At 52.7% G+C, this 126,544-nt stretch overlaps 5 protein-coding genes, 2 long non-coding RNA genes and 1 pseudogene across 21 annotated transcripts; 3 read left to right on the forward strand and 5 right to left on the reverse strand.

The window, feature by feature from the left end:
* Nucleotides 1–4,576: 4,576 nt before the first annotated feature.
* On the reverse strand, nt 4,577–12,962 carry LOC139012759 (uncharacterized). Of its 2 annotated transcripts, none has more exons than XR_011471896.1 (3): nt 12,722–12,962; nt 5,903–6,028; nt 4,577–4,923 (listed from the first exon to the last, which is right to left on the reverse strand). It is a non-coding gene; the product is annotated as an uncharacterized lncRNA (long non-coding RNA). The 2 variants fall into 2 exon arrangements; XR_011471895.1 differs by lacking the exon at nt 4,577–4,923 and adding an exon at nt 5,237–5,526.
* A 156-nt stretch (nt 12,963–13,118) lies between these two features.
* Nucleotides 13,119–18,864, reverse strand: LOC139012760 (uncharacterized). The gene is made up of 3 exons (XR_011471897.1): nt 18,747–18,864; nt 18,280–18,488; nt 13,119–14,038 (listed from the first exon to the last, which is right to left on the reverse strand). It is a non-coding gene; the product is annotated as an uncharacterized lncRNA (long non-coding RNA).
* Nucleotides 18,865–23,215: 4,351 nt separating this feature from the next.
* On the forward strand, nt 23,216–27,093 carry RNF39 (ring finger protein 39). Its single transcript, XM_070419044.1, is given in 5 exon segments — nt 23,216–23,655; nt 24,930–24,952; nt 25,160–25,251; nt 26,430–26,803; nt 26,805–27,093. Coding segments are annotated over 5 exon segments (1,044 nt in total). The 5' UTR covers nt 23,216–23,304; the 3' UTR covers nt 27,009–27,093.
* A 1,814-nt stretch (nt 27,094–28,907) lies between these two features.
* PPP1R11 (protein phosphatase 1 regulatory inhibitor subunit 11) lies at nt 28,908–30,856 on the reverse strand. Of its 2 annotated transcripts, none has more exons than XM_070419045.1 (3): nt 30,603–30,856; nt 29,558–29,666; nt 28,908–29,129 (listed from the first exon to the last, which is right to left on the reverse strand). In XM_070419045.1, the coding sequence occupies exons 1-3, from the start codon at nt 30,669–30,671 to the stop codon at nt 28,927–28,929; spliced, it is 381 nt and encodes a 126-aa protein (XP_070275146.1). In that variant the 5' UTR covers nt 30,672–30,856; the 3' UTR covers nt 28,908–28,926. The 2 variants fall into 2 exon arrangements, with proteins under 2 accessions (XP_070275146.1, XP_070275147.1); XM_070419046.1 differs by lacking the exon at nt 30,603–30,856 and adding an exon at nt 30,438–30,517.
* Nucleotides 30,857–33,616: 2,760 nt separating this feature from the next.
* Nucleotides 33,617–37,205, reverse strand: POLR1H (RNA polymerase I subunit H). Of its 2 annotated transcripts, XM_070419059.1 has the most exons (5): nt 37,136–37,205; nt 36,854–37,008; nt 36,579–36,679; nt 36,288–36,397; nt 33,617–34,459 (listed from the first exon to the last, which is right to left on the reverse strand). In XM_070419059.1, exons 2-5 carry the CDS (start codon nt 36,987–36,989, stop codon nt 34,435–34,437), a joined length of 372 nt encoding a protein of 123 aa, XP_070275160.1. In that variant the 5' UTR covers nt 36,990–37,008; nt 37,136–37,205; the 3' UTR covers nt 33,617–34,434. The 2 variants fall into 2 exon arrangements, with proteins under 2 accessions (XP_070275160.1, XP_070275161.1); XM_070419060.1 differs by having other exon boundaries at nt 36,854–37,202.
* On the forward strand, nt 36,525–69,558 carry ZFP57 (ZFP57 zinc finger protein). 11 transcript variants are annotated; one of them, XM_070419050.1, is made up of 7 exons: nt 63,434–63,450; nt 65,477–65,541; nt 65,807–66,010; nt 66,552–66,792; nt 67,390–67,516; nt 67,865–67,969; nt 68,509–69,558. In XM_070419050.1, exons 3-7 carry the CDS (start codon nt 65,979–65,981, stop codon nt 69,546–69,548), a joined length of 1,545 nt encoding a protein of 514 aa, XP_070275151.1. In that variant the 5' UTR covers nt 63,434–63,450; nt 65,477–65,541; nt 65,807–65,978; the 3' UTR covers nt 69,549–69,558. The 11 variants fall into 11 exon arrangements, 8 of the variants coding, with proteins under 8 accessions (XP_070275150.1, XP_070275152.1, XP_070275156.1 ...); XM_070419055.1 differs by lacking the exons at nt 63,434–63,450; nt 65,477–65,541; nt 65,807–66,010; nt 66,552–66,792 and adding exons at nt 37,370–37,385; nt 37,465–37,585; nt 40,465–40,540; XM_070419048.1 differs by lacking the exon at nt 65,807–66,010 and having other exon boundaries at nt 63,386–63,450.
* On the reverse strand, nt 68,342–83,783 carry MOG (myelin oligodendrocyte glycoprotein). 2 transcript variants are annotated; one of them, XM_070419057.1, is made up of 8 exons: nt 83,656–83,783; nt 81,769–82,116; nt 73,646–73,759; nt 72,296–72,316; nt 71,935–71,955; nt 71,231–71,347; nt 70,987–71,007; nt 68,342–70,631 (listed from the first exon to the last, which is right to left on the reverse strand). In XM_070419057.1, the coding sequence occupies exons 1-8, from the start codon at nt 83,735–83,737 to the stop codon at nt 70,618–70,620; spliced, it is 738 nt and encodes a 245-aa protein (XP_070275158.1). In that variant the 5' UTR covers nt 83,738–83,783; the 3' UTR covers nt 68,342–70,617. The 2 variants fall into 2 exon arrangements, with proteins under 2 accessions (XP_070275158.1, XP_070275159.1); XM_070419058.1 differs by lacking the exons at nt 68,342–70,631; nt 70,987–71,007 and having other exon boundaries at nt 71,255–71,750.
* Nucleotides 83,784–90,836: 7,053 nt separating this feature from the next.
* LOC139012970 (NHP2-like protein 1) lies at nt 90,837–97,356 on the forward strand (annotated as a pseudogene).
* The last annotated feature ends 29,188 nt before the right edge of the window (nt 97,357–126,544 follow it).

Raw genomic sequence — 126,544 nt, forward strand, 5'->3', positions numbered from 1 at the left:
TAGGGGTGGGGGGCAGAGACAGGGAGAAACCCAGCTTGTGGCTTCAGGGTGAGGGCTGAGGGTGCGGCACTGTCCCGGGATGAGCCCTCCACCCAGGACTGAGTCTGGATCTACGTTAGTCTAGTTGTTCTACTCACTCAACCATGATAGCCCCTGAGAAACACCCTATGGTGAGTCCCCGCCGCTGGCGAGCTGGCCTCAGTGTGAGCCGAGAGGTGAGGTGTGCACCAAGCGGTGTGGTGTGCGCTGAGAGGTGTGGTGTGAGCTGAGAGGTGTGAGCTGAGAGGTGAGGTGTGCGCCAAGAGGTGAGGTGTGCGCCGAGAGGTGAGGTGTGAGCCGAGAGGTGAGGTGTACGCTGAGAGGTGAGGTGTGAGCCGAGAGGTGAGGTGTGCGCTGAGAGGTGTGGTGTGAGCTGAGAGGTGTGAGCTGAGAGGTGAGGTGTGCGCCGAGAGGTGAGGTGTGAGCCGAGAGGTGAGGTGTACGCTGAGAGGTGAGGTGTGAGCCGAGAGGTGAGGTGTGCGCTGAGAGGTGTGGTGTGAGCTGAGAGGTGTGAGCTGAGAGGTGAGGTGTGCGCCAAGAGGTGAGGTGTGCGCCGAGAGGTAAGGTGTGAGCCGAGAGGTGAGGTGTGAGCTGAGAGGTGAGGTGTGAGCCGAGAGATGAGGTGTGAGCTGAGAGGTGAGGTGTGTGCTGAGAGGTGTGAGCTGAGAGGGTGGTGTGCGCTGAGAGGTGAGGTGTGCGCTGAGAGGTGTGAGCTGAGAGGTGAGGTGTGCGCTGAGAGGTGTGAGCTGAGAGGTGAGGTGTGCGCTGAGAGGTGTGAGCTGAGAGGTGAGGTGTGCGCTGAGAGGTGTGAGCTGAGAGGTGAGGTGTGCGCTGAGAGGTGTGAGCTGAGAGGTGAGGTGTGCGCTGAGAGGTGTGAGCTGAGAGGTGAGGTGTGAGCTGAGAGGTGTGAGCTGAGAGATGAGGTGTGAGCTGAGAGGTGTGCGCTGAGATGTGAGGTGTGCACTGAGAGGTGTGGTGTGAGCTGAGAGGTGTGCACCGAGAGGTGAGGTGTGCGCTGAGAGGTGTGAGCTGAGAGGTGAGGTGTGCGCCGAGGGGTGTACACCGAGAGGTGTGAGCTGAGAGGTGAGGTGTGAGCCGAGAGGTGAGGTGTGCGCTGAGAGGTGTGAGCTGAGAGGCGAGGTGTGCGCTGAGAGGTGTGGTGTGCGCTGAGAGGTGTGGTGTGCGCTGAGAGGTGTGGTGTGAGCTGAGAGGTGTGCGCTGAGATGTGAGGTGTGCGCTGAGAGGTGTGCGCTGAGAGGTGTGGTGTGCGCTGAGAGGTGTGGTGTGCGCTGAGAGGTGTGCGCTGAGAGGTGTGCGCTGAGAGGTGTGAGCTGAGAGGTGTGCGCCAAGAGCTGTGAGCTGAGAGGTGTGTTGTGCACTGAGAAGTGTGCGCCGAGAGGTTCGTGAGGGGCCCAGACTCAGCACTGGCTGCGGATCTGAATCTGCATCAACCTGAACACCTCTGGCCCTGCCCTGGTGACCCCGGAGACTGGCCTCAGCAAACCCACAGCTGCCAGGCCCGGCGTGGGAGTGTCACTTCTCAGTGTGTCCCCCCCCTCCTGCGTCCAGCCCAGCACAGGCAGCTGCCACCCAGGACGGCCCCGTAGCGCTCCCGGTAGAGCTGAGCGGGTCCCGGGCAATGTCTGACCTCGACCTGCATCAGAAACCTAACCAAGAGACCCCAGAGCCAAGCCCCTGGTGGCGGCTTCAGGCCTCAGCAGACAACCGCACGATGACTCCACAGTGGCATGTCCACAGGGGGTGGTGGCAGGTACCAGGACTTGGGACCTAATCCTACTCTGTGGGCTCAGCTGCCCACCGCAGCCCACACCTGTGGTCATGGCCAGTCCTCACAGCCAGTCAGCCTGAGGGGCACCCCGCCCACGGTCACCCCCACAGCAATAGGCTCAACTCCCACAGGAGGACACATGTGCACAGGGACACTCCCAGCGCACCTGGCTCGGGTCACGGCAAGCCTGTGCCACAGGACGCCTGCGACATAAGGCCACCCACCAAACCGGGAGGCCGAGCAGCTGTACCCAATACACAGAAACAGACAGAGAGTCAGTCTGAGGGAGACAAATGAGCGTGTCCCAGTTGGAAGAACAGGAGAATCTCCAGAAAACTACAGGAAGTGGAGACAAGCAATCTAACAGATGCAGACTTTGAAGCACGGGTTATTAGGATGCTCAATGAACTTAGTGAGAATTTTAACAAAGGAATGATGGGTACATCGAAACTATAAAGAAGAACCGGTCATAAATAAAGAATTCAGCCCCGCCGGTGGGGCTCAGGGCTGAGTGCAGTCCCATGCCCAGGAGGTCAGGGCGCATGCCCAGGTTGCAGGCTTGATCCCCAGTAGGAGGTGTGCAGGAGGCAGCTGATCCATATTTCTCTCATTGATGTTTCTTTTCTTCTCTAAAAAAATTTATCTTTATTGTTGAAACTTTACAGCTGTCTCCTTTTTTCCCCCCATTGAACCCCTCTTCCCCACTCCCACCCCCTCTCCAGGCCTTCACCGAACTATTGTCTGTGTCCATGGGTTATGCACATCTATAATAATAAAAGTGTAATATGCTAATTAGACTGGACAGCTGAATGACCTTCCAGACGACCTTCTGAACAAAGCCAGGGCTGTGAGGGCCGAGGCAAGCCGCCACAGCTGCAAGGGCCAAGTCCCTTCCACGAATTTCATGCATCAGGCCTCTAGTATGTACATAAGTTCTTTGGTTAATCTCTTCCCACCCTCTCTCATTAATGTTTCTCTCTCTCTCCTTTTCCTTCCTCTCTCTGAAATCCATGAAAACATATTTTTAAGAAAAGAAATGGCCCTAGCTCATTTGGCTCAGTGGTTAGAGTGTTGGTCAGTGGACTGAAATGTCGTGGGTTCAATTTTGATCAAGGCCATGTACCTAGGTTGCAGGTTTGAACCCTGGCCCTGGTCAGGGGTGTGTGCTGGAGGCAACCAATCCATGTGTCTCCCTCACTCTAAATCCATGTGTCTCCACTCTTTCTAAAAATCAATGGGAAAAATATCCTCAAGTGAGGATTAAAAAAAAAAAAATATATATATATATATATATAGCCTGGCTGGTGTGGCTCAGAGGTTGAGCATCGACCTATGGACTAGGAGGTCACGGTTCAATTCCCAGTCAGGGCACATGCCTGGGTTGTGGGCTTGGTCCCCAGTGGGGGGCGTGCAGGAAGCAGCTGATCAATTATTCTCTCTCATTATTGATGTTTCTCTCTCTCTCTCTCTCCCTCTCCCTTTCTCTCACTCTAAAAATCAATAAAAATATGTTTTTAAAAAACAGAAAACACCCAAAATTTAAAGAACTCTTACCTTTTGTGACAGCATGAATAGACCTGCAGAGTATTATGCTACGTGAAATGAGCCAGTGAGAGAATGATAAATACCACATGATTCCACATATTTGGAATCTAACGAACAAAATAAACTGATGAATGTCCTGGCCAGTGCGGCTGTTGGCCGGACATTGTCCCGCGCACCAAAAGGCCCCAGCTGGATTCCCAGGCAGGACGCAAGCCCGGGTGATGGACTCAATCCCCAGCGCAGGAGGCAGCCGATCAATGTCTCTTTCTCACCGATGCTTCTCTCCCTCTCTCCCCCTTCCTCTCTCTAAAATTGAGTTAAAAAATTTACAGAAGAAAATAAACGGATGAACACGATAGAAACAGACGTGAATACATGAGACAGACGACTGCCAGGAGGGAGGTGAGTGGGGACTGGATGAAAGAAGGTGAAGGAATGAGCCAAGGAACACAGATGTGTAACCCACAGACACAGACACAGTGTGGTGATGGCCAGAGGGAAGTGGGGGTGGGGCTGAGTGGAGGTGGGCAAAGGGGGTGACGATGGGGACAACTATAATAGTGTCAATTTAAAAAAACCACTAAAGGAGTTTATTAACACGAAGCCAGTATTACAAGAAATGTTAACGGCTCTTCTTTAAGAAGAGGAAGAATATTCGACTCCCGGTGTGGGAACCAAAAAAAAAAAAAAAAAAAAAAAGAAGAGGAAGAATAAAAAGAGAGAGGAGCATAGTTATAAAGAATAAAATGGTAGCCCTGGCCAGTTTGGCTCAGTAGATAGAGCGTTGGCCTGCAGACTCAAGGGTCCCGCGTTCGATTCCGGCAAGGGCACATGCCCAGGTTTCGGGCTCCATCCCCAGGGTGGGGTGTGTAGGAGGCAGCTGATCAATGATTCTCTCTCATCACTGATGTTTCTATATCTCTCTTCCTTTCCCCTCCTCTCTGAAATCAATAAAAATATATATAAGAAAGAATAAAATGGCAATAAATACATATCTATCAATAATTACCTTAAATGTAAATGGATTAAATGCTCCAATCAAAAGACAGAGGGTAAATGGATAAGAAAACAAGACCCATACATACTAGTATGCTGTGTACAAGAGACCCACCTCAGAATGAACGATACACACAGACTAAAGGTAAAGGGGAGGAAAGGGCGTGACTCTGACCGTCAGCCATCCCAGCTGTGGGAGATGTGCTGGCTTCAACTGTAAAACCACGATGACGTGAAACCAGGATGACAACATCAGGACGACTCACACTAGTCCCGCACTTGACAGGTTTTGAGACCTTTATCAGAATGCACTGTGCTCATCTGCAGGTAGAGAATTTCGCAGCCCCTCCCCTTGGTCTCTTTGTTTTGCTTTCCCTCCACCTTATGAAAACCTCTGCCTGCACCTGGAAGTGGAGACAGGCGTTGGGACAACGGCCCCCTATCTTCTCAGGGGGGCGGCACTGGAATAAACCTCTTTCCTCCTCAGCAGCCGTCTCAGGAGTTTGCTGTCATTGCGGCAGGCCGCGGGCCTGGGTTTCAGTTACAGTAAGAACCTAAATACATAAAGTAAATGTTGATGGATGTAAACAAAGAGATTGACAGCTATACAGTCACAGTAGGAGATTTTCCCATACCATTAAAATCAAAGAACAAATCATCCAGACAGAAAAGCACAAGAAAACTGAGGCCTTAAATGGATGATGGGATAAAGCAGAGGTGGTACATATAGACAATGGAATATTACTCAGCTATATAAAAGAATAAAATCTTACCATCTGAACCAGAGGGTATTATGCTAAGTGAAACAAGTCAGAGAAAGATACAAATACAAATTTATTTCACTTCTATGTGTAACCTAAAGGACAGAATAAACAAAACAGAAACAGACTGATAGATACAGGAAACACACTGGTAGTTGCCAGATGGGAGGGGGTGGGGGGACTGGTGGAAAAGGCGAAGGAATTAGAAGTAATAATTGGCAGTTACAGAATAGTCATGGGGATGTAAAGTACAGCATCAGGAAGATAGTCAATAACACTGTAATAGCTAAGCCTGTGCCCGGTGGGGACCATTCCGACTGGGGGTCACGTCCGACAGCGTATGAATGTCTAGGCTGTGCGCTGTGCACCAGAAACAATATTGCATGGGAACTGTGACTGAAAAACAAACATTTACAACATAACATGAGGCAGGGCTTACTGAGCTCTCAGTGGGCCTCCAATGCCCACTTTCACTGAAGGATAAAGCCCAAACTTCACATCATGATTTGTAAGTGCCTCCAGCCTGACCCCCGCAACCTGCCTCCTATTTTTCACTCTAATACAATCAATTGCATGTAAAATCCTTCACTCACCACCTCGTTTATTATCTCCCTGACCTGCTCTTGTCCATTCTCATGATCTTGTCCCCAGCCTGTGGGGCCTCAAGTACCCCTCCCAGAAAGCCTTTCTTGATGCGCTCACCTCAGCTGCCTCCATTACTCACTAGTGTGGGTGAAACAGTGCCCAGGGCACACCTACTCATCGCACTTACCTCCACGAGTCACAGTGACCTGTCCAGGTATCTTCCCACTCGTGCTGCCCACTGAGAGCTTCCTGATAATCATGGGTCTTGCTTTATTTGTCTATTGTCCTTGGCACCTGGAACAATCTGTGGCACCTGTGGTTGCCCAATAAATATTTGCTGAGTGAATGTGTGACTGGTTTTGTCCCTTCTGACAACACCTCCTGCCTTTGAAACATCTTTTCCCACACAACCTGATTCCAGACTCTCAATGTAGACCCCAGGGGTAAGAATAAAAAAGACAAACACTGGCCCAGCCGGTGTGACTCAGTGGTTGAGCATCGACCTATGAACCAGGAGGTCATGGCTCAAGCCCCAGCGTGGGGCAGCCCATTGAAGCTGTTTCTCTCTCTCTCCCTTCCTCCCTGAAATCAATTAAAAAATATTTTTTAAGAAGACAAACTGGATGTTATCCATGTCCTCCAGCCAAAGACCCCCAGAAGCACACCTGCAGCTGAGCAAGTTGGGCTCATCATTCTTTACAGCAAGAGCGGGTGCAGGCTACACGGGACTTCGGGACATCTCAGCAAGAGCGTGTGAGGGAAACACCTGCTGTAAGATTTGGGCTTCGGTTTGGTGATTTGGGGGAGAGTCTAAGAAAGTAGGGATTTGCTCTAGATTGAGCAGAAAGCAGAGAAAATTACATGACAATTAATCCTACCTATAGGTAGGGAAACGAGAATGAGAATAAAGCTGAAATTGTTCTTTCGCCTTTTAAGTAGCAGTCATTTCTTTTGACCAAGAGAAAAGATGTTTGATAGCTTGTGGATGGCAGGGTGACCTGTTTTTGTCTGTGTTCACACAAGTTATAAACCAGACTCACTTTGCCTCACTTCCCATGGTCTCGGTGTTCTGTGAGCAGCTTATGCCGAGCGGGGATGGCGTGGGCTGGAGACCGAGTGTGAGCAGCTTCTGAGCGGCCAGGGCTGCTCTTTCTCTCCTCCCAGTGGGGGGTGGGGGTGGGGGTGGGGGGAGGATGAATTGGGAGGGTTGGGGAATGTGTGTATATCTGTACAAAACTCACTTTTTTTTTTATTTATTTATTTTCTATTTTTATTTGTTTTAAATCTTTATGGTTGAGACTATTACAGATGTCCCCATTTTCCCCCCCATTGACCCCTCTCCCCAAGTCCTGCCCCGCCCAGGCCTTCACCACCCTATTGTCTGTGTCCGTAGGTGATGCACATATGCCTGTAAGATCTTTGGTTAATCTCTTCCCACCCCCCATGCTCCCTTCCCTCTGAGAGTCCTCAGTCTTTCCATGCTTCTGCTTCTATTTTATTCATCAGTTTATTTTGTTCATTACATTCCTTATTTATTTTTATTTTTAGACTCAATTGTTGATAGATATATATTTATTGCCATTGTATTGTTCATATCTTTTATATCTTCTTCTAATTCTTCTTCTCCTTCTCCTTCTTCTTAAAGAATACCCTTCAGGGTTTCATGTAATACTGGTGTGGCGGTGATGAACTCCTTTAGCTTTTTCTTGTCTCTTTATCTGACCCTCAATTCTAAATGAAAATTATCACTTTTCAAATACAGGAAGTCTCCAGTTTATCTCCAGTGTCCAACCCCCATATTGCCGCTCCAGCCCTGAGAGTCACCACCCCGTGGTCCTGGGAGGGGACAGGTGTCCCTGAGCACTGGTGCGGAGTCGTGATTGTGATTCGGGAGGAGCCAGCTGTCTTGGTGGCCTTGGCCTTGACCTCTGGCAGCTGCTCCCCAGGCATTCCTGCTCTGTCAGGGTGGAGCCTGCAGCTTGTTTGCTTGGCCGGCTGTTGTGAGTCATCCTGCGGGCATCACCTGCTCCCAGTGCCTCCACACCTTTCATTTGGGCCTGGAGGAAAACCTATCAGATATAGATTCTTTGCTGGTTTTGTGACAGAGGCCTCAGACCAGATGCATGAAGCTCCCTGGACCTCAAGCGCCTTCTTGTCAATGCTCCCTGCCTTTTGGGGTGATGGTCTCACTCTTGCCATCAGTTTCTGGGTTCCAGTGACTCTTCGCAGGTGCCTGGCATCTGAGCTCTCTGGGGTGCTCGCTCCGGTCATGGGGCCATGGCCTTTCCCTTCAGGCCAAAGCCTCTCTGATTGAGTCCCTTCCTCCACAGCACCTCACAGCTCCTTCAAGCCAGCAGCTCTAGTGTTTCCACCTTCTGCCATTTTCCCTTCTGCCTTCTTTGTCCCTGTCCGCCAGAGGTGACAGCCCTCCTGGTAAAGGCTCCTCACTGCCCCCACGCCCCGGCGCCTGGCTTTCTGTCTCACTCCCTTTTGTTCTGCTGCACTGCGTGTCCCTTCTCTTCCTTTAGGCTCAAGGTGTGCTTGCTGCTGTGAGACCTTAAACAAACTCCCCACGTCTCTGGCTTCGGTTTTCACATCTATAAACTGTGGGTAATGATGATTATCCTTTTGTTTTGTTGTGTGGATTCGTTTTGCCTTATTTTGTTTTTATTACATAAGTAAGTAATGTACACATTCATTTGTAAAGAAGTTAAAGCAGACAGGTAGAAGGAAATGCTCCTTGAGCCAGTGCCCCCCTGAACCCTCGCCAGATGTGGTCTTTCCAGAGGTGTATATGTGGTATGTGCATATGCATTTTTGAAATAGTTATAAAGTAAGGATGGTGAGAATATCTGTTTGTGGATCAAGTGAGACTAGTGGTTAAAAAAAGGGTATCTTTCACAAAAGCAAATTACTACCTAGTGCCTAAAATTGAAAGAGCACACAGTAATAATATAATCTTAGTGTTTATAGATATGGAGACAAACATCAGAAAGGAAATCAGCTAAAAGAGTCGTAAGTAGTGAAGGGGGTGGGGCTTCTAACTTTTCTCATTAACTTATCTAATTGCTGGACTTTTAATGTATGTACTAGTGGCCCGATGCATGAAATTCGTGACCTCGGGGTGTGGGGGGGGGTGTCCCCCAGCCTGGCCTGTGCCCTGTCACAGTGTGGGAGCCCCACGATCCATTGCCCCAAAGAGATAGGCCCTGTCCACCCATCTGGGGCTCCTCAATGGATTGCCCCAAAGAGGTAGGCAGGAGCTGGGGAAGGCCTGCGGACCCCCAGAACAGGCACACGGAGGCCCCCGCTGCAATCCCGCCCCCAGGCCAGGCTGTGGCAGAGGGCTGAGGACCTCCGCACGCCTGCGGACCCCTGGCCGGGACACTGCAAGTCCCCGCCCACCCACTCCTGCTGTGCACGCAGCCTGCTGATCAGTCGTTACTGTGATGGCATCCCGGCCAATTTGCGTATTACCCTATTATTAGTATAGATTATTAGGATAGATAACTTCATTACAATCCTGAACACAGGATTTTGGTTCCTTTTCCCCATCAGTCTTGTGAGATGTGCTCCACACCCCTTCCCTCAGACCATTCGAACCTCCACCCTCCTCTCCGGTCCCGGTCCCGGGGGCCAGCCTGTGCAGCCCTGGGGTCTCCTGCCCTCCCGTCCATCTCCACCTGCAGACAGAGCCATGTCTGTGGCATGTTTAATCAGAGTGGGCTTCTCCACTTAAAAATGCTCTTCTGGAATGAGCTGGGCAGCCCTCGGCTGGCGGCCACAGTGGCAGCTGGGGTGGGAGCGGGGGTTGCAGGGGTGCGATGCTTGTTGGAACCCCAGCCTCATGGCCATGTCAGCAGATGCTCACTTGTTGATAACAGAGGAGAGGAACCAAGTTCTACTTGACCTTAAAGCAGCAGGATGGTCAAAATTAAGAGAGAGAGAGAACCCAAGATGGCGGCATAGGTAAACACCGGAAATTGCTGCCTCGCACAACCACTTCAAAAATACAACTAAAAGACAAAACGGACACCATCCAGAACCACAGGAAGGCCGGCTGAGTGGAAATTCTACAACTAGAAGGAAAGAGAAAAGCACACTGAGACTCAAGAGGTGCAGAAGTAAAGTGCAGAGGTACGGAGGCGAACATGGAAAGGGCTGGCAACTGAGGACTCGGTTGTCTTTTTCAATCGGGAGGGAGTCTCAAGCTCCCGACTGCTCTGAACTCCAGTTCCAGGCGAGTCTCTGGGGATCCAGACTCATACGGGGAGAAACTGGACTGTCTGGCATTGGGCGGAACTCGAGGGCGGGTTTCTCAGAGGTGCTTGCAGTGGTTACTGCTGGGACACTGAGACCCGGCGCCTCTTAGGGTAGGACTGAGGATCAGCCATAGCTGCTTGCTCTGCCCTGTTGATCCCCTGAGACCCCACCCCACCCAAGCTGTGCAAAGAGGCTTTTGCATATGAAAGGCCTGGCCCTTTGCAATCTAAAATTACCTAACAAACTGCAGCTGGGTCAGAGAGACACAGAACATCCAAAAAAAGGCCCAAGGCCCCACAGCAGCTTGCATTGCTTCACAGCTGGGCCTCATCTGGGCACCTCCAAACCCCAAACAAAGAAGAGGAATCTGCAGATCTCCCCATAGCTCCTGCTGGGTAGCCTCAGGCAGAGGCTAAATTAGCACCTCCTTAGAGATCCAAGAGCCAGTGTACCCAGTGGTCAGAGTGGGACCATCCAGATTACAACTCCTCAGGTACATAAGGAACACACTGAGGGGGCAGACTCAGTGAGCACCAAAGCCCCACTGAAGCAGGTCTTGTCCCAGAAAGGTGTCTCCAGCACAGAAGTTCTCCCACTGCAGACACAGCTGATTCTCACAGCCAATTGGCCTGGAGGTCAATTCCTCCCAGTGTTACCTACAACAATCAAGGCTTAACTACAACAAGACTGTGCACAAAGCCCACAAAGAAGTGCACCAAGAGTGTACACCTCAGGTAATTGGGGAGGCTGAGCCACTGGGCCCTATAGGACACCTAGCACACAAAGCCACTCTATCAACACAGGGAAGCATAAAAAATGCGGAGACAAACAGGTCACAAATGACAGAAATGGAGGAAAGCAAACTACTGGATATAGAGTTCAAAACCACGGTTATAAGATTTTTCAAGAATTTTCTAGAAACCGCCGATAAATTTAGTAAGACCCTCAATAAGTCCAGTCAGACCGCCGATAAGTTTAGTAAGACCCTCAAGAAATCTAGTGAGACCTCGAGGATATGAAAAAGGACCAACTAGAAATTAAGCATACACTGACTGAAATAAAGAATATTATACAGAGATCCAACAGCAGACTAGAGGATCACAAGAATCAAGTCAAAGATTTGAAATACGAAGAAGCAAAAAACACCCAACCGGAAAACAAAAGAAAGAAAAAAGAAACTAAAAATATGAAGATAGTGTAAGGAGCCTCTGGGACAACTTCAAGCATACCAACATCCGAATTATGGGGGTGCCAGAAGAAGAGAGAGAGCAAGATATTGAAAACCTATTTGAAGAAATAATGACAGAAAATTTCCCCTACCTGGTGAAAGAAATAGACTTACAAGTCCAGGAAGCGCAGAGAACCCCAAACAAAAGGAATCCAAAAAGGACCACACCAAGACACATCATAATTAAAATGCCAAGAGCAAAAGACAAAGAGAGAATCTTAAAAGCAGCAAGAGAAAAACAGTCAGTTACCTACAAGGGAGTACCCATACGACTGTCAGCTGATTTCTCAACAGAAACTATGCAGGCCAAAAGGCAGTGGCAAGAAATATTCAAAGTGATGAATACCAAGAACCTACAACCAAGATTACTTTACCCAGCAAAGCTATCATTCAGAATTGAAGGTCAGAGAAAGAGCTTCACAGATAAGAAAAAGTTAAAGAAGTTCATCACCACCAAACCAGTATTATATGAAATGCTGAAAGGTATCCTTTAAGAAGAGGAAGAAGAAGGAAAAGGTAAAGATAAAAATTATGAACAACAAATACATATCTATCAACAAGTGAATCTAAAAATCAAGTGAATAAAAAATCTGATGAACAGAATAAACTGGTGATTATAATAGAATCAGGGGCATAGAAAGGGAGTGGACTGACAGTTCTTGAGGGGAAAAGGGTGTGGGGGTGCAGGAAGAACTGGACAAAAATCGTACACCTATGGATGAGGACGGTGGGGAGGGGGTAAGGGCAGAGGGTGGGGTGGGAATCGGGTGGAGGGGAGCTATGGGGGGAAAAAGAGGAACAACTGTAATAATCTGAACAATAAAGATTTAATTTAAAAATAAATGAATAAATAAATAAATAAATAAAATGCATTATCCAGGGAGAGAAATTTTGCCATGCAGAGTAGAGCAAATGATTATTTATGTGTTTAATTGCAGTTATATCGGTTTATATAGCTATAGGTAACTTTTACATAGCATGGCTATTCATTAAATATACAAAGAAAAGTAGATTTTCCTATTTACCTTAGGTTTCACAACTCTTCAAAAACTCGAACAAATTTTTTATAAACCTCAAACCACCATAGCATTTTTCTTTAAATTAAATTTACACTCTGCTCAACTTGAAAAAAAACATTAAGAGAGAGATGCCATCTCCAAAGATTCTCCTGCCAAAGTTTCAGCCAGGCCGTTAGCTTTATGTCCCAGTGGCTCCCCAAGCAGACGGCCCACCCGGCCACCACCGGCAGGTTCCGCGCCTGCAGCGGGTCCAGGCCATTCGTCCGGGCTGTGGTCAACTGGCACTGGCCAAGTTTATTGGAAAAGCAGCTGCTTCTCTGATTTCTTTCCAGGTGCCTGTAAAGCCGTATACACACCGGAGGCGTAGCGCACTCGGGGTGATTTACATGAACACAGTAAGCTGTGAATGTCGTTCACCTTTATATCACGTTTTGTAAAATCCGCGCTTAAATACAAAATGATTTAAATTCGAAAAAAATGCTCTTCTGAGACTCACCGAGGAGAACAGGGTCGACTAAGCCCTCCGTGTTGCAGGGGCAGGAAGGGCACAGGAGTCCGACCGGCGGTGGGACCGGACCTGGGCTCAGCACCGGCTGGGAAAGGATTCAGAGCCACGCCGCCAGCTGTAAGAGAGCATTTACGTGGTAAATCCCGGGTGGGAGGAGTGAGTCCCAGAAGAAGTGGGCGGAGGCAAAGGAAGGGCCCTTGGAGTTGGGAGGGAGGCAGTAGGAATACACCTGGGGCGGGGGGTGCGGAGAGGGGGAGGGAAAGGCAGGCTGGTCCTGGAGGGAGAGCACCTGGGCCCTCCGCCCTAAGGGCTGTGGGGGGGGGGGGGGGGTGTTGGGGGAGGTCCCGGGGAAGAGCTCCATCGAATATTCAGCACTTTCCAGCGGTCCTTTCAGGGTCTAGGTCTCCACTGATTGGTCAGCGCCAGGGCAGGTCAGTACCCGGTGCAGCTGGTCCTGACGTCAGCTGTGGGTCACTTGTCTGGTTTTGCTGCTTTTCTGGGCCTGGAGCTGAAACACAGCTGAGGCCTCGATGTCAGCTCTGGGGCCGAAAGGTCAGGGGTCCACACCGCAGGACCAGCGTATGCTGGGGGCGGAGGTCACCCTGGGCGAGGTCCCCCCACGACGGACTGTCCATCGCTAGGCACCGGGGCTTTCCGCCCGCTGACCTGTGCCTGGCCCGTCGTCCTCGCTCTGCCCACGTCTAACTGCCCCGTTAGCACGCGAGACCCGGGCACAGCCGCCGCCCCCGGCTGGGAACGCCCTCCGCCCTCCGGGGCGCGGCCGCCCTTCCCCAGGCTCACTGTCGCCCGTGGCTCGCCCGCTCTGCAGGCCTCCCCCGGGCCCCCCGAGTTTCTTGGTGATGGACTGTAACCCCGGCGGGATGCCCGCCCCAGCTTTCCCTCCAGCCCCTGGTCTCGGAGCGCCCGCGTCCTTCCCGGCTGCTCGGCCGCCCCCCCAGCTGCCGCGCGAAGTGGCACGTGTGCTGGGCCCCCCGGGCCGGGGCGCCGTTCCCAAGGCCCCGCAGGAGGAGAGACCCCTCATTGCCGGGAGCGCCCTGGGCAGACGCTGCTCGGCCGACCGACCGCAGCGGCCCAACAGCCCCGGCCCCGATGCTGGCCCAGTGGACCGGGCGCCGCCTTCCGCCCCAGGGTCCGGGTGCGGGTCCGGGTGCGGGTCCGGGTGCGGGTCCGGGTGCGGGTCCGGCCAGGCACGCTCCCGGGCTGCGAGCTAGGGCCCCAGCAGGGGGCGCGCGGGAGGCCGCAGGTCGGTTCTCATTGTTTCTCTCCCTCCCTCTGCCTTCCTCTCTGAAATCAACAAAAATATATTAAAAAATAAAAGGAAACAGGCCATGAATCAAACGTCGCTGCTCCCCACCCATCCAGTCCCCTCACGCCCTCTCCCCACCCCCACCCCCAACACACACGCTCTGCCGGGGCCGCGAAATGGGTGCAGGGCGACGCTTCCTCTCTGTCCCCGTCCTGTGGGGTCTCCCCCATCTAACCTGGGGGGCCCTGCCGCCTCCCCCTCTCCTCCGGGGGCGGGGGTCCCAGGCCCCTCCCCAAAGGCGGCGGGCGCGGGGGGCCGCCTCGGAGGGGAGCTGGGGTGCGGGTCCGGGGAGGCACCGCGCTCCTGCCCCCCCCCCCGCCCCCGCCCCGCTCTTCCAGGCCCCTCGCTCCTCCCCTCCCTTTCAGCTTCGGACTCGGTTTCCCCGACTCTGCCCGCCCCCTGCGCCGCGCCCCGAACCCGTCACGGTGCCACCCGCTCTCCGGTCCTCACCGGACTTAACAGGAAGCAGCGCTGCCCACTGTAAACGGGGTGCCGGGACCAGTCTTCTTCTTGGTCCGCCATTGCGCCCTGAGACCCGCACAGGCTGCGCAGTCCCGGCTCCCATCACGGTCCCGGCCTCACGCCCGGCCACCGCCCTCCGCCCCGGGGCTCGGGCCAAAGCCTGGGTTCTCCCCTCACACCTCACTTTGCAGTGCAGCCCTCCACCCCGCAGGCTCGGCCCCCCCCATCCCTACCCCCACCCCTCCCCCACCCCTCCCCCCTCCTCCCCCCACCCCCACTCCACCCCCACTCCACCCCCACTCCACCCCCACCCCACCCCCACTCCACCCCCACACCACTCCCCCCCCCACCCCACCCCCACCCCACCCCACCCCACCCCACCCCCACCCCACCCCACCCCTACCCCCTCCTCCCCCCACCCCCACCCCACCCCCACTCCACCCCACTCCCACCCCCACCCCTCCCCCACCCCCACTCCACCCCCACCACACACCACCCCACTCCCACCCCTACCCCCCTCCTCCCCCCACACCACTCCCACCCCACCCCTACCCCCACTTCACACCACCCCTACCCCACTCCACTCCCACCCCACACCACCCCTACCCCCACACCACCCCTACCCCACACCACCCCTACCCCACACCACCCCTACCCCCACACCACCCCTACCCCACTCCACTCCCACCCCACACCACCCCTACCCCCACCCCTACCCCCACTCCACACCACCCCTACCCCACTCCACTCCCACCCCACACCACCCCTACCCCCACCCCTACCTCCACCCCTACCCCCACTCCACACCACCCCTACCCCACACCACTCCCACTCCCACCCTTACCCCACCCCTACCCGACCCCTATTCCCACCCCAACAGTGGACAGTGGCCTCCAGGTCCTTTGCAGTGAGCCCCTCGCTGCCCTGGGGCTGCAGCCGCTGGGCCTCCGTGCTGGCTGCTCATCTCACACAGTGGCAGCAGCTTCTCCCCGGCCTTGCCCGCCCTCCAGGAACGGCTCCCCAGGCCGGCGACTCTCACCTTCAATCCCTGCTCGAGCACTACCCACTGACCCACCCAGCGCCACTGTCTCCCTTGGTTCATGCTGCTCTGTGGGGCCTACACTTCACTGTGGTTAGTGACCTGCTTTCTCCTCGAGTGACATTCCAGTGCGGCGGGTCCTGCCTGCTGGGGTCCCAGTTCCCAGCGCGGCACCCGGCACAGACTAGGTGCTGGACAGCATTTGCTGAGTAAATAAACACTCTACAGTCACGAGACCAACAAGAGCTGGAAGCCCAGTTCCATGTGGGTGTCGCCCCAGCCCGGCTCTGCCTCTCAGCAGATGGTGACCCTCCCCAGAGCACGGTGCCCTGCGCGTCTAAGCTCTGCTCCCTCCGCAGCCGCCCGTCCTGGGCCGGCGGAGACCGCACATGGCTTCCCAGGGCCCCTGGGCACCTGCACCCAGAACCGGCGGCCCTCCGGTTCCAGCCTCCCGACCTTCACCAGCTGAGCTGAGCCTCTGATTCTGTCCAGGAAATGGAATAACTACAGGGAAAATAAAGAAAAGAAAGAAAGAAAAGAAAAGAAAAGGAAAGGAAAGGAAAGGAAAGGAAAGGAAAGGAAAGGAGAGAAAAGGAAAGAAAAGGAAAGAAAAGGAAAGGAAAGAAAAGGAAAGAAAAGGAGAATCAGGAAGTGAAGCTGATGGAGGAGAAAAGGCTGAGGGAGGCGAGAAGAGCAGCAGGTGAGGCGCACCAGAGGGAGGTCGCTCTGCCCTGCAGGCTCCAGCTGCCCCGGCGCCTGGTCATGCCCTGCCCTCTCTGTGACCCCAAGTCAACACCCAGAGCTCGGTGAGCGCTCTGCCCCTTTGGGTAACAGCACTGTCAGCCAGTCGTCCACCCCAGGAACTAGAACTAGAGTCACCCTTGACTGCCCTCCCTGTCCTCATGGCCACGCCAGCACCTGCCAGTTCCCTCCACCAAACACCTGCCCTGCCCGCCCTGCGTAGCCATCATGACCTCCGCCTCCATCACTGGGATCACGTTCTCTCTTCAGGGTGACCGTCCTGCACAGCCCGGGGCTGCCAGCAGCAGGTAGTGGCTCCGGGTCCCTCCCATTTTGCATGTGTCTCATCCCACTACTCAGAACTCAAGACCTTGCAGGATCTGGTCTCTGCCTCAGCCTTCACCTACCTCGTACCACTTTCACCTGCACTCGCCACGTCCCAGCTTTGTTTAAATGAGCCCAAGCCGCTCTTGCTTCCGTCTTTGCAGAGCTGTTCCCTCTGCCTGGCACGCGCTTCCCTCCGCCCTGGCTCACCTCTCCGTCCCCACAGCTAAGCTAACCAGCCACCTGCTCCTAATGAGTATCGGCGCTGGGTCTCTGTGGGGCTGCCAGATTTAACAATGAAACACAGGACGCCTATGTAAATTTAAATTTAAAATAAAGAATGAGTACATCTACACGATGGAATACTATGCTGCTGTTAAAAAGAAGGAACTCCTACCATTTGCAACATCATGGATGGAACTGGAGAGCATTATGCTAAGTGAAACAAGCCAGTCAATGAAGGAAAAATACCACATGATCTCACTCATTCATGGATAATAAAGACCATTACAAACTTTTGAACAATAATAGATACAGAGGCAGAGCTGCCTCAAACTGATTGTCAAACTGCAGTGGGAAGGCCAGAGAGAGTTGGGGGGCAGGAGGGAGGGGAGTAAGAGTTCAACCGAAGGACTTGTATGCATGCATATAAGCATAACTAATGGACATAAGACACTGGGGGGTAAGGGAGGGTAGGGGTTTGTCAAGGGCGGGGGGGGAAAAGGACACTTATGTAATACCCTTTGTAATACTTTAAGCGAAAAAAAAAAAAAATAAAAATAAAAAAAAAAATAAAATAAAATAAAATAAAGAATGAGTTAAGTTTTTAGTATAAGTATGTTTCATACAATTTTGGGGAGATACTTATGCTAAAAAAATTTGTTGTTGACCTGAAATTCAAATGTAACTGGGATCTGTACTTTACATGGACTGACTTCCTCCTCTTGGAGGCTGGAAAGTAAAACCAAACCAAACCAAAGCCATCTATTCTCAGAACCGTCTGCAGCGAGGCTGTGGAGAGGAATTAGTTCTGCTGATGAGACGTGCTGTGAGATGTGAACGGAGAACGAGGGGGGCCCCTTTCCTCTGACAGGTAGACAGGCTCCCACCACAGAAGGCCCTGTGGCGGCATTTCCGACTGCGCCCACGGACCTCGTGGCCAAGAGCCCGGTCAGGACCATCTGACTCCGAATTCTCCGGGCCTGTGAGTGACTTTCTCATGGTCTGGTTCTCTTGTTGCTTAAAACACCTGGAGTGGCTTCTGCTTCCTGCACTGGGGCCACCGGACAGTCCCCGGCCCTGCACGTCCCTCCACAGCACAGGCTGCGGCCTGCGCCAGGGTCTCTCCCGCTCACCAAGTCTAAGTGGCCGGAGGGCAGGGCTGTCCGCTCACCAACACGCCCCAGCGCTGCTGGGCCCGGACCTCATTTTGCTCCCTCTGTCCCTTGAGGAGCTGGGCCCTGATTCTGGGCAGATAGGAAGTGGTCAGTTCATACCTTTTTACACTGAAACAAGCGTTTAAGAGACAAGAACCAACCTGCTCCTGTATCCCCGAGGGGTAAAGACTCCTCCACTTAACATACGAGTTACCTTCAGAAGCTGGTCACCCCTCGGGCCTCAACTTTGTTATCCCTGATGTAAGGATTAGCGTACCTGTCATAATGTCCCTTTACTCTAATACTCTGCAGACCCACAGCCTGCGGCCTGAGAGATGGAAGAGGAGGTAGCGGCTCGGTGCGCAGGTGAACAGCCACTTGCTTGGAAGACTCGTCCCTCCCCGGAGTGCCGCCTGGAAATGGGTGTCATCCTGGAAGCCAATGTGCGGGAGGACCGGAGTCAGGGAGGAAAGCGGAGGGAAGGGCCTGAGGAGAGAGTGAGTGTCTGAATACAGGAACGCGGCCTGCGGTCCGCTGCAGCCCCTCAGTGCCTTCCGCGGCTGAGGACAGGACTCCTCACCCCGTGCCGAGGCCCTGCAGCCCCTCCAGGCTCACACCACCCACTCTCCCCCTCGCGCTTCATCTAGACCTTTCCCCCTTCGGGTCTTCGCCCCTAATACTGTCCCCGGGCTCTTGTCCCTGCTGGCTCCCTCTTACCATCGGGGCCCAGCTCAGAAGTCACACCTGCCCGGCCGGCCGGCGGCTGAGGGTCATCCGGGCGCTGAGAGGTGGCAGGTGGGTTCCTGGAGCCCAGGTGGCTCCGTCCCCGCAGGGGCTGCAGGGTGTTCTGCTCTCACATTGATGTTTCTCTCCCTCTCTCTCCCTCCCTCCCTCGCTCCCTCTCCCTCGCTCCCTCTCTCTCTCCCTCCCTCTCCCGTTTCTTTCTCTAAAACTAGTTTTAAAAGGTGGCATTTTTAAGGCAGCACCTCGGAGAAGCTTTCCTAACAGCCACCGGGTGCAGCGCGCGCACCTCTCCCAGCGCCTCCGCACCTGTCACTGTCCCCGCTGTGTCCGTCTTTCCCCCTGAACCTCAGTGGCTGGAGGGGCGGGCGCATGGCTGCTCCCCCCGCGGAGGAGGGGGAGGCGGAGGGGGTGGGGGAGGGGTGGGGGAGGGGAGGGGAGGGGAGGCGGAGGGGGAGGCGGAGGGGGTGGGGGAGGGGGAGGAGGAGGAAGAGGAAGGCCGGGCGCCCCAGGAGGGCGGCGGGGAAGGTGGGATTCCGCGCCACCCTGTGCCCCACGCGCCGCCGCCTCGGAGCCCTGCGGTCCTGCACAGGGAGGGGCCTCCAGCTCCGGCCGCAGGAACACGGAGGGCGCCGAATGGGACAGCCCCCACCCGCAGGAGTGCGGCGTCTACACCGCAAACCCGCCGGGACGGAGAGGCTGGCGGGCGGCTCCGCCCTTCGCCGCTGGGAGCGCCACGGCCACGGCCACGGCCACGGCCACCCTGGCCCCCCCCACCGCCACCGCCCCGGGCGGCCTCCGGCCGGCGCGGTGTCCGCGGAGCTGCCCGCGGGGCGTGTGGCGGGGGCGGCAGCGCCGGCTCCCGTGACGCCGGGGAGGTCGGGCCTGAGGCCAGCGGCTGGGACGCCGACGCGACGGCCAAGGAAGCGCCGCCGCTGCCCGGTCCCTGCGCCCAGCGGGGGTGGCCGAGGCCCGGCGGCACCGTCCGGTGTCTGAGCTGCTCCTCCGCACGCGCTGCCGCATGGCGATGGCGGACAGCGGACAGGCAGCTTCTACATGGAAAACCGGGGGCGGGGAAGGCGAATGGTGCCCTGGAGCGGCGGGAGGATGGGCATCCGACAGCGTCCCCGCGGAGCCGCAGGCGCCCGGGCTCTACAGTGAGGGCTACAGGGGACAGGAGGCTGCGGGACAGGAGGATGACGGGGGACAGGAGGATGACGGGGGACAGGAGGCTGCGGGACAGGAGGATGCGGGGACAGGAGGATGACGGGGACAGGAGGCTGCGGGACAGGAGGATGACGGGGGACAGGAGGCTGCGGGGACAGGAGGCTGTGGGGACAGGAGGATGACGGGGGACAGGAGGCTGCAGGACAGGAGGATGACAGGGGACAGGAGGCTGCGGGACAGGAGGATGACGGGGGACAGGAGGCTGCGGGACAGGAGGATGACGGGGGACAGGAGGATGACGGGGGACAGGAGGCTGCGGGACAGAAGGCTGTGGGGACAGGAGGCTGCGGGACAGGAGGATGACGGGGGACAGGAGGATGACGGGGGACAGGAGGCTGCAGGACAGGAGGATGACGGGGGACAGGAGGCTGTGGGGACAGGAGGATGACGGGGGACAGGAGGATGACGGGGGACAGGAGGCTGCAGGACAGGAGGATGACGGGGGACAGGAGGCTGCGGGACAGGAGGATGACGGGGGACAGGAGGCTGCGGGACAGGAGGATGACGGGGGACAGGAGGCTGCGGGACAGGAGGATGACGGGGGACAGGAGGATGACGGGGGACAGGAGGCTGCGGGACAGAAGGCTGTGGGGACAGGAGGCTGCGGGACAGGAGGATGACGGGGGGGACAGGAGGCTGCGGGACAGAAGGCTGTGGGGACAGGAGGCTGCGGGACAGGAGGATGACGGGGACGGGAGGATGACGGGGGGACAGGAGGATGACAGGGGGGACGGGGAGGATGACGGGGGACGGGAGGATGACGGGGACGGGAGGCTGCGGGACAGGAGGCTGCGGGACAGGAGTATGACGGGGGACAGGAGGCTGTGGGGACAGGAGGATGACGGGGACAGGAGGATGAAGGGGACAGGAGGTTGCGGGACAGGAGGCTGCGGGACAGGAGGATGACGGGGGACAGGAGGCTGCGGGGACAGGAGGAAGAGGAGAGAGGAAGTCACCTGCAAGGGAAAGAGCCAAATGTTCAGGCCTGGCCCTGCCTCCCACCTGCGGCGTCGCCTTCGGGAGCCCCCAGGCCTTGCTGCAGTGGCTGGTCTCAGGTCCCATGCGGCTACAGGGTCACACGCGGAGATAGCATGGCTATGACGTGGGTCCGCCTCTAGGCAGGAGGGCTGTTGGGCTAATCTGGCTGAATGTCTACGTGCCCCAAAGTGCACAGACTTAGAGACGGTACATCCACAGAATGCGAACCTCACAGAGCCGCCCAGGTAGTCTCTCACACTGACTATCACAGGGACGAACGCGGGATGATGATTCAGGACAGACAGGCTGCTCAAAGGGAACACACGGGACTCAGAGGCAGGTCCCCATCCAGCAGGAACCTGATGTCTAAGAGGCCTTGGGCTGGGGTGGGGCCGAGAAAACAAAGCAATGCAAAGAAAAAGAGCAAGAGGACGGACAAGGAGCCCGAGAGGCAGAGAAATTCAGAGAAACCCAGCCCCTTGGAAGGGCAAACAACTGGAAGTGGATCTTTGATTGTATTACCCACTGGGTTGATCTGGAACGAGCTTCCTATTGAAACTCAACTAATTACCAACCTTAATTCCATCTACAAACTTTTAAAAAAATATTTTTCTTGATTTCAGAGAGTTAGGGAGAGGAGATAGAAACATCAATGATGAGAGAGAATCATCGATCGGGACTGAGCCCATAACCCAGGCATGTGCCCTGACCCGGAATTGAACCGTGATCTGGGTCGACGCTCAACCTCTGAACCACATTGGCTCCATCTGCAAACTTAGTTCCCGAGCCACCCATGGACGCTCACACACTCACACGTCCGGGAATTAGGATGTGGACATCTTCAGGGACCATTATTCTACCTGACAGAACAGAGAAGTCCGTCTCTTACAGAATAGATCTGATCATATCTTAGTCTTTCCCTTGGGTCGCTGAGCACTGCGCTGGAGGTGTGTTCAGATGAGTGTGCTGTGTTTATTTGTGTTAGTGTGTTTGTTGGGTGTCTATCTGAATGCCTACCTGAGGTGTAGGCGGGGTAGAAGGGTGCCTGGGGGGCTGCCGCTCTGTAGACACTGCGCTGTCCTCATGGACAGTAACGCTAATGACAGCCGCACACCCCCCCCCCCCCCCCCCCCCCCAGCAGCCTGTCTGTCCCTGAGTAATGCCTATTGTGTGTCTCTGTGAGGTCTGCGTATGCGAAGGTGTTGTCTGTGAGTCTGCACTTGGGGGCATTTGGACATTGGTGGATGCACATGCATGTTTGTACACAGTGTGTGTGGCCACAGTTGCAGGCATCTGAGTGTTTACTTATTCACAGCCCTGGAGGGCATCCAGGCAGAAGGGCCTAGGAGGCAGGTGGAGGATCTGGGAGGAAGAGGGAGCAGAGAAGGGCAGAGAGGGGGAGGGGAGGGGGAGGAGACAGAGATGGAGGGGAGGAAGAGGGCACAGGAGAGATCAGGATAAATCAGGAAGCAGAGGGAGTTCTAGGAATCTGAAATGAAAAATTTCACAGAAAGGACACAAATGAGAAGAAGATCTGGGCATGGCTCTGCTTCTGTGACCTGGGCAATTCCAGCTCTCCGGCCTCAGTTTACCAAGAGGTTTGACATAGACAACCCTTGGACACATCTCAAAGAGGAGAGAAGAAAAGTAGAAATAAAATCATACACAGAGAAAAACAGAACTAGAGACAGGAAGAAAGTACAGCGAGAGGACCTGGGAACCCGCCAGGAGTAGAGCTGAGAGGGCCCTGTCCTGACTCCCGGAGGCAGAAGTGTGGGAGCCTGCTCCCCACCCCGTACCCCAGAGCTGCAGTGTCCTTAAGCCCGTAAGAGGTGAGGCAGGAAGCTGGAAAGAGAGCGGCGCCGGGAATGACAGCCACTCGCCAACACTCAGAGGCCTGCCAAGGCCACACGGCCCGGATCCCTGCTTCCGGCCCCGCCCCCGGGAGTAGGTGTGCCAGCCACCTGGAATGACTCACACCCCGGCGATGTGGGCACCCTGCCCACCGCACACCACAGGCCGAGGGGAAGGTGAGATTTGGGCGGGGGGGGGGGGCGGGTAGAGGGGACTACCCCTCCCCATAATCGGCCACCTTGCCCCCAGCGCGCCCCTGGAGACCCTCTCTGGCTGGAGGACCCAGGTGTCCTTTCCGCGCGCCCTCCTCCCCAGCTCCGCGGGGACGCGGGAGAACCAGAAGAGGAGTTGCGCAAGGCCGCTGTTTACCTGCCGCGGGCCTCCTCCCTCCCTATAAAACCTGCCGTGGAGGCGAGGCGGCAGCCTGGGACTGAGAGGCCATCCCAGGAGAGGGCAGCGGCGGCAGCTGGGCGGCGGGGACGGCGCGCAGACCCGACTTCCCATGGAGTCGTCCGCGCCGGGCCCCGGGCTGGTGGAGCGCCTGGCGCAGCTGGCGACGTGTCCGCTGTGCGGGGGCCCCTTCGAGGACCCGGTGCTGCTGGCCTGCGAGCACAGCTTCTGCCGCGCGTGCCTGGCCCGCCGCTGGGGGGCCGCCGGCCCCGAGGCGGCCCCCGCCTGCCCCCGCTGCGGCCAGCCCTGCCCGCGCCGCAGCCTGCGGTCCCACGTGCGCCTGGCCGTGGAGGTGCGCATCAGCCGCGGGCTGCGCGAGCGGCTGGCCGAGCCGGGGGCCCGCGCCCGGAGGCGCCGCGGCGGCCGCATCCCCACCATGGGCAGCCTGGACCCTCCGGGAGAGGTGAGGCGGGACGCGGCCGCTGCGGTCGGCGGAGGGAGCTCCTCGGGCGCCCGGGCGGGGGCCGGTGCCTCCAGCGCCCGAGCCTCGGCGGCGTAGAGGCAAAGGATGGAGCTGAGAGAAGGGCAGAAAGGCAGGGCGGGGCGGGGCGCGACTCCCGGCAGAGGGGGCAGGGCGCGGGCCCGAGTGCTAGGGGAGCGGGCGGAGCGAGGGGCTGCCTAGGGAGGCGAGGGGGGACCTGGGCGGAGAGTGGGGAGCCGGAGGGAGGGAGGAGAGGGTGCAGATCCGAAAGCCCCGCCGCCGGCCGGGCCGAGCCGGGTGGTTTGTTGTTGTTGTTGCCGAGGCTCCTCCCAGGCCCCGGGCAGGGCGGCGGGATCTGGAAGAACTGCCGTGGGGCCTCGGCCTCTACTTCCCAGCCTGGTCACCCCCCCGCGGTCGCGCCCCTCCTGGGTCGGCAATCAGCCCCAGCCCCTTGCGAGACCCCCGGTTTTGGGGATTCCCGACCCGCTTCTCCCCAGCAGCTAAGCCGTCTCGGGCCTTGCTCCCCCTCTTTGAAGTCTACGTGGAGTAGAACTTCCCGGTTTAGGCGTAATTGGCACAATGAGGCAAAGCCTTTCCTCTCTCCCTCTGCACCGCATTCGCCGCTCCAGTCGTGCTCGGGGGACTGAGAGGGGGGGAGGAGCCCCGTCGTGCCGGGGGGGGGGGGGGGGGGGGGGCGGTATCGGCCTCTGTGCGGCTCCCCTGGGTCCTGTTGAGCTTCCTGGGACACAAGTCCGGCTGCCTCCCTGGCCAGAGCGCAGAGACCACAAAGCAAAGGGCCCAATAAACGCCACTGAGCTTTTATGGCAAGAAGTGAAGCAGCTTTATTATAAGGCTTTACAATGCGAACCCTTTACCCAAGGGCGCTGAGTATGTTTGGTCTGTGTGATTGATGTAAAGGGTTACACCCTCAGGGAGGGCGGGAAGGACAGGCTCCGAGGCAGAGGACGGGGCGGTGGGCAGCAAGGAAAGGCAAGGACGCCCAGGCAAGCAAAGGGCGTGGATGAGGCACTGAGGCCTGGGGGACAGGGGCAGGACAGTGCCTGGTGGTGGTAGGAGAATGGAGTGCGATGAAGGGCGTTGCGAGCGGAGACCGGGAATCGGGAGCACAGGGGTAAAGGGGAGATGTGCTGAGAGATGGGGCCTCACACCTCTGACCCGCCCACCTGAGGGGGAGAGGGAGGGCTCCCCACAGTATAAAGCTCAGAGCTCACATCCACGTTTTCCTCTGCCCCCAGGACATGAGGGAGACATGGAGAAGGTGAGTCCCACTTTCCCTGTTCCTTCCTTTCCACCCCCAGCTGCCCACCCGTCACCCACCACTGGGCTCTGCCTCTGTACCCACTCAGACAGGGTTTCTGGGTGCCCTACCCCTCCCTGCTCCAGAGATGCCATGTGGTAGGAGAGGGGGCAACAGAGGGCAAAGGGTGGCTACTGGTTTCCTGACCTTTCTCCCTCATTTGTCCAGACTTGATGCCCCCACACCCAAGTCATCTCGCTCCGAGGACGAGCTCCCCGAGGACTACCCGGTGGTCAGAAACATGCTGCACAGGCTGGCGGGTAAGGAGGCTGTTTCAGGTCTGCTCCTTCTGTCTCTCAAAAATCACCAAGCCCTTTGGACTGTCTGTGTCCTAGGGACGCTGTGACACAGCCTCACGCAGGGGCCTCAGCACCAGCAGCTCAGTCTCACCGTCCTGGCCGCGGCGGGCCGGCCGCTGTCCGAGGGGCCTGCTGAGGGCTGAGTCGGTCCTGACTCTCCTCGCCTTTGGGGCCGTTCTCCCTGTGTCTTCACATCGTGTTCCCTCTGCACCCATTTGTCTCTAGGCCCAAACTTCCCCGTTTTATAAGGACACCACTCATATTGGACCAGGCTCCACCCTAGTGACCTCATTTTAACTTGATTACCTCTGTAAGACTCTGTTCCCAAATAAGGTCACATTCTGAGGTATTGGGGGAGGAAACAGATTCAACCCATAACAATGTCTACCCTCAAGTCCTCCTGTTCCAGCCATTCTTTCCTCTTACCTTTTCAAACACTCACACAACAGACCCCTGAAGGTCAGTGGCCTTTCAGAAACCCGTTTCCGCTCACTCCACTCCTGCACTTCTGCCCTGGACGCTAGGCGGCGCCTCTGCGGCCACTGGGAGTCCCTGCCTCCGCCCTCCTGGTCACCCACCACCCTGCCACCCCAGATTGCTTCTTGTACCCCGAACCCAGAAATCTTTTCTCAAGGCCCCCCCATACACTCAAGGCCAATAACTATTTCTCTGGCCCCTTTGCCTATCACCAAACTGTCCAACTCTGCCCCACGCTCCCTGTAGGAGGCCTGTCCACTCCACCTATTCCTGTGGGTGAGTGGGCTGGTTTCTCCAGATACCTAGGATTCCTCCCGCCCCTCCCCTCTGACACTGGGGTTCCGGTATCTGGTATCACTCTGTCTCTAGATCCACCTTCCCCATCCTGCTGGCCCAGCTCCCAGCCCCACCCCAGATACTGCAGATGGAGGTGTCAGGCCTCATTCCTCCTGTCAGGCCAGCCTCTCTCCTTCCCAAGTCCAGTCCTACAGAAAGGGCATCAGTGTGCAGGCTGGGTCCTGCCCAGACCTACCCTCCTGAGTCCCACAGCCACCTTGCAGCTGCCTGGGCCTCTCGGTGCCCCCCGCTGGGAACGCTGGGTCCTGTGCCCCCTGACCCAGCAACCCTCTCTCTCGGCCCCCCTCCTGTCTTGTGCTCCACAGCCGACCTGACCCTGGACCCTAGCACTGCCCACCGCCGCCTGCTCATCTCCGCTGACCGCCGCAGCGTCCGGCTGGCCCCCCCAGGGACACCCGAGCCCCCTGACAGCCCAGCGCGCTTCGATCAGCTCCCCGCGGTGCTGGGCGAGCAGGGCTTCGGGGCGGGCCGCCACTGCTGGGAGGTGGAGACCGCAGACCCCGCCTCGGGCGGAGCCCCTCCTGGGGAGGACGACGACGTGGAGAGTCACTACGCCTTCGGTGCGGCTGGGGAGTCGGTGCAACGCAAGGGCCGCGTAGGGCTGTGCCCTGTGGGCTCGGTGTGGGCCGTCGAGGGCCGCGGTGGCCGCCTGTGGGCGCTCACGGCACCCGAGCCCACCCCCACTGGGCGGCGCCGGGCCCCCGCCGCGGCGGGTCCGCGTGGACTTGGACTGGGAGCGGGGCCGCGTGGCCTTCTACGACGGCCGCTCGCTGGACCTGCTGTTCGCCTTCCAGGCCCCCGGCCCCCTGGGGCAGCGGGTCTTCCCACTGCTCTGCACGCGCGACCCTCGCGCCCCGCTGCGCATCGTGCCGGCGGAGGGCTGAGCCGCGCGCCTCCTTCGGCTTCGGCCCCGCCTGCTCTGGGGCTCGGAGGCCCTCCTGCAGGGACCTGTCCACACCCGCCCGCAGCGAGTTCCGATGAGCACCCTGCCCACCTACATGGCATCTTTTCTCCCACACAGTGAGACTCAACTGAACTCGTTTCCACATCACTCCCAACGCCCAATCCATTGCACCCCTCTTCTTGGGAGCTTCTCCTCTCCAGCCCCTCCCCCATCTACACTGCTCCAGGCTCTTCCAATATTTCCCCTCCACTTCCTCCTCTGCTGGTCTCAACACAAGGCCAGCCTCCCCCAGGCTTTCCTGCCCGTCCATTCTCAGGCCTCTCCCGGGAAGCAAGACCTCCTCCTAGAAGCAAGAGGCTGGGCTCTGGCCTTAGGGTTCTCTAGGAAGCGTAATGTCAAGGTTGGTGGTTTTCTTTTTTGGGGGGGAGGGGGTCCTACTTCATGGTGACTGCTTCCCACGTTCCGTCTTTTCCCACGAAGAACCTTCTCTGAACTACCCCCTGTACTGTTCCAGTAAGAAACCGACAGTAAGGCCCTGGCCAGTTTGGCTCTGTGGATAGAGCATCGGCCTGTGGACTAAAGGGTCCCAGGTTCGATTCCAGCTAAGGACACATGCCCAGGTTGTGGACTTGTTCCCCAGTAGGGGATGTGTAGGAGGCAGCCGATCAATGGTTCTCTCTCATCACTGATGTTTCAGTCTCTCTCCCTCTCCCTCTCTGAAATCAATAAAAAAAAATTAAAAAAAGAAAGAAACCGACAGTGCTACCTCTCCTTTCCTCAACCTGGGGATGGCCCAGACACCTACGGCCTCCTGTGTGTAGCCTCACACCTCCCCCATGTATAAAAGGGCCCATATTTAACACATTTTGTGACGTTGGGTTATTTATTTTGTGCACCTGTGTCAATAAATGAGATCTCTGTGGTGGTGTGGATCTGACTATCTCTGCAAGTGTGCGTGGGCAGAGGCGTGGGCAATGACATTCAGATCCCCAGGAGGGCCAAGGGGGCTGGACGCCTGGACTGGCAGACATCAGAGCCAGGCAGGAAGGGGTGAGAGTGGAGTGTAGGGGACATACCCTCGTCTCTGCTCTTTTCCTTCCTCTCCCTGCGACGATGTTGGACCTGTCTCTGAAACTGGAAGACCAAACTAAAGAGACAGTTGGCCCTAAGTGACCACTCCCAAAGCCAGCTTTGTCAGAAACCCTAGGTCACAGGTGAAGGGTGAGGAAAGAGGACATGACTGCTTCTTTTTTCATTTTCCATTAAAGGTGAGAATGACAAAGACCTTTCTCTCCCCCAACTCCTCCTGAGGGCATGAGAGAGTGGGCAGGAGTGGAGCAGAAGGGCTGGGAGCTCTCCATGACCCCTCACACCACAGCAAGGACTAGGCGCTCGGACTATATAAATACAAATACGTTAGTGGAAGAGCTCTAAGCCAGGACTACAAGCGCAGCTGGGGCAGGACTGCCTGGAACCTGACCGGGACCTTGGCAGTGAAAGCTGGGGCTGTTGGAAATCCAATCTAAGCATTTGGGGCTCAAGCAGAGTGCAGGGAGCCGAGAGAGCTGGGTCCCAGGGCAGGTGATGTGGCAGTGGGAGCAAAGGGAAGAGACTGGGACCAAGATGCCTAGATCCCTGACGGGAGGAGGATGGGTACTTGGGCGGGGAGGGCGGGCACACAAAAAAAGAATGAAGGCTGGGCAACCCAGAAGCCTGGGTTCTAGAATAGCAGCAAATCAGAATTCCAGGATCTCTGTCCACCCTCCTCTCCTTCCCTCCTTCAGACAGAGAGGTGGGTGGGGACTGGAGAACGATCAAACCATGGGTTTAGTCCCCAAGTAGCAACATGAATATAGTCAGGGCCAGACAGACACAGAAGTGGTGAGGGAGAGAGGAATTTAGTGCTGCATTGGCCCTGGAGGGGGCTGGGACGGGTCAGGGGGCTGGGACGGGGTGGTGGGGCACGGTCCAGGGGTTCCACGGCGCCGTCCTTTGCGGTGGCCCCGTACACAGTGTGTGTGACCACAGCCTTCCTCTTCCTCCTCATCACTCTCCGTAGAGCTCTCACCAAAGGCCCGAGGTTTCTCATAAATACAGCAGCCTGGATTTGGAAGGAGGAGCCCGGTTAAAAAGGAGGAAGGGTAAGATGTAGAGTCAGTTCTATTCCCAGTGGGTCTCAGTAAGAATTCCTACTTCCACTATTGACTCCTACTATCTTCCAGGATCCAGTTTCCCCAGGGTCACCCCCTGGTACTCAGACACTCAACCCCATCATCTTCTGAGAGAGCCAGGAGTCCAAAGCTCCACTTCTCTATCTCTGATACCTTCAAGCCTTGGGACATCCCATCCCAATCGGAGCCCTCCGCGCCTCTCATTTTAACCTCCTCTCCCTGATGCCAGAGAACCGCCAAGGCAACAACAGGACTGGGGGCACCTGGGGGCTTCAGGACGGCCAGTGGATGTGAGGAGGTCGAAGCACGCGGACGGGAGTGAGAACTCCAGGGTTACCGTGGGCCAGCAATCACTCACATTTTGATGAGCGGCGCCCCATGTGTTCGTTGTCCACAGTGTCACTCGTCCATTCCACCTTTTTCTCTGGCTTCCGTTTCCGCAGTTTGATGGTCAGGCTCCGGTTCTCCTAGGTTGATAGAGATGGGCATAGCCATGTAGTTCCCTCCTGTGGACCATCCCACTCCCTCCCAGGGGCCTCCGAGTATCAGACAGCACCGGGAGAGCTGAGTGGGGGGAGATGAACGAGAACAGGCCTCTGACTCCTTGGGGGACCACGAAGTAGTACTTCCTGTTCTTGGGAACCACGAGCACACAAAGAAGTCACAATTCCTAACCCAGAGAAGGTCCCAGAAAATCCTCAAAGGAAAACAGAACCCTCACTGTTTCTCCATTTTCTCCCCCAACTTATCCTTGGTGGTATTTAGTTTCTCAGTCTCAAAGCCTCATCTATGATCTCTTTTTTCAGAGCCCAGCCCTCCTTACCTCTTAGTCACCTATTCCCTAGCATCCTGGAATCTCTGGTAACCATTATTCTAAACTCCCTTAATCCAAGTGTTATTAAGCCCAATACAACCTTCTCCCTTTGAAAACAACCTAACCTGTTTTTGCAAAAATGCCACCTTTTTCTCTATTTACATCTCCTCTGATTTTTCAAAATATTATCTTCATTTCCTTTTCTTCTGTTCCCTCCTTCTCTCTGCTTCCTTTTACATTCGTCCCTTCGACAAAGACTTATGGGTATGCATGCTTCCGAGCTCCCCGCAGCTGGCCTCCAACCATGCTTTCTGACTCGGCCTTCTTTCCCCGCACCTCCCGCGCTCCTCAGCCCTCAGCCCCCGCTCTTCCTTACACCACCGCCACCCAGCACCCCTACATCCTAACATGTCACTTGACCCACCTGCACCATCCCTGCACTACAAATACCCCAAGTCAGGGCGATTCTCCCAACCCCACTCCTCCCTTATGCCCCGGCCCAGGCCCGCCAGCAACTCTCCAGAGCCCTATCCCCGCCCTCCCGGTACCTCCCAGACCCCTAAACAGCACCGCCCCCCGTCTTTCTCACGGGCTCGGTTGTCACGGTAACCGTTGTCTCAGTGACGGTCTCACTCAGCCCGGGCCCCGCCTCGGCCATGGCTCGGGCTGAGGGGAGGAGGGGAGACACCCTTCCCTTGCTCCGCGTCTCCGGGACCTAAGAGGATCGGTATCGGACTCAGAGTGGCAGCCAGGACCCTCCACCTCTCTTCCCCTCCTCCTGGGCCTCCGCTTCCCCACCCCTGGGGACAGCCTGTGCAGCCCCACTTCCGGCCCCCGGCTTCCGGGTGTGACGCCGTGGGTGGTCCCGCCCGGCACTAACTGCACGCAGCGCAGGCGCGGCCGGAGCGGCTCTGCCGTCGCGTCGCAGTGCGCAGGCGCCGCGCGGACCCGCGGGGGGAGGAGTCGCGGAGGGCGCCGCGGGGCGGTCAAGGGCGGCCGCGCGCAGGTCAGGTAGGAGGGCGGTCCGAAGGGGGGCGGGTTAGGCGCCCCGACCCCGCCGCCTCCATCCCTGGGTGGGTGGGCGGGGAACTGAGGAGTAAAGGTAATGGCCCATTCTGTTTCCTTATTGTTTGGTATGGGAATTACAGAAAGGGGACCTAGGAGCAGTGGAAACACACGTAAGAATCTGGGTTCTAGCGCTGGCCAGTGTACTCAGTGGTTCGATTCCCAGACCTGCGTAGCAGGTTGGTCCCCGCCAGTCTCGGGGCATGCGGGAGGCAGCCAATAGATGTGTCTCGCACATGGATGTTCCGTTCTCTCTCTCCCCCTCCTTCCGCGCCCTTCCACTCTCTAAAAATCAATGGAAAAAATAGGGTGTGTTTCACAGACATGAGCAGAACCAGGATGATGGACCGGGTACAGAAACTCACCACAGCACAAGCCCCAGATGCCTGCAAGGGGCAAAACTGCGAACACAGAACCTTGTCCCCAGGGCACCCTCCCTCCCTAGCACCTGTACCAAGTGCACACTGGTCTCCCTACTGGTCATGCTGTTTGGACCCTGACCTTTTCCTCCCTAAAGATAACATCAGCTGTATTTCAGCTCCAGGCCCAGAAAAGCAGCAAAACCAGACAAGTGACAAGTGGCTGCCTCAGGACCAGCTGCAGTGACTGATGACCCCCTGCCCTGGCGCCGACCAGTCTGTGGAGATCACGGCCCTGAAAAAGCTCCCCTGGAAGCTGATGGGTATTCTATTGAGACCCTCTCCTGAGAGCTCCCCTAAGATTCCCACCGCAAGATAGAAGTACAGGAGGATGGAGGACCCATCCCCATTGAGAACTCTCCTCCAGGGAGCATGCCAGGGCCTTGCCCTTGCCCCTACTTCCCTCTAAGGCAGTGGTTCTCAACCTTCCTAATGCCACGACCCTTTAATACAGTTCCTCATGTTGTGGTGACCCCCAACCATAAAATTATTTTCGTTGCTGCTTTGTAACTGTAATTTTGCTGCTGTTATGAATTGTAATGTAAATATCTGATATGCAGGATGTATTTTCATTGTTACAAATTGAACATAATTAAAGCATAGTGATTAATCACAAAAACAATATGTAATTATATATGTGTTTTCCGATGGTCTTAGGCAACCCCTGTGAAAGGGTCGTTCGACCCCCAAAGGGGTCATGATCCACAGGTTGAGAGCTGCTGCTCTAAGGGACCATGAGACTTGCAACCAGGGGAGCAATGGGGAGCATAGCTTGTCCCAGGCTCACCCCCTGAACCTGTCTCCAAGGCCTCCTTTTCTCTGACTTTTCAGTGACCCAGAACAGCCCCCACCTAGGCTCTCCTGTTACTTCTTCTATGCATCTTACTTGTTTCACTGCCCTAAGTATATTTTTGCTGCCATCATCAACCCAGTGCTGTGTAGTCCTTCCCTTTGGATAGCCCCATCCCCTTTTCTTTAAATAAATTCAATTTTTCTTGAATTTATTGCGAGGACTTGAGATTGCTATTTAGCCTGCCCATGCACCACCAACTTTTTTTTTTTAATTTTTTAAATATATATTTTATTGATTTTTTTACAGAGAGGAAAGGAGAGGGATAGTTAGAAAGATCGATGAGAGAGAAACATCGATCAGCTGCCTCCTGCACACCCCCTACTGGGGATGTACCTGCAACCAAGGTACATGCCCTTGACTGAAATCGAACCTGGGACCGATGCTCTAGCCACTGAGCCAAACCGGTTAGGGCGCACCACCAACTTTAACCGTTCAGTGAGGATTAACAAAAAAAGAAAAACAAAAAGAACCTGGGTTCTAGGACCTGTCCTCTGCCAATAAGTGTCCAAGCAGGGCATGCATGCACGTTCGGCTGGGACACTTTCCCTGTGATTGCACTAGGCCTTGGAGATGGAGGTGCATGAAGCACTGTGATCCTGCCTTTTAGCTCCCAGACTAGTGGGAGAGATTGGCATGCTTAGCAATAACAAAAATAGAAGACATTGGGATATTAATGCATATGCAAATCTCATCTGTGAAGAATTTAGCTGTATACAGCCAACATTTTCTCTGGAGAACAATTCATGCTATGATAAAAATATGCGCTTAGGGAGCAAGAATAGTGAAAAGGGAACACAAGGCAGACAAAGGGATGTGTGGGGATTTTTTTAGGTGCAAAGAGCAGCTTATGGAGACATAGATGTGTACTGAGGACATGCAGGTGGGATGTACAAAGGTGGGATGTAAGGGGAGTGCCAACGAGGCTTGACAGGTAGGCTCAGTTACACGGGAGGCCTGTATGCTTTGCTAAGAAACTTGGACTTTATCCAGTCAGTATGGGTCAAGGAAAGGCTTAGTGTAGGGTAGAAGCATGAACAGATTTCAGATTTCAGGAGGCAAGGAAGTCAACTGCCAGAACAGTTCAAATGTACAATGCAGAAGACTGCCCTGCCCATCCCTCAAAGTTGCTGAGGGGGTCAAACAAGATAACGGTATGTTTGAGAGCCCTGAATACACAAAAGGTCACACAATTACAAGATAATCACTATTACTCTCACCCCTTGATCACCATTTAAGCCAAAGAACCAAGGAATGCAGGAATACTGATTCTCAGACTACAATTTGAATGTTTATTGTGCCGAGACTGTGTATTTTTTTCCCTTTGAAGTTTATGGTCCAGTCTGAAAAAAGCAAGGTACAACTCAGTATGTACAGCATAACCCAATAAGAAAACAAGTATCTCTGAGGATTAGGGTTCCTTGTAGTCTTTACTTTTTTCTATCTATCTATCAACCTATTACAATATATATTACATTTATCTCAAGAACAATAAAAAAACAATTCCCAAAATGTTCACCTGTAGTAAGTGCACACTGGTATCCCTTAGTATCAGACTTTTTGTTGTGCAAACTTACATAGCAAATAGATCTTGTTAAATTTTCTGTTGACTCTCTCACTATCAAAACCCCACTTTTTGTTTCCCTAAAACTCGGGAACCAAATACATTTAGATAGTGAGAAAATACTTATAATTGCTTTTTTATATTAGCCTCATTGCTGGCTTCAATTTTTTGGCTTTTTCTTTTTCTTTCTCATCTACTAATGTATACTCTTTTTATAGATGATATATTTGTTAAAAGAACAAACATATCTCTATGAACTCATTTAAATTCCATTTGGAACAAAACAGATTATACATAACATACACATATTTGGGTCTTATTGAAAAACATAGCTTTAAGAGGAAAACGCAACTAGGAATAGGAGCAACCTGGGGACAACAGTACTTCCCACATGGTGATGTGCTTCTCGGGGAGCAAATATTGCAACCAGGGGATGGACAAGGATCTAGGAACCAATATCCTTCACCTCCCAAGGAAGAGGATGGGGGAGGGATTGTTGAGTCGCCCAGAAAAAAAAGGAAAATCAAGAGTCTTCCTTCTCCTGGAACCTATGGAGAAAGAAAGGATTTCTTTGTTATATTGGATTGAAGGAAGAGGTTCTAGCAGTGTAAGATGACATACTCAAATAATCAAGGAAGGGCTTTTATTTATGACACTGTGGAAAGCTAGCTCCCATAAATGGTCCTCTAACTTCAAGCCAACTAAAAATGCTGGGATTGAAAATACATCGAAAGAATTATGACCGAGAGTATGCAGATGTTTCTTGGAATGCAAAAAGCACTAGCCATGAAAGAAAAAAAAAAGGATAAACTGGACCTAATAAACATTTAAAACTTCTGTTCATTTTAAAAAAAAGAAAATAAATAGATAAGACTGGGGGAAATACTCTCAAAAGATATATCTAACAATCAATATTTTTCATCCATTGATGAGATGGCAAGAAAGTAAACGCAATTCATATTGGGTAAATGATGTAAAACCAGGAAACCAAACAGGTAAGTGAAAACTGAAACCCCTACTACCATGGTCCTCGCTGTTTTGACAGCCACATGAAGGAATCTTAGACAGAACTACAACGTATGATTGGAGGTACTGGGCATACATTTGGGACCCCCAGGGGGCTACCCCTCTGTGTAAAAGTAACCAAAATCTAACTCTGCAGAAGGAGAATTTGTGTCACTAGGTAGAGGAAGGAAAATCTCCTCTGAGGTTTTCTAACCATAGCTGGCCCTTGCATGGACTTGCAGTCCCAATTCATACTACCTATATAGTTGAGAACAACCTGGAACCAAGTTTAAAGTGATTCTGGCTTGTGCCTCAAGGGACCTGAACAGGAAACACAAATGCTGAGGATACAGCATTCATCCCATGCTTCAAAGAATTCCCATAGTTCAAATTCTAAAAAACTGAATTTTATAAAACAAAGAAAATTATATAAAAAATAATAGCTGAAATAAACTGGAGACAGAATTAGTGACCTAGGAGAAACCTGAAGAAATTACCCAGAAGCAGCATAGACAGAAAGAGATAGAAAGTATGAAAAACAAGGGTGAGAGAAATGAAGGATAGACAGTCTAATAAACAACTAATTAATTAGAGTTCCAGCATGTGAGAATTGAGAACATAGGGAAAAGCAATATTCAATAAGATAATGGCTGATAATTTTACAAGGTTGATGGGGAAAAGAGAAAAATCAATCCTCAATGTCGAAAAGTTCAACAAATCCCAAACAAGATTTTTAAAAGCCACATTTTGCAACACTGCAGTATAACTGCGGAGCGCCAGAGACAAGAGGAGCTCTTAAAGCCACCAGCGAGCCTGCTCTTTAACTCACGCACCACCTCAGGAAAGCACAACTGCCTTTGTGCAGTGGGAGACGCCAACATCACTGCTGACCACTGAGCATACTTGCCTTCTGTATTTTTCATTTCCTCTTAAATATGTTAAAAGGTTTAGTTCATTGGCATTAAAAGGATAAGAAAAGCCCTAACCGGTTTGGCTCACTGGATAGAGCCCCGGCCTGCGGACTGAAGGGTCCCAGGTTCAATTCTGGACAAGGGCATGTATCTTGGTTGCGGGCACATCCCCAGTGGGGAGTGTGCAGGAGGCAGCTGATCCATGTTTCTCTCTCATCGATGTTTCTAACGGTCTATACCTCTCCCTTCCTCTCTGTAAAAAATCAATAAAAAAATATTTTTTAAAAAAGTGTAACTTTAAAAAATAAAACGACCACAAATCTTCCTACTACCAGAACTGTACAAAAAATGGATGGGACCAAAAAAAGTAATTGTTTATTCAGGACAAACAGTAAACCTGTGGAGCTGCTTAGTTAGCAAACAGCCTGAGAAAGGGCAGAGGCCAGGCGGGGATACGCACCTGCAGCGGGTGCAGGTGTAGAAGACCGTCTGGCCCTCGTCGGCCGAGCGCATCTGCCGGGTGCGGTAAGCCATCCCCTCGTGACCGCAGCGGGCGCAGCGCCTGTCCACCTGGAAGCACGGCGGGTGAGGGGCCTCGCAGCCCCTGCGGCCCTCCCCGGCCACTGCTGCTCCCCAGGCCCCTCTTCTGTGCGGGGATTGGGCACAAAGCTCTCCAGCTCGTAGCAATCGCCCTCCCTCCGTGCCTGTCGCGCCCGCCCTGCGGGGCCCGTCCTTGACGTCATCCACTCACCACGGGCCCCTGGAGCTCGGGGCCGGCCTCCATCGACACGGGCGTGGCTGTGCCCGGCTTGTGGAACACGACTGCGGTCCTCACCACCTTCCCCTCCAAGTCTGCGCAGAGCGAGCACGGGTCGGGCCGACGCGCGGGGAGCCCTCCCGGGGAACCTGGCGGCCCGACTCCCTTCCCCTCAGGTTGCGCCCCGAGACCAAGTCTCGTGCCTGACCTCCTGCCTCCGACCCCTCCCCGCCGGGGCCTCAGCCGGGACGCTGCCTAGGAGCCCTCACCTCGCACGTGGATGGAGAAGCCGCAGCGGGTACAGGTGACTGCATCCTGAGTGCCTGGCAGAGGCAGGACCGAGCCGCAATCCGGACAGAAATCCAGATCCGACTGGAAGCTGGAGCCGTTGCCGGCGAGGTCCATGATGGACGGTGGGCGAAGGCTGCGAAGGGAGGAGAAGGTTATGAACAAAAGACAGAGAGCGCTCTTCCCCACGCAGGGGCCATTCTCATGCTGTGTCTGGATCTCAGCCAACGGAACCCGAGCCGCCTCCCACGCGTGTGTCGTGCCTCTGCGACCGCGGAGCCCGAGCGCGGCTCCCACGGGGCTTGCGGGCTTCCCGGAGCCGGCGAAAGAGCCGCCGACGCGGCGGGCTAGAGCGTCCGCTGGCGCGGGCGGCGGGGGCAGCGAGCACGCGGCGGGCTAGAGCGTCGCCGCTGCCGGCTCCCGATTGGCTGTGACGTCACAACCCGCCAGGCGGTCACGGGACCCGCGCAGCGGCGGCTCAGCCTGGTTCTGCGACTTCGGCTGAGAAAGCGGGTAATGGATGCGCCGCCGCTGCTTTTTCTCTTCGGACCCAAACCTCGGATGTTTATTTTCCTGGTCTCGCGTCTTACAGGGGACCCAGTGCGGGGGCGCGGTCCCTCCGAAAATCCTTCTAACTTTACCGACTTTCTTAAGGATAGAGAACTACAACTCCCGCCCTTCTTGAGCCGGTATTTCCCGTTTGCGGCTGCGCGGTGGGTAGAACAAACAAAGCTAAGCGTTTGGGGAGTTAGAGTTTTAGCGCCCGTGGGCCTCGCGGGCCGTACGAGCGTTCTGTGGAGCCCCGCCCGGGCGGTTGGGGCTCTTGCCGGCCTCCGGGAAGGGTGAGTCGGCTTCTGCAGAGGCGGCGAGCGGGGAGGCAGGAGGGCGAAAGCGGAGGAGGAGTGCTCGGTCCCTGGGAATGGAAGGAAGCGGGGTGCCCGGAGCTCGGCCCGGCACTGGGCAGTGGCGAGACCAGAGGCTGACCACCCCGCCTTAGACGCTAGCACTAGGCAAGGGGCAGCCGGGGTAGGATTGCACCGAGACGTAGGTCAAGTTTGTGTTCATTTGCACACCTACCTCCATTTACCGCGTCCCTCGCCTCCCGTCCAACCAGCTCTGTCTAAATCATCATCATCCGTTAGGTGGACAGTTGACGTTTCCCAAATCTTTTCTAGAACATGAGAACAAATAGTTTTAGAAAATCTTGCTACTTGCAGTCATCCGTTAAGTGCAATCTAAAATAGAAACTTGTCCTGAAGTTTCTTAGTTCCCTCTCGGCCCTTGCATCCCCACCCAACCAGGGAGCTGTGTTAAGCTCTCGGTAGAAAAGCCCTGGAGCCATCACTCATTTCTCCTCTGAAAGAGACAAGCTGTGGTCTCTTCTTGAAGAGGCTCTGGCCTTCCTCTCTCTGCTGTAAGGGAAAGACAGTAGTGAGGGGTTAAGACTGAGCAGGCCACCAGGCATCATTTCACCTACCTGCGTGTCCTGTTTCCTGTCTTACAAAGCAGGCTTGTTGCTGAACCCATGATGGTAAGCAATTTCTATTCTCACTTCTCTCTGTGTGTTTCTTTGAAAATGGAAATTGAAATTAGTGCTCTTCCCTCATCAACTTTCCCTTTTCTTTTTTTAATATATATTTTTATTGATTTCAGAGAGGAAGGGAGAGAGAGAAACATCAGTGATGAGAAAGAATCATTGATCTGCTGCCTCCTGCACACTCCCTATTTTGCCTTGACTGGAATTGAACCTGGGACCCTTCAGTCCGCAGGCTGACACTCTATCCACTGAGCCAAACCAACCAGGGCAACTTTCCTTTTCACTGGAGGTCCACCATGAGTGGAATACTGTCCTAATGCAGTAAAGGGACACGAGTGTATAAGGCATGGCCTTTTTCCAATGGAAGCTCACAGTCTGTTCAGTTAGTATTTATTTAGCACCTTTGCCAGTCTTTGAGCTGAGGAGGCTGCGCTGCAAAGTTGAAAACTCTGTTCTCTGACCTTAAAAAGTGCAAATGAATAATTAAAATACAATGAAAGTATACTGGTAGGACAAAATGTGAGAACCCAGGGTGGGCATATAACACAAATATGCCTGTATACTTCAAGACAGACTGGTAAATGTTTTAATAAAAAGTAGATACAGTATTATGGGGAACATAAGAGAGAAAGATGCTCAGATATTATATAATACGTATAATCAATCAACAAGTCATTAATTATGAGAACTTGGGATCACAGACTAATGTTAAGTACTGTGCTAGATGCTATATACTAAATAAAAGATGGTCATTTTTTAAATCTCAGAATAGATACACATAGTAAGAGAAATAAAGAGAAATATGAAAGTACCTAAGAGGTCAGTGAAGTCCAATATTTGATATCAAGATCCTTTCTGATAATATGGACACGTCACTGTCGTTGTAGATATAATTCCCACCCTTGATGAGTCTGAATTTCAGTCCATTTTTACAGTGATACATGAATACAGATACCATAACGTAAACCATGATTGATTTTCAAATGAGTTGTCAAAGTGAAAATGGTAAGTGTTGAGAAGAAGGCAAAATCACTGTTACACAGAGTAAGGCAGAAAGGCTTTCTAGAGAAGGAGGGGCCTGACTGGAGGGTAGACACCTGGTCTGTAATGGAGAACTTGTCACGTCAGGCATCATGCCAAGCTCTGTCGTCTAGTTCACATTTGTTCTTTCTGATCTCAAGAGGCAGATTTTTATCTTGTCTCTGTCTATAGATGGGGAAGCTGATGTTGAGAGAGATGACGTTGCTTGCCTGTGTCACACACACAAGCCCTGTCAGGCTTCAGAGCCCATGCTCGTAACCATCAGTAATATTCTTAAAAAGGGCTTAGAGATGAGATGTCAGGCACCTTCAGTGGCTTAAATGTGACCTCACGATAAGCTTCGATGAGGCCAAGGCTGGCATAGGAAGCTGGCAGTCACAGTTGTGTTGCCATCAGGCTGTCCTGTAAGTGAACCAGAGTCAGCACAGATTCCCATCATAAGGGGTACACAGGGAATGGTGTCATAATGGATTTAAGGTGAAGGATGAATGGCAGTATAAGGAAGAACAGAATTTCAGAACAAAAGATTAGAGGGCAGAGATGCTATATTTGCTGATAGAGGCAGAGAGGGCCAGAATCAAGAAACTGCAGAATGAGAATGAACTCCTACCGCTTCATTCTAGAGTTATCTCAGAAGACAGGGGCGGCTGGGGGACTGAGCAGTCTGACATAGATGTGCTTGGGCCGCGCTTCACCAAGGAATCTGCCTCTCCCCTCTCCCAGTCCCTGATGCAAGACTCAGAATGGTTTGCGTTGAGTCCACAAGAGAAGTATGCTTTTCATTTATAGGAAATGCTCTTACAAAAAGAGCATTCATTTTATTATTGTCCACCCTAGGAGCTGGTGGTTTCCAGGGGGGAAATGGCCCTGTTCGTCTTGCCTGTGAGCAGGTTTACTCTTTCTAAGCGGAATATCCTGGCCTCGGCCAGGGCAGTTGGGTTTGGTTTAGTCAGTATGGGAGATACATTCTGACACCCCACATTCTAATCTGCCTTTGCTTTTCTTGTGTTTCAGGTTGGCCTGGGTTAAAGCATCTAGAGACCCTAGGATTGCTTCAGGTCAGCAGTCCCCACTGGAGAAAAAAATATTGGTAAATAAGTTATCTTCACATCATACAGGTTGGAACTACTAAGAGAAAGAACCTTAGGTTTAAAACCTTTCTGCTGAAGTGACACCTCAAGTAGTGTGTGTACACTGGCAACTGTTTTCTAGCTATATCCATACTTGAAAAACAAAGTATTATTTTGGAAACTCCCAACACTATATTTTTAAAAAGCTAGTTATTGATTTTGGTGGTAGGTACTTCAACTTTCAGAGCTCACAGGCTCACCTAGGAATGATGGGAGTAACAAAGTTCTTATACTAAAGTAAATCATAAACCACTCATCTTTTCTTGGTGTCAGTAGTAAGGGTAAACTCCTGTTTAAATATGTTCAGTGTAAAAAGATGGTCACCCTATACAATTCTGTCCCTCCCTCTGATAGAATCTAGGTGGTGTGCATACAAAAGCAGCAAGACAACTGAGAACTCAAAAAAATAAAGAAGAATATCAAACACTGTATAGGGAGCAAGATCTCTCCCTTGACTACTGGCTCGCCCGAGTGGAGTCTTACTATAGTAAAGGATTGGTGGGAATGATGGAAGCACAAGAGGCAGGCAATGGGATCGAGAAGAAATGGGAGGGGAAGGCAACCCAAAGCACAGACAGACAGAAACAGTGCTGCTTGGTGCCTGAGAGAGAGATGAGACACATAGCGCGGCAAATGCAGCAGGCGGCACAGGCCAGAGAGCTCACAGAGAAAGCCCTTAGACAGTTACTGTGGTCCCCTCCTGAGCCGGCACTCCCAAAGCTTGTGTGCGCAGGGCCTGGCGTCCAGAATGCACAGAGAAGAAAACAGGTAAATGACAGGGAACAGATGCAAATTAAAGATCACCAGGAACGCATGATTAGAGGGAGGGAACTAATAGAGCAAAGACTCCAGGCCAGATTCTTGAGAAAAAGCCAGAGCCAGCCACCTACAACAGAGAAGCGTGAGAGAATAAAGAAAGAGATAAAAGAATTTGAAAGTGTTACTGCATATCCACTTTTCCAGCCACGCAGAAGTCGGATTAAAGTGAATATTCTTATGGAAAAGTCTCAGAATAGAGAAGAAGAGGATACAATTATAAAAACTTATCAAAGAAAATTTTTAACTCTGCCACCCTTTTTGAGAAGTCAAATAAGAAAAATAAAAGATTAGTCAAGTTTCAATGCTTTTCTGGTAAAATCATGTCTCTTAAATGAACCTTTTTGTTTTTAATGCTAGCTCATCCGTCCCAGAGCTCAGTGAGTCACGCCCCAGGGGTGTCAGCTACAGAAGTGCCAGCAAGCTCTGGCCTTGAAAACTAGCCTCGCTATTTTTAATTCATTCAAGTTGCTTTTATTCTCTTTGATGTTCAGTTTTTTCATCTGTGAAGTGGGATTAATATTTTACAGTGCTTATGGGTAGATTGTGATTTCTGTGAAGCATTAACATATGTTAGATACTTCACAAGTGTTAGTTTCCCCAATGGGGAGACCTGGGTTGGGCAGTGTGGGTGAATAAGGAATTATACTGATCTGCTTCTCCCATCCCCCTGCTCCCACCCCGGGAGGTTATCTGGGATTGCTAGGGGAAGTGGGGGAGGTTACCTGGGATTGCTGGTGGGAAGGGGGGGGGGGTATCTGGGATTGCTGGTGGGAAGTGGGGGGCGGTATCTGGGATTGCTGGTGGGAAGTGGGGGGGTATCTGGGATTGCTGGTGGGAAGTGGGGGAGGTTACCTGGGATTGCTGGTGGGAAGTGGGGGGGGGTATCTGGGATTGCTGGTGGGAAGTGGGGGGGTATCTGGGATTGCTGGTGGGAAGTGGGGGAGGTTACCTGGGATTGCTAGGAGAAGTGCCTGGCCTCACTTCCCGGTCACACCTTTCTCAGGGAAGCAGTAGCCACACCCTGAGCCTAGCTTGACCGTGCAGTTTACTGTAGGAGACACTCACTTTGGAGAATCTCCCTTGTGCCGGTGTTGCTCCTTCCTGGGAGTGAATACAGAGAAGTCCTGCTCTTGGTTACAGCTCCCACTTTCCGCAGATAGTAAGGTGGCGAGGTTCTGGTGGAGGTGCACAGAAGAGGGCCCCTTGCGCAGGGTAAGGAGAGAGGCGGAGAAGGGAGTGTTGTAGTCTCTCAATTTTCTTCCAGCTCCATCCACATTTTGTCACTTTCTATCGCCCACTTATTCAAGACCTTTCCAGTGTACTATTTGTAAATGATACCACTTAATGGTTTTCTTTTGTCCTATATTCTTTTTTTCTTTTCCATGTGAAATATACAAATGAAAATGTGCCTGTGCACTTGGAAGGGCAGTAAAAGATGTCCAGGTTCCCACAGCTCAGGCCCCAGAGCCTGTGTGCTCCCTCCCCGGCCCGCTCCTTGTCCCTGGAGGCACTCACTATTCGGAAGTTTGTAGTGACGTCACCTTTTTGAGTGTTTACCACCTCGGCATGTACAGTTGCCCCTTAATGCAGGGGTTAGGGGTCCTGACCGCCCCCCCCCCCAAGCTGTTGAACATCTGCATATAACTGTTGATTCCCCAAAAACTTCTAATAGCATATTGTTGACCAAATGCCTCACCAGTAGCATGAACAGTCTATTTACATGTATTTTGTATGTTATCTGTATTATAAACTCTATTCTTACAATAAAGTAAGCTAAAGAAAAGAAAATGTTATTAAAAGTATAAGGAAAATACATTTACAGTACTGTATGTATTAATTGAAAAGAAATCTTCATAAAAGTTGACCATGCAGTTCAAAACCGTATTGTTCATGGGCAACTGTATTCCTAACTGACATAATAGCTCATAGTTGCCTGTGCATGGACTTTAATTAATTTTAAATACACTGTATTTGGAGAAACCAAGATGGCAGCACAGGTAAACACCGGAAATTGCTGCCTTGCACAGCCACTTCAAAAATACAATTAAAAGACAATACGGACATCATCCAGAACCACAGGAAGGCTGGCTGAGTGGAAATTCTACAACTAGAAGGAAAGAGAAAAGCATACCGAGACTCAGAGGAGGTGCAGAAGTAAAGTGCAGAGGTACGGAAGCGCACATGGAAGGGGCTGGCAACGGAGGACTTGGTTGTCTTTCAATCGGGAGGGAGTCTCAAGCTCCTAACTGCTCTGAACTCCAGTTCTGGGCGAGTCCCTGGGGACCCAGACTCATATGGGGAGAAACTGAACTGTTTGGCATTGGGTGGAACTTGAGGGCGGCTTTCTCTCAGAGGTGCTTGCAGCGATTACCGGGACACTGAGACCCGGGGCCTCTTAGGGTAGGACTGAGGATCAGCCATAGCTGCTTGCTCCGCCCTGTTGATTCCCTGAGACCCCGCCCACCCAAGCTGTGTGCAGAAGCTTTTGCATATGAAAAGCCTGGCCCTTTGCAATCTGAAAATTACCTAAAAAACTGCAGCTGGGTCAGAGAGACCCAGAACTTCCAAAAGAAGGCCCAAGGCCCCACAGCAGCTTGCATTGCGTCACAGCTGGGCCTCATCTGGGCACCTCCAAACCCCAAACAAGGAAGAGGAATCTGCAGATCTCTCCATAGCTACTACTGGGTAGTCTCAGGCAGAGGCTAAATTAGCACCTCCTTAGAGATCCAAGAGCCAATGTACCCAGTGGTCAGAGTGGGACCATCCAGATTACAACTCCTCAAGTACATAAGGAACACACTGAGGGGGCAGACTCAGTGAGCACCAAAGCCCCACTGAAGCAAGTCTTGCCCCAGAAGGGTGTCTTCAGCACAGAAGTTCTCCCACTGCAGACACAGCTGATTCTCACAGCCAATTGGCCTGGAGGTCAATTCCTCCCAGTGTTACCTACAACAATCAAGGCTTAACTACAACAAGACTGTGCACACAGCCCACAAAGGGGTGCACCAAGAGTGTCCACCTCGGGTAATTGGGGAGGCTGAGCCACTGGGCCCTATAGGACACCTAGCACACAAAGCCACTCTATCAACACAGAAGCAGCCAAAATGCAGAGACAAACAGGTCACAAATGACAGAAATGGAGGAAAGCAAACTACTGGATATAGAGTTCAAAACCATGGTTATAAGGTTTTTCAAGAACTTTCTAGAAACTGCCGATAAATTTAGTGAGACCCTCAAGAAATCTAGTGAGACCCTTGAGGTTATGAAAAAGGACCAACTAGAAATTAAGCATACACTGACTGAAATAAAGAATATTATACAGACTCCCAACAGCAGACCAGAGGATCGCAAGAATCAAGTCAAAGATTTGAAATACGAAGAAGCAAAAAACACCCAACCTGAAAAACAAAAAGAAAAAAGAATCCAAAAATATGAAGATAGTGTAAGGAGCCTCTGGAACTGCTTCAAGCGTACCAACATCCGAATTATGGGGGTGCCAGAAGAAGAGAGGAAGATATTGAAAACCTATTGGAAGAAATAATGACAGAAAACTTCCCCTACCTGGTGAAAGAAATAGACTTACAAGTCCAGGAAGCGCAGAGAACCCCAAACAAAAGGAATCCAAAGAGGACCACACCAAGACACATCATAATTAAAACGCCAAGAGCAAAAGACAAAGAGAGAATCTTAAAAGCAGCAAGAGAAAAACAGTCAGTTACCTACAAGGGAGTACCCATACGACTGTCAGCTGATTTCTCAACAGAAACTTTGCAGGCCAGAAGGGAGTGGCAAGAAATATTCAAAGTGATGAATACCAAGAGCCTACAACCAAGATTACTCTATCCAGCAAAGCTATCATTCAGAATTGAAGGTCAGAGAAAGAGCTTCACAGATAAGAAAAAGCTAAAGGACTTCATCACCACCAAACCAGTATTATATGAAATGCTGAAAGGTATCCTTTAAGAAGAGGAAGAAGAAGAAAAAGGTAAAGATACAAATTATGAGCCACAAATACACATCTATCAACAAGTGAATCTAAAAATCAAGTGAAGAAGTAATCTGATGGGGGAGGGTAAGAGATCAACCGAAGGACTTGTATGCATGCATATAAGCATAACCAATGGACATAAGACACGGGGGGGGGGGGGGGGGGGGGGGTAGGGGAGGCCAGGGGATTGTCAAGGGCGTGAAAAAAAGGAGACATATGTAATACTGTTTGTAATACTTTAAGCAATAAAACAATTTTTTAAAAAAGAAATAATCTGAACAGAAACTGGTGAATATAATAAAATCAGGGGCATAGAAAGGGAGTGGACTGACTGTTCTTGGGGGGTGGGAGCAGGGAAAGGGATTTGGGGGGTGTGGAAAGAACTGGACAAAAATCATACACCTATGGATGAGGACAGTGTGTCGGGGGGGGGGCGGTAAGGGCAAAGGGTGAGGTGGGAACCGGGTGGAGGGGAGCTATGAGGGGAAAAAAGAGGAACAACTGTAATAATCTGAACAATAAAGATTTAATTTAAAAAAAGAAAAAAAATACACTGTATCTGATTTGCTGTCTTTGCTTGTTAACATCTTTTAGTTCACTCATGTGGATGTGTGGCACTGCAATTCTCTTTCCTCCTCCTCCTCCCAGCCTGGGGAGTGCTCCAGCGCTGCCTTTACAGCCCTTCCCTGCACTCCCTCCCCTTCGTCTCACTGAGCCTCATGGCTCTACCGTCCAGTCCAGATCCACTGACCCACCAGTAACCCAAAGGCGTGTTCCTGGGGGTGTTCATTTCATGACATAAAGTGTGCTACAGCTTCATGACCTTTTCTGCTGTTGCTGTCTTCTGGTTTGTTTCCAGCTTTTGTTTTGTTTTCTTCTACAAATGGCACTTCTGTAAACATTCCTTCTTAACATAATCTGGTGCAGGTGTGCAAGAATTTCTCTAAGGTATGTAAGTTGTGGTATATCCGTTATTACAGTCTTGGTCCTGGAGTTTGTTAGATTTTTATTCCATTGTGGTTTCATGCCTGTAGGTTTGTTCTGTAGAGTCTGGCACATATTACACTTAGTAAATGTTTGTTGGGGGAGAAAAGGATATTTGTTAACTGCTGGAAGCAGGGCTGCACCCTAGAGATCCAGGCCCAGAATACAAAACAGCTGACAACACACCTTTCCTCCTCCTCACAGCCTTTCTGTGCAGTCTTAGTCAACCTTTCTTGTTTTTATGTTTTAGTTGAGGCACTAAAATATATTTACTTAATTTGTTTTTTAATACTCGTCCAATAAATTCAGGATTTGTTTCTTCCCCTGTCCCCTCTCCCAGAACTCTTTCTTCTCTGCTTTCTAGACAAGGTCACCCACGTGTCCTCCTAAGACATGGGCAGCATCATAAAGCTCCTTCAAGTCTGAACAAAAGGGCTCCCCGAGAAGGAGTACTGGGTGTCCCCATTCAGCACCAGGATGCTCAAGTTCCTGGGGATTCATCTGTGCCGAAAGCATGCTGACAGCCCCGAGGAGTGCTGAGCTTGGAATTGGGAGATTTGTTTTGGGCCCTGTATTGGCTGGCTGCCCCGAGAATCACAATTGGGATAATAAACCCTTCCTCACCCAGTTGTTCCCATGAGATAAGAAATCGCTCTTTATACCCATAAATATGAATTACTGCCCCACTGTCGGTTTTCTTTCCCTGCTTTCATGCTGTGCTATACATGTCTCCCCAAATAGAAGCATGGAAACCCCATAGTTCAAGTTTAAAATGCTAAAGAAAAGTAAATGTTCAGTTTTTTTGTTGTTGAGTTGTATGAGTTCTTTATATATTTTAGGTATTAGCCCCTTATCAGAGGTGTTGTTTGTAAATATTTTGCTCTCATATTTCCTTCCTGTAATATATGTTTATTTGATTAATATTTGGTTGGTTGCTATTTGTCTTATTGATGGTTTCTTGGGCTGTGCAGCATTTTTTTAGTTTGATATAGTCCCATTCACTTATTTTTGCTGTTACTTACCTGGGGAACAGCAGGCCCAGGGGGTCAGGGATAGGGAGAGGCAGTAGATGTAGCCATGAAAAGTTATCTGGGTCAAAACAAAGTTATCTAGGGTCAAGTTCACAAAAGCCTATTTAAGACCAAAGTCCATAGGTTCAGTAGTTATGCTTTCTTCTATGTAATTTATTGTTTCAGATCAAATATGTGATGACGGGAGGAGACGACTCTGGATGTGTTACAGAATTGGAACCCATGTAATCTTATAAACCAATGTCACCCAATACATTTAATAAAATTTGAAAATAAACAAATAAGGATATGAATGAAAAGAGGCCAGTTTGTAGACGAAGAAAAACAGCAGAGTGGAAAATGTAGGCTGATAATAAAGCAAGTTTTGTCAAGTGTTTATTATATAAACTTGTTTGAAATACCTGGACACAGGATACCATACTAGGCAGAATCTGGTTGAGTAGGCAAAATAGAGACCATGGCAAGTGTTTACCCAGGAGGTGAAGATGTTGTATTTAGACATAAAGCCGTTTATTCACTCATTCCATAGATACAGAATCCTCTTAGGCGCTCTGCTGATTGCCAGGAACATCAGGGGGATAAGGCAGGATCTAGTAGAAACATCTATTACAGGAAGGAAAAGCTAACAGAAATGATCTAAGGGCTACAGAAACAATGGAAAAAGACTGCACAGCCCTTTGGAATAAAGCTAAAGAACTTAGACAAACACTGAGAAGAGGTGGATACTTGGAACCGAAGGGTGGAGAATTTGGTAAGCAGATGAGAGAGGACAATTGGGCCTGGGGAACAGCAGGCCCAGAGGGTCAGGGCTAGGGAGTGGCAGTAGATGGAGCCCTGAAAATTATCCGGGTCAGAACCAATGGAATCGTGTGTGGCAGTAGTTTGACTCAGGCGATTGCAAGTGACAGTAAGACTGGTGGGCAGCCGAAACCAGTTTGGCTCAGTGGATAGAGCGTCGGCCTGCGGACTGAAAGGACCTGGGTTCGATTCCGGTCAAGGGCATGTACCTGGGTTGCGGGCATATCCCCAGTGGGAGATGTACAGGAGGCAGCTGATCGATGTTTCTCTTTCATCGATGTTTCTAACTCTCTCCCTTCCTCTCTGTAAAAAATCAATAAAATATATTTTTTTAAAAAAAGACTGGTGGGTAAAAGGACATGGAAGTTATTGGATTAATGAAATAGCATTTAGAAGCTCCCATTTAGGTAAAAATTCAAATGTTTGTAGTCATACCGTTGGCATCAACTCTTTATTAAAATAGGTTTGGAAACTGAATTCTAAAAAGTTGAGTTTTTCAAAAGATGAAAATAGCCACGTCCCCCCTCCCCCCAAGTCTATAGGTATAAGTACCAAAACATCTCTGACACTAACCCGCCCCAGCTGGATCCAGAGTGAGAAGCCTGCCTGTTAGGGGCCGGAATAGAAGCGGGGACCAGCCACAATGATAAATATTACTCATGTGCTGTCAACCGCGCTGGCTCTGTTCTCACCTGGCTGGGAGCTGCACACCCCCCAGCACGCTGGACAGAGGAGTTACCCTAGGAATGCAGTCAGTCCATCCTCCTTTTCTGAGAGCTGCCTATCATGGGAAGTTCAACAACCTTGTTGCTTTAACAGTCTAGTCCCGGAGGCCCTGCCTTTTGGGACCCCCGCTCCCCCCAGCCGCATTGCCTGTAACCATTACCCCGTGACCACTTCCCCTGCCTGTAATTCCTACTTTCCCACGTGATCTTTGTCCTCAGTATCAGCAGCTGGCGTATGGTGGGCAGAGCAGATGTCTGTGGCTGACCTGCTGCTCTCCACGCTGCGGCAGGATTGGAATCAACCCTCAGATAAGATTCGACCTGTCTCTGCTGAATTGGCTCAGGTAGTGACAGCAGCCTGGACCCTTGCTTGTCCGGTTTCGTAACCAGTCTCCTTCACATGCTCCTCCCTGCTGCCTTGTGAGGTGTCCCTCAGGTTTCAGTTAACGTATTTTGTTTGGGGAACAAGGAAGACTGATAGACTTAAATATTAAGGCAGCTTATAATAGATGTGCTCAGTGGTTTCTGATTTTATAAGCATTCGCAGAGAGAGCTGCTAAGTAATTTGTGAGTTTGACGTTTTCAAATATTTTGGTAGCTTTAGCCCAGGTAGCAATCTCAGTGGTTGTGTGCAAAATCTACACAGTTGCAAACTGCTGGGATTTTTCCATTTGAATATGTTTTTACCATGATAATCCCTACCCCTATCCAAAATGAAAGAGGCCCTACAAACTATTAAATGGATTGATAGTTACAATTTAGGAAGATTAAGACAACCAGGAAGCATGTTCTTTGAGGAGCACACTCAGCTTTTCCGTGGGAATGTAGCAGAAATCCCCAGGAAGTAAGATTATGTATATCTTGGAGGAAGTGGCTTATTATTACTATTTTAGTATCATCTGTTTAGAGATAGAGGAAAACAAGTCTTGAGTGGTCAGTTCCAAATGTACTGAGGATGCTAGAATTTCTTATAATATAGTCAAGAGCCTGTCCTTTAAAAATAACATTGAAAAGTTCAGTGAGTTGAAATACAGTAACATCATGGTCAAAATTTCTTGCCCTGGCTGGCTTGGTTCAGTGGATATAGCGTAGGCCCGAGTTCTATTCCAGTTAAGGACACATTCCTGGGTTGCAGGTTTGATCTCCAGTGGGGGGCGTGCAGGAGACAGCTGATCCATGATTCTCATCATTGATATTTCTCTTTTTTTCTAATATATTTTTATTGTTTTTATTGATTTTTTTACGGAGAGGAAGAGAGAGGAATAGAGAGTTAGAAACATCAATCAGCTGCCTCCTGCACACTCCCTACCGGGGATGTGCCCGCAACCAAGGTACATGTCCTTGACCGGAATCGAACCCAGGACCCCTCAGTCCGACGCTCTATCCACTGAGCCAAACCAGTCAGGGCTCATCATTGATATTTCTTTCTCTCTCTCTCCCTTCCTCTCTGAAATGAATAAAAATACATTAAAAATTTTTTTCTTGTTTGCAAGCCTTGGGCTAGCGTAAAGGAAAGGGAAGATCAGGAGGCAGTGTCTGACGCTGTCGCGCACTGTTGGGCTCCACATGAGGTTGGAGCCCTGCAGTGAGTCCTCTGCCAGTTCTCCTCTGCAGCTGCCCTTGCTTTGCTCATCCTGTTTCTGCTCACTCCTCTTCCCGCCTCTCTGTTCTCATAGCGGGAGATGGGAGCTTCTCTGCTTTCTCATAACCTTGTGCTGTGGGCTGTTCTTTCCCCCTCGGCAGTATAGCCACTGCTCCTTCTCAACTGAATCATTCCTATTGACCTATAAATATGCTCGTGTTTTTCCCATTTATTTTTTTTAGATTCCACATTGCAACTAATTTTTATTTTTTATCCTCACCGGAGAATATTTTTTCCATTGATTTTCTTTTTATATATATATATATATTATTGATTTTTTACAGAGAGGAAGGGAGAGGGATAGAGAGTTAGAAACATCAATGAGAGAAACATCAATCAGCTGCCTCCTGCACACCCCCTACTGGGGATGTGCCCGAAACGAAGGTACATGCCCTTGACCGGAATCGAACGTGGAACCCTTCAGTCCACAGGCTGACGCTCTATCCACTGAGCCAAACTGGTCAGGGCTCCATTGATTTTCTTTAGAGAAAGTGGAAAGGAGGGGAAAACAGAAACATCGATGTGGGAGACACATCGATTGGCTGCCTCTCACACATGCCCCGACGGGCTGAGGATTGAGCCTGCAACCAAGGTACGTGCCCTTGACTGGAATCAAACCCTGGGCCCTTTAGTCTGCGGGCCTATGCTCTAACCACTGAGAAAACCAGTTGGGGCAGTTTTCTCCATTTAAATAAGCTACCATGCTATTTCTTTGCATCCCTTCAAAGTTAAGTATCTTAAAAAGTCTACTAGCTGCCTGCATTCGGGCTTCAGTGCCCATCATTCACCAAATCCCCTTTCACTGAGTCATCAAAGAGCTCCATGTAGCCAAATCCAATGGACACTTAGGGTTGGCTGGGAAAAGAAGGCCATTGGCAGCAAAGGCAGCATGGGAGAGGGATCACAATTCAAGGGTAGGAATCCGCCCGTGGACAACAAGAAGGCAAGGAAATCAATAGTCCTGAGGAGCTGGACGTCAGGAGGGGACCCATGGAACCCATTTAAGGAACTGGAATAGGGTACCAAGGGAACAAGATGAGCAAGCAGTGATAGGACTCAGGGTAAAAGACCAGACTAGGAATAGAAATGCGGACAAACCAGGCCATAGAGTTATTGGATTGGGTTCCACTAGGGATGGAACAAATCTTAAGTCTTAAGTTGAGCTGTTCTAACAGTTGAGGGTTAAGAAAGCCCAAAACAGGAATCTTAACAGGTTATAGGGACAGGAGACAAAAGATAACTACTATAACCTTTATTCTAAATCAAGTATATAAGATAGTACTGAATCATCAAGACATGCCTGATAGTACTTTAACCATGAAAGTTGAATGCTGGGAAACAGCCTCAGGATGTAAGGTCACAAGGTTGGTGTTTAAAGTTGCTATTATGAAGTTTCTCATTGTGTTAGCATCACAAATTATATAAATAGGCTGAACAAGAGTACATTTTATCTCTGAAGGTAGGTGGTAAGCAGGTCTGCAATACCATGATAGTATAGGCTTTCTAAAGTTCACCAGTTATGGGGCCCTGGTCGGGTAGCTCAGTGGGTTAGAGCCCTGTCCCCATACACCAAGGTTGCGGGTTCCATCCCCAGTCAGGGCACATACAAGAACCAACCAATGATGCATAAGTAAGTGGAACAACACATCTCTCATCTATAAAAAATAATTTAAATTTTAAAATAAATAAAATTTACCTGTTACCTATTGTCAATTTAAATAGAGAATAAGCCAGACCTCATCTGTCATGACTCATGCTTTTGTTGGTGACCCAGTGGCAGAAAGGAAGTGGTATAGAGGGAGAAAGTGTCTGCCATGTGTCAAAACATTTATTTTCTCATTTAATTGTCAACACATCTAAGTCAGGAAATTAATATATCCTGACTTAGTTGAGAATGAGCTGTCTAAAGTCTCCCATACTGACAGAAAATTCTATTGACAGGATTAAGAAATTTAGCCAATGGATTTCTCAAAATTTCTGGGATATGGATGTGAAGTATCTGGATATTCTTTTGTGTTTTATATACATAAAGCTGTGCTCGGTAAGTGTGATTTTATTCCATAGTTCTTGTCCAGAGTCCCTTCTTCAGGTAAACCAAACCTCACCCTCCTTTTAGAGAACTGCTTCCCTGCCCCCTGTAAGTCCCACCCAATCATAACACCTATTCTCTTAGCTATAATGATTGACATCAGTGTAGCCAGTGGTTGGCTACAGGGATTGGGATATGACCCTAATGGCACCAATCAGAATCCTTCCCTGTCGCAACAGGAGGGACCAAGAACATTTTTATCTTTATTTTTTAATAAACTTTTAAAATTAAGAATTCTTTATTGTTTAGATTTTTACAGTTGTTCCTCTTTTTCCCCCCATAGCTCCCCTCCGACGGTTCCCACCCCACCCCCTGCATTATCCCCCGCACTGTCCTCATCCATAGGTGTACAATTTTTGTCCAGTCTCTTTTCGCACCCCCACACCCCTTTCCCCCCAATTGTCAGTCCACTTCCTTTCTATATCCCTGATTCTATTCTATTCACCAGTTTATTCTGTTCGTCAGATTTTTCATTCACTTGATTTTTAGATTCACTTGTTGATAGATATGTATTTGTTCTCACTTTGTTGTGCATAATTTTTATCTTTACCTTTTTCTTCTTCTTCCTTTTCTTAAAGAATACCTTTCAGCATTTCATATAATACTGGTTTGGCAGTGATGAACTCCTTTAGCTTTTTCTTATCTGTGAAGCTCTTTATCTGACCCCAATTCTAAATGATAGCTTTGCTGGATAGAGTAATCTTGGTTGTAGGCTCTTGGTATTCATCACTTTGAATATTTCTTGCCACTCCCTTCTGGCCTGCATAGTTTCTGTTGAGAAATCAGCTGACAGTCGTATGGGTACTCCCTTGTAGGTAACTGACTGTTTTTCTCTTGCTGCTTTTAAGATTCTCTCTTTGTCTTTTGCTCTTGGCGTTTTAATTATTTTTTTTTTAAATCTTTATTGTTCAGATTATTACATTTGTTCCTCTTTTTTCCCCCCATAACTCCCCTCCTTCCAGCTCCCACCCCACCCTCCACCCTCACTCCCCACCCACTGAGTTCATCCATAGGTGCATGATTTTTGTCCAGTCTCTTCCCGAATCTCCCATTCCCCTTTCCCCCCCAAGAATAGTCAGTCCATTCCCTTTCTATGTCCCAGATTCATTATAGTCACCAGTTCATTCTGTACATCAGGTTATTTATTCACTTGATTCTTAGATTCATTTGTTGATAGATGCATATTTGTTGTTCATAATTTGTATCTCTACCTTTTTCTTCTTCTTCCTCTTCTTAAAGGATACCTTTCAGCATTTCATATAATACTGGTTTGGTGGTGATGAACTCCTTTAGTTTTTCCTTATCTGTGAAGCTCTTTATCTGACCTTCAATTCTGAATGATAGCTTTGCTGGATAAAGTAATCTTGGTTGTAGGTTCTTGGTATTCAGCACTTTGAATATTTCTTGCCATTCCCTTCTGGCCTGCAAAGTTTCTGTTGAGAAATCAGCTGACAGTCGTATGGGTATTCCCTTGTAGGTAATTGAGCCTCTTTCTCTTGCTGCTTTTAAGATTCTCTCTTTGTCTTTTGCTCTTGGCATTTTAATGATGATGTGTCTTGGTGTGGTCCTCTTTGGATTCCTTTTGTTTGGGGTTCTCTGCGCTTCTTGGACCTGTAAGTCCATTTCTTTCTCCAGGTGGGGGAAGTTTTCTGCCATTATTTCTTGAAATAGGTTTTCAATATCTTGCTGTCTCTCATCTTCTGGGACTCCAATGACTCTGATATTAGTCCGCTTAAAGCTGTCCCAGAGGCTCCTTACACTATCTTCACACTTTCGGATTCTTTTTTCTTTTTTTTTTTTAAATTAAATCTTTATTGTTCAGATTATTACATTTGTTCCTCTTTTTTCCCCCCATAACTCCCCTCCTTCCAGCTCCCACCCCACCCTCCACCCTCACTCCCCACCCACTGTGTTCATCCATAGGTGCATGATTTTTGTCCAGTCACTTCCCGCATCTCCCACACCCCTTTTTCCCCCAAGAATAGTCAGTCTATTCCCTTTCTATGCCCCTGATTCTATTATAATCACCAGTTCATTCTGTACATCAGGTTATTTATTCACTTGATTCTTAGATTCATTTGTTGATAGATGCATGTTTGTTGTTCATAATTTGTATCTTTACCTTTTTCTTCTTCTTCCTCTTCTTAAAGGATACCTTTCAGCATTTCATATAATACTGGTTTGGTGGTGATGAACTCCTTTAGTTTTTCCTTATCTGTGAAGCTCTTTATCTGACCTTCAATTCTGAATGATAGCTTTGCTGGATAAAGTAATCTTGGTTGTAGGTTCTTGGTATTCAGCACTTTGAATATTTCTTGCCATTCCCTTCTGGCCTGCAAAGTTTCTGTTGAGAAATCAGCTGACAGTCGTATGGGTATTCCCTTGTAGGTAATTGAGCCTCTTTCTCTTGCTGCTTTTAAGATTCTCTCTTTGTCTTTTGCTCTTGGCATTTTAATGATGATGTGTCTTGGTGTGGTCCTCTTTGGATTCCTTTTGTTTGGGGTTCTCTGCGCTTCTTGGACCTGTAAGTCCATTTCTTTCTCCAGGTGGGGGAAGTTTTCTGCCATTATTTCTTGAAATAGGTTTTCAATATCTTGCTGTCTCTCATCTTCTGGGACTCCAATGACTCTGATATTAGTCCGCTTAAAGCTGTCCCAGAGGCTCCTTACACTATCTTCACACTTTCGGATTCTTTTTTCATTATGCTTTTCCAATTGGGTGTTTTTTGACGAATCTTTGGTTTGATTCTTGCACTCCTCTGGTCTGCTATTGGGTATAATATTCTTTATTTCAGTCCGTGTATGCTTACTTTCTAATTTCTTTATCGTAGCATCGAGGGTCTCATTAGTTTTCGTGAGGCTCTGCACAAATTTATGGCAAGCCCTCAAAATTGCGATTCTTAGCTCCATATCCTCCATTTCTGTCATGTTTTTTTGTCTCCGCATCTTTTATGCTTTCTTGGTGCACCCCCTTGTGGTCTCTGCGCAGTCTTGTTCTAGCGAAGCCTTAATTGTTGTAGTTAACACTAGAGGGATTTGACCACCCGGCCGACGGGCGGTGGAAATCAGCTGTGGGAAAACTTCAGTCCTCAGGGGAGGTGCTAGACCAGCCCTTGCCTGAGGCGGTCGGCAAATGGTTGTGCGCAGGGCCTGGGCGGGGCAGGCTCAACAGGGCGGGGGGGAGGGAGCAGCTATGGCCGCTCTCAGTCCGACCCCAGGGGCTCTGCCTCTCTGTCCCAGCAATCGCTGCAAACCTCGGAGGGGCCCTAGCCAGACAGTCCCGCTTCTCCCGTTTGAGTCTGGGTCCCTAGAGACTCGCCCGGATCTGTAGCCCAGAGTCTGAGACTCGCTCCTGAGTGAAAACGACAATCGCGCCCTCAGCCTTGGCGTTTTAATTATGATGTGTCTTGGTGTGGTCCTCTTTGGATTCCTTTTGTTTGGGGTTCTCTGCGCTTCCTGGACTTGTAAGTCTATTTCTTTCACCAGGTAGGGGAAGTTTTCTGTCATTATTTCTTTTTTCTTTTTCTTTTTTTAAATTGTTTTATTGCTTAAAGTATTACAAAGAGTATTACATATGTCTCCTTTTTTCCCGCCCTTGACAATCCCCTGGCCGCCCTACCCCCCAGTGTCTTATGTCCATTGGTTATGCTTATATGCATGCATACAAGTCCTTCGGTTGATGTCTTACCCTCCCCTGCTGCCCCCCAACCCTCCCTGGCCTTCCCGCTGTAGTTTGACAGCCTGCTCTGCCTCTGTATCTATTTTTGTTCATAAGTTTATAATGGTCTTTATTATCCATAAATGAGTGAGATCATGTGGTATCTTTCCTTCATTGACTGGCTTATTTCACTTAGCATAATGCTCTCCAGTTCCATCCATGCTGTTGCAAATGGCAAGAATTCCTTTTTTATTACAACAGCATAGTATTCCATGGTGTAGATGTACCACAGTGTTCTAATCCATTCATCTACTGATGGGCACTTAGGCTGTTTCCAGATCTTAGCTATGGTGAATTGTGCTGCTATGAACATAGGGGTGCATATATCCTTTCTGATTGGTGTTTCTGTTTTCTTGGGATATATTCCTAGAAGTGGGATCATGGGTCAAATGGGAGTTCCATTTTTAGTTTTTTGAGGAAACTCCATACTGTCTTCCATAGTGGCTGCACCATTCTGCATTCCCACCAGCAGTGCACAAGTGTTCCTTTTTCTCCACATCCTCTCCAGCACTTGTTGTTTGTTGATTTGTTGATGATAGCCATTCTGACAGGTGTGAGATGGTACCTCATTGTTGTTTTGATTTGCATCTCTCGGATGATTAGTGACTTTGAGCATGTTTTCATATGTCTCTTGGCTTTCTGAATGTCCTCTTTTGAAAAGTGTCTATTTTTTGATTGGATTGTTTATCTTCCTTTTGTTAAGTTGTATGCGTTCCCTATAAATGTTGGAGATTAAACCCTTATCCGTGATAACATTGGCAAATATGTTCTCCCATGCAGTGGGCTTTCTTGTTTTGTTGATGGTTTCTTTTGCTGTGCAGAAGCTTTTTATTTTGATGTAGTCCCATTTGTTTATTTTCTCTTTAGTTTCCAATGCCCTAGGAGCTGTATCAGTGAAGAAATTGCTTCAGCATATGTCTGAGATTTTGATGCCTTTGGATTCTTCTAGTATTTTTATGGTTTCCCGTCATACATTTAAGTCCTTTATCCATTTTGAGTTTATTTTTGTGTATGGTGTAAGTTGGTGGTCTAGTTTCATTTTTTTGCATGTATCTGTCCCATTTTCCCAACACCACTTATTGAAGAGACTATCTTGACTCCATTGTATGTTCTTTCCTCCTTTGTCAAATATTAATTGAGCATATTGGTTTGGGTCGATTTCTGGGCTCTCTATTCTACTCCATTGATCTATATGTCTGTTCTTGTGTCAGGCATTTTTGAGAACAGTGGCTTTGTAATACAACTTGATATCTGGTATTGAGATCCCACCTACTTTCTTCTTTCTCAGGTTCGCTGCAGCTATTCGGGGTCTTTTTTTATTCCAGATGAATTTTTGGAGAGTTCGTTCTAGGTCTGTGAAATATGCTGTTGGTATTTTAATGGGAAGTGCGTTGAATTTATAGATTGCTTTGGGTAGTATGGACATTTTGATGATATTGATTCTACCAATCCATTAACACGGTATGTTCTTCCATCTGTTTATGTCTTCCTCTATCTCATTTTTCAACGTCCTGTAGTTTTCTGAGTAGAGGTCTTTCACCTCTTTAGTTAAGTTTATTCCTAGGTAGCTTAATTTTTTTGGTGCAATGGTAAATGGGATTTTTTTTTAGTCTCTCTTTCTGTAAGGTCACTATTGGTGTATAGAAATGCCATAGATTTCTTGGTGTTAATTTTGTATCCTGCTACATTGCCAAATTCATTTATTAAGTCTAATAGTTTTTAGTTTTTTGATGGCGTCTTTAGGGTTTTTTATGTATAATATCATGTCATCTGTGAATGAGGACAGTTTTACTTCCTCTTTTCCAATTTGGATGCCTTTTATTTCTCCTTCTTGCCTAATTGCAATGGCTAATACTTCCAGTACTATGTCGAACAGGAGTGATGAGAGGGGGCATCCCTGTCTTGTTCCTGTTCTTAGGGGAAATGGTGTTAGTTTTTGCCCATTGAGTATGATGTTGGCTGTGGGTTTGTCATATATGGTTTTTAGTATGTTGAGGTATGATCCTTCTACTCCCACCTTGCTGAGAGTTTTTATCAAAAATGGGTGTTGGATTTTGTCAAATGCTTTTTCTGCATCAATTGATATGACTATGTGTTTTTTTTCTTTCAATTTGTTTATGTGATGTATCACGTTTATTGATTTGCAGATATTGTACCATCCTTGCATCCCTGGGATAAATCCTACTTGGTCATGGTGTATGATCTTTCTGATGTACTGCTGGATCCGATTTGCTAGGATTTTGTTGAGGATTTTGGCATCTATGTTCATGATGGATATTGGCCTGGAATTCTCTTTCATTGTGTTGTATTTGTCTGGTTTTGGTATTAGGGTGATGCTGGCTTCATAGAATGAGCTTGGAAGTGTTCATTCTTCTTGAATTTTTTGTAGTAGTCTGAGGAGGATAGGTTTTAGTTCTTCCTTGAATGTTTGGTAAAACTCCCCTGTGAAGCCATCTGGTCCTGGGCTTTTGTTTGCTGGAAGCTTTTTGATGACTGCTTCAATTTCTTCCATAGAAATTGGAACCAGAACTGGGATTAGGGTTGTGGTCAGAAAAGGGGCCGCATACTAAACCTGGCAAGCTGAGGGGAAGGCCTAAAGGGCGGCCTTACAAACTCAGAGACCTAACGTAGCCACAGAGGATGGCCCGAAATGAAAACTTTCTAACTAAAAGCAAGTCAGGGCAGGCAGTCATGTCCTAGGGCGGTATCTTCTCCCACAGAGGCCAATCTTTGCCTTCACTAAGCTTGTCTGTCCTCTTTTTGCATCTACAATAACAAAGCAGGGTAATTTCCTTTTTTCCGGACCCGCCCCTCGCTGCACAGAGCAGAGACCTCAAAACTCCTCGTTGTTACTGTTATCATGTTAATTGCTAAGAAGTAGGTGCTATTCCTTTTACTCTTCACCCGATCCCGGGGACTTCCCGCTTGCTTTCTCTCTCTAACCCAGCACCAATGGAGCCCATGTAACCCACTTACACCTCTTCCTTTGTACTGTACAAAACTGCCGTTCACTGTTAATGGGATGCATAGTTGGCACCCCCTCCCTCAGCCTGTTTGAAGATTGTGGTAACGTACATCATTGCTACACCTCATGCTTTTCCTGCCACCTTCCCACCAGCCGACTCCCTGGAGACCCTCAGTCCACAGCATGCACTGTCTGTCTGTAAAGCTGAGCAGGCCGCTTGCCTCGGAGACACTGCGAGGTGGGAAACCCACACCAGCCAGCCTCCAGCACCGTGCATGCAGCCCAGACACCAGTGTGGTGACGTGAAAGCAGAGGGGCTGGTTCGGTAAGGCGCCAGCTCTCAGGCCTGTTTCCTCACCTGTGAATAAAACAGGTAGAATCACATGTTCCCAAAACATGCTCCATTGAGTCAAGCTCTGTCACAGCTGTGGGTCATCACTCGGTGGCAGGAAGCCGCGGTCCAGGAGCCACTCTGACTTCTTTTAAGTTTGTTTTTCAGATTGAAAACCAAGTCACAAACCCAGAGACAAACTCAATACTGTTAGGGTCGCCAAAAGAGGAACGCAGGAGGCCGAAAGGGATGAAGAATTACGAATTTATTAGGTCATCTGGAGACCAGATGGGCTGAGCCCCCAAATGGTGCCAGCCCCCAGGGACGGGGAGTCGGAGGTTTTAAAGGACTCTGGGCAGGCTTTTTCTGGGCGGACAATTCTCTGGGCAGGTCCGGATCCTGGGAAGGTCCAGAGGGGAAGGATAATGGTCTTAGCAAGTGGAATGCGGTCTAAGCGAAAGGGAATGCCTTTGTGAAGTGGCCTAGCCAGTCTTTCTGTTGTATGGAATAGGGACGGAGGTCATAGCTTCCATAGTTACTTCCTGCTGAGAGGGACGTGGAGATCACAGGGGATGGGCTTTGATAGGCGCTGGAACACTGTGTAGATTCCTCCTGGTGGGAGCGAGCGGTGCAGCAGCAGCATTTCCCCGGGAGACCGGTTGGTGAAGGCTCGAGAGCGTCCTGTGGTCCTGTCCAGTGACTTGGGAGGTAAAAGCTGGCCCTGAGGCTGCTACAGTGTCACTTGTCTGGTTTTGCTACTTTTCTGGCCTGGAGCTGAAATACAACTGAGGCCTCGATGCTATCTTTAGGGAGGAAAGATCAGGGGTCTCAGTTGCCTGACTAGTGACATGAAAGGGGAGAATAGGTTACCCTGGGGGTGAGGTTCTTGTTTTCCCAGTTTTGCCCCTTGCTGGGCACCCACAGGTTTCTTGTAGGTCCTGAGACAGGCTTTCAAAATAGGATAGAGCAGTGGTTAGGCCTCTGGAGACCAGATGGTCTGAGCCTCAAAATGGTGCCAGCACCCAGTGACGGGGAGTCAGAGGTTTTTAAGGATTCTGGGCGGAGAATTCTCTGGGCGGGTCTGGATCCTAGGAAGGTCCTGAGGGGAAAGATAATGGTCTTAGCAAAATGGAATGTGTTCTAAGCAAAAGGGAATGTCCGTTGTGAAGTGACCTAAAGATCAGTTCCCAGGAGTGGGGGTATCGATTCAATTATTTGATCAGACCCAACAAATACCTAGTTGGGAAAGTCCCTTCCTGCACCCCATAAGAAGTGCTGCACAATCTGAGAACACGTTGCTTTGCTGAGGTATATCCAGACATCAGTGTTCCAAAACAAGCCTGCTAACCTACTCTCTGATTGTTTAACTCCAGCAACTTCCATGTCCTCAAGCCATAAAAACCTGAGTCCCACAACTGGGGCACAGAACCTTGAGACAGGCCGTGAGCCAGGACAAGTGGAACAGAGAAACTGAGGCAGAGAGCTGAACAAACTGCAAAGCAATTTACAGTAGATGCAGAAGGTCCCCTCCCTAAGACAGCGTTGAGGCCTCAGTTGTATTCCAGGCCCAGAAGGCAGCAAAACCAGGTGGACAACACCAGGACCAGCTGCGGTGACTGACGACACCCTGCCCTGGCCCTGACCAATCGGTGGAGACCATGCCCTGGAGGAGCCCACCTGGAAACGGATGCATGTTCTGCTGGAACCCTCCCCTGAAGCCCCCCTAAGGTTCCCGCCTGAGAGAGAGAGAGAGAGCAAGAAAGAGACCAAGACCCTCAAGACAAAGGGCCCAGAGCCTGCCCGCCCTCTGGGGTGCAGCCCCACCAGTCCCTTTCCCCTCTTCTCCCCCCACCTTCCCCCCAGGCGCGCATCTCCTAAACTCTAAGGGGACTTGCAACCAGGGGAGCAATGGGCAGCAGCAGCTCCTCCCAGGCTAACCCCTGAACCTGACCCCAAGGCCCCCTTTTCTCTGACTCCCCAGAGAGCTAGGGCAGCCCAGCCTGGGCTCTCCTGTTGCTTCTTTTATGCTAAGCCAGAGGTTCTCAACCTGTGGGTCGCGACCCCTGTGGGGGTCGAACGACCCTTTCACAGGGGTCGCCTAAGACCATCGGAAAACATATATAATTACATATTGTTTTTGTGATTAATCACTATGCTTTAATTATGTTCCATTTGTAACAATGAAATTGGGGGTCACCACAACATGAGGAACTGTATTAAAGGGCCGCGGCATTAGGAAGGTTGAGAACCGCTGTGCTAAGCCCTTCCTTGTTCCACTCTCCCTGCTTTAATAAATGTTCCCTCGCAGTCATCTGGACTCACGCTGTGAAATTTTTCCTGCACAAATTCAAGAACCTACACACTACCATCCGACCCCAGGCAGACCCAGCAAGGGCCAGGATCCCTTTCCGGTAACAACCTGAGGCCCTATCTCAGTGTTCCGGCCCTCTGCGGAGCCTCAATAAATCTGCCTTTGCTTTTATCAGTGTCCCTGGTCTAAAGTCTTTTCTATCAGGAAACAAGAACCTAAACTTGTCAGTAACATAGAGATGGAATAACAATTCCTACCTCCCACGGTGTTTGTGAGGATTTAGTGGAGGCTCTATTTACAAAAGTGTTTTGTAAACTGTAAAATCCAATGCCAATGTGAAATATTTTCATTGGGCTGATTAAAAAAATAAAAAGATGCCCTGGCCAGGTGGCTCAGTTGTTTGGAGCATCCTCCCGTACACTAAAAAAAGTTGCAGGTTCAATTCTCGGTCTGGGCACATACCTAGGTTGCAGTTGGATCCCAGTCTGGTCGAGAACGGGAGACAACCAATAGATGTTTCTATTTCACATTGATCTCTCTCTCCCCCTTCCTCTCTGTATAAAATCAATGAAAACATGTCCTGGGGTGAGGATTTAAATAAGATGTCACTGAGAAAGGTTGAATTGGGTTCAGCTCAGTGGTAAGGTACCAGGTAAGTAGAATTTTACCTGGTCATGGTCCTCTCTACCTCGCCTGCCATCTCTCATCATGTAACTGGAAGGCAGGCTCAGCTGCCTGCTGAAACAGAAGCCGAATTCCGGAGGCAGGTGCTGGTGCAAAAGGAAAGATGCTTATTCAGGTGCTGACACTTGGGAGAATGGCGGACTCCCCTCTCAAAGACCAATCTACCTGCTCAAACCCAGGGTTCTTACGGGGAGGGGAGGGGGGCTTTCCCCTCTAATTATCCTCTTAGCTTTTGGTGGCTCAGGCCCTGTGCATTCAACTTTCTAGCCTTGGCGCCTCAGTGTAAGAACCCCCCATGGGCGGGGACCCCTGTCGGGAAGGCTGGAGATGCTGCAGCCCTCAGCCCCGCCCCAGGCTGCGCGCTGCGGAGGGGGACCCTTGGCTCCCCACTCGCCTCCGGCCTGGGCGCAGCTCCGCGCGGCCCGCCCCTCCCCCGGCTCCGCAGTGCCCAGCGTGCGCTCGCGGCCCTTGGCCTCTGCTTGTCTAAGCAGCTGTGTGCCTCCACGTCTCTCCTGGGGCCTGTGACGGTCTCGTTTTCGTTCTCTGGGCTCTAGGCGATGGTGGTTGCTTTAATCAGAGATTTTCAGAGTGAATTAAGGTTGGATAAGGAAGATCCTGGCGCTGGGTGGCACCCAGGTAAGCTGGTGGGAGGGGTGGGCTGGGGGCGGGTCTCCTCCGGGGCGGGCCGCGGCTGGGTGGCGGGCGGGCAGGGAGCGGAGCCGTCGCCGCCTTCCGGGGCGAGCGCTGCTGGAGCGGCTCGCGCAGGCCCGGGCGCTCTTCCCGGCGGTGAGTAGGCCGTGGGGCGGTGGTCTCGCCGCGATCTGAGCCGACGGAGGGGTCTGTCCCGCTCGCCTCCGCCCCGGAGCGCGCCCGGCGGGGGAGCTTCCGACCGGTCAGCTGGGTCGGGGGAGTGGCCGCGCGCTGCCTCCGGGGCCGCCGTGCGGAGCGGGCGCCGGGACCCGCCTGGCACGTGCTGGGAAAGCGGGGTCCCGGGAAGGGCGTCTCGGGGGCTGAGAGCGCAGAAGGCCAGCCAGGGGGTCCAGGCACCTGCCCTCCGGGGGCCCCGGGCAGGCGGGGAGCGCAGGCTGGGTGGCGGGAGTGGAGCGCTGGGCGCGCGGGGTGCTGGGGGCGGGCCCGCACCCGCAGGGGCCGGGGCCAAGGCCGGGCTGGGCAGGGGCTGGAAAGGGCCCTTGAGGGGTTGAGCAGACACGAGGGCTGGTTCGGCCGAGGGACGGGAAAGTCAAGTGGTTGGAGCCCCGGGTGGGGGCCGGGGCAGTCCACGTGCCGTGGGGAGCCGTTGGCCGGTTTGGGGTTAGAGGGAGACGGGGGAGGGGGAGGGGGAGGGGGCGCTCAGGACTGGAAAATGGCGACTCCTCCGCTCGGGGATGGAGTTCTGGAGGGCGGGACAGGCTCCCGACGGCCCTTCTGCCTGCACCTTGGGTCTCCGCGCCCGGGAGCCCGGTGCAGACCGTGCGTGCGGCTCCGCAGCCTCGCTTCCGCCCCGAGCCCCGCAGTCCGCGCCGAGCCCCGCAGTCCGCGCGGAGCCCCCCAGTCCGCCCCGAGCCCCCCAGTCCGCCCCGAGCCCCGCAGTTCCCACCCGAGCCCCGCAGTCCGCCCTGAGCCCCGCAGTTCCCACCCGAGCCCCCCAGTCCGCCCCGAGCCCCGCAGTTCCCACCCGAGCCCCGCAGTCCGCCCCGAGCCCCGCAGTTCCCACCCGAGCCCCGCAGTCCGCCCCGAGCCCCGCAGTTCCCACCCGAGCCCCGCAGTCCGCCCTGAGCCCCGCAGTCCGCCCCGAGCCCCGCAGTCCGCGCCGAGCCCCGCAGTCCGCCCCGAGCCCCGCAGTCCCACCCGAGCCCCGCAGTCCGCGCCGAGCCCCGCAGTCCGCGCGGAGCCCCCCAGTCCGCCCCGAGCCCCCCAGTCCGCCCCGAGCCCCGCAGTCCGCCCCGAGCCCCCCAGTCCGCCCCGAGCCCCCCAGTCCGCCCCGAGCCCCGCAGTTCCCACCCGAGCCCCGCAGTCCGCCCCGAGCCCCGCAGTCCGCCCCGAGCCCCCCAGTCCGCCCCGAGCCCCCCAGTCCGCCCCGAGCCCCGCAGTTCCCACCCGAGCCCTGCAGTCCGCCCCGAGCCCCGCAGTCCGCCCCGAGCCCCGCAGTTCCCACCCGAGCCCCCCGTCCGCCCGGAGCCCCGCAGTTCCCACCCGAGCCCCGCAGTCCGCCCCGAGCCCCCCGTCCGCCCTGAGCCCCGCAGTCCGCGCGGAGCCCCGCAGTTCCCACCCGAGCCCCGCAGTCCGCCCCGAGCCCCGCAGTTCCCACCCGAGCCCCGCAGTCCGCCCCGAGCCCCGCAACCGTCGAAGGCGGGTGGAGGACCCGCGGCGGGAGTGGGTGTCGCCTTGGGGCCGGAAGGCAGGCCTTGCGGGTGCTGCCACTGATGCTGCTGCGGGAAGCTGCCTGTGAGGCTCGGCAGGCGAGCAGACAGCTATTTTTCATTCTGTGGCACACCAAACCTCTTTTTTTTTTTTTTTTGCTGATTTGACAAAAATATATATATAATTTTAGTTCATTCGCAACGCACAGCTTTGTGTTGGCTGTTGTCGGTTTTTAAATTTGACGACCTGAAGGAAAAGAGGTCAGTGCCCCTGACCAAGGCGTCGGTATTGCCTGTCTGGCAACCCTGGCACAGCCGCCCGGAGAGGAGAGCCGGCAGGCTGCGCCTGGCAGAAACGCCAGGGTCTGGGAGGAAAGGAAGCCACAGAGGGAGGGACTCCAGTTCGATCCCAGCACTGCCTTTCCTGACAACTTCTTCCCTTCTATTGTCAGATGCTCCTTTTCTTGCTGGCGTCTTCACTTCCATCACTTGTTCAAAAAAGTGAAAGAAGTAACAGGTTTTTATGCCTTTATTCTTTTCATCGCATCTCAAGGGGAGACAGGGTGTGCTGCTGTCAGCAGGCCTGGAGTGCAGCCAGGTCTGCCTCAGTGGGAGCCCGGATACCTGCTTGATGTTGGGTTGCTATCACTATTCTTCTATATATATCTCAGAGAGGAAGGGAGAGGGGGAGAGAAACATCAATGATGAGAATCATTGATCAGCTGCCTCCTGCCCCCCCTACTGGGGATCAAGCCCGCAACCCAGGTATGTTCCCTTGACAGGAATCTAACTCCGGACCCTTCAGTCTGCACGCCGACGCTCTATCCACTGAACCAAACCAGCAGGGCTTCGTTTTTTAAAAATCCTCACCAGAAGACATGCCCAGAGAGAGAGAAAAGGGAGAGGGAGAAACATTGATGTGAGAGAGGAACATCAATCGGTTGTCTTCCATGCATGCCCCGACCAGGGATCCAGCCTGAAACCCAGTATGTCCCTGAGCCGGAATGGAACCAGTGACCCTTCAGTGCACAGGATGATGCTCGGCCACCTGGCCAGCTCACTGTATTCTTTACAAAGATCTGTATATGTTAAAAACCCAAAGAACCATCTTTTTCTCCTAGATAGGATCTTAGAGAGTGTCTCCTTTAATCCCATTTTCCAATGAAACGGGGTCAGAATCAGGAGAATGGTGCGGGTGCTGGTGCGGCCGTTCTGGCTCCCTCGGCAGGCTGTGCTGCTCTGAGAGCTCTGGGACCGGGCATCCCACCGTCGGAGCCACAGTCTCGGCTTGGACCTGGAGTGTCCTTGAGTGACTAGCACCTCTGCCTTTGGGTTAAAATTGTGAGTTAGCTGTCACCTGCAGGACCGCGCTGCAGGTCCCTGGCGCAGAGCAGGAGTGGGTAACCTGTGGTCTAATAAGGAAGCTGTTGCTACTCACTCCCCCCACCCCACTCGCTCATATGTTCGTTTCTCTCTGTTGCTTCTCACTCCCCTCTTGCTGATGTGTTTGTTTCTCTCTGACCTCAGGCTCCCAGAGGTGGGCACGAGCCGGTGGTTAGACGCAAGGGAAACAGGCAGGCGCCTTCCCAGCCCCAGCCTGGCATTCCTGGAAAGTGGCAGCCGCCCCCAGGGGGCCAGGTCCCTGAGCTCTGAAGCCGAGGCTGTGGGATCCGAAGGAAGGCAGCCCCTGAGCAGATGGTCTGTCACAGGAAGCCAAGCTGACCAGGGCCTTGCAGGCCGCTCCCTCGGGCTCTGCTACCTCAGGGTGGTAGGTAGTCCCGGGGGCAAGTCCGGGAGTGGATAAAGCTAGGAAGAGGTACCATGGAAGCGCAGAAGCTGTTCCCTGGCACTGGCACCGGCACCGGCCCCAGCCCCAGCCCCGAGCCCGAGCCCGAGCCCGAGCCCGACCAGGAGGCCCCTCGGACAGCAGTGAAGAGGGAATGCTGGTGGCAGGCCTGGGCGGAGGTGAGGAGACCAGCTGGGGCGGGAGTCCTGGGCCCGGCAGCTTTCGCCCATTCCCGTCTGTAGGTCAGATGGGACCTCAGGCTGCTTCAAGCTGAGCTGCACCCAGGAGGGGCCGAGGGCCCCCCGGCAGCACCGAGCCCTCACGAGTGCTTCCGGGGCCGGCAGAGCCACAGCCTTTCTGCTTGCTTCCCTTTGGTTCTTTTCTGTGGAAACCCTCCATTTGCTCCTATATTTCCCTTCCTCCTCTCCAACCTTCCTTTCTTGTCTGTACGTACCTGTTGCTGGCTCTGTGCCTGAGTTTTCTGTTTCCCCTGCTTCTGTGGTTTTAGTTTTCCCTTTGCTTTCTGGACGAGGCCGGGGCCTGCTCTGGGTCCAGACTCCCTGAGCCCCTCTCTTCCAGAAGCCAGTCGCCTTGGAGGACGTGGCCGTGCGCTTCACCCCGGAGGAGTGGGCGTGTCTGGACGCCCGTCAGAGGGCCCTCTACCAGGACGTCATGTCCGAGACCTTCAAAACCCTGGTGTCTGTGGGTAAGAGGCAGGTCCGCGGCCCGGGCATTTGGCTTCCCTGGGCAGGTCGACTGGCCCTTGGTTCTCGGGTGTGAGATCTGGGTCACAAGCTCAGGGAGAGAGGAGAGGACTGAGCCTGCCCAAAGTGACGTGATGACAGCTCCCAGGGCGTGCACCCTCATCCTGCCAGCTTCCCGGGCCGCTGGGTGAGGGCCCGCGCTTAGGGGCTGGTCTTTTGAGTGTCTCCCCCTGCATCTGTGTTTCCCAGATTCTAGTTCTTAAACCAAGGACACAAAAGCAGCCTGTTGTTCCCTTTGGGTGCGAGGGCCGCACCGGGGACCTCAGCTCCTCTTCCTCCCCACTCTGCAGCTAGAACCGCTCTGACTAATCCGGATCTGGTCACGGAGCTGGAACAAGAAGTGAAGCGGTGGAGAGCAGCCCTCCTTCCCCCGCGTGGGGGAGGCCGCCCTGCAGGTGAGCTGCCCTCCGGGGCCTTGGCTTCGGGAAGTTGGCTGTGAGCCGCCAGGGCCAGAGCGCCTCCAAGTTTCTAAGGGCTGAGGGACTGCATGTGGCTGCTGGTCAGGGCACCCCTTTGCTGAAGTCCTCGCAAGAGGAAAGAAAGGAAGGGATGGACTTGACGCCCAGGGGGTCGGGGAGACTGGTTCCTGGGAGGTGAGAGGACGTGAGAGAGGCTTCGGCCAGGCCCTGTGCCCAGTGCCCGGCTGGCACTCCTATCTGAGCTTCATTTTCAGCAGCACCCCTCTCCCTGTGTCCCAGCCGGCATGATGTTAGGAAAAAGAGAGGAATTGGGTTTCAAAAGATGTTATCAGTTAATATTTTAATCTGATATTGTTGAAAGATTCCAGTTCAGGTTTTACTTGCTGTTAATTAGAAAAACCCTGGGTGCTGCTGAGGGTGCAGAGCGAGTCGGGAAGCGGGGGAGGGGGAGGGGGGCCGGGCGGCCTGGCTTTCAGGGTGAGTCTTGCTGTGTTGTTCTTCCTCGGTCCTGGCAGGAGGCGAGGAGCAGCCCCTGGGCGGGCCCCCAGTGCTCCCGGCGCCCGCGGCTGGGCCCCCCTTCGCCTGCCCCGTCTGCGGCAGGTGCTTCAGTCAGCGCTCCAACCTCCGTTACCACCAGTTCGTCCACAATCTGAAGGGGACGCACAGCTGCGGCCAGTGCGGGAAGTCCTTCCGGAGCCCCAAGGCCCTCAGCTGCCACCGGCGCACCCACCTCGGGGAGCGGCCCTTCCGCTGCTCCCTCTGCGACAAGACCTACTGCGACGCCTCGGGCCTGAGCCGCCACCGCCGCGTGCACCTGGGCTACCGGCCCCACTCCTGCCCCTGCTGTGGCAAGTGCTTCCGGGACCGGTCTGAGCTCAAGCGCCACCAGCGGACACACCTGGCCCCGGGGCCGGCGGCCGGGAGCCCCGAGCCAGCGGCCGGGGTCCAACGAGCCACGCGGAGAGCCGAGGGCCCCGAGGGCCCCGCCGCCGCCGGGCCGCGGCCGCCCGCAGGCAGGACCCCGGTGCTCGTGGTGAGAGCTCAGGCCCCCGTGGCCACAGCCCCAGCGCCGGGGCCCCACGGCCCGAGCACCCGGCCCCAGGCTGCCCGGCCGAAGCCTCCGGGGCGCAGGGGCTTCCCCTGCCCGCGCTGCCCCCTGACCCTCGGGGCCAAGGCTTCGCTCTCCAGGCACCAGGAGGCTCACCGCGCGGAGCAGTCGCGCCGCTGCTTCTGCTGCGGCCAGGCCTTCGGCTCGTCCTCGGCGCTGCGCCGGCACCAGCGCGCCCGCTGGGAGCAGGTCTACCGCTGCCCGGTCTGCGACCTCTGCTTTGGGGAGCGGGAGGCCCTCGTGGGGCACTGGGGCAGCTACCAAGGCGAGGGGCTGTGCCGGGCGGCCCTGGGCCAGTGGCTGGGCCTCTCGCCGCGCCCGCCCTGTGGCAGGGAAGGCGGTGGGTCTCCGAGGAGCCGGGCCCCCAGGAGGTGGCCCGGGAGGAAGGGAGGAGGGACGCGGAGGAAAAGCAGCAGACGGGGTGGCGAGGGCCTGGAACATGAGTAAAGGCCTTTCGATCCAGATGTCATCTGTTCTGTTTTCCTGGGGACGGACTCGGGCGGAGGCTGGGGCAGGAGGAAGAGGCACAGGATGTGGCCTGGGAACTTGCGTTATTCGCACCAGCTGTTTCTTTGTGTCTGGCACCATAAAGCAGGAATTGTTGAGCGAAACGGGGGCTACTCTGAGAGGCATGGAAATGGGAGGAGAGGGACGGGAGGGGAGCCTGAGGGACCCCTCTGCTGGCCGTGGAAGTACAGGGGGGCCTCAAAGCAGGGCGGCCATCCGCACCTTTGGCCCTGATCCTCAGGACGCTCTGCCGGGCGGAGCTCCGCCAGGTGCTGGCTCTCTCCCTGAGTCTTCACTCTGCAGCGCCCTCTGCTCTTTGCTGTTTTGGACTCATCATGTTCCTTCCCTTCCACCCTCCACTCAGCCGTTGGGACAGATCATTGCAGATCGGCATGCTGGGGGGGCGGGGGGGGGGGGGGGTCAGAGGCCGCGGGGCGCTGGTGCAGCACAGGTGCCCTCTGAGGCCCAGTGCCTGCGGACTTCCGGTGGGAGGCAGGAGGTGAAAAGATGTAGGTATAGCCCTGGCTGGTTTGGCTCAGTGGATAGAGCGTTGGCCTGCAGACTGAAGGGTCCCGGATTCAATTCCAGTCAAGGGCACATTCCCAGGTTGTGGGCTAGATCCCCAGTAGAGGTTGTGCAGGAGGGAGCCAATCAATGATTCTCTCTCATCATTGATGTTTCCATCTCTCTTTCCCTCTCCCTTCCTCTCTGAAAAAAGAAAGATGTAGGTACAAAAACAGGAAACACAGAGCTGGGGAAAAGTAGATGACAGAAGAGAAACAAATGGGTGTGTAGATAAGGTGGAACAACAAACGACGTTTCTCCTTTCCTTAAAAAAAATTAACAAACAAACAAAAAAAGAAATCAATCCTATTTGGAGTTTAGAGCGTTCCTGGAAATGCAAGTTGGAAGGTGCCCACAGCCAGGAGGCCTTGATGGATGCAACACCCCAGGACCGACCCTTGGCCCAGCCAGGCTCTCCTCCGCTTCTGCCAACGCGCACCTTCACTCAGAAGGGGTTTCCTAGGAGAAGAAAACAACTTGAAAAATCTGTCAGTAGTTTCTTCCATGAAACCGTCTAACCCGGGAGAGGAAAGGCCCTCTGGGCCACCCCGTCTGGACCTGTCTCTGAGGGCCTTGGGCTGAGGCAGGCAGCTGCCCTCGGAAGGGGAGGGAGTGGGGTCTGTGCCCAGGAGGTGGTGCCCCCACTTCCTTCCCTGCCTGTCCAGCTGGCAAGACGGCTGCTACCTCACAGAGTGCCCTCACCCGTGCAGCCCAGCCCCCCTTTCCTCTGGCCTTTCCGTGCCTCATGGCCCCACTCTTTTGCTGCTTTCCTGTTTTTTTGTTTTCAGCTTATAAGAAGGAGGAAAGAACTTACTTAGTTCTTCAAGAAATTGCCCTGAAAACAAAGAGAAGTAGGTGACTTGTGGGAGGTGACCAGCTCCTGCCCGCGCCTCCCTGTGCAGCTCTGCAGGGACACACCCCCTTTCCACGATGGCACCCACGGACTCCCTGAGGAGCCCGGCTGGCCCTGGGGACAGAGAGGGAGACCCCAGCATCTGGAGCCCTGGTTCATCTTTCCGCCCCTGCTCCGTGGCCCTGTTTGCACCCCACCCCTGCACCTGCTAGTCTTCGGTGCAGCCAGTTGTAGCAGATGACCAAGGCGGCCAGGGGTCCGAGCACCGGCACGATGACAAACAGGGTCACCTTCCAGCAGGGCACCCTCAGAAAGTGAGGATCTGAATCGTCCACCAAGAACAAACAGGGTTAACGGGGCTCCCCAGGCCCACGCCCCCCGCCCCCCATATTGTATGGGGTTTCTTAACATGTTGTAGAAGTCTCAAAATACTGCTTATGTTTATCAATATTTTGAAATGACATAATTAGACCTGAACAACATTTTAGTGGGGCATGGTATCTTCACTCTTCCTCCAAGAAGCCCCCCGGGGTTAGTCATGTAGTTGTACTCCTGTACTCAGGACCACGCCACCGCGTGGGTTCAGCTGGTGACATGTGTCCTTGGTTCTCCAGTTACTTCATGTATGGGTGGCACTTCCCCGCCAGACAGCGAGTATTTGTGCAAAGGTCCCGTTTGCCCCCTCTGCTTCCTGAGAAGAGGATGGCGAGCATGTGGTGTGAGCCCTGCGGAGCGAGCAGCAGTGCCTCAGCGCAGTGCCCGCACTCGCAGCCATCTCACCCGTCCTGGGTGCAGGTGCGTATTCAAAGAAAAGGCAAGAGGAAACCCATAGGAGCCAGGGTCCTGCCCTGGCCAGGTGCCCGGGCCCGAGGGACATAGCTGACCCAGGACCTGTACGCCAGCACTTACCAAAGGTCCTGTGAAGGCTCTCTGAAAAGAACAGGGGGAGAGGCACTTAGGAGGCCCGTGAGGCCACACTGTCTCCTCTGGGCCTGTGTTTTTTAATCACCTAAAGTTCTTTCTACCTGACAGTGACACCCGACAGACAGACGGAGGGACACCCGACAGACAGACGGAGGTAGGGAAGCTGCGGGTTGGTGCCTATCCTGGCTCACAGCAGCAAGAGGAATGAATTTTCTGTCAGTTTGGGCTGCTTTGGGAGTTTTAAAGGGAACTCAGGGATTGGCAAAGATGTTCTAAGGGAGCGACCATTTTGGTGAGGCCAAAACCAGAAGGGCGGGGAGGAGGAGGGAAGGTAACTGAAACTCACCTATCTCTGCTCGAAGTTTTCCTAAAATGGAAAAAGGCAACATAATCAGTCCCTGGGCTGGCGCACCCCGGCCTGCCCAGCGGGGAGCCTGCTTTGGTGGGAAGAGCCGCTGGGCTTGGAGCCGAGAGCCCGGCTCTTTACTTGGCTATTGTCTGGATTAAAAACTGTCAAACTACAGTGGGAAGGCTGGGGAGGGTTGGGGGGGGGGGGGGAGGGGGTAAGAGATCAACCAAAGGACTTGTATGCACGCATAGGAGCATAACCAATGGACACAAGACACTGGGGGGCATGGGAGGCTAGGGGAGGGTCGAGGTGAGAAAAAAAAAGGAGACATATATAATACTGTTTGTAATACTTTAAGCAATAAAACAATTTTAAAAAACTGGGATAAAGAATGTGGGGAACCTCGGTGGACAGCAAAGCCCCAAACCAACAAGATTTGATTCCTGTCCCCCTGCTCTCCGCCCTCTGGCTTGGTCTTGCTCAGTTCACAGGCCACCCCACCCGCTGGGGACAGTGTGAGAATGTAAAGCCGCGTCCCATCTGACAGGAAGGGAGGGACTGAACACTTATCGGAGCAGCTGCTGCGCACCAGGCACTTTACATAACATTACCCCTCAGTCCCTCCTTACAATGAGGGGAGGGCGTTGGCTCTGCCTGACAGGTGGGGCCCTGAGCCGGGAGGGTCAGCGGAGCCGGACGCAGGCCCGGAGCCATCAGGTTCTTTCTGCTCAGCCTGTGGACTTAAGGCCTTGCTAATGGGGGATGAATTCAAGGGGAGAAAAAGCCCCCATTTTTTATGCCACCAACACCCCCTCCCCGCAAAGCCCTTCTCGCTGCCATCCTCTTGGGAGCGGGTGTGGAAGAAGCAGGTCCTGAGGCTTTGCCTCTGAGAACCTGGGGAGAGGGGCGGGGCAGGGGGGGGGCCGGGGGGGCAGGGATGGACAGTGTGGGCGCAAAAGCGGAGCTCCATTTCCGGCAAAACCCAGTGCTTGGTGTTGAATGGAGATGGAGGACGGGGTTTTTGAATACCTACTGCGTGTTTGTATTCCCCTTAAGAGCCCAGCCTTGCCCGACCCAAGCTCATTCCCTACGTGTGAATGCTCCCTGGGCCAGGGCCCAGCACGGCTGGCTCGGGTTGAGCTCCCCGCACAGGCTTCCAGGCACGTGGACCCGCTCCTGCCTCGGCTGCCTCATCTGCAAGCCCACCTCAGGGTGCAAGGGTCCGCGGCCTGACAAGCGCTCTGCTGCATGAGCCTGGCACGGGGTTCTGGACCCAGGAGCATTGGAAGGAAGCGCTGGGAGCCGGCTCATGGCTCATGCTGGGAAGGCACTGTGCCGCGGGCGTACCTCTCAGCCTGCGCTGCAGGCCCAGGAAGAGCAGGCCGGCCACCAGCTGCAGCAGGAGCAGGGGCAGCACCGCTAGGCCAGCCAGTGCGCCGGGCCCCACCCAGTGGAAGGGATCTGGAAGAGAGCACAGGCCCACTCAGTGGGAGAGATCTGGAAGAGAGCACAGGCCCACCCAGTGGGAGGATCTGGAGGGAGCACAGGCCCACCCAGTGGGAGGATCTGCAGGGAGCACAGGCCCACCCAGTGGGAGAGATCTGGAAGAGAGCACAGGCCCACCCAGTGGGAGGATCTGCAGGGAGCACAGGCCCACCCAGTGGGAGGATCTGCAGGGAGCACAGGCCCACCCAGTGGGAGGATCTGCAGGGAGCACAGGCCCACCCAGTGGGAGGATCTGCAGGGAGCACAGGCCCACCCAGTGGGAGGATCTGCAGGGAGCACAGGCCCACCCAGTGGGAGGATCTGCAGGGAGCACAGGCCCACCCAGTGGGAGGATCTGGAGGGAGCACAGGCCCACCCAGTGGGAGGATCTGCAGGGAGCACAGGCCCACCCAGTGGGAGGATCTGCAGGGAGCACAGGCCAGCCAGCTGGCACCCCGCACCAGGCCGCCCGCTCCACAGTGAGGTAAGTGAGGGAATGAACATAACCGAGGCTCAGAGAAGGTAGCACAGAATTGACACCTGAGCTTAGTCTTGAAGGAGAGGCTAGAGCTTGGAACAGCAGCACTCAAGGCTGCAGGTTGGGCTAATCTTGGGGAGTTTTGAGAACCAGCTAAGGGATGCTGAGGCCGCCAGGGTGGCGGAGGGCCTGCCCCTCAGGGACAGGCCTGAGTTGACGCCACAGAGCAGAGGAGAGTCGGGTGGGCAGTTCAGAGGTCATGGTAGCGGGGACAATGAAAAGGACAGGAGCTGGCACTGGGCCATGATGGAGGTGGAGAAGTTCAAAGGGCTGTGGACTCACATAGGGAAAAGGATACGTATGTATTTTCAGTAACACTGAAACCAGATGTAGTGTTTCTTTCTATTATGTTTGTAAGCAATACATGCAGAACCTGTGACTTTGTCATCAATAAAAACCACAAATACCTTCATGTCATATGGAGTTGTTGCAGAAATCCCAGAGTATCACTTATGTCCCTCATTAGTTTGAAATTACTTATTATCAGGGCCATCCCATATCTTGTTATGTTGTTAACTGTTTCAGGGCTGATGTGTTTTATTTTATGCATTTAAGTCGCCCCCCGAGAAGGGCCATCACCTGCCCAGGCTGCCGGAGGGCTCCATGCGCACGCGGCTTAGGAATCCCTTTTCTGGAGCTTGGAGACAGGAGGACCCACAGGACTTGTGCCTGAGCGTGTGGAGGGGAGCGGAGTGAGGGAGGGACTCAGCACTCTGGTTCCACCGCTTTCCCATTCTAGAGTCTGCTGGGCAGTGCCCACGCGCTGCCTGTCCAGGCTCAATGTGCCATGCTTCCCCCAGCCCGTACCTTGTTCTCTGCTTTAGAGGGCTGGATAAAGACACTGCCATCCTTGTTAGGAATTAAGTCACAACAAGCAACATTAAACCGGTCAGGAGGGCCCTGGCCCGCTAGCTCATCCACATACACCAAGGTTGCGGGTTCGATATCTGGTCAGGGCATATACAAGAAACAATCAATGAATGCATGAAGCAGTGGAGCAACAAATCGATGTTTCTCTTTCTCTTCCTCTCTCTCAAATCAATAATAAAGAAGTTCATCTAAAAAATAAATAAATGGGTCAGGAGGGAGTCTTAGGTATAAATACAACCGTAGAAGAAAATACAGCAAAGTCTACTTTGAAGTTCTATTTTTTTTACTTATTTATTTTTTATTTTATTGATTTTTTACAGAGAGGAAGGGAGAGGGATAGAGAGTTAGCAACATCGATGAGAGAGAAACATCGATCAGCTGCCTCCTGCACACTCCCTACTGGGGATGTGCCCACAACCCAGGCACATGCCCTTGACCGGAATCGAACCTGGGACCCTTGAGTCCACAGGCTGTACTTTGAAGTTCTTATCTGGGTACCGACAGAGCATGGTTGTCAAGCTCACAGTTCAGCTTTTTCTTTGTAACCAAGAGAGAGAACAGAAGGCCTATGGACCTTCTGACGGAAGCAGCAGGGACGCTGCTCCCAGGAGTGTGCCTGACAAGGTGACTGCGCATCTAACCCGTCCACTAACAGGAAGTGCAGGGGACGGAGCACCCTGCTACACAGCAAGGGGACGAAATAGGCAAGATCTAGATCAAGGGAAACAAGAACCAATGTGTGGATCTTGTTTGGGTTCAAGTCAAACAAACCAGTTGTACAAATATATTTATGAAACGATCAGGAAAATTTGAACACAGACTGGGCATTGATGACTTTAAGGAATTTTTGTTAATTTTTAAAAATGTAATCATTGAATTTATTGGGGTGACATTGGTCAATAAAATGTAGGTTTCAAGTGTACAGCTCTCTAATATATCACCTGTATACTGCATTGTGGCTTCACCATCCAAAGTCAAGTCTCCTTCCATCACCATTTTTAAATGTATTGATTGATTTTAGAGAGAAAGGAAGGGAGGAGAGAAGCACTGGTTTACTGTTGCACTTGTCTATGCATCATTGGTTGCTTCTTGTATGTGCTCTGACTGGGGACCAAGCCCTTAGCCTTGGCACATCTGGACGATGCTCCAACCAGCTGAGCTACCGGGTCAGGGCTCCTCCCAGAACCGTTTGTCCCGCCTTTACCCTCTTCTACCTCCGCCACCTCCTCAAGTGTTCTTACACTTGAATGACACATCCTTAAGGATTTAGCAATGAAATGATACTGCAGCCTAGGACTTGCCTCGGTCACTCAGTCGGAAGGGGGGTAACGAGGGGTCAGGTGAAGCAGTTTGCCTTTGGTCATAACTATTGTAGGTAGCGATGGGTCCTTGGAGGCTCATTACCGTCATCCTCTCTACCTCTGTGTACATTTTAAGGTTTCATAATGATGAGTTTAAAGAAAGGATTAGAGACAACTATTACTAAAATCACAGAAATGACAAGGAAAGAATAAGGTCAGAGAAACAACAAACTGTGGAGGAGGAGGTGAGGGCATCTGAGACCTGCACTGGCATAGCACTGCCTGGAGCCCTAACCTCGCCCAGCTTCCTGGCTCCTGGACTAGGCGGGCGCTGGCTCAGCTGTAAACTCTCAGGAGTGCAGACTCGGCGGAGGAAGAGGTTGGAATGTGGAAACCAATCCAGAGGGAAGCTTCCTTCCCCGAGGCAGTTTTCATTTTGAGGTTACTTTTTTTTTGTACAACAAATGCTGTCTGAAGACCGTCCTGTGACACGCAGCTGTTTTCACCTCCTGCAGCCAGCCCTCGAAGAGCGCCTTGTTATCCTGCACACAATGCCATCCCTGGTCCCAGCCTGCAGGGGGCTATTGTCTGGCGGCTTGGCTGGTGTTTCACCGCAGGTGGGAAGGAGGAGGGGAGAAAGGAGGCTCCCACCCTCACAACATTTTTGTCCTTCAATTAAATAGCAATTAATTTTCTCCCTGACCAGCAGCTCAGTGGTTAGAGCATTGTCCAGCTACCCGAAGGTTGCAGATTTGATCCTTAGTCAGGAAACATACAAGAAGCAACCAATAAATGCAGAAATAAGTAGAACAACAAATCAATCTTTCTCTCTCCCTTCCTCTCTCTCTCTAAAGATCAATCAATTTTAAAAAAATAATTTTCAAAGTTCCCTTTCATACACTTCACCTTGCCCACATCTAACCATCCTGGGATTTAAAAAAAAAAAATGAAATGAAATGAATGACAAGTCATTCATCACATAAAACGTACGGAAAATGAAGTTCTGGAGAAGGGCGTAGGGAAGTAAACACTCCAGGCAACATAGTCAGACATTTGCTTTGTCGGCTTACTCACTTCAACTATGTTGAAATATATATTTTAACATATTTTTATTGATTTCAGAGAGGAAGAAAGAGGGGAGAGAAAGATAGAAACATCAATGATGAGAGAGAATCATTGATCAGCTGCCTCCTGCACGCTCCCACTGGGGATCGAGCCCGCAACCTGGCCATGTGCCCTTGACCGGAATCAAACCCAGCACCCCTCAGTCCGCAGGTCGACGCTCTATCCACTGAGCCAAACCGGCCAGGGCTGGAATATATTTTTCAATAACGTTTCTCACCTAATAAAACACCACAAACACATCAACTTTTCATTGTAATAGGATTTGGTCAATTTGACTCTTTTAGGAATGGTCCCCTTGTGTATAACAAACAGGAGATAATCCCAAAGCAACAAGAAGGAAAAAAGTCCCCTTGCACATTTTGATTAACTTTCAGATTATTCATATTATCTTCTAGCCCAGTGGTTCTCAACCTTCCTAACGCCGCGACCCTTTAATACAGTTCCTCATGTTGTGGTGACCTCCAATTTCATTGTTACAAATTGAACATAATTAAATCATAGTGATTAATCACAAAAATAATATGTAAATTATATATGTGTTTTCCGATGGTCTTAGGCGACCCCTGTGAAAGGGTCATTTGACCCCAAAGGGGTCGCGACCCACAGGTTGAGAACCGATGCTCTAGTAGCACAAACTAATCAGAAATTGATTATTTCAGATTTTGTTGCTTCCATTGATCTCTTTTTTTCTATTTTGATTTTTGTTTCTTACACATCTGTTCTTTATATGTACACAAATGTACATGTTACATTACGTACACAAATGTACACGTACATGTGCTTTACAGGAAGGTCACATGGGTAATTATGATCTTTTCTCTCATGCTCTGTGGTGGGTCACACCCCATTCTCCTCTCCGCTCCCCCAAAGTGAACCACACTAACTTTCTTACGGATCCCTTTTCATATTTTTCTGAGATACACATAATATATTCACAAACATAAGGTTAGTTTTTGTTCTCTACATCGTGTCATTGTGTAGCTTGCTTTTTAAAAAAAAACCCTCACCTGAGGGTATTTTTTCCATTGATTTCTAGAGAGAGTGGGGGGGAGGAAGGAAGGGGGAGAGAGAGAGAAACATTGTATGAGAGAGACTCATGAATTGGTTGCCGCCCACATGTGCCCTGCCTGGGCCAGGAACCTGCAGGGAGGTCCATGCCCTTGACCTGGGGTGGAACCGGAGAGCCTCCGGTCTGCAGGCCAACGCTCTGACCACTGTGCGCCCGGCCGGCCGGGCAAGTGTAGCTCGCTTTCCTCACTCAGCAGTACTTGTGGAATGCCTCCCAGCCATCTGCCATCGCCCACACCTCCTTCCCTGGCCGCAGGTGCTCCCGGATGAGGAGCACCGCTGAGCCAGGCACTTGCGTGCTGTGGGCTGGCTGCTCTGGGCGCTCCGGTCTCAACGAGCAGCAGGCCCTGAGGACCAGATGCGCCTGTGGAAGCGATGCCCGGGAGGGCGGTGTGGGGTTGAAGGTGCTCATCTCCGGCTCGAGGATGATGAAAGCCACAGGTCCCGGGCTCAGTGGCTGAGCCTGGACCAAGGGTCAGGGTTCGATTCTGGTCAGGGCACAGGCCAGTTCGGCCAGTGCGGGCACGCAGGAGGCAGCCAATCCACGATTCTCTCATCATGGATGTTTCTCTCTCTCCCTCTCCCTTCCTCTCTGACATCAATACAAATATATTTAAAAAAGAAAGAAAAGCCAGAGGAGAACCCAAGATGGCGGCACAGGTAAACACTGGAAATTGCTGCCTCACACAACCACTTCAAAAATACAACTAAAAGACAAAATGGACATCATCCAGAACCACAGGAAGGCTGGCTGAGTGGAAATTCTACAACTAGAAGGAAAGAGAAAAGCACACTGAGACTCAGAGGAGGTGCAGAAGTAAAGTGCAGAGGTACGGAGGCGCACATGGAAGGGGCTGGCAACTGAGGACTCGGTTGTCTTTTTCAATCGGGAGGGAGTCTCAAGCTCCCAAATGCTCTGATCTCCAGTTCTGGGTGAGTCTCTGGGGACCCAGACTCATAAGGGAGAAACTGGACTGTCTGTCATTGGTTGGAACTCGAGGGCAGCTTTCTCTCAGAGGTGCTTGCAGCGATTACCGGGACACTGAGACCCGGGGCCTCTTAGGGTAGGACTGAGGAACAGCCATAGCTGCTTGCTCCGCCCTGTTGATTCCCTGAGACCCCGCCCCCACCCAAGCTGTGCACAGAGGCTTTTGCATATGAAAGGCCTGGCCCTTTGCAATCTGAAAATTACCTAACAAACTGCAGCTGGGTCAGAGAGACCCAGAACTTCCAAAAGAAGGCCCAAGGCCCCACAGCAGCTTGCATTGCTTCACAGCTGGGCCTCATCTGGGCACCTCCAAACCACAAACAAGGAAGAGGAATCTGCAGATCTCCCCGTAGCTCCTGCTGGGTAGCCTCAGGCAGAGGCTAAATTAGCACCTCCTTAGAGATCCAAGAGCCAGTGTACCCAGTGGTCAGAGTGGGACCATCCAGATTACAACTCCTCAGGTACATAAGGAACACACTCAGGGGGCAGACTCAGTGAGCACCAAAGCCCCACTGAAGCAAGTCTTGCCCCAGAAGGGTGTCTCCAGCACAGAAGTTCTCCCACTGCAGACACAGCTGATTCTCACAGCCAATTGGCCTGGAGGTCAATTCCTCCCAGTGATACCTACAACAATCAAGGCTTAACTACAACAAGACTGTGCACACAGCCCACAAAGGGGTGCATCAAGAGTGTCCACCTCAGGTAATTGGGGAGGCTGAGCCACTGGGCCCTATAGGACACCTAGCACACAAAGCCACTCTACCAACACAGGGAAGCATAAAAAATGCGGAGACAAAGAAACAGGTCACAAATGACAGAAATGGAGGAAATCAAACTTCTGGATATAGAGTTCAAAACCACGGTTATAAGGTTTTTCAAGAATTTTCTAGAAACAGCCAATAAATTTAGTGAGACCCTCAAGAAATCTAGTGAGACCCTTGAGGTTATGAAAAAGGACCAACTAGAAATTAAGCATACACTGACTGAAATAAAGAATATTATACAGAGTTCCAACAGCAGACTAGAGGATCGCAAGAATCAAGTCAAAGATTTGAAATATAAAGAAGCAAAAAACACCCAACCTGAAAAACAAAAAGAAAAAAGAATCCAAAAATATGGAGATAGTGTAAGGAGCCTCTGGGACAACTTCAAGTGTACCAACATCCGAATTATGGGGGTGCCAGAAGATGAGAGACAGCAAGATATTGAAAACCTATTTGAAGAAATAATGACAGAAAACTTCCCCTACCTGGTGAAAGAAATAGACTTACAGGTCCAGGAAGCCCAGAGAACCCCAAACAAAAGGAATCCAAAGAGGACCACACCAAGACACATCATAATTAAAATGCCAAGAGCAAAAGACAAAGAGAGAATCTTAAAAGCAGCAAGAGAAAGAGACTCAATACCTACAAGGGAGTACCCATACGACTGTCAGCTGATTTCTCAACAGAAACTATGCAGACCAGAGGGAGTGGCAAGAAATATTCAAAGTGATGAATACCAAGAACCTACAACCAAGATTACTTTATCCAGCAAAGCTATCATTCAGAATTGAAGGTCAGATAAAGAGCTTCACAGATAAGGAAAAGCTAAAGGAGTTCATCACCACCAAACCAGTATTATATGAAATGCTGAAAGGTATCCTTTAAGAAGAGGAAGAAGAAGAAGAAAAAGGTAAAGATACAAATTATGAACAACAAATACACATCTATCAACAAGTGAATCTAAAAATCAAGTGAAGAAATAATCTGATGAACAGAATAAACTGGTGAATATAATAGAATCAGGGGCATAGAAAGGGAGTGGACTATTCTCGGAGGGGGGAGGGGTGCGGGGGGTGCGGGAAGAGACTGGACAAAAGTCGTACACCTATGGATGAGGACAGTGGGGGGGGGGGGGAGGTAAAGCATAGGGTGGGGGGGGGGGGGGGGAACCGGGTAAAGGGGAGCTATGGTGGGAAAAAAGAGGAACAACTGTAATAATCTGAACAATAAAGATTTAATTTTTAAAAAAAGAAAATAAATGAAAATAAAAATAAAAGAAAGAAAGAAAAGCCGGAGTGCCTGCCAGCCAGGTGCGTGTCGGGGGCACCCACCTTCCACCTTCAGCTCCAGCGCCGCCTCCTCCTGCTGCCCGTGGTCTCGGAAGAAGCAGGTGAAGCCGCCCTCGTCGGAGAAGCGCACGCGGTGGATGCGCAGCGCCACCTTGCCCTCGGCCACGGCGCCCCGCAGCAGCTCCGTGCGGCCGCGGTACTCGGGCGCCTGCTCCTCCGCCTGGTCCTGGCCGCCGCGGTAGAGGTGCACCACCCGGGAGAAGGGGGGCCGGTACCAGCCCACCTCCATGGCGCTGGCGTTCCTCGCGGGAACCAGGCGGCACGGCAGCTCCACGGGGTGCCCCACCAGGGCGCGCACGGGGCGCCCCGGGCCCTCCACTCGGAACGGCCCTGTGCGGGACACCAGCGTCAGGGCGGTGAGCCCGGCGGGACCGGCGCTCACAGGGGGTTTGACAAGCGTTGGGATGGCGTCTGAAACAGGCACGCGCTCCCTTCTTGGACATCCCGGGAGTGAACGGCCCTGGCTGCGGCCTGACGGCGGCCGTGTCCCGGTCCTCAGCCCCGCGGTCAGCACCGCACTCCAGCTGTCCGTGGGCCTCCCGCTCGGACTTGGCCGGGCTCCCCGCTGCTGCGCTGCCCACAGGCCCCACAGACCTGGCACCGCAGGTGCTGCTTCCTGTCTCCTCCGATCCCAAGGCGGGGTGGGGGGTGGGGGGGCGCGGGCGCCTGGCCTGTTCCCACAGGAAGCGCGTCTCCCCGTTGGAATCGGAGCCGCTGGGAGGTGGGAGCCCTGTTCACTGCAAGGTTCCCGGGAGGACAAGGAGTGGGGTCTCCTGTTTCTTTTCTTTCTCCCCAGGACGTGAGCACAGGGCACCTCGACAGAAACTCACCAGCTTCTGGCCGTGGGAACGGAGCGCTCAAACCTGATACGATGCTACACCCACCCCGCACCGACCCCGCGATGCTACACCCACCCCGCACTGACCCCGCGATGCTACACCCACCCCGCACCGACCCCGCGATGCTACACCCCACCCCGCACCGACCCCGCACTGACCCCGCAATGCTACACCCACCCCGCACTGACCCCGCGATGCTACACCCACCCCGCACCGACCCCGCGATGCTACACCCACCCCGCACCGACCCCGCGATGCTACACCCACCCCGCACCGACCCCGCACTGACCCCGCACTGACCCCGCGATGCTACACCCACCCCGCACCGACCCCGCACTGACCCCGCAATGCTACACCCACCCCGCACTGACCCCGCGATGCTACACCCACCCCGCACCGACCCCGCGATGCTACACCCACCCCGCACTGACCCCGCACTGACCCCGCAATGCTACACCCCACCCCGCACCGACCCGGCACTGACCCCGCAATGCTACACCCACCCCGCACTGATCCCGCACTGACCCCGCGATGCTACACCCACCCCGCACCGACCCCGCGATGCTACACCCACCCCGCACCGACCCCGCGATGCTACACCCACCCCGCACTGACCCCGCACTGACCCCGCGATGCTACACCCACCCCGCACTGACCCCGCGATGCTACACCCACCCAGCACTGACTGATGGCGGTGTTTGAGGATCGGGACTACGAAGTTGTCGTGGACCTCGTCTCACGGACTCCAAGAGGCTGTTACTATCACGTCCCTATTGGTTGGGTGAGAAACCAAAGCTAAGCAGCTGGTGAGCGTGAGTGCCAGGAGAGTGGGGTGAAGGTCACGGCAAGGAGGCGGGGCTCTATTCTGAAAACTGTAGGAAGCACAGACGTTTTCTGAGGAGGGGACCAATGTCGGACATCTGTGTTTCAGAAAGATAATAGCTACTGCGTAGTAACTTGAGGATGAGTGAAAGGAGGCGAGCCTAGGAAACCAGCCTTTCTCTCTGGCAGGAATCAAGATCAGCCTTACCTGCGTGGCTGGAAGGCGACTGGAGGAGCAGCAGGAAGAAGGGGAGGCGGCTGGGCAGAGAGGAGCTCCAGAAACTTGCCATCTTCACTCTCAGGGGACACAGAGCCCCAGCAGGGACGGCCCAGCAGAGGCCCTGGCCTGCAGGCAGGCAGCACGCAGCCTGTCCCACCACTGAAGACGCCTGGGACACAAGGAGGGCAGCGCTCCCGCCTCCCCTCCTCCTGCAGCTGTGCCCCACGTCACCCTTGCCAGGCGCTCACACAAAGGGCCACAGACCCAGGCGATGACAGGGTTGGCCTGCCCACCCCCTGAGCTACAGAGAGGAGGCTGCCTGGCACCAGCCTCCCTCCCAGTGACCCAGCCTTTGAAGGGGCTCCTAGGATCTGACCAGCTGGGTTCGGACCGCTCACTCCCTGGACCTCCGGGAGCGGCTTACCATGTCTCCCCTACCCTCTGTCCTCCCAGTATTAGCCAAGGGAGCGGGATCATTGTTGGCCTTTTAAAAAGGAAGGAACTTGAGCCTTTGTTCCCTCATTCTGATGCCTCATGACTGTAACTGCCGCCGTCTTCCTCCTGGCTAACTTCCTTTCCTCCTCTGCAAACCCAGGTCCAGGCCTTGTGTCCCACGTAGAGCAGGCCCCTCGGCTTAGTTAGCTTCCTGCCCCCGAAGGACAGTCAGGAAGGTCGGGACAGCGGTGGCCTTGCAGGGAGGGGACTTCCTCTACCCCACGGTTCTTCCCACTGGCCTGATGGTCACATAGACATGAAAAGACAGCAAGAGAACATGACCAACTTAATTACATATGTGTGCACGGGAACCCCGACACATGAGAGCCAGAGGCCCCCAGGCCGGAGGGGCTCAGGACAGAAAGGTAAAATGAGATGCCGCTGACATTCCGAGCTCGGGCTAGGGCTAGGGAGACCGTGGGGCGTCAAGGGGTGTGGCAGGGGTCAGTAACTAGAAGCTTGCCCTGCCCTATAGGAAGGTGAAAGGGTTATCTTTGATAACCTGTTAGCATAGACATGGCCCCTAATTTAAAATCTTCTAGGCAGTTAATGAGGACAGAAGTTTCACGAGACCACAGGATCTTGGTTGCCTTTAGGTCAAAACAATTCACACACCACTTGGGGTGCCTCCTTCTGATCCCATGCAAGTTGAACGTCAGGAGTTGATAGCCACCTATGCTCACAGAGGCAAGTATGGGAGGTTAGCAAGGTTAGTAGGTGTCAGCATAGCCAAAACCAGAACAGACACGTCCCATAGCCTGGCTCCCTCATGTGTCCCATACCCTGGCTCCCTCATGTGTCCCACACCCTGGCTCCCTCATGTCCCACAGCCTGGCCCCCTCACGAGTCCCATACCCTGGCTCCCTCATGTGTCCCACACCCTGGCTCCCTCATGTCCCACAGCCTGGCCCCCTCACGAGTCCCACAGCCTTGCTCCCTCATGTCCCACAGCCTGGCCCCCTCACGTGTCCCACACCCTGGCTCCCTCACGTGTCCCACAGCCTGGCCCCCTCACGTGTCCCACAGCCTGGCCCCCTCACGTGTCCCACAGCCTGGCCCCCTCATGTCCACAGCCTGGCCCCCTCACGTGTCCCACAGCCTGGCCCCCTCACGTGTCCCACAGCCTGGCCCCCTCATGTCCACAGCCTGGCCCCCTCATGTGTACCACAGCCTGGCCCCCTCATGTCCACAGCCTGGCCCCCTCACGTGTACCACAGCCTGGCCCCCTCACGTGTACCATAGCTTGGCCCCCTCACGTGTCCCACACCCTGGCTCCCTCATGTCCCACAGCCTGGCCCCCTCACGAGTCCCACAGCCTTGCTCCCTCATGTCCCACAGCCTGGCCCCCTCACGTGTCCCACACCCTGGCTCCCTCACGTGTCCCACAGCCTGGCCCCCTCACGTGTCCCACAGCCTGGCCCCCTCATGTCCACAGCCTGGCCTCCTCACGTGTCCCACAGCCTGGCCCCCTCATGTCCACAGCCTGGCCCCCTCACGTGTCCCACAGCCTGGCCCCCTCACGTGTCCCACAGCCTGGCCCCCTCATGTCCACAGCCTGGCCCCCTCATGTGTACCACAGCCTGGCCCCCTCATGTCCACAGCCTGGCCCCCTCACGTGTACCACAGCCTGGCCCCCTCACGTGTACCATAGCTTGGCCCCCTCACGTGTCCCACACCCTGGCTCCCTCATGTCCCACAGCCTGGCCCCCTCACGTGTCCCACAGCCTGGCTTTCTCTCTGAGTCCTCAGTGTCACAGGGAAAGAGATGTGGGATGGGAGTGCTTCCCTTACCCCCTGAAATCAGCCAAGATGAGGGTCAGCATATCGGCGGCACCCTGCGACCACAGGGCTGTGCACACAAGTTAACATGTGCCCCTGGTGAAGCTGCGAGCATCCAGTAAATGGTTGCTTGCGCAGGTGGCTGCCCGGGATCAGTGGTGCATAAGTGCTCCCGATGCCGTGTGAAATGTATTGCACACAAATGAGAGAGCTCCGTTGTACTCTTAAAAATTGGTCCTTTTTTATTTCTTTGCACATTTGCTTCTGTTTCAAAATCTGAAGGTATAGAATAATATACTTTGAAACATTTCCCTCCCAGCCATGTGGAGCAATTTTGGTTTCCTCTGAACCCTGCAGGTGTGTGCACTGGAGGTGCGACAGAGGCTGTCCTGGGGTGAGGACTGGGACTGAACCCCACCCCTCCTTTTCTGTAAAAACATGGTAACAACATGCATGTTGGATATCTTCACGTATCAGTGTCTCGAGAACATATTTTATACAGCTACACAATCTTTTATTGCATGAATGTATCATACTTATTTAACTAGTTTTTCAAGATATTTAGGTTGTTTAAATTTTTTAGAGTTTTTTTTTTGTGTGTGTGTGTTTTTAATTAAATCTTTATTGTTCAGATTATTACAGTTGTTCCTCTTTTTTCCCACCATAGCTTCCATCCACCTGGTTCCCACGCCACCCTCTGCCCTTACCCCCGCCACCCCCCCGCACTGTCCTCATCCATAGGTGTACGATTTTTGTCTAGTCTTTTCCCACACCCCCCAAACCACTTTCCCCCCGAGAATAGTCAGACCACTCCCTTTCTATGCCCCTGATTCTATTATATTCACCAGTTTATTCTGTTCATCAGATTATTTCTTCACTTGATTTTTAGATTCACTTGTTGATAGATGGCGTATTTGTGGTTCATAATTTGTATCTTTACCTTTTTCTTCTTCTTCTTCCTCTTCTTAAAGGACACCTTTCAGCATTTCATATAATACTGGTTTGGTGGTGATGAACTCCTTTAGCTTTTCCTTATCTGTGAAGCTCTTTATCTGACCTTCAATTCTGAATGATAGCTTTGCTGGATAAAGTAATCTTGGTTGTAGGTTCTTGGTATTCATCACTTTGAATATTTCTTGCCACTCCCTCTGGTCTGCATAGTTTCTGTTGAGAAATCAGCTGACAGTCATATCGGTACTCCCTTGTAGGTAACTGACTGTTTTTCTCTTGCTGCTTTTAAGATTCTCTCTTTGTCTTTTGCTCTTGGCATTTTAATTATGATGTGTCTTGGTGTGGTCCTCTTTGGATTTCTTTTGTTTGGGGTTCTCTGGGCTTCCTGGACTTGTAAGTCTATTTCTTTCACCAGGTAGGGGAAGTTTTCTGTCATTATTTCTTCAAATAGGTTTTCAATATCTTGCTGTCTCTCATCTTCTGGCACCCCCATAATTCGGATGTTGGTACACTTGAAGTTGTCCCAGAGGCTCCTTACACTATCTCCATATTTTTGGATTCTTTTTTCTTTTTGTTTTTCAGGTTGGGTGTTTTTTGCTTCTTTGTATTTCAAATCTTTGACTTGATTCTTGCGATCCTCTAGTCTGCTGTTGGAACTCTGTATAATATTCTTTATTTCAGTCAGTGTATGCTTAATTTCTAGTTGGTCCTTTTTCATAACCTCAAGGGTCTCACTAGATTTCTTGAGGGTCTTACTAAGTTTATTGGCAGTTTCTAGAAAATTCTTGAAAAACCTTATAACCGTGGTTTTGAACTCTATATCCAGTAGTTTGATTTCCTCCATTTCTGTCATTTGTGACCTGTTTCTTTGTCTCCGCATTTTTTATGCTTCCCTGTGTTGGTAGAGTGGCTTTGTGTGCTAGGTGTCCTATAGGGCCCAGTGGCTCAGCCTCCCCAATTACCTGAGGTGGACACTCTTGATGCACCCCTTTGTGGGCTGTGTGCACAGTCTTGTTGTAGTTAAGCCTTGATTGTTGTAGGTATCACTGGGAGGAATTGACCTCCAGGCCAATTGGCTGTGAGAATCAGCTGTGGTTATGGTGGGAGAACTTCTGTGCTGGAGACACCCTTCTGGGGCAAGACTTGCTTCAGTGGGGCTTTGGTGCTCACTGAGTCTGCCCCCTGAGTGTGTTCCTTATGTACCTGAGGAGTTGTAATCTGGATGGTCCCACTCTGACCACTGGGTACACTGGCTCTTGGATCTCTAAGGAGGTGCTAATTTAGCCTCTGCCTGAGGCTACCCAGCAGGAGCTACGGGGAGATCTGCAGATTCCTCTTCCTTGTTTGTGGTTTGGAGGTGCCCAGATGAGGCCCAGCTGTGAAGCAATGCAAGCTGCTGTGGGGCCTTGGGCCTTCTTTTGGAAGTTCTGGGTCTCTCTGACCCAGCTGCAGTTTGTTAGGTAATTTTCAGATTGCAAAGGGCCAGGCCTTTCATATGCAAAAGCCTCTGTGCACAGCTTGGGTGGGGCGGGGTCTCAGGGAATCAACAGGGCGGAGCAAGCAGCTATGGCTGTTCCTCAGTCCTACCCTAAGAGGCCCCGGGTCTCAGTGTCCCGGTAATCGCTGCAAGCACCTCTGAGAGAAAGCTGCCCTCGAGTTCCAACCAATGACAGACAGTCCAGTTTCTCCCTTATGAGTCTGGGTCCCCAGAGACTCACCCGGAACTGGAGATCAGAGCATTTGGGAGCTTGAGACTCCCTCCCGATTGAAAAAGACAACCGAGTCCTCAGTTGCCAGCCCCTTCCATGTGCGCCTCCGTACCTCTGCACTTTACTTCTGCACCTCCTCTGAGTCTCAGTGTGCTTTTCTCTTTCCTTCTAGTTGTAGAATTTCCACTCAGCCAGCCTTCCTGTGGTTCTGGATGATGTCCATTTTGTCTTTTAGTTGTATTTTTGAAGTGGTTGTGTGAGGCAGCAATTTCCAGTGTTTACCTATGCTGATATCTTGGTTTCTCTTGTGTGTCTTTTTTAAAATATATTTTTTTGATTTTTTACAGTGAGGAAGGGAGAGGGATAGAGAGTTAGAAACATCGATGGGAGAGGAACATCGATCAGCTGCCTCCTGCACACCCCCCCCACTGGGGATGTGCCCGCAACCAAGGTACATGCCTCTGACTGGAATCGAACCCGGGACCCTTCGGTCCACAGGCTGATGCTCTATCCACTGAGCCAAACCAGTCAGGGCTAGGTTGTTTAAATTTTTAAGTATCAATTTATTAGGTTGAAATACAAATGTATTCAATTAATTTATATTAATCAATACTTAACAGCAGATGCCATGTATCAAGCTCTACATTAGGCCTTGATTATAAAACCTGCAGCAAGACAGACCAAGCCCTTGCCTTGATGAAGTTAACTCCAGTCTCACCCGTCCGTGCACCGAGGGCACAAGGGGGGGTGTCAGGACACCCTTTCCCACCTTTCTACCTCTCGTGGAACTTGGCAACGAGTATTGGGCTCCTGGTGGCTGCCTAACCCGAGGACCCAGCACAAAACGAAACGCTGCGCCAAGCGCAGGAAACAGCCCTCCTCCCCTCGGCAGCGCCACTGGCGGCGTGTCAGGGCGACTTTGTTTGCTGTTGCTATTCATGTTGCACTTCTGTAGGCACAGCCACACTTAGGGGTGCGCGCTTGTCCACAGGGCAAGACAAGTGCGCATGCCTGATTGCTCCCATCCCCACAAGGCCCACGTCCCTGCTGAGAGGCACCAGCAGAGAAGGTGGCATTGCTTCCCTTGGAAAGGGCGGGCAGAGGGCAGGGGGGCAGCCTGGAGCCAGTCCAGGGGGCCTCAGAGGTGTGGGAGGCAAGACCACTCCCGCCCTGGCTCCAGGCCCCGAACCTGTGCTGCTATGCCACTGGACTTCACTTACAAAGCACTCATGGGAAAATAACGTTACTAAGAATTTCAAGGCTGTGACACAGGTGATTGAGGACCCCAATACCGGTCTCCTTCTAAGCATGGGCCCTGTGCTCCCTCCTGGTGCGCCCACCTGGGGCACCGGCGAAGCTCACCCCGCCTCTACGCGGGAGGAAGGGTCGCAAAAAGCATGCGCGCCTGTGGTTTTAACAAGTTCTGATAGATCGCCCTGCACACAGTTGGGCACTTTGTGCAAAGACAGGCTGTAGGGAGCCAGGCTTTCTAGCCCCAGAGCGGGCACTGGTACGGAGGCGCTCACCCCCACCCCCTGGGGCGCTGGGCCGCAGCTCCTCTCTGAAGGGAGGGGCCGGCGCATTGGGCGAGAGTCTCCTGAGGGAGTGCGTGGAGGCTCCCTGTGCAGTGGCCACTCAGAGATGCTGTCATCTCCTCTGTGCAGGGCTGTCTCCTGGGACTCCCTCTAGTGACACATTCACGAGGAGTTGGACATTATCTTTTCCACCTTGTGGCCCTGTTTTCACAGCAGCTGTGTGTGTAAATGTGTCTGCATATCCCATGAAGATGCAGTGACTGACAGACTGAAAGATGTTCTAGTTTATACCCACGTGGCCAATGTGGCATCGATAGGCTGGGCTGTGCACTCGTAGGCCGAGCCAGGAGAGCCAGGTGGCTCTTCAGGCTGCTGTCCTCATGTCAGTGACAGTGCAGACACCGAGGAACACGGACGCATCAGCCAATGACGCCTGCTGGAGGGTGAAGTTTTCCTGTCATTTTGTACCTTCCTTGTTACTATCCTAAAATTTACCAATATTTTCATCTTTCATAAAGAAAAGCGCTCAGGGAACCAAGATGGCGGCGTAAGGTACAGACCTGTGTGTGCTGCCTCCCACAACAACATCGAGACTACCAACTATAAGACAAACAGTTATCATTCAGAACCATCGGAAAGCTGGCCCAGTGGAAGCTCTACAACTGGAAGGAAAGAAAGAAGAGCATTGAGACTGAGTAGGATGTGCAGAGGCTCCAAGAACGGAGGTACGGAGTCGTGCACCAGGCTGGCTGCAACTGGATGCGCAGTTTTTTTCAATCAGAAGGGGCTACAAACTCTTGAATCCACTGAACTTGTTTGGGGTGGGATTCTGAGGTCCCAGACCCCTACGGGGAGGGGTGGGACAGCCTTGCAACAGGCCAGAGAGCGAGGGTGGCTGTCTCGCGGAGCTGCTCGCTGGCACTCGGAGACTCGGAGTCGCAGAGAGGCGAGGAGTCTCGGAGACGCCATTGCCCCTTGCTCCACCCTGGTGATTCCTGGAGACCCCGCCCTACTCAATTTACATCCCCGCCCAAGCTGTGCCAGTGGCACAAAAGGAACCACCTGCGCTTTTACAGCATAACCCAACAAACTGCAGATTTCAACTCCTCACATGCATAAGGGACACACTCAAGAAGCAGAATCAGGTTTGGAGGAAGCCGGAGCCAGACCCGGCTGGGCCGGCGACATAGAACCGCTGTACCAGCAAAAGCACAGGCAGGCCCACCAGATCCAGTCTCACATGGGATGCTGGGAGACGGCAGACAAGCAGTCTGTGCACTGAGTAGAAAATGAAATCCAAGCAAGCATACCAGATATTCAGCCACCAAGAACGCCTGGAGATTTTGTCCAGCAAGGAGCCACCCAACAAAAGACAGAATGCCAAACTTCGTGTTGCTGAGACGGCCCCTGTGAGGTTGACACGGCCCCTGTGAGGCTGGGACAGCCCCTGGGAAGCCGAAAAAAATACCACATGATCTCACTCATTTATGGATAATAAGGACTATTATAGACTGATGAACAAAAATGGATACAGAGGCAAAGCAGCATTGAGCAGACTGTCAAACTACAGTGGAAAGCCTGGGGAGGGTTGGGGGGGGGGGGGGGGGGATAGGAGATCAACCGAAGGACTTGTATTCATGCATATGAGAAGAACCAATGGACACAAGACACTGGGGGGTGGGGGAGGCCGGGGGAATGTCAAAGGGGGGTGGGGGAAGGAGACATGTGTGATACTCTTTGTAATACTTTAAGAAATAAAACAAAATTAAATTTCAAAAAAAGAAAAGAAAAGCGCTCAGGGTCTTGAGGAGAGGCTAGGCCCCAGGACCACAGCCTGGACTGAGGCCGATGTAAATCCGAAGGCCTCCCTCTCGCAATGCCCACCTCGCCGAAAAGATCAGCCTCCTTCGGCAGGCGTGTAACCACAAGCGGCTTTGGAGAGGAGCCAACGAGGCCGCCAAAACCCTCAGAGGCACGTCCGTGTTCCTTGTGATGGCTGCCCACGCAGAGCCCCGGACCCTGCCCCTCCCGCTGCTGCGTGAAGGCAAGAATGTGCTCTAGGTGTTGGTGCGCTCCAAGCAGGCGCTGGGGCGGCCTGTGGGGCCCCCAGGCCTGTCCTCACCTGCTCTGTCACCATCAAAGAAGGCTCCCCGCTGAGCAGCAGATCCAGCCCACCCAGCAGCCCACTGAAAGGCTCTGGTCTAAACTGGTGGCCTCTGCCACGCTCCCCCGCCCCCGGGTGTGCATAGCTGGTCTGTGTCAGCGTGTAGGGCTCCAGCTGCCTTCTATTGTAGTACATCTGGTTTTTGTATTAAACAGAAGCACTCAGCTTGTTGTGAATGGGGCACTTAGGCGTTTTTCTTTTTCTCTTCTCGAAACAGGAATGAACTGCTCAGATTTGGACGAAATGCTGGTGGGGGGGAGAGCAGTTAGTGCAGCCTCAGAGGCCAAGGTCAGCTCAACACAAGACGTCTTCCTCCATCAGGGCTGCCCACTTGGCTTGGAAGCAGCTCAGCGCTGGACGTGGCCCCTCACTAGGATGGTGCAAGAGTGCAGTCTCCTCCCCGTCTCCCCCCGCTCCCCCCACCCCTGTCCATGGCCCTGGCACCTTCACTTCTCGCCAACATCCCCACGGGACCTTTTTGTTGTTAATCCTCACGTGAGGAGATTTTTCCGTTGCTTGTGGGAGGGAGGGATGGAGGGAGAGAGATGGCAGGGGGCAGGGGAGGGGAGCAAACGCGTAACCCAGGTACGTGCCCTTGACTGGAAATCAAACCTGAGACCCTTCGGTGGGTCTGATGCTCTAACCACTGAGGGCACCCCAGCCCCCCTCCTGCCAGGGCCAGGAGGCACTCCTGGTCTGCCCGAAGCCGCTCGCTGTCCTCTGCTTCCCCACTGAGAATTGGTTACCAAGAGCCTTTCTAGGTGGAGGAAAAGCCGAGGCAACAAGTACGCAAAAGCGGGTACCCCGGTCGCTGATCCCGCAGACAAATCCTTTCTTGCCGTGCTCACTGCACACTCTGTACACTCACTGCTCACTGCTGTGTTCACTGCACACTCTGTACACTCACTGCTCACTGCTGTGTTCACTGCACACTCACTGCTCACTGCTGTGTTCACTGCACACTCTGTACACTCACTGCTCACTGCTGTGTTCACTGCACACTCTGTACACTCACTGCTCACTGCTGTGTTCACTGCACACTCACTGCTCACTGCTGTGTTCACTGCACACTCTGTACACTCACTGCTCACTGCTGTGTTCACTGCACACTCTGTACACTCACTGCTCACTGCTGTGTTCACTGCACACTCACTGCTCACTGCTGTGTTCACTGCACACTCTGTACACTCACTGCTCACTGCTGTGTTCACTGCACTCAATGCACACTCTGCTGTGTTCACTGCCGAACTCACTGCTGTGCTCACTGCTGTGTGCACTGCACACTCAGTGCACACTCACTGTTGCGCTCTCTGCCATGTTCATTGCACACTCAGTGCACTCTCTCTGCCATATTCATTGCACACTCAGTGCACACTGTCAGCCACACTCACTGCTGCGCTCTCTGCCATGTTCATTGCACACTCAGTGCACACTGTCAGCCACACTCACTGCTGCGCTCTCTGCCATGTTCATTGCACACTCAGTGCACACTGTCAGCCACACTCACTGCTGCGCTCACTGCCATGTTCATTGCACACTCAGTGCACACTGTCAGCCACACTCACTGCTGCGCTCACTGCCATGTTCACTGCACATGGGGGTCATTAGGTAAGGGCTGTGCCTGCATTCAGCAACCCCGCCTCCTTTTCCTCCAGGGCACACCGCTGGACTACAATTCCCAGCCTCCCCATCAGCTAGGCAGGGACACAAGACTGAGTTCTGGCCAATGGAATGTGGACAGGAGTGATGAGCACATTCCCAGGCCTGCCTTTCTGTCAGCTTCCTTCCTGCACAGCTGGGAGTGATAGTGGATCCAGAGGTGGAACGTTCCTGAATCCCTGCAACACTGCTTAGGACTGAGCCACTCAACCAGAAAAACCCTCTTGGGAGGGGAATAAACTAGAAACGTTTACTGCGGTGCATCACTGAGATGCTGGGGTTGTTGGTCACAGCTGTTGGCCACAGCTGTCGGCCAACCTAACACATCGCCATTTCTATTATTACTGAACATTTTTACTTATTTAATTTTTATCCCTTGACACTTTGGGCTTGGTTGGCACAGATGAATTGTACCTTTCGAGGGTGTGTTGTTTGTGATGGCATTTCAAGCCCCTCTTTAAGCTCTGCGTCCTTTGTGTGCCCTCACGCCAGCCCTGGGTCCCCCCACCCCCATCCACAGAGCCAAGTTCCTCCTGCAGATGCCCATGGAATGCGACTTTGTGTCCACCGTTTCCTGCTTCAGCGCATTCCTCTCCCACCTGTTTTCCTCCTCTCCTCTCCTTTCTATGAATTCCTTTGTTTATTCATTCACTCATTGTTTTAGCAAATGTTTATTGAGCTCCTTACTCCGTGCTAGGCATTATGTGAGACTCGGGGATATAGCAGGAGACATGCAAACACCACCCCCGGTCCTGAGTCTAATGGGAAGTAAGATAGTCAAACTGCCTATAACATCTGCCTTACGCCATGCCATCCTGGTCCTGGTGCTGACCAGTGGTCGGGGTAAGAAGACTTGTGCTATGGCAATTTGGAGGTGGGCACCAATAGAGAAAGGGTATCTTTTCCACACTCAGTGCACACTCTCTGCTGCGCTCACTGCCACGCTCACTGCTGTGTTCACTGCACACTCACTGCCGCGCTCACTGCATGCTCATGCCCTGGTTACTTCTTTCCTCCACTGTTTGCCAGAACTATCACTGGGAGAAGGAGGCCCAGGCACTATTCTGCCTGGTGCAGTCCGGGGCGGCACTGCTGGGGGCCGGTAACTAAGTAACTGCTCAGACCGCAGGAAAACGCGGTGGTGGCCATTTTGGAACCAGCAGCTGTCTTTTGACACATCATTTGGGAGCCTGGCAATTAAAGTCTGCCTCCCTCCCTCCCTCCCTCCCTCCCTCCCTCCCTTCCTCCTTCCCTCCCTTCCTTCCTTCCTTCTCTTTCCCTAGCAGAGAACTCTGCATGGAGGGATAATGATGAGTCCAGAATTCCTGGGGCTCTTTCAGGACTCCTAATATCCCTATTCCAAAATATGGAGGACCCTGCATCTTCACATATAAAGGAAGCTCAGATGCAAATTTCAGCTGCACCCCTGCCTGCTGCCCACAGCCTCCGGCTTACGGTCCTGGGGAGACCTGTGACCTTGGGCAGACAGCTTCGGCTTCTCCACCTGTAAACTGGGAGTTATACCACCCACGCCATGGGGTTGACAGAGAGTTACATGAAACAAGGTACATAAAATGCTTGGGCCTGTTTCTGGCTTTCTCTCAAAATCCATAATAATACCTACTGTGCAGGGCCTGTGCATAGGAGGTCAGGCCCTGAGGGCAGGACTTTGTGCTGCTCTCCCAGTATCCTCCTCGGCGTGCAAAAGCAAGGGCTACATGATAGTATCACTTTGTTAAAAGAATGAGGGACAGAGTGGTACCCCATCTTTAGACCCCCAGCCTTTATAGAGCCCTCTCTTTCAGGCTCTTGGGTCCCCTATCAAGCATTTTCTTGCATTTTAGTCTCCCTAGGTAATATTTACACTTTCACTTGATCAACCAAATGTACTTCTTTGTTTATTTTTATTGATTTTAGAGAGGAAACCTCAATGAGAGAGAGATGTCCATCCATTGCCTCCTGTATGGGTCCCAACCTGGGACCCAACCCACCGCCCCTTGGTGCACAGGAGGATGCTCCAACCAGCCTGGCTCAACCACATTAACACAGGGTGAGAAGTCTGGACTTCTGTGTCAAGGACTTTTGCCCTGATGGGGACCTTCGGGTGCCTGCTGGCCTGGAGGGGCTGCTTGAGGAGTGGGGACGACCTATGGTAAATAGTGTTGATCGCTGCTCTGGTTGTGTTTCAGGGCCACTGGTGGATTACCTGCAGCCAGAGTCTTCTCTCCTGTCCCCTCACCTTTCACTTCTCTTAATGTTATTCCCACGGCCACTTCCGAGCTTCCACGATGCTCACAACACAGGCCCCAGCCCTTCTCTCTGTGTCGTGCCAGCCTCCCTCTTACCCAGCGAAATTTTGCCCCAGTGGCAGTTCACCTTCGTGGACTTCCCAAGAACGTTGGTGCTCCTGACCCACAGCACCCCGCGCGGCTGCCCAAGGACCCTCCGGTGTCAGATGAGGAAACCGAGGTCCAGATTTTAGAATGATGAGCCCAGCCTCGCCGGTGTGGTTGTCACGGAGCATCAGCTATGAACCAGGCGGTCATGGGGTGGCTGCGGTCTTGATCCCTAGTAGGTGGTGTGCAGGAGGCAGCCGCTTAGACTAGGATGCAATGTTTCTCTCTCATCATTAGTATTTCTCTCTCTCTGTCCCTCTTCCTTCATCTCTGAAATCAATGAAAAGTATTTTTAAAAAGTAAACATAAAATGAGTGAATGAATGAATAAAATAAAATAATGAGCCAAATCAAGTTGAATCAAACTCAGTTTTTCTTGTTGAATATATTCTTTGACCAGAGTGTTTGGTTCCCATTTGCCCTTGGTTGTCTGCAGCATTATGAATGGTTGGTGTGGCCACGTCACCATATCCTACATAATAATAAAGGGTAATATGCAAATTGACTGACGGGTGGAATGACTGGTCGCAGGAGCTGCCCCCTGGTGGTCAGTGTGCTCCAACAGGGGGAGCTCTGCTCAGCTAGAAGCCCTGAGCTGGGCTCAGGAGGGCCTAAGCCATCAGTCAGACATCCCCCGAGGGGTCCTGGACTGCCAGAGGGCACAGGCTGGGCTGAGGGACCCCTCCCCAGTGCAAGAATTTTGCGCACCCGGTCTCTAGTATGTATGTAGTTTTGTTATCAGAGAGGTGCATGGGCAGTCTTTCTCTGTTGCTGCTGGGAGTGGAGCTCTTGGGGTGCCGCTGGAATGAGCACTTCCACAGGAGGGTGAGATGTGGTAGAAGCTTTGTTTTCACCGAATTACATCTTCGGTTTCCAAGGTCCCATTTCCCTCAGTCCCGCCTGGCAGCTGAGCGGCTGGGGCTGCAGCAGAGCTCGGAGCCCGGCCAGCGCCCAGAGCTTCTGTCCACCTTGGCACTGGGTGGTATGGTCTTCGCTAGTTGAGCCCATCAGGCCCTGGCGTGGGCCCAAGAGTGCCCCTGCAGAGAGAGCCCCAAGGGTGCGAGAGCTGAGAGCCACCAGCAGCCCGCTCATTCGTGGGGGAGATTGACCGGCAGATCTTCCCGCCCTCCCAGTGGCCGCACCTGCTCTGGCCCATGGCCTGTTGCCTGGCCCATGGCCTGTCCCCTGTCCCCTGGCCCATGGCCTGTCGTCTGGCCCGTGGCCTGTTGCCGGTGACTGACTTACAAGTACCTTCCTTGTCACCCGACTACGGGTGGGCCGGGGACTGCATCTATGCTCCCCGCCGGTCCCTTCCCCAGTCCCTGTGGGGACCATCCTGGGGGTCACCCTGCAGCCTCCTGGGAAGCTGCTCAGATGGCTGCCCTGCTGTCGGGGCCTCCCCCTCCGTCCATTACTCACAACTACATCAAATGACAGCAGTATCGGTTCCATCCCAGAAAAATTGTGAGGAAGAAAAACTATTATATTAATACATCTGACTGTAAGCTTCTTAATATGCTTCTTGAAATGGTTACTTCGGTTATTGACTCACCAATACCAGCTCAAGTAGTGGGTTAACGCGATTTCCTCAGAGAAAACCAGGATTTTGGGAGGAGCCAGTAAGCTATACCCCGATGAGACTGCGGAGCTGTGCACATTCAGGGTGAGGGCGGCGTGGGCACAGCGGCTTTGTGGTACCCCTCCAGGGTGGCCCTGAGACATGGTAGTGATTTCAACCAGCCCAGCAGTTGTGCGCCTGCACGTTAAACGGGCTACACGCTATTGCATTCCAGTCAGGGCTAGGAAACCGCCGGCAGGCTTCCCAGACACGGGATTCCCTTCTTATGTCATGAACTGTTTGCTATGTTCTCACAGGGAGCATATGGCCTTTATACTAATGATGTCTTAAAAAGTTACAAAACAAACCAACCTGGGAAAGTGCTCCATTTCTGAAGGGGCCTAAGCTCGCCTTGTCACTAGTGCCATCTAGTGGTCAAACTAAGTCACTGTTCCGCCGCTGAGCACAAAGCAAGGGCCGGGATGACCAGGCTGGAGTCAGCAGGATGGTCAGAGCACGTGGTGGGGCATGCCACGGGCACTTGCCAAAGCTGCACAGAGTTCACACTTGCTGAACTAGTAATTCATCGCTGAATTCATTCAGGCCGAGGTGGTGTGTGCATACCAACACTGAATGCCAGTCAATGGAGGAAACACGAATTTTCATTCATGTGGAGTTCTTAACCTCTTCAAAGTGTTTTCTACCATTGTATTTGTTCATCACAATAGTAAGCGGCATAAGAAGATCAAATAGCTTTAGTTTCTTTTTCAGATGAAAAAGGCAAGGCCGGGGGGTGTGAACACCCCACGGTCAGCCAGATGAGCATTGTCTGGGCGAGACCTGGAACCCTGGACTGTAGTGACTGGCATTCCGTTCCTGCTGCAGCTGGGTGCGAGGGAATGCAAGCTTGATTTCACATTTAGCTATTTTATTAGAAACCATGACCTAGGGTTCTCTAAGGTTGCTCTACCATTTCTGTAGCTTGTGTTTTGTTTCCTAGCCCTTTTTATTATTTGCCCTACCATAACTCTGTTTGGAGAGCTGATTTTTAGCATTAGAGCTAAATTTATGTGTCATTTCTTTTTTTCTTATTAATCAAACACATTTTAACTTCCTCCAGTCTCCTAGTCGCCACCATGTGTACATGTTGAATAATTCTACCCCAGAGTAAGGAAACTTGATATTTTTAAATGAGTGCTCATAACAAATATATGTATCTGTTTTTATATTTTAAACTAGAGGCCTGGTGCATGAAATTCGTGCATGGGGGTGTGTGTCCCTTAGCCCAGCCTGCACCCTCTCCAATCTGGGACCCCTAAAGAAATGTCTGACTGCCGGTGGGATCGGGCCTTAACAGGCAGTTGGACATCCCTCTCACAATCCAGGACTGCTGGCTCCCAACCACTTGCCTGCCTGCCAGCCTGATCACCCCTAACCACTCCCCTGCCAGCCTGATTGATGCCTAACTGCTCCCCTGCCAGCCTGATTGATGCCTAACTGCTCCCCTGCCAGCCCGATTGCCCCTAACTGCCCTCCCCTGCAGGCCTGGTTCCCCCCCAACTGCCCTCCCCTGCAGGCCTGGTTCCCCCCAACTGCCCTTCCCTGCTGGCCATCTTGTGGTGGCCATCTGGTGTCCACATGGGGGCACCATCTTGTGTGTTGAGGTGATGGTCAATTTGCATATCACCTCTTTATTAGATAGGACTAGATGCCTGGTGCACGGATTGTGCACCGGTGGGGTCCCTCGGCCTGGCCTGTGGGGATGGGCCAAAACCGACTCTCTGACATCCCCTGAAGGGTCCCAGATTTTGAGAGGGTGCTGGCCAGGCTGAGGGACCCCCACCAGTGTACAATCAGGGCCAGGGAGGGACTGTGGGAGGGCTCCAGGGCATGTCCGGCCTGTCTCACCCAGTCCCCACTGGCCTAGCAGCAAGCTAACTTACCGGTCGGAGCATCTGCCCCTGGTGGTCAGTGGATGTCACAGTGACTGGTCGAATAGCTTTTATTAGATAGGAGAATAAGGCCAGAGCATGGGCTTATGTCCGGATTCCAGTTCTTAAATCACCTGACCAGCCTAAGGACTGTGAAGACCGACACCACGCCTCGGTCATGAGTGTGACCCCCAGTGCCTTACTACACACATACTTACTGACTGAATGAAAAAGAAAACCTGTGGCCCGCTGAGTTTTCTCTCTACCCTGGTGATACTTCCAGTGGCAGTTGTAGAAGGTGAAATAAACCAACACTAGTATGTTTTATGAGCCCTTTATGACAATGTCAATACAAGGCAGAAAAACACGCTGAAATCTTTTGTTTTCTCTTTCTGAGCAGACTTCTTGATGATGTTCTTTTTTTCGGGCATGGGTCCCCATTTGCCTGTAGTTTGGTAATTTCTGGCAAAATAACAAATTCACACAGGATTTACCCAATTCTACTTCTAGGAAATCCTTCTTCAGATAAATCCCTACATGTGGGAAAGGACATATGTATAAAGTTATTCAATGTAGCATGGTTTGTAATTGCAAAAGATTATAAACATCTTAAGCTCTATCAAAGGGGGCTTATTGCTGAGAAACAACAGCCATCTCATAGCTGAGAGAGTCCACATGACGACACCCTATTGTTCATGTGTCATCATGTGTCTGTGTCGCCTCCAAGCAAGAAAACATAATGTTCCACTGTCTTTTTGCTCTTCTCCACCAAAACACACACGTGAAAAAGACTGCTTCTAAATAAACACAACAGCCTGTAGGTGTACCTCGCAATATAAAATTAAGATGTACTTATAAATTATGCTTCATGAATTAAATTTGGTCTAAATTGATTCTATTCTAAATCCTTTTGAAATAAGGTGATTCTATGTCTAATTTATATTTATTGAGCTCACTCTAAGAAAGATATATGCACCCCCTCTGCCCCCCAAATAAAAGGAAGCCAACATCCTGAAAAAAATCCCAGCCTTCGTATTCACTGAGGTTGAAATAACTACAAGACAGAGTTTGGAGTGTACGTGACCCAGAGGCAGTTACAGTCCAGAGGATGGCGGTGGCATGCAGCCTGTTCTAGCTGTGCCTCTATCCAGAGCCTTTTCTCCTCCTCCCTGACCAGGTCACCCACCCTCAATCCCTCCACGAAGCTGCCAGTTTACTTTGTACGCATCCCTCCTGGGCTCCTGGAGTTGGAAGCCACATGACCTCAAACCGCCTTAGCAAAATGTGAGTGAGGAGCTAAAAGATTCAAGGGCACTTGCTTGGTACATTCCCCCTGCTATTTCCTTTCTTCTTTCTTTCCCCTCCTGCTATTTTATCTTTCCTCCACGATGGCTTCACTTGGGTTGGTGTGGGGAGGGGGACGCCCACCGGGGCGCTGGCTTCAGGAGAGAAAGCACAGGAGGAAGATGAAGGAAGACCCTGTTCTGCCTGCTGCCTGTTACACAGCAACCAGGGGCCACGGAGTCCCCAATCCTTTCTTAAAGCCTGTCCATCTGGTCTGGGTCTCCTTTTTTCCCGCCCCCTCGCCCATCCTACTTATAATTATCCAGACAAAATGAAAGCCTGTTCCAGGCACAGTTGGAAATTCTCCACTCTTGTCTCAGTTTCATAACAGGATTGTGGGGCAAGACCATGGAGGCTGATGCTTGGAGGGGCATCACTTTCTTAAGGGAGAATAGCGACCGCCTTCCTGATGACATCTGCTGTGGGCTTGGCAGTGGTGCTGCCCCGTGGTGAGCACTGGTGCAGGCACTGGAGACGGTCCCTGGAGTGTGGGCAGAGGCCTGGCGGGCGCCAAGGGGTGTGCAGAGGGCCTGCCAGGCCTAATGCTGGAGAGGAAGCTGAAGCTTCAACTTTGCAACCCTTACGGCTACTTAAAAAAAAAAAAAAGCCAGCATTTATATTTCTATTTAAAAATGTTCAAGGGACTTTAATAAAAAGGCCCAAAGGCTCAAAAATCTCCAGTGTACTGAAGATCATCCTGAGGCAGCGTCTGTTGGCCCCTCCGTTGTTACAGCCACACTTGATCCTGGTTATTTATACACTCCGGTAATTTTTCTAGTTGAGCAGCGATGATTTTCTCACTACCACGGTCTCTCATAATGACGAAAATGCAACACCAGAAACAGTCACGGAACGTTTGCCAGGAGCAAAGGACTCTGGGCACCCGGCACTATGGATGGCGAAGTATCAGCACCTCAAACGAAACCGGTGAGCGTAGATGCTGAGCAAAGGGAACGTGTCCCTGGGGCTGCTCCATGCCAGGTGAGCCGACCCTAACGGGGATCTTACCATGCAGTGGCCACCCCTGTGGTTGCACCCGCAGCAGCAATGCTGACCCACAGAGCACTCTCTGTGGGTGCCTGGGAGGTGCTCCCCACAGCTGGCCACCAGGCTGAGCAGGGGCTCGGCATCAGAGAAACAAATGTTCTCATCTTGGCTTATTGTGTGGGAGACGTTGGCAAATTATTACATTCATTTGAGTTTCAGCTTCTCCATTTACAAAATGGAAATAAGAATCCTACATCAGAGAATGTAATGAGGAGTGGATGAGATGATTAAGCAAATCATACTTCCCCAAACTGGTGACAGTGAAGCAAATGCTATTATCACGACCCTGTGCTTCACAGGACAGAGGGTTCACGTGTGTGGAGAGTGTGTCATGATTAGGGCCATGGAAGAGAGCATCCCATTTCAGCAACACCCAGAAGGTCTTCAACAAACAACAGAGACCACCCAGAAGTAAATGGGTTCGGGAAGCCATGTGATAATTCTGTACAGCACAGTGACAACTCACCTTCCTGTCAGAGATGTTCCTGTTTATCTTTTTTTCTCAAGGTACAAAAATTCCCTTTCTTTTTTTTTTTTTTTAAACATATTTTATTGATTTTTTAGAGAGAGGAAGGGAGAGAGATAGAGAGTTAGAAACATAGATCAGCTGCCTCCTGCACATCTCCCACTGGGGATGTGCCCGCAACCCAGGTCCATGCCCTTGACCGGAATCGAACCTGGGACCTTTCAGTCCGCAGGCCGATGCTCTGTCCACTGAGCCAAACCGGTTTCGGCAAAAATTCCCTTTCTTTCTTTCCTTCCTTCTTTCTTTCTTTCTTTCTTTCTTTCTTTCTTTCTTTCTTTCTTTCTTTCTTTCTTTCTTTTTCTTTCTTTCTTTCTTTCTTTCTTTCTTTCTTTCTTTCTTTCTTTCTTTCTTTCTTTCTTTCTTTCTTTTTTATTTTTAACTTTATTGTTGAGAGTATTACAGATGTCCTCTCCCCCCCACCATTGCCCTCCTCCAACAGAATCCTGCACCACCCCAGACCTTCACCACCCTATTTATTGTCTGGGTCCATAGGTAATGCATATCCTATATAATAAAAGCCTGATATGCAAATCAACCAAATGGTACAACGACCAGTTGCTATGACACGCATTGACCACCAGGGGGAAGACGTTCAATGCAGGAGCTGCCCCCAGCCCACAGGCCCCAGGCCAACGCCCCCCCCCCCCCATCACCTTGCCGGTCACCTCACAAAGGGAGGCGACCAGTGGTGGCAGCAGGGCAATCAGGGGTGGGGCCAGCCAGTGAGTGGGCGGCCCCACTGCCCCGATCTCCCCGCCAGTCGCCTCCAAGGCGAGTGCCAGCGGGGGACCCCGATTGCCCTGCTAGTCAGCCCACAGATTGGCCCTGATCGCCAGCCAGGCCTAGGGACCCTACCCATGCACAAATTTCATGCACCGGGCCTCTAGTATGCATATAAGTTCTTTGCTTAATCTCTTTCCTTTTCCTCTACCCCCTTCCTTCTGAGATTTGTCAGTCTGTTTCATGTTTCCATGCCTCTGGTTTTATTTGTTTATTAGATTTCTTGTTTGTTTACATTGATTTTTTGTGAATGTCCCATGTCCTGTGTGGTTCAGGGTTCAGGCTCTGGAAGAGGGGCTGCACACAAATGAAAGAGACGAGACAAGAAATAATAATTTGGAAACTGGGGGGGCCAGGTGAGAGCCCATCCCAAGAGGATGAACTCCATTTTTGCTCAGGCCTTGCCATAGTTTTATTTAGTTTGGGATACACCCATAGCCCTTAGGCAGGCAATTTCCAGTAACAGACAGACTATCTTATCAGTAAGGATTTATTTACATGACTATCTGGTGGGGAAGTTGCTTTGGCTACCATTGTCTGGACTAAACAGTGGGTGCACAGCTCTGACCTTTGCCAGGGCTCAAGGGTCACCAGCATTCTGGGCTCCTTGTCCACATCTCTCTGCTAGAGAAGACAATAGTCAGTTTCTCACAATCTTTAGATTCAATTGTGGATATCTATTTATTGCCATTTTAGTGTTCATATTTTGATCTTTCTCCTCCTCCTCCTCTTCCTCCTCCTCCTCCTCTTCCTCTTCCTCCTCCTCCTCCTCCTTCTCTTCTTAAAGAATACCCTTCAACATGTCATGTAATACTAGTTTGGTGGTGATGAACTCCTTTAGCTTTTTCTTATCTGGGAAGCTCTTTATCTGACCTTCAATTCTAAATAATAGCTTTGCTGGGTAGAGTAATCTTGGTTGTAGATCCTTGCTTTTCATCACTTTGACTATTTCTTGCCAATCCCTTCTGGCCTGCAAAGTTTCTGTTGAGAAATCAGCTGACAGTTGTATGGGCGCTCCCTTATAGGTAACAGAGGGCTTTTCTCTTGCTACTTTTAAGATTCTCTCTTTGTCTTTAACCTTTTGGCATTTTAATTATGATGTGTCTTGGTATAGGCCTCTTTGGGTTCCTCTTGTTTGGGACTCTCTGTGCTTTCTTGGACTTGCATGTCTATTTCTTTCACCAGGTAGGGGAAGTTTTCTGTCATTATTTTTTCAAGTAGGTTTTTAATTTATCTTCTTCCAGCACCACTACTATGCAAATGTTGGTACACTTGAGGTTGTCCCAGAGGCTCCTTATACTATCTTCATATTTTTGGATTCTTTTTTCTTCTTGCAGTTCTGATTGGGTGCTTTTTGCTTCTTTAAATTCCAAATCGCTGATTTGATTTTTGGCATCCTCTACTCTAATGTTGATTCCCTGTAAATTATTCTTCATTTCAGTTAGTGTATCCATCATTTCTAACTGCTCCCTTTTTATGTCATTGACATTCTCACTAAGGTTCTTGAAGTCCTCACTAAATTCCTTGAAGTTCTCTTTAAGTTCCTTAAGCATCCTTATAACCATTGTTTTGAATTGTGTATCTGATAGCTTGTTTGCTTCCATTTCATTTAGTTCTTTTCTTCTGTTCTTTCATTTGTGACATATTTGTCTTCACATATTGGTTGCTTCACTGTGTTCGTTTCTATGTATTAGGTAGAGCTGCTATGTCTTCCAGTCTTGGCAGAGTGGCCTTGTGTAGTAGGTGTCCAGTAGGGCTCGGCAGCTGAGCCTCCCCAGTCACCTGAGCTGGGCACTCTAGGTGTAGGTTGTGTGCACTGTCCTGTTGCAGTTGAGCCTTGATTGCTGTTGGCATAATTGGGAAGGATTGACCCCCAGGCCAATTGGCTGTGCAGACCAGCTGTGACTACAGTGGAAGAGTTGTTGTGCAGGAGACCCCCCCTCCCCCGGAGGAGGACTTGCTTCTGTGGGGCTTCGGTGCTTACTGAGTCTGCTCCTTGAGAACATCATTCATGTATGTGGTAGGGTTAGGGTTAGGGCCGGCACAAGCTACAGAGCAATTTGCAGATTGCTGCTACTTGTGTTGGGTTTGGAGGTGCCCAGGAGAGGACAAGCTATGAACCAAGGCAGGTTGCTGCTAGTGCAGGGCCTGGGACTACTTAGCAAGAGGTATGGGACACACTGAGGCCAGCTGCTGCTTGTTTAAGAGATTTTAGAAAAGTCTGAAGCCTGAGCCAGGACAGGCTATTCATATGGAAAAGCCACTGCAAACAGCTTGGGTGGGGCTGCAAATTGGGTGGGGCGGGGTCTCAGGGAATCACCAGGTCTGGGTGAACAGTGTGGGACAGGTTGGTGGAGACGGAGATATAGCGACTCCCTGTCAGCACTGTGGCAGGGAGATCTCAGCAAGGAACAATTCCCTCTGTCAACACTTTTGTCTGGGAGAAAGCTGCCCCCAGTTCTTGCCCTGATTCCCGACCATTTAGTTCCTCCCCATATGTCCCTGGATCCTTCCAAGCTGCTGCCCCAGTGCTGGAGCTCAGAGGGAGTGAATCTGAGTAAATCTGTGCACTGGTCCTTTAAGAGGAACTGCCTGGGTCTCCAGCAGCCTGTCATTCAGCCACAATCCCCACTGGTTTGTACAGCCCAAAGTTATGGGGATGTCTCTTCCCGGCTCTGGAACCCTGGGCTGAGGGGTTCAGTGTGGGGCTGGGACCCCTTGCTCCTCACAGGGGGCCTCTGCAGCCAAGATATCCCTCCCAATTAAAAACATGCCACATGTGGGTGTCGGACCAGCCTGTTCCTCGCCTCTGCCCCTCCTACCAGTCTCAATGTGCTTGTTTACTTCTCTAGTTGTAGGGCTTCCATTCAACTGGATTTCGGGTGATTCTGAATGATGGCTGTTCTGGGGTCTAGTTGTAATTTTGATGTTGTGGGAGGATGGGAGTATCGATTTACCTACACCACCACTGTGGCCCCTCCCCCTCTTTGGTGACCTTTTGTTAAACTTCTAACTAGGTAGCAGGCACTGTTCAGCTCTTGTACAGGGAATGCAATGGGCACCACAATAGGGGCCCTGTCTTTGCAGGGCTTAAGTTCTGGTCAGGAAGGCAGATATTAAATAAATAATTCCATAATTATTGTAACTGCCACTGAGTGATGAATACAAGGTGCTCTGAGAGTCACCAGCAGGGTGAGGTGGGGGTCTAGGCTGAGGAATTCAGGGAAGGCCTCCCTGAGGAGGTGACACTTAAGCTGTTAATGAGGTAAAGATGGCATGGGGTGAGGAGGCTGAGGGGGACACTTGCAGGCAAAAAGAGCCTGGCGTTATCGGAATGGGACTTGAGAGTATGTGAGCGAGTTAAAGGGATGCAACCCAGCCAGCACGGCTGGGCACTGAGTGAGACTAGCAGGGGTGGGCAAACTTTTTGACTCGAGGGCCACATGGGTTCTTAAACTGGACCGGAGGCCGGAACAAAAGCATGGATGGAGTGTTTGTGTGAACTAATATAAATTCAAAGTAAACATCATTACATAAAAGGGTACGGTCTTTTTTTTTTTTTAGTTTTATTCATTTCAAACTGGCCGGATCCGGCCCGCGGGCCGTAGTTTGCCCACGGCTGGACTAGCCCGTTCTCTTTGTTGGTTGTGTGGCCTCGGGCAGCTGCTTTAAGCCTCCTGAGCTGCAGTTTCCTCATTCTGGAGTCATTACCACAGGAATAATTGAAAGCGTTAGGAGCGATGTTAGCTTTTTTGTAGTTACGCACCAATAAGTTCTTATGTTCTGTGCTGACCGAAGTGTGCTAATACTGAAAGCATCTGAAGGGCTCTGCTTGTCATGTTGGCTCCTAGCATTTCAGCGTGGTGGCTGGGGAAGACAGGGCAGGAGTTAGGAGACACTTGTGGACTCTATATGCTAAGGAGCTTGCTTCCCATCAGCTCGACTTACCCTTCTGCAGCAGCGGAATCGGATGTTGGGGCCCCTGGATCAGCTGACCCACTGTGATAGGGGCATGGTTTCCATAGCGGCCTTTATGGGGGTTCTCACTGGGTTTCTATGCTATTTCTGAGTAGAATTTCTATTCTGTTGCCTCATATTTGTTCATTTGACTTCTAGAACATCTATTTGTAAATATTTTCTCATGTTTATACTTTCAGTTCCACACACCCTTCTCTGTAACTCCAAAATCCACAATGCTCTGTGTTATGCCCAGATTTCAAGATTCCCAAGAAGCCACCAGGGAGCCATCCAATCCGATGCAAAAGCAAAGAGTCTTTTATTTTAAGCCCGGGCTTAGCTCCTCTACCTTCCTTACTGACGCAGCAGCAGGTGGCAAAGAAAGAGCAGTCTGCTCGAACCAGGGGTTTCATAGAGGGTTGGAGTAGGGGCGGGAGAGGGGGCTGTGCCCCCCGCCGATTGGCCAGGTGCGAGCTGGTGACCCATTACACAGGATGTGGTCATAGCGATGGCGTGCACTTCCCTTGATTACCATTGGTTAGTCCAGAGAAATGGTGGGTGTGGCTAGCAGAGGCTCCTTCCGAGGGGGAAGGAGCCTTCGCTGAGCACATGGTTCCATACAAAATGGAGGTCCCTTAATGGATGGGAAGCCAGCCACTCGGCTCCCATGCAAGGCCTGCCGCCGTGGGCGTCACCGGGAGGCGGGCCGCCCACCACCCCGCCTGGCCCTTGGGTCGCCCGCTGCTCGGCCCGAAAGTGACTCGGAGGCCGAGGAGGGCGGCCCGGGTCCTTCTGGGCGTCCGCGGGCCTGCGCCTATCTGGTCAGGCGCTGCCTCGGCCATGGCTGCCCGTCATCCTCCCTGCCGGATGCCTGCGGGGCCACGTGCCCCGCCGGCCCTTTCACTCTGGAAATCAAAAATTTCGTTTCCAACTCATTTGGTGGAAAACCTGCCCTGATTTGCATTCATTTTGTGGCAAAATCAGATGTGAAGCTATAGTCTTTGTTTACTCCACCTGATGTTAATAATCATGCATTTTTCTGGAGAAACACAACTGTGCTCATTATGGGCATTAGACCTGCATATACATATGAAGTATTGGAGTCTTCAAGCTTCCTGTACTTTCTAATACAAAACTCTGGGAGATGTATTATTTGGGCAGTGTGCTACGTGCTTTGAATAAATGTACAATCATTACAGGTACCTGAATTTGACATAGTGGCAGAGCAATTCTATTGCACCTAATGAACAGACTAAATCCCTACCAACCATTGCATACACACGTTATGATGCATATGCTTTTCACATTGGTATGAATAATTGTGTATAGATATTCAAATTCCATCTAAATATAGTTATCTATTTCCTTAAACCTAATACTTTATATTTGAAACCCTTTAGAATATAACTCGCCTGTAGTCGCAGGAGCAGAAATGCTCACTAAATTTGTTTGTGAGAACTGAGTCTTTCTTAAGTCTGTTATCCTGACCTCACATACCCTCTAGAGCAGCGGTTCTCAACCTGGGGGTCGAACGACCCTTTCACAGGGGTCGCCTAGGACCATCGGAAAACACATATATAATTACATATTGTTTTTGTGATTAATCACTCTGCTTTAATCATGTTCAATTTGTAACAATGAAAATACATCCTGCATATCAGATATTTACATTAGGATTCATGACAGTAGCAACATTACAGTTATGAAGTAGCAACGACTGGTTCTTAACCTTCCTAACGCTGCGACCCTTTAATACAGTTCCTCATGTTGTGGTGACCCCCAACCATAAAATTATTTTCGTTGCTACTTCATAGCTGTAATGTTGCTACTGTTATGAATCGTAATGTAAATATCTGATATGCAGGATGTATTTTCATTGTTCGCGACCCACAGGTTGAGAACTGCTGATCTAGAAGAAGGGACAAACAAGCTTACTATTTTCCTTTTGTTGCCTGGTCAGCCTAGCATTTTCGTACACTGTGCTCATCATTCATTATAGAAGGGCAACTTTAATTATGGAGGCAACTCACAGAGCTATTTGTAACCAGTCATTGGCCTGAGCGTCCTGAGTGTCCCTGTGCGGAGGAAGGCAAGCCTGGAGCAGGCGCTTACAATGTGACTTTCTTATTTCAGTGGAATTCTGGGAGTTCCAGGTTGGGTCCAATGTAGAGGCAAAACAGAAATAGCTTTGCAACTTTCCTGTTTCCTTTTCCTGGCACAAAGAATCAAGGCCAGAAGTGTCGAGAATGTACAACCGAATTAGAATTGTGTTTGTGAAACAATTGAGAGGATTTGTTAAAGAGAGATTTTCCTGCCCTAGATGGTTTAGAATCTCAGTGAATAGTGATGGCCTGTGGACTGAAGGGTCCCGGGTTCGATTCTAGTCAAGGGCACATGCCCAGGTTGTGGGCTCGATCCCCAGTAGGGGGCGTGCAGGAGACAGCCAATCAAAGATTCTCTCTCATCATTGATGGTTCTATTTCTTTCTACCGCTCTGTTCCACTCTGAAATCAATAAAAATATATAAAAAAGGAAAATACATATTAAAAAAAAAGTATGACAGAAAGGGTTCAAGCCTTCATTAAAAAGCCAGAGTGAAGCCCAGCAGGTAAGTAATTTCACGTTTTAATTTTAAACCTTTGTTCCATACATGTTTCTAAACAGCAAGAGCTGTGCAGGACGGAAAGTCCTCCATGAGGACAAGCCTTTTATCCCAACATAAAAAACATGCACAACCCTCACACACTGTCGACTACATCAGACAGGGCGGGACGTGGGTAGGGGACGAACTCGGTGGCTGAGAGGGGCACCCTGACATGAGGTCTGACTGCAATAGAAAGAACTGGGGCTCACAGGCCGGAGGTCAAACATCGGCTCATCAGCTTTACAGCTGGGTGACCTCTGATGTGCTTCTTACTTGCTCTACATCACAGTTTATTCAGCTCCAAAATAAGGACAGTAATGCCCCCTTTTCTTGTCTGTGTGAGAATTAAAATAGAGAGGCCCTGAAAACACTGGCATCTAGCACAGGGGTCCTCAAACTACGCCCGCGGGCCACATGCAAATACAAATATTGTATTTGTTCCCGTTTTGTTTTTTTACTTCAAAATAAGATATGTGCAGTGTGCATAGGAATTTGTTCATAGTTTTTTCTTAAACTATAGTCCGGCCCTCCAACGGTCTGAGGGACAGTGAACTGGCCCCCTCTTTAAAAAGTTTGAGGACCCCTGATCTAGCAGGTCATCATTCAGTTGATGTACTTTGGTTAATGTTTTCAGGGCGTGTCCGATGTTCGGTTCTGGGCTATAGGCTCTCAGGGTTGTATAGAAGTTGAAGACGGGAGGAAAGAAAGTGGAAGTATGGGAAATAAAATGAACAAGAAGTTTGGTAATTCTTTTTTTTAACTACTGGTAAAATATATTTCTATTGATTTTAGAGAGGAAGTGAAAGAAAGAGAGAGAAACATCAATGATGAGAGAATCATTGATCCGCTGCCTCTTGCATGCCCCTCACTGGGGACTGAGTCCGGACCTGAGCCTGTGCTCTGGACTGTACTCAAACCCGGGGCCCTTCAGTGCGCAGGCCGGCGCTCTATCCACTGAGCATCACCGGCCAGGGCAGACTGGTAATTCTTAGGAATCTGAGTAGGAACTCCACATCTCTGGGAAAACAGTCAAAAACTACAAAAGGAGGTGGTGTCACCAAAGGCACAAAGGTTACAGGGGAGGGCAAGAGGCATGGGGTCCAGGACAGCGTCCTCTCAGAGTCCTTCAGAGAGAGGACCTGTGTGTATGGGGGGGAGGACCTGTGTGTGTAAGGGGGAGGAGACCTGTGTGTATGGGGAGAGGACCTGTGTGTGTAAGGGGGAGAGGACCTGTGTGTATGGGGGGGAGGACCTGTGTGTGTAAGGGGGAGAGGACCTGTGTGTGTAAGGGGGAGAGGACCTGTGTGTATGGGGGAGAGGACCTGTGTGTGTAAGGGGGAGAGGACCTGTGTGTGTAAGGGGGGAGGACCTGTGTGTATGGGGAGAGGACCTGTGTGTGTAAGGGGGAGAGGACCTGTGTGTATGGGGAGAGGACCTGTGTGTGTAAGGGGGAGAGGACCTGTGTGTATGGGGGGGAGGACCTGTGTGTGTAAGGGGGAGAGGACCTGTGTGTGTAAGGGGGAGAGGACCTGTGTGTATGGGGGAGAGGACCTGTGTGTGTAAGGGGGAGAGGACCTGTGTGTGTAAGGGGGAGAGGACCTGTGTGTATGGGGGAGAGGACCTGTGTGTGTAAGGGGGGAGGACCTGTGTGTATGGGGAGAGGACCTGTGTGTGTAAGGGGGAGAGGACCTGTGTGTATGGGGAGAGGACCTGTGTGTGTAAGGGGGAGAGGACCTGTGTGTATGGGGGGGAGGACCTGTGTGTGTAAGGGGGAGAGGACCTGTGTGTGTAAGGGGGAGAGGACCTGTGTGTATGGGGGAGAGGACCTGTGTATAAGGGGGAGAGGACCTGTGTGTGTAAGGGGGAGAGGACCTGTGTGTATGGGGGAGAGGACCTGTGTGTGTAAGGGGGAGAGGACCTGTGTGTGTAAGGGGGAGAGGACCTGTGTGTGTAAGGGGGAGAGGACCTGTGTGTGTAAGGGGAGAGGACCTGTGTGTGTAAGGGGGAGAGGACCTGTGTGTGTAAGGGGGAGAGGACCTGTGTGTGTAAGGGGAGATGACCTGTGTGTAAGGGGAGAGGACCTGTGTGTATGGGGGGGAGGACCTGTGTGTGTAAGGGGGAGAGGACCTGTGTGTAAGGGGGGGAGGAACTGTGTGTGTAAGGGGGAGAGGACCTGTGTGTATGGGGAGAGGACCTGTGTGTGTAAGGGGGGAGAGGACCTGTGTGTATGGGGAGAGGACCTGTGTGTGTAAGGGGGAGAGGACCTGTGTGTATGGGGAGAGGACCTGTGTGTGTAAGGGGGAGAGGACCTGTGTGTGTAAGGGGGAGAGGACCTGTGTGTATGGGGGAGAGGACCTGTGTGTGTAAGGGGGAGAGGACCTGTGTGTGTAGGGGGGAGAGGACCTGTGTGTATGGGGAGAGGACCTGTGTGTGTAAGGGGGGAGAGGACCTGTGTGTATGGGGAGAGGACCTGTGTGTGTAAGGGGGAGAGGACCTGTGTGTATGGGGGGGAGGACCTGTGTGTGTAAGGGGGAGAGGACCTGTGTGTGTAGGGGGGAGAGGACCTGTGTGTGTAAGGGGGAGAGGACCTGTGTGTATGGGGGGGAGGACCTGTGTGTGTAAGGGGGAGAGGACCTGTGTGTGTAAGGGGGAGAGGACCTGTGTGTATGGGGGAGAGGACCTGTGTGTGTAAGGGGGAGAGGACCTGTGTGTGTAGGGGGGAGAGGACCTGTGTGTATGGGGAGAGGACCTGTGTGTGTAAGGGGGGAGAGGACCTGTGTGTATGGGGAGAGGACCTGTGTGTGTAAGGGGGAGAGGACCTGTGTGTATGGGGGGGAGGACCTGTGTGTGTAAGGGGGAGAGGACCTGTGTGTGTAAGGGGGAGAGGACCTGTGTGTAAGGGGGGGAGGACCTGTGTGTAAGGGGGGGAGGACCTGTGTGTGTAAGGGGGAGAGGACCTGTGTGTGTAAGGGGGAGAGGACCTGTGTGTATGGGGGGGAGGACCTGTGTGTGTAAGGGGGAGAGGACCTGTGTGTGTAGGGGGGAGAGGACCTGTGTGTGTAAGAGGAGAGGACCTGTGTGTGTAGGGGGAGGAGGACCTGTGTGTGTAAGGGGGAGAGGACCTGTGTGTGTAAGGGGGAGAGGACCTGTGTGTGTAGTGGGGACAGGACCTGTGTGTGTAAGGGGAGAGAGGACCTGTGTGTAGGGGGAGAGGACCTGTGTGTAAGGGGAGAGGACCTGTGTGTATGGGGGGGAGGACCTGTGTGTGTAAGGGGGAGAGGACCTGTGTGTGTAAGGGGGAGAGGACCTGTGTGTAAGGGGGAGAGGACCTGTGTGTGTAGGGGGGAGAGGACTTGTGTGTAAGGGGGGAGAGGACCTGTGTGTAAGGGGGGAGAGGACCTGTGTGTGTAACGGGGAGAGGACCTGTGTGTGTAACGGGGAGAGGACCAGTGTGTGTAGGGGGGAGAGGACCTGTGTGTGTAAGAGGAGAGGACTTGTGTGTGTAAGGGGGGGAGGACCTGTGTGTGTAAGGGGGAGAGGACCTGTTGTATGGGGGGGAGGACCTGTGTGTGTAAGGGGGAGAGGACCTGTGTGTGTAGGGGGGAGAGGACCTGTGTGTGTAAGAGGAGAGGACCTGTGTGTGTAGGGGGGAGAGGACCTGTGTGTAAGGGGGAGAGGACCTGTGTGTGTAAGGGGGGAGAGGACCTCTGTGTAAGGGGGAGAGGACCTGTGTGTGTAAGGGGGAGAGGATCTGTGTGTGTAGGGGAGAGGACCTGTGTGTGTAGGGGGGAGAGGACTTGTGTGTAAGGGGGGAGAGGACCTGTGTGTAAGGGGGGAGAGGACCTGTGTGTAAGGGGGAGAGGACCTGTGTGTGTAAGGGGGAGAGGACCCGTGTGTGTAAGGGGGGAGAGGACCTCTGTGTAAAGGGGGAGAGGACCTGTGTGTGTTAGGGGGAGAGGATCAGTGTGTGTAGGGGGGAGAGGACCTGTGTGTGTAGGGGGGAGATGACCTGTGTGTAACGGGGAGCGGACCTGTGTGTAAGGGGGGAAGTACCTGTGTGTGTAAGGGGAGAGGACCTGTGTGTGTAAGGGGAGAGGACCTGTGTGTAAGGGGGGAGAGGACCTGTGTGTGTAGTGGGGAGAGGACCTGTGTGTGTAGGGTGGAGAGGACCTGTGTGTGTTAGGGGGAGAGGACCTGTGTGTAAGGGGGAGAGGACCTGTGTGTAAGGGGGAGAGGACCTGTGTGTCGGGGGGAGCGGACCTGTGTGTAAGGGGGGAAGTACCTGTGTGTGTAAGGGGAGAGGACCTGTGTGTGTAAGGGGAGAGGACCTGTGTGTAAGGGGGGAGAGGACCTGTGTGTGTAGTGGGGAGAGGACCTGTGTGTGTAAGGGGAGAGGACCTGTGTGTAGGGGGGAGAGGACCTGTGTGTAAGGGGGAGAGGACCTGTGTGTAGGGGGGAGAGGACCTGTGTGTGTAAGGGGGAGAGGACCTGTGTGTAAGGGGGAGAGGACCTGTGTGTGTAGGGGAGAGGACCTGTGTGTAGAGGGAGAGGACCTGTGTGTATGGGCGGGAGGACCTGTGTGTGTAGCGGGGAGAGGACCTGTGTGTGTAAGGGGGAGAGGACCTGTGTGTGTAGGGGGAGAGGACCTGTGTGTGTAGTGGGGAGAGGACCTGTGTGTAGGGGGGAGAGGACCTGTGTGTGTAAGGGGGAGAGGACCTGTGTGTAGGGGGGAGATGACCTGTGTGTGTAAGGGGAGAGGACCTGTGTGTGTAGTGGGGAGAGGACCTGTGTGTAGGGGGGAGAGGACCTGTGTGTAGGGGGGAGATGACCTGGGTGTGTGAGGGGAGAGGACCTGTGTGTAAGGGGGAGAGGACCTGGGTGTGTAAGGGGGAGAGGACCTGTGTGTAAGGGGGAGAGGACCTGGGTGTAGGGGGGAGAGGACCTGGGTGTGTAAGGGGAGAGGACCTGTGTGTAAGGGGGATAGGACCTGTGTGTAAGGGGGAGAGGACCTGGGTGTGTAAGGGGGAGAGGACCTGTGTGTAGGGGGGAGAGGACCTGTGTGTGTAAGCGGGAGAGGACCTGTGTGTAGGGGGGAGATGACCTGTGTGTGTAAGGGGAGAGGACCTGTGTGTAGGGGGGAGAGGACCTGTGTGTAGGGGGGAGATGACCTGGGTGTGTAAGGGGAGAGGACCTGTGTGTAAGGGGGAGAGGACCTGGGTGTGTAAGGGGGAGAGGACCTGTGTGTGTAGGGGGAGAGGACCTGTGTGTGTAGTGGGGAGAGGACCTGTGTGTAGGGGGGAGAGGACCTGTGTGTGTAAGCGGGAGAGGACCTGTGTGTAGGGGGGAGATGACCTGTGTGTGTAAGGGGAGAGGACCTGTGTGTAGGGGGGAGAGGACCTGTGTGTAGGGGGGAGATGACCTGGGTGTGTAAGGGGAGAGGACCTGTGTGTAAGGGGGAGAGGACCTGGGTGTGTAAGGGGGAGAGGACCTGTGTGTAAGGGGGAGAGGACCTGGGTGTAGGGGGGAGAGGACCTGGGTGTGTAAGGGGAGAGGACCTGTGTGTAAGGGGGATAGGACCTGTGTGTAAGGGGGAGAGGACCTGGGTGTGTAAGGGGGAGAGGACCTGTGTGTAAGGGGGAGAGGACCTGGGTGTAGGGGGGAGAGGACCTGGGTGTGTAAGGGGAGAGGACCTGTGTGTAAGGGGGAGAGGACCTGTGTGTAAGGGGGAGAGGACCTGTGTGTAAGGGGAGAGGACCTGTGTGTGTAAGGGGAGAGGACCCGTGTGTAAGGGGGAGAGGACCTCTGTGTAGGGGGGAGAGGACCCGTGTGTAGGGGGGAGAGGACCTGTGTGTGTAAGGTGGAGAGGACCTGTGTGTGTAAGGGGAGAGGACCTGTGTGTAAGGGGGAGAGGACCTGTGTGTAAGGGGGAGAGGACCTGTGTGTGTAAGGGGGAGAGGACCTGTGTGTAAGGGAGGAGAGGACCTGTGTGTGTAAGGGGGAGAGGACCTGTGTGTGTAAGGGGAGAGGACCTGTGTGTGTAAGGGAGAGAGGACCTGTGTGTGTAAGGGGAGAGGACCTGTGTGTGTAAGGGGAGAGGACCTGTGTGTGTAAGGGGGACAGGACCTGTGTGTGTAAGGGGAGAGGATCTGTGTGTGTAAGGGGGAGAGGACCTGTGTGTGTAAGGGGAGAGGACCTGTGTGTGTAGTTGGGAGAGGACCTGTGTGTAAGGGGGGAGAGGACCTGTGTGTGTAAGGGGAGAGGACCTGTGTGTAGGGGGGAGAGGACCTGTGTGTAGGGGAGAGAGGACCTGTATGTGTAAGGGGGAGAGGACCTGTGTGTTTAAGGGGAGAGTACCTGTGTGTAGGGGGGAGAGGACCTGTGTGTGTAAGGGGAGAGAACCTGTGTGTAGGGGGGAGAGTACCTGTGTGTGTAAGGGGAGAGGACCTGTGTGTGTAAGGGGAGAGAACCTGTGTGTAGGGGAGAGAGTACCTGTGTGTGTAAGGGGAGAGGACCTGTGTGTAGGGGGGAGAGGACCTGTGTGTGTAAGGGCAGAGGACCTGTGTGTGTAAGGGGAGAGTACCTGTGTGTGTAAGGGGAGAGGACCTGTGTGTGTAATGGGAGAGGACCTGCGTGTAGGGGGGAGAGGACCTGTGTGTGTAAGGGCAGAGGACCTGTGTGTGTAAGGGGAGAGTACCTGTGTGTGTAAGGGGAGAGGACCTGTGTGTGTAAGGGGATAGGACCTGTGTGTAAGGGGGGAGAGGACCTGTGTGTGTAGTGGGGAGAGGACGTGTATGTAAGGGGGGAGAGGACCTGTGTGTGTAAGGGGAGAGGACCTGTGTGTAGTGGGGAGAGGACCTGTGTGTAAGGGGGAGAGGACCTGTGTGTAAGGGGAGAAGACCTGTGTGTAGGGGGGAGAGGACCTGTGTGTGTAAGAGGGAGAGGACCTGTGTGTAGGGGGGAGAGGACCTGTGGGTGTAAGGGCGAGAGGACCTGTGTGTAAGGGGGAGAGGACCTGTGTGTGTAAGGGGGAGAGGACCTGTGTGTAGGGGGGAGAGGACCTGTGTGTAGGGGGGAGAGGACCTGTGTGTGTAAGGGGGAGAGGACCTGTGTGTAGGGGGGAGAGGACCTGTGTGTGTAAGGGGGGAGGACCTGTGTGTGTAGGGGGAGAGGACCTGTGTGTGTAACGGGGAGAGGACCTGTGTGTAAGGGGGAGAGGACCTGTGTGTGTAAGGGCAGAGGACCTGTGTGTGTAAGAGGGAGAGGACCTGTGTGTAGGGGGGAGAGGACCTGTGGGTGTAAGGGCGAGAGGACCTGTGTGTAAGGGGGAGAGGACCTGTGTGTGTAAGGGGGAGAGGACCTGTGTGTAGGGGGGAGAGGACCTGTGTGTAGGGGGGAGAGGACCTGTGTGTAAGGGGAGAGGACCTGTGTGTGTAAGGGGAGAGGACCTGTGTGTAAGGGGGAGAGGACCTGTGTGTAAGGGGGAGAGGACCTGTGTGTGTAAGGGGGAGAGGACCTGTGTGTAGGGGGGAGAGGACCTGTGTGTGTAAGGGGGAGAGGACCTGTGTGTAGGGGGGAGAGGACCTGTGTGTAAGGGGGAGAGGACCTGTATGTAAGGGGGAGAGGACCTGTGTGTAAGGGGGAGAGGACCTGTGTGTGTAAGGGGAGAGGACCTGTGTGTAAGGGGGAGAAGACCTGTGTGTAAGGGGAGAGGACCTGTGTGTGTAAGGGGGGAGGACCTGTGTGTAGGGGGGAGAGGACCTGTGTGTAAGGGGAGAGGACCTGGGTGTTTAAGGGGAGAGGTCCTGTGTGTAAGGGGGAGAGGACCTGTGTGTGTAAGGGGAGAGGACCTGTGTGTAAGGGGGAGAGGACCTGTGTGTAAGGGGAGAGGACCCGTGTGTAGGGGGGAGAGGACCTGTGTGTGTAAGGGGGAGAGGACCTGTGTGTAGGGGGGAGAGGACCTGTGTGTGTAAGAGGAGAGGACCTGTGTGTAAGGGGGAGAGGACCTGTGTGTAGGGGGGAGAGGACCTGTGTGTGTAAGAGGAGAGGACCTGTGTGTGTAAGGGGAGAGGACCTGTGTGTGTAACGGGGAGAGGACCTGTGTGTAAGGGGGAGAGGACCTGTGTGTAAGGGGAGAGGACCTGTGTGTGTAAGGGGAGAGGACCTGTGTGTGTAAGGGGAGAGGACCTGTGTGTGTAAGGGGATAGGACCTGTGTGTAAGGGGGGAGAGGACCTGTGTGTGTAGTGGGGAGAGGACCTGTGTGTAAGGGGAGTGGACCTGTATGTAAGGGGGAAGAGGACCTGTGTGTGTAAGGGGGAGAGGACCTGTGTGTAGGGGGGAGAGGACCTGTGTGTGTAAGGGGAGAGGACCTGTGTGTGTAAGGGGAGAGGACCTGTGTGTGTAAGGGGGAGAGGACCTGTGTGTAGGGGGGAGAGGACCTGTGTGTGTAAGGGGAGAGGACCTGTGTGTAGAGGGGAGAGGACCTGTGTGTAAGGGGGAGAGGACCTGTGTGTAGGGGGGAGAGGACCTGTGTGTGTAAGAGGAGAGGACCTGTGTGTGTAAGGGGAGAGGACCTGTGTGTGTAACGGGGAGAGGACCTGTGTGTAAGGGGGAGAGGACCTGTGTGTAAGGGGAGAGGACCTGTGTGTGTAAGGGGAGAGGACCTGTGTGTGTAAGGGGAGAGGACCTGTGTGTAAGGGGGGAGAGGACCTGTGTGTGTAGTGGGGAGAGGACCTGTGTGTAAGGGGAGAGGAGCTGTATGTAAGGGGGAAGAGGACCTGTGTGTGTAAGGGGGAGAGGACCTGTGTGTAGGGGGGAGAGGACCTTTGTGTGTAAGGGGAGAGGACCTGTGTGTGTAAGGGGAGAGGACCTGTGTGTGTAAGGGGGAGAGGACCTGTGTGTAGGAGGGAGAGGACCTGTGTGTGTAAGGGGAGAGGACCTGTGTGTAGAGGGGAGAGGACCTGTGTGTAAGGGGGAGAGGACCTGTGTGTAGGGGGGAGAGGCCCTGTGTGTGTAAGGGGGAGAGGACCTGTGTGTAAGGGGGAGAGGACCTTGTGTAAGGGGAGAGGACCTGTGTGTAAGGGGAGAGGACCTGTGTGTGTAAGGGGAGAGGTCCTGTGTGTGTAAGGGGGAGAGGACCTGTACGTAAGGGGGAGAGGACCTGAGTGTATGGGGGAGAGGACCTGTGTGTAAGGGGAGAGGACCTGTGTGTGTAAGGGGAGAGGACCTGTGTGTAAGGGGAGAGTACCTGTGTGTAAGGGGGAGATGACCTGTGTGTAGTGGGGAGAGGACCTGTGTGTAAGGGGAGAGGACCTGTGTGTGTAAGGGGGAGAGGACCTGTGTGTGTAATGGGGAGAGGACCTGTGTGTAAGGGGGGAGAGGACCTGTGTGTGTATGGGGAGAGGACCTTTATGTGTAGTGGGCAGAGGACCTGTGTGTGTAAGGGGAGAGGACCTGTGTGTGTAGTGGGAAGAGGACCTGTGTGTGTAAGGGGAGAGGACCTGTGTGTGTAGTGGGGAGAGGACCTGTGTGTGTAAGGGGGAGAGGACCTGTGTGTGTAGGGGGGAGAGGATCTGTTTGTGTAAGGGGGAGAGGACCTGTGTGTGTAAGGGGAGAGGACCTGTGTGTAAGGGGGGAGAGGACCTGTGTGTGTAGGGAAGGAGAGGACCTGTGTGTGTTAGGGGGAGAGGACCTGTGTGTGTAAGGGGGAGAGGACTTGTGTGTGCAGTGGGGAGAGGACCTGTGTGTAAGGGGGAGAGGACCTGTGTGTGTAGGGAAGGAGAGGACCTGTGTGTGTTAGGGGGAGAGGACCTGTGTGTGTAAGGGGGAGAGGACCTGTGTGTGTAGTGGGGAGAGGACCTGTGTGTAAGGGGGAGAGGACCTGTGTGTAAGGGGGAGAGGATCTGTGTGTGTAAGGGGAGAGGACCTGTGTGTGTAGCGGGGAGAGGACCTTTGTGTAAGGGGGAGTGGACCTGTGTGTAAGTGGGAGAGGACCTGTGTGTAAGGGGGAGTGGACCTGTGTGTGTAAGGGGGAGAGGACCTGTGTGTAAGGGGGAGAGGACCTGTGTGTGTAGTGGGGACAGGACCTGTGTGTAAGGGGGAGAGGACCTGTGTGTAAGGGGGAGAGGACCTGTGTGTGTAAGGGGAGAGGACCTGTGTGTGTAGCGGGGAGAGGACCTTTGTGTAAGGGGGAGTGGACCTGTGTGTAAGTGGGAGAGGACCTGTGTGTAAGGGGGAGAGGACCTGTGTGTGTAGTGGGGAGAGGACCTGTGTGTAAGGGGGAGAGGACCTGTGTGTGTAGTGGGAAGAGGACCTGTGTGTGTAAGGGGAGAGGACCTGTGTGTGTAGTGGGGAGAGGACCTGTGTGTGTAGCGGGGAGAGGACCTGTGTGTAAGGGGGAGAGGACCTGTGTGTGTAGTGGGAAGAGGACCTGTGTGTGTAAGGGGAGAGGACCTGTGTGTGTAGTGGGGAGAGGACCTGTGTGTGTAAGGGGAGAGGACCTGTGTGTGTAGCGGGGAGAGGACCTGTGTGTAAGGGGGAGAGGACCTGTGTGTGTAGTGGGAAGAGGACCTGTGTGTGTAAGGGGAGAGGACTTGTGTGTGTAGTGGGGAGAGGACCTGTGTGTGTAAGGGGGAGAGGACCTGTGTGTGTAGGGGGGAGAGGATCTGTGTGTGTAAGGGGGAGAGGACCTGTGTGTGTAAGGGGAGAGGACCTGTGTGTAAGGGGGGAGAGGACCTGTGTGTGTAGGGAAGGAGAGGACCTGTGTGTGTTAGGGGGAGAGGACCTGTGTGTGTAAGGGGGAGAGGACTTGTGTGTGCAGTGGGGAGAGGACCTGTGTGTAAGGGGGAGAGGACCTGTGTGTGTAGGGAAGGAGAGGACCTGTGTGTGTTAGGGGGAGAGGACCTGTGTGTGTAAGGGGGAGAGGACCTGTGAGTGTAGTGGGGAGAGGACCTGTGTGTAAGGGGGAGAGGACCTGTGTGTAAGGGGGAGAGGACCTGTGTGTGTAAGGGGAGAGGACCTGTGTGTGTAGCGGGGAGAGGACCTTTGTGTAAGGGGGAGTGGACCTGTGTGTAAATGGGAGAGGACCTGTGTGTAAGGGGGCGTGGACCTGTGTGTGTAAGGGGGAGAGGACCTGTGTGTAAGGGGGAGAGGACCTGTGTGTGTAGGGGGGAGAGGACCTGTGTGTGTAGTGGGGACAGGACCTGTGTGTAAGGGGGAGAGGACCTGTGTGTAAGGGGGAGAGGACCTGTGTGTGTAAGGGGGAGAGGACCTGTGTGTAGTGGGGAGAGGACCTGTGTGTGTAGGGGGGAGAGGACCTGTGTGTGTAGTGGGGACAGGACCTGTGTGTAAGGGGGAGAGGACCTGTGTGTAAGGGGGAGAGGACCTGTGTGTGTAAGGGGAGAGGACCTGTGTGTGTAGCGGGGAGAGGACCTTTGTGTAAGGGGGAGTGGACCTGTGTGTAAGTGGGAGAGGACCTGTGTGTAAGGGGGAGAGGACCTGTGTGTAAGGGGGAGAGGACCTGTGTGTGTAGCGGGGAGAGGACCTTTGTGTAAGGGGGAGTGGACCTGTGTGTAAGTGGGAGAGGACCTGTGTGTATGGGGGAGTGGACCTGTGTGTGTAGTGGGGAGAGGACCTGTGTGTAAGGGGAGAGGACCTGTGTGTGTAAGGGGAGAGGGCCTCTGTGTGTAAGGGGGAGTGGACCTGTGTGTGGGGGGGAGAGGACCTGTGTGTGTAAGGGGAGAGGGCCTCTGTGTGTAAGGGGAGAGGACCTGTGTGTGTAAGGGGGAGAGGACCTGTGTGTGTAGTGGGGAGAGGACCTGTGTGTAAGGGGAGAGGACCTTGTATGAAAGGGAGGGGAAGGTGGGGTGATGATACTGTAACAGTGGTGGTGGAAGGACCTCATTAGATATCCCCGAGGAATATATGGGCCCGGAATCTGGAAAGTGACATTGGAGGATTAAGAGGTGAAAGAGGGAGCTGCAGCAACTGGTGGAGAGGCTCAGCATTTGTGAGGTAAATATGATTCGAGCTTCTGCCCAGTGACAGGGCCTGGCATACTATCTCAATGTCCTTTAGGGTTACGGAACCCAAAACTAAAAACTAAAAAAAAAAAAAAAAATAGTTGTAAAGGTAAAACTCATAAAACATTGAACAAAAATTGAACCAATATGACAAATGAAGTTACACAATAATTCAGGCTGTGGACGCAATCCTACTAACTTTCTGATGTATTTTCTTCCAGCTTTTTAACTTATGTATGCCACAGCTGTATGAATCTTGTATTTTTTTATTCTCAAATTCTCTTTATTTAAATGTTAATATCATTGGAAGATACTTTTTAAAAAATTTATTTTTGTTACTTCTCACCCGAGGATATTTTCCCATTGGTTTTCAATAGAGTGGAAGGGTGGGAGGGAGTAGGGGGGAGAGAGAGGGAGAGGGGGAGAAAGATACATCAATATGAGACGCATTGATTTGTTGCCCCCAACCCCCACCCCGGCTGGGGAAGGAACCTGCAACCCAAGTACTTGCCCTTGACTGGGAATCAAACCCATGACCCTTTGGTGCACTGGCTGACACTCTAACCACTGAGCACATCAGCCAGGGCAGGAAGATACTCTTTTAAACATCTTACCTAATAATAGACAAACATGCTAATTGACTGTTCCTTTGCTACATTCCCAAGCCATGCCCACCAGCCAATCAGAGACTGTATGCAAATTAACCCAACCAAGATGGCGGCCAGCAGCCACGGAGCTGGAGCAAGCAGGAGGCTTGGTTGCCCCGGCGATGGAAGAAGCCAAGCTTCCTGGTCGGCTGCTGCCTCCTCTCAAGGCAACAAATTTTCAATTATAGAAGGTAAATAAACCCCAGATACCTGCTTCCAGTCGCCATGGCCATGGAGCTGGTGCGAATAAAAAAACAAAACAAAAAAAGGACAGGCTAGGAGCTTCGGTCGCCGGGGGCTTGGTCAGCCTAAAAACGGCCCTCAGCCCCTCACCCAGGCTGGCCAGGCACCCCAGTGAAAATCCTCACCCTGAAAGGGGTTTGGGCAGCCTGAAAACGGCCCTCAGCCCCTCACCCAGGCTGGCCAGGCACCCCAGCGGGGACCCCTACCCTGAAGGAGCTGTGGCTAGCCTGAAAACAGCCATCAGCCCCTCACCCAGGCTGGCCAAACCCCCATGGGGTGAGGGTCCCCACTGGGGGGGTTGACCAGCCTGCAAACAGCCATCAGCCCCTCACCCAGGCTGGCCAGGCACCCCAGCGGGACCACCACCCTGATCCGGGACACCCTTCAGGGCAAACCAGTCGGCCCCCACCCGTGCACCAGGCCTCTATCCTATATAGTAAAATGGTAATATGCCTCCCAGCACCGGGATCAGCGGAGCAGCGAGGCTCCTGGCACCGGGATCAGCGTGACAGGGGGCAACGCCCAAACACCCTGATCAGCCCTGCTCTGTGCCTGATAGGGGGGAGCTCCCCAACCCCCTGATCGACCCTGCTCTGTGTGTGACAGGGTACAGAGCCCCAACCCCCCTGATCGGCCCTGCTCTGTGAGTGACAGGGGGCAGCGCCCCAACCCCCTGAATGGCTCTGCTCTGTGCATGACAGGGGGTGGTGCCGCAACCTCCCCATCGACCCTGCCTTGAGTGTGACAGGGGGCGGTGCCCCAACCCCCCAATTGGCCCTACCCTGAGCATGACTGAGGGTGGCATCGCAACCTCCCGATCCGCCCTGCTCTGTGCATGACAGGGGGCGGTGCCCCAACTCCCCAATCGGCCCTGCTCTGAGCCTGACCAGGGGCTGCACCTAGGGATTGGACGTGCCCTCTGCCACCCGGGAGCAGGCCTAAGCCAGCAGGTTGTTATCTCCCGAGGGGTCCCAGGCTGCGAGAGGGCACAGGCCGGGCTGGGGGACCCCTCCCTCCCCACCCCCCCAGTGCACAAATTTTTGTGCACCGGGCCTCTAGTTCCATATAATAAAAGGGTAATATGCAAATTGACCCTAACAGCAGAACGACTGGGAATGACTGGTCACTATGACACACACTGACCACCAGGGGGCAGATGCTCAATGCAGGAGCTGCCCCCTGGTGGTCAGTGCACTCCCACAGGGGGAGCTCTGCTCAGCCACAAGCCAGGCTGATGGCTGCCAGTACAGCGGTGGTGGTGGGAGCCTCTCCCGCCTCCTCAGCAGCACTAAGGATGTCCGCCTGCAGCTTAGGTCTGCTCCCCGCTGGCAGGTGGACATCCCCCAAGGGCTGCCAGAGGGATGTCTGCCAGCTTGCGCCCGATCCCCCAGGGAGTGGACCTAAGCCAGCAGGTGGACATCCTCTGAGGGGTCCCAGACTGCAAGAGGGCATAGGCCGGGCTGAGGGACGCCCCCCCCCCCCCCCAGTGCTCAAATTTTTGTGCACCGAGCCTCTAGTATTTTCATAACTATTCCTTTGAATAGATACATTCCAGTGTACTGAACCAGTGTCTGTGATTTGGACATTCAGGTTGTTTCCTTCTGTGGTGGTAATGAATATCACCAAGATAATTTTCAATTTCCTCGAATATAGATCCCTCTTTTCCGGGGGCTTCCATCATCCCCTCCCCTCATTTCAGGCGGGAATGCAGGGAAGCCAGACAAGTTGCCAGAACGAAGCACCTTGGGAACTTGTTTGTAGGCTCCCTGGAGAGCCCCGCTCAGGTCTCCCCCACAGGGAGGCCCTCTGGTCTGGGAAGGTGTCCTCTGGCACTCAGCCATGCCAGGACCCTGAAGGAGGGTGTCCACTGGCCCGGCGGCTGAGCTCGCCTGTGGACGGGGCACAGAGGCCGCAGTCTAGGAAACCTCCCATCCATAGGACCGTCTCCTGGTGCAATTTGGTTCTGCCCTGGCAGGAGGCAGGCCACTCGGTGGCGAGGTGGCTGTCCTTTTGAGTGGCTAGAAACCCCGCCCCACTCTCTACTCTTTTTTTTTTTTTTAATATTTTTTACTGATTTCAGAGAGGAAGGGAGAGGGAGAGAGGGACAGAAACATGGATGAGAGAATCATGGATGGGCTGCTTCCTGCGTGTCCCCCACTGGGGATCGAGGCCACATCCTGGGCATGTGCCCTGACTGGGAGCTGAACCGTGGCCTCCTGGTTCATAGGTGCACGCTCAGCCACTGAGCCACATGCGGACTCCACTTCTCTTCTGCCCATTTTCTAGCTGAGTGGTCCTCACCCAGCCCCTAGGGAGCGTTTTATAACTGTGTGGGCTTTCTTTTTGTAATCGCAGCGACGGCGGGGTGCACCGGCCCTGGCTCTGGCGGGGTAAGATGTTCCCGAGCAGCCTGCACAGGGAAGCACTGCCTCGCCCAGGTCCTCAGTGTCCCCTGGGACATTCATGTAGGTGAAATCTGTTTAATTATCTGAGTCTAAAATTTAATACCGTTAAAAAAACCGGTGTTAATATACAGTGAACTTTCTAGGAATGCAATTACAGCTGCGTGTGAATGTAGGGGAGGTGGCCGCTAGGAGTGCTCACCACCTCTCACATCTGGGCACCGAGGGCGCAGGCGGCGGCTCCGGTGGGCGGGCAGCAGCGCCACCTCCACTCCACGGAGCTCCCGCCGCTTCCAGTCAGGCCTCAGCACTCACACATCAGAATACTGTGCATGTTATTTTACTACAAATTACGTTTTTCCATCTCCCTTCCTGTTACAGCAGGGCCGCGGGTGGCTCTGACAGTGGTACGTGTGGAGTTAGGCGACATTATCGATGGTTTCAGAGCCGCACAGGGACGTGGTCATGAAAAACGTGAAGCTTGAGCCCTCGGCGCTGATGGGCCGCACAGTGCTTGGTTCCCGCCCCTCGCGGGCCCATCCGACGCCGGCTCCTCTCCCCAGCCCCGCGCAGGGGCCCAGGGCCCCGGAGGCCCGGCTCCTCTGCTCCCGAGCGGCCGGCGGGAAGCACCGATGGCCCCGCGGGACCCAGAAATGACGCGGGCTGCGGCCCTCCTCTGCAGACTCTTGTCTTTGCCTTTCTAAAAGCCTCCTACTGCCTCCTTTCTCCCCTTGTAGCCCCTCCCGTCTTTGGCTTCCAGTCGGAGCAGCAATGCGGGCCGAATGGCCCCGGCTCTCAGTCCCCGCCCCCTCGCGCCCGCTCCCGCCGCCGGACCCAGACGTCTCGGTTCCCTCCCCTCCGCCCCGGCGCCTGCAGGCCCTTCGCTCTCTCCTCACCCAGCTCCGAGCTGCCTCCCTTTGTGCACCGCCTTCTCCGCCCGGCCCGGCTCCCCGGCTCCGCGCCAGCCCCGCTCCCGCGCGCAGGGCCCTCCGGGCGCGCGCCTCCCCGCGGTGGGCGGGGCGGGGCGGGGCGCCGGTCCCGGTCGGGCAGTGGGAGGGCCCTCGCCGCTCTCCCCTCTCTTCCTCCGCCCGGC

Source organism: Myotis yumanensis, unplaced genomic scaffold (genome assembly GCF_028538775.1).
Source record: "Myotis yumanensis isolate MYYU_CA2020_CCGP unplaced genomic scaffold, mMyoYum1.0.hap1 SCAF_6, whole genome shotgun sequence".
Lineage (NCBI taxonomy): Eukaryota > Metazoa > Chordata > Mammalia > Chiroptera > Vespertilionidae > Myotis > Myotis yumanensis.

Excerpts from the sequence above, each read along its gene's own strand:
- PPP1R11 (XM_070419045.1), bottom strand. The coding sequence starts at position 30,671 with ATGGCCGAGGCGGGGCCCGGGCTGAGTGAGACCGTCACTGAGACAACG. Across the intron at positions 29,667-30,602 it reads TTACCGTGACAACCGAGCCC|GAGAACCGGAGCCTGACCAT; the intron begins GTGAGAAAGACG and ends CTATCAACCTAG. Across the intron at positions 29,130-29,557 it reads GGGGCGCCGCTCATCAAAAT|GCTGCTGTATTTATGAGAAA; the intron begins GTGAGTGATTGC and ends TTCCAAATCCAG.
- POLR1H (XM_070419059.1), bottom strand. The coding sequence starts at position 36,989 with ATGGACCTCGCCGGCAACGGCTCCAGCTTCCAGTCGGATCTGGATTTC. Across the intron at positions 36,398-36,578 it reads CCGAGCTCCAGGGGCCCGTG|GTGGACAGGCGCTGCGCCCG; the intron begins GTGAGTGGATGA and ends CCGTGCTTCCAG. Across the intron at positions 34,460-36,287 it reads TACACCTGCACCCGCTGCAG|GTTCCAGGAGAAGGAAGACT; the intron begins GTGCGTATCCCC and ends CTTTCTCCATAG.
- ZFP57 (XM_070419048.1), top strand. The coding sequence starts at position 65,477 with ATGCTCCTTTTCTTGCTGGCGTCTTCACTTCCATCACTTGTTCAAAAA. Across the intron at positions 67,517-67,864 it reads CAAAACCCTGGTGTCTGTGG|CTAGAACCGCTCTGACTAAT; the intron begins GTAAGAGGCAGG and ends CCCACTCTGCAG. Across the intron at positions 67,970-68,508 it reads TGGGGGAGGCCGCCCTGCAG|GAGGCGAGGAGCAGCCCCTG; the intron begins GTGAGCTGCCCT and ends CGGTCCTGGCAG.
- MOG (XM_070419057.1), bottom strand. The coding sequence starts at position 83,737 with ATGGCAAGTTTCTGGAGCTCCTCTCTGCCCAGCCGCCTCCCCTTCTTC. Across the intron at positions 71,956-72,295 it reads AAAACTTCGAGCAGAGATAG|AGAGCCTTCACAGGACCTTT; the intron begins GTGAGTTTCAGT and ends TGTTCTTTTCAG. Across the intron at positions 71,348-71,934 it reads GAGCCTTCACAGGACCTTTG|ATCCTCACTTTCTGAGGGTG; the intron begins GTAAGTGCTGGC and ends TGGACGATTCAG.